General features: G+C 46.7%; 1 protein-coding gene and 1 long non-coding RNA gene across 2 annotated transcripts; one reads left to right on the forward strand and one right to left on the reverse strand.

Moving 5' to 3' along the window:
• The first annotated feature begins 45,678 nt into the window (after positions 1-45,678).
• Positions 45,679-117,058, forward strand: LOC127568659 (EMILIN-1-like). The gene is made up of 8 exons (XM_052012656.1): positions 45,679-45,957; positions 46,185-46,389; positions 62,840-62,965; positions 66,707-66,882; positions 67,017-69,206; positions 88,495-88,557; positions 100,817-100,951; positions 116,243-117,058. The coding sequence occupies exons 2-8, from the start codon at positions 46,229-46,231 to the stop codon at positions 116,569-116,571; spliced, it is 3,180 nt and encodes a 1,059-aa protein (XP_051868616.1). The 5' UTR covers positions 45,679-45,957; positions 46,185-46,228; the 3' UTR covers positions 116,572-117,058.
• A 14,369-nt stretch (positions 117,059-131,427) lies between these two features.
• Positions 131,428-137,483, reverse strand: LOC127568707 (uncharacterized). The gene is made up of 3 exons (XR_007956057.1): positions 137,407-137,483; positions 132,260-132,419; positions 131,428-131,870 (listed from the first exon to the last, which is right to left on the reverse strand). It is a non-coding gene; the product is annotated as an uncharacterized LOC127568707 (long non-coding RNA).
• Between the last annotated feature and the right edge of the window lie 4,105 nt (positions 137,484-141,588).

Consider the following 141,588-nt stretch of genomic DNA (forward strand, 5'->3'; position numbering starts at 1 on the left):
ATAAGTCGCCGGGACCAGATGAAATGTACCCCAGGTTGCTGTGGGAGGCGAGGGAGGAGATTGCGAAGCCTCTGACGATGATCTTTGCATCGTCGATGGAGACGAGAGAGGTTCTGGAAGATTGGAGGGTTGTGGATGTTGTTCCCTTATTCAAGAAGGGAGTAGAGATAGCCCAGGGAATTATAGATGAGTGAGTCTTACCTCAGTGGTTGGTAAGCTGATGGAGAAGATCCTGAGAGGCAGGATTTATGAACTTTTGGAGAGGTATAATATGATTAGGAATAGTCAGCATGGCTTCGTCAAGGGCAGGTCCTGTCTTACGAGCCTGATTGAATTTTTTGAGGATGTGACTAAGCACATCGATGAAGGGAGAGCAGTAGATGTAGTGTATATGGATTTCAGCAAGGTGTTTGATAAGGTACCCCATGCGAGGCTTATGGAGAAGGTGAGGAGACATGGGATCCAAGGGGACATTGCAGTGTGGATCCAGAACTGGCTGGCCCACAGAAGGCAAAGAGTGGTTGTTGAAGGGTCGTATTCTGAGTGGAGGTCACGGTGACCAGTGGTGTACCTCAGGGATCTGTACTGGGACCCTTACTCTGATTTTTATAAATGACCTGGATGAGGAATTGGAGGGATGGGTTAGTAAGTTTGTGGATGATACGAAGGTTGGGGGTGTTGTGGATAGTTTGGAGGGCTGCCAGAGGTTACAGAGGGACATAGATAGGATGCAAAGCTGGGATGGTAGGTCAAATATGATGGCGGAATATAGTATTAATGGTAGGACTCTTGGCAATGTGGAGGGTCAGAGGGATCTTGGGGTCCGAGTCCATAGGACGCTCAAAGCAGTTGCGCAGGTTGACTGTGGTTAAGGCGGCATCTGGTGTATTGTCCTTCATCAATCGTGGAATTGAATTTAGGAGCCGAGAGGTATTGTTGCAGCTATATAGGTCCCTGGTCAGACCCCACTTGGAGTACTGTGCTCAGTTCTGGTCACCTCACTACAGGAAAGATGTGGAAGCCATAGAGAGGGTACAGAGGAGATTTACAAGGATGCTGCCTGCAATGTGGAGCATGCCTTATGAAAGCAGGTTGAGGGAACTCGGCCTTTTCTCCTTGGAGAGACTGAGGATGAGGGGGGACCTGATTGAGGTGTATAAAATGATGAGAGGTATTGATAGGGTAGATAGTCAGAGGCTTTTCCCCAGGGCTGAATTGGTGGCCATAGGAGGACATAGGTTTAAGGTGCTGGGGAGTAGATATAGAGGAGATATCAGGGGTAAGTTTTTTTACTCAGAGGTGAGTGCGTGGAATGGGCTGCTGGCAACGGTGGTGGAGGCGGATACGATAGGGTCTTTCAAGAGACTGTTGGATAGGTACATGGAGCTGAGTAAAATAGAGGGCTATGGGTAAGCCTAGTAATTTGTAGGGTAGGGACATGTTCGGCACAGCTTTGTGGGCCGAAGGGCCTGAATTGTGCTGTAGTTTTTCTATGTTTCTATGTTTCTACATCCTCTCTTGATATCTACATGCTCCAGAACATTACCCTTACCAACACTATTCTCAACTTCATCTAGGCCCCTCTCCTTGGTGAATACTGAAGAGAAGTATTCATTGACACCCTCACCCACTTCCACAGCTTCCAGGTACATCTTCCCACCTTTGTCTTTAATCGGTCCGACCTTTACTCTGGTCATCCTTCTGCTCTTCACATGTGAAAAAAGCCTTGGGATTTTCCTTAACCCTACTCACCAAAGCCTTTTCATGTCCCCTTCTCGCTCTCCTCAGCCCTTTCTTAAGTTCCTTCCTTGCTACTCTATATTCCTCATGAGCACTATCTGATCCTTGCTGCTTACACCTTATGTATGCTGCCATCTTCCTCCTAACTAGATGTTCCACCTCTCTCGTCACCCACGGTTCCTTCACCCTGCCATTCCTTCTCTGCCTCACCAGGACGAATTTATCCCTAACATCCTGCAAGAGATCCCTGAACATCGACCACATCTCCATAGTACATTTCCCTTCAAAAATGTCATCCCAATTTACTCTCACAAGTTCTAGCCTTATAGCCTCATAATTTGCCCTTCTCCAATTAAATATCTTCCCACCTCTTTGCTCCCAACCCTGTCCATGACAATGTTAAAGGTTATGGAGCAGTGGTCACTGTCCCCCAAATGCTCACCCACCGAGAGATCTGTCACCTGACCCAGTTCATTACCCAATACTAGATTCCCTCTGGTCAGTCTGTCAACATACTGTGACAGGAATCTGTCCTGGACACACTTAATAAACTCTGCCCCGTCTAAACCTTTGGCACTAAACAGGTGCCAATCAATATTTGAAAAGTTCAAGTCTCCCATGATAACAACCCTGTTATTCTTGCACCTTTCCAAAATCTGCCTCCCAGTCTGCTCCTCAGTATCCCTGCAAATACCGGGAGGCCTATAGAATACTCCCAGTAGAGTAATTGCTCCTTTCTTGATCCTAACTTCCACCCATACTGACTCTAGAGAGGATCCTTCTACATTATCCACCCTTTCTGCAGCTGTAACAGTGTCCCTGACCAGTATCGCCACCCCTCCTCCTCTTCTCCCCCCCTCCCTTTCTCCCCCTCTCCCTATCCCTTTTAAAACACTGAAATCCAGGAACATTCAGTATCCATTCCTGCCCTGGTGACAGCCAGGTCTCTGCAAGAGCCAAAATATCATAGTCCCATGTACTTATCCAAGCTCTCAGCTCATCACCTTTATTCCTGATACTTCTTGCATTTAAGTAAATGCACTTTAGCCCATCCACCTTTCTACTTTTATACCTTATACTCTGCTTCTCCTTACTCAAATCCTCTCTACATGTCAGATCTGACTTTTCCCTGTCCGTTTCTTCCTCTGACCTACCCCTCTGGTTCCCACCCCCCTCACAAACTAGTTTAAACCCTCCCGAACCACCCTAGCAAACCTGCCTGCAAGGATATTGGCACCCTCGGGTTCAGGTGTAACCTGTCCTCTCTGTACAGGTCCCACCTTCCCCAGAAGAGATCCCAATGATCCAAAAATCTAAAACCTTGCCCCCTGCACCAACTCCTCAGCCACACATTCATCTGCCATCTCCTCCTATTCTTACCTTCACTATCACGTGGCACTGGCAGCAATCCCGAGATCGCTACCCTTGAGGTCCTGTTCTTCAGCCTTCTGCCTAGCTCCCTAAACTCACTTTTCAGGACCTCATCCCTCTTCCTACCAATGTCGTTGGTACCACGACTTCTGGCTGTTCTCCCTCCCGCTCTAGAATGCTGTGGACCCGATGAGAGACAATGGTGTGTAGCACAGCAGGAAGCGATTCAGACTTTGTGCTGGTGCCAGCCCTTCAACGGAACAATCTAATGATCCGGTTCCCTGCCCCTTCATTGATCCAATGTCTTTGTGAATTTGCTTCTATTGCACTTATAGCACATCTGTTGCAGCTCATGACAACTCAGTGTAACATCTTCCCACTGGTTCTTTTGCCAGTTATCTTCAAACTGTGCAAAAATAAAACAGAATGCTGAAAGCACACTGCAGGTCAGGCAGCATCCATGGAGAGAGGAAGAGTTAATGTATCAGTCTGAAGACTCTGACCATACTGCACCCTCAGTTAACTGAGCCCTGTCAATCTTCCTTTGTCTGTGGTATTCTCTTTCTCTCCTACTCCTTCCTGCTCTCTGTTGCTTTCTCATCCATCTCAGTCCTTGACACCATCTTCATCTCATCCACTTCAGTCCTTTGAACCTGCTCCCTAAAATAAGGTCATGGTTGACCTAATTATGACCACAACCCCAAATTCTTTTGGCTTATCAATAATCCACCTTTCTTTGCCTTAATAATATTCAAAGATTCTGCTTCCTATACCTTTGATGAAGAGATCTCCAAAGACTCAATTTTGAAATTCACCTCATCTATCTTCAGTAGATAAAACTTTATTTTAATGTCCCTTAGTTCTTCCATGAGTCAGGAAGTCGTGTTACAGATGTACAAAAATTTGGTTAGGCCACACTTGGAGTATTGTGTGCAGTTCACAAGACAAGGGAGCAGAAGTAGGCCATTTGGCCCATCGAGTCTGCTCCAAAGAAAAGAAAGGGAAAAAAAAAAGAAATGAGAAATGGGGGAAAAAAGTCTGCACCATGAGCTAAAGGGAAAAAAAACACTATTCCTTTCTAGCCCCAATTTCCAGCCTTATCCCTATATCCCTTGATACCTTGACTAATTAGATACCTATCTATCTCCTCCTTAAACACCTCCAATGATCTGGCCTCCACTGCTGTACGTGGCAAAGAATTCCATAATTTCACTACTAAAGAAATTTCTCCTCATCTGTTTTAAACCTGTACCCTCTAATTCTAAGATTGTGCCCTCTGGTCCTGGACTCACCCAAGGAAAACAGCTTGGCCACATCTACTCTGTCCAGTCCTTTCAACATTCTAAATGTTTCTAATGAGGTCCCCTCTCATTCTTCTGTACTCCAGTGAGTACAGTCCAAGGGCCAACAAACTCTCATCATATGTAAGCCCTTTCATTCCGGGAATCATCCTCGTAAATCTCCTCTGAACCCCCTCCAACATCAGCACATCCTTCCTAAGATATGGGGCCCAATACTGCACACAGTATTCCAAATAATGAGGCCTCATTAGTGCCCCATAGAGCCTCACCAACACCTCCCTATCTTTATACACAATAGCTCACAAAATGAATGCCAACATAGCATTCGCTTTCTTTACCACCAATCCGACCTGGCGGTTAACCTTTAGGGTACCCTGCATGAGTACTGCAAGTCCCTTTGTACTTCTGTACTTTGAATTTTCTCCCCTTCTAGATAATAATCTGCCCGTTTATTTCTGTTTCCAAAGTGTACAACGGCACATTTCTCAACATTGAATCTCAGCTGCCATTTCCTTGCCCATTCTCCTAAACTACCTAGGTCTCTCTGCAACCTTCCTGTCTCCTCAATACTCCCTACTCCTCCACCTATCTTGGTGTCATCTGCAAACTTAGCCACAAAACCATTTACTCCATCATCCCAATCGTTAATGTACAAAGTAAAAAGAAGTGGCCCCAACACCGACCCCTGCGGAACACCCCTGGTAACTGGTAGTCAACCAGAACAGGATCCTTTTATTCCCACCCTTTGCTTCCTGCCAACCAGCCAACGCTCCACACATTCTGTTATCCTACCTGTAATTCCATGACCTCTCATCTTATTAATCAGTCTCTTGTGCGGCACCTTGTCGAAGGCCTTTTGAAAGTCTAAATACACAGCATCTACAGCCTCTCCCTTATCCACCCTACCTGAGATTTCCTCAAAAAACTTCAATAGGTTGGTCAGGCAGGATCTTCCCTTCACGAAACCATGTTGGCTAGGACCTATCTTGCCTTGCGCCTCTAGGTATTCCATAACCTCATCCTTGAGGATCAATTCTAACAACTTTCCTACCACTGATGTCAGACTAAAAGGTCTGTAATTTCCTTTATGCTGCCTCCCACAGTGGAACTACATTTGCGACCTTCCAGACCCCCGGAACCATGCCGGAGTCTATCGATTCCTGGAAAATTATCACCAGTGCCTCTGCTATCTCTAAAGCCACCTCCTTCAGAACCCGGGGATGCACCTCATCCGGTCCAGGAGACTTATCAGTCTATAGCCCATTTAGTTTTCCTAGCACCTTCTCTCTAGTAATCTTAACTGAACTCAGTTCCATTCCTTGAGACCGCTGACTATCCGGTATATTGCTGATGTCCTCCACAGTGAAGACCGATGCAAAATACTCAGTTAGTTCCTCTGCCATCTCTTTATCATCCATTATAATCTCACCCGCACCGTTATTGATTGGTTCTATATCAATCCGTGTCTGTCTTTTATATATTTAAAAAAACTCTTAGTACCCTTTCAAATGATATCTGCCAATTTCCTTTCATAATTCATCTTTTCTCTCCTAACGACCTTCTTAGTTTCTTTCTGCAGGCTTTTAAGTTTCCCAGTCTTCTGTTTTCCCACTAATTTTTGCTTCCTTGTTGCCCTCCCTTTTGCTCTTATTTTAGCCTTCACTTTTCTCATTATCCACATTTGTGCCTTTTTTCCATTCAAAACATTTTTTCTTGGAATATATCTATCCTGCATTTTCCTTATTTCTTGTAGAAATTCCATCCATTTCTGCTCTGCCGTCCCTCCAGCTAGCTTACTCTTCCAATCAATTTGGGTCAACTCTCTCATGCCACTAATTTCCTTTGTTCCACTGAAATATTGATACACCAGTTATCAGCTTCTCCTTCTTAAATTTGAAACTGAACTCAATCATATTGTGATTGCTAGTTCCCAATGGCTCCTTTACCTTCAGTTCCCTAATCACCTCCGGTTCGTTACACAGCACCTAATCCAAAACAGCCAATCCCCTGGTAGGCTCATCAACAAGTTGCTCCAAAAAGCCATCCCGTAGACATTCCACAAACTCTCTCCTGGGATCTACTGCCTTGCTGGATTTCCCAGTCTACCTTCATGTTAAAATCCCCCATAATTATCTTCACGTTGTCACTCTGGCACGCTTTTTCTATTTCTAACTGCAACTTATAGTCCACATCCCAGCTGCTATTAGGGGGCCTATATATAACTGCTATTATTGTCCTTTTACCCTTGCTATTTCTTAGCTCCACCCATAAGGATTCCACCTCCTCTGACCCAATGTCCTTCCTTTCTATTGATTTTATATCATTACTAACAATCAGGGCCACACCACCCCCTCTGCCTACCCGCCTATCCTTCCTATACTCTGTGTACCCCTGGACATTTAGTTCCCAATCACATCCATCATAAAGCCATGACTCGGTGATTGCCACAATGTCATATTTATGAATCTGTGGCTGTGCCACTAGGTCATCCACTTTATTCCTAATGCTACGTGCATTTAAATATAGTACATTTAGACTAGTATCTGCTACTGATTTTGTTGTACTTCTATTGTTCAGCAAATTATCCTGACTTTTCACCTGCCTGTCCTTCTCATTATCCTCACTACACACTATCTTGGACTTGTTTCTATATACCTCTTCCTCTATCCTAACATCCTGTATCCTAACATCCTGGTTTGTTGTACTTCTACTTCTGGTCACCCCATTACAGGAAGGATGTGGAGGCTTTGGAGAGGCTGCAAAGAGGTTCACCAAGATGCTGCCTGGATTAGAGAGTATTGTCTACAAGAAGAGGTTGGACAAACTTGGATTGTTTTCTCTGGAGCACCAAAGGCTGAGGGGCAGAAGTACAGGCTGACCTTGGGTTACGAACACCTGACTTCAGATTACTAAATTCAAACATCAGATGTACATACATACGCACATCCTACAAATGGCAGAATTAGTTTCCTCTCTCTCTTAGTAATTGTTCTTTTAAATCAGTCTTATGCACTTTTGTTGCCATTCATTACAATACCATGGAGGTACAGTTACCATAGAGTGATGGTTGTGTGTTTTCCAACTTATGGACAAAATCGACTTAAAGACATCTGTGGAAACAGAACTCATTCATTACTCCGGGATGGTCTGATCTAGAATTATGAGAGACTCAGATAAGGTAGGTAGAGATTTTATCCCCCAGGATTGGACTCTGTCTTTACCTCTCGTTGTCCTGGTGAAGCAGCCAGCATAATCAAAGACCCCACCCACCCGGGACATTCTCTCTTCTCTCCTCTTCCATCGGGTAGAAGATACAGGAGCCTGAGGGCACGTACCACCAGACTTAAGGGCAGCTTCTACCCCACTGAGATAAGACTATTGAATGTTTCACTTATACAATGAGATGGACTATGACCTCACGATCTACCTTGTTGTGACCTTGCACCTTATTGCACTGCACTTTCTCTGTAGCTGTGACACTTTACTCTGTACTGTTATTGTTTTTACTTGTACTACCTCAATGCACTCTGTACTAACCCAATGTAACTGCACTGTGTAATGAATTGACCTGTACGATCGGTTTGTAAGACAAGCTTTTCACTGTACCTCGGTACAAGTGACAATAATAAACCAATACCAATAGAAATGTCAAGGGCATAGGTTAAAGGTGAGAGGAGGGGAAGTTTAAAGGAGATGTGTGAGGCAGGTTTTTGTTTGATACATATGGGAGAGGAAGGTATGTCTGGTGGTGCAATCTTTGAACGTGGAGGACATTGTAAAGGATGTCACATTGCATGCTGGTTGGGGGGGTGGAGGGGGGGGAAGGTGAGGACCAGGAGAACTCTGTTCTTGCCCTGTCCAGGAGGGGTAAGAGCAGAAGAGGGGCAAGTAGTTCAGGAAGAAGGAAGATATCTTGGCGGCAGCGTGGAAAGTCTCATCATCGGAGCAAATATGACAGAGACGTGGAACTCGGTGAATGGAATAGGGGCCTTCCAGGAGGCAGGGTGGCAGGATTGTTGTCAGCCTGTAGTGATGAGTGTGGCTCACCCACCGCCTGAGGGGACAAAGATCCAGAAAGGGAAGTCAGACGGATGGTGTGAAGGTGACAGCAGGATGGGAGTTGGCAGCAGAAGTGGTGAAACATGTGCAGGATGCAGCACTAATGCAGTCACTGATGCACTGGAGGACCAGTGGACCTGAGTAGTACTGAAGCAAAGATAGTCCCACATGTCCCACAACAAGGCAGACCCAGCTGGGCCCATGCAATTGTTCATAGCTACAGCTTTGATCTGGAGAAGGTTTGTGGATTTACTGGAGAGGTTGTTCAATCTGAGAATGAGTATATGCCAATACTTCTTTACCCAGTGTGTGTAGACTGTGTTGATTTACCCCTTCACACAGGGCTACACGGGCCATGCACCTGCCTCTGTTCCTCTCCCAGACGGGGAGCACTTGGACAGTGTGGAGAATCATCGCCTCAAATGGAAACAGACCTTCGGCCGACTGAACCCACCATCAACACACATTTACACATCCCGTTGTATTCTCCCCATGTTCCCACTAACTACCCCCAGATTCTCCTACCCGTCCGCACAATGGGGGCTATTTACTGTTGCTAATTGACATACCAACCTGCTCGTTTTGAGATGTGGGAGGAACCCCAAGTAAACCCATGCGGTCACAAGGAGAATGTGCAAATTCCACACAGACAGAACACTGGGTCAGGATTGAACCTGGGTCACTAGAGCAGTGGATCAATAAGATACGATCTTTATTAGTCACAGGTACATCGAAACACACAGTGAAATGCATCTTTTGCGTAGAGTGTTCTGGGTGCAGCCCACAAGTGTTGCCACACTTCCGGCGCTAACATAGCACGCCCACAACGTCCTACCTCGTCCACTTTGGAATGTGGGAGGAAACCAGATCACCCAGAGGAATCCCATGCAGACATGGGGAGAACATACAAACTCTTTACAGACAGCAGCCGGAATTGAACCTGGGTTGCTAGCACTGAAATAACATTACGCTGACCACTACACTACCGTGCTGCCCTTTTTGGGAAGACAAATGAAGGTTGGACTTTCATAGTGAACAGTACGGCCCTAGGACTTGTCCTGTCTATGTTGTTGGTATCAACGTGTACCATGATCTCTGGCTGCTCTCTCTCCCCCTTTAGAATACTGTGGGCTCAAACTCAGACATCTCTGACCCCAGCACCTGGGAGGCAACATACCATCCGGGAGTCTTGTTCTCATCCACAGAATCTCCTGTCTGTTCCGCTAACCAATGAATCCCCTGTCACTACCTCAGTCCACTTCATCCCCCTTCCCTTCTGTGCCACAGAGTCAGTGCCAGAGACCTGGCCGCTGTGGCTTTCCCCTGGTAGGTCATCCCTCCCAACAGTATCTAAAACAATATACTTGTTATTCTGGGGAACAGCCACAGGGGTACCCTGCATTGACTGCCTATTCTCTTTCTCTCACCTGACAGTCACCCAGCTACCTGCCTCCTGCAACTTAGGTGTGACTGCTTCACTGTAACTCCTGTCTATCAACCCCTCAGTCTCCCAAATGATCTGAAGGTTATCCAGCTCCAGTTCCCTAACACAATCTGTAAGTAGCTGCAGCCAGATGCACTTCTCATGGGTGTAGTCATCAGGGAAACTGGAGGTCTCCCTGACTTCCCACATCATGCAAAAGGAAGACACCACTGCCCTGGGTGTCATTCCCACTGCTCCACCAGGGCAATAATTAAGAAAGAAAGAGAAATTAACAGAACCTCACCTTAGCCTCCACCTCTTCACACCTCTGCCTCTTGAGCCAAAGCCTCAGCTCCCCACTCTTACACTGGCCCACTCACACAATGGCTGCTCCAAAATGGCCACTCTGCTTTACCCTACCTGCCTTTTATGGGCTGAGTTGCCACACACTTAGCCAATCAGAAACAACTTTTTCAAAAAAAAGCTGCTGGCTCCTCCCCTCTGCTGCTCTGGCTGCTGAAACTGCAAAACAAAATGTTCGCTGTTCCAGGGTTCCGATGCTTTAGACATGATAGAGGGAGGGGTATTAAGGGGGAGGGGTGCCATCGCTTATCAGGGAAAATGTCACGGCAATGTTCAGAGAGGACAAACTGGAAGGCTCAACTACTGAGGCAATTTGGGTGGAACTAAGGAATAAAAAAGAGACAATCACATTAATGGGACTATATTATAGACCTCCCAATAGTTAGTGGGATTTAGAGGAGCAAATTTGTGGAGAACTAGCAGACAGTTACAGGAAATATAAAGTTGTGATAGTAGGTGATTTTAACTTTCCACATATTGACTGGGATTCCCATACTGTAAAAGGACTGGATGGGATTGAGTCTGTCGAATGTGTTCAGGAAAGTTTCCTTAATCAATATGTAGAGGTCCCAATGAGAGAGAATGCGGTACTGGATCTCCTCCTAGGGAATGAGACAGGGCAGGTGACAGGAGTGAGAGTAGGGCAACACTTTGGACCCAGTGATCATAATTCCATTAGTTTCAAGATAATTATGGAAAAGGATAGGACTGGTCCGAGGGTTGAGATTCTAAACTGGAGGAAGGCCAGTTTTGATGGCATCAGAATGGATTTGGCAGGCGTGGATTGGAATAGGTTGTTTTCCGGCAAAGAGATGTTTGGTAAATGGGAGGCTTTCAAAAGTGAAATATTGAGAATACAGAATCTGTATGTTCCTGTTAGGATAAAAGGCAAGGCTAACAGTTTTAGGGAACCTTGGTTATTGAAGGACATTGAGACCCTGGTAAAGAAAAAGGAGGTGCTTATCAGGTATAGGCAGTTAGGATCAAATGAGGTGCTTAAGGAGTATAAGAGAGGCAAGAGAACACAAGAGAGAAATCAGGAGGGCAAAAAGAGGACATGAGGTTGCTCCGGCAGACAAGGTGAAAGGGAATCCCAAGGGTTTCTATAGCTATATTAAGAGCAAAAGGGTAGCAAGGACAAAATTGGTCTTCTTGAAGATCAGCGTGGTCATTTATGTGTGGAGCTGAAAGAGATGGGGGAGATTTTAAATGGATTTTTTGCATCTGTGTTTACTCGAGAGACAGACACAGAGTCTGTAGAACTGAGGAAAAAAAGTAGTGAGGTCATGGACCGTATCCGGATTATAGAAGAGAAGGTGCTGGCTGTCTTGAGGCGAATTAGGGTGGATAAATCCCCAGGACCTGACGAGGTGTCCCCTTGGACCTTGTGGGACGCTAGTGCAGAAATTACAGGGGCCCTCTCAGAGATATTTAAAACATCCTTAGCCACGGGTGAGATGTCGGAGGACTGGAGGATAGCTAATGTTGTTCTGTTGTTCAAGAAAGGCTCTAAGGATAAGCCTGACGTCAGTCATGGGTAAATTACTGGAAGGTATTCTGAGGGACAGGATATATAAGTATTTGGATAGACAGGGCCTGATTAGGGATAGTCAACATGGCTTTGAACATGGCAGATCATGTCTACCAATCTAATAGAGTTTTTCGAGGAGGTTACCTGGAAGGCTGATGAAGGGAAGGTGGTGGACGTTGTCTACATGGACTTTAGCAAGAGCTTTGACAAAGTCCTGCATGGGAGGCTGCTCCAGATGGTCAAGCCGCTTGGCATTCAGGATGAAGTAGTCAACTGGATTCAACGCTGGCTTAGCGGGAGAAGCCAGAGAGTGGGAGTAGATGATGAATGGTAGGGTTCTGAAGTGTGCAGTAGAACAAAGTGACCTGGGAATACAGATCCATAATTCTTTGAGAGTGACATCGCAAGTGGATAGGGTCGTAAATAGAGCTTTTGGCACACTGGCCTTCATAAATCAGGGCATTGAGTACAGGAGTTGGGATGTTATGTTGAAGTTGTACAAGACGTTGGTGAGGCCAAATTTAGAGTATTGTGTGCAGTTCTGGTCACCTACCTACAGGAAAGATATCAATAAGCTTGAAAGAGCGCAGAGAAAATTTACAAGGATGTTGTCAGGACTTGAGGACCTGAGTTATAGGGAAAGGTTGAATAGGTTGGGACGTTATTCCCTGGACTGCAAGAGAATGAGGGGAGATCTTACAGAGGTATACAAAATTATGAGGGGTATAGATAGGGTGAATGCATGCAGCCTTTTTCCCCTCAGGTTGAGACCAGCTTGTAAAGACCAGCTTGTACACTTTCCTTTCCAATCCCTGTATCTTTGGGTTTGCTCATTGCCCACATCAACCTCTAGTCCACTCATTGGCTGGGCACACAGCCTCTTGGGCAGAGAATTCCAAAGATTCACAACCTTCCAACTGAAGAAGTTGGAGCAACACACAAAGTGCTGGAGGACTCAACAGGTCAGGCAGTATCTATGGAGGGAAATGAACAGTCGACATTTTGGGTTGAGACCCTTCATCAGGACTGGAAAGGAAGAGGGCAGAAGCCCCTGCCAACAAAGGTTGGTGGTGTATTGGATAGTGTAGAAGGTTACAACAGGATATTGATAGGATGCAGAGTTGGGCTGAGAAGTGGCAGATGGAGTTCAACCTGGAAAAGTGTGAAGTGATACACTTTGGGAGATCCAATTTGAAGACGGAATACAAGGTTAATGGCAGGACTCGTAACAGTGTGGAGGAACAGAGGGATCTTGGGGTCCATGTCCATAGATCACTCCAGGTTGCCACGCAAGTCGATAGGGTTGTTAAGAAGGCGTATGGTGTGTTGGCCTTCATTGGTATTGAGTTCAAGAGCCGCGAGGTGATGTTGCAGTTCTATAGAACTCTGGTCAGACCACACTTGGAGTATTGTGTTCAGTTCTGGTCGCCTCATTATAGAAAAGATGTGGAAGCTTTAGAGACAGTACAGAGGAGATTTACCAGGATGCTGCATGGATTGGAGAGCATGTCTTATGAGGATAGGTTGAGTGAGCTAGGTCCTTTCTCTTTGGAGAGGCATAGATCGAGTGAACAGTCAGAGACTTTTTTCCCAGGGAAAAAATGGCTAACACGAGGGGGCATAATTTTAAGGTGATTGGGGGAAGGTATATGGGGGATGTCATAGAATATAGATAGAATATAGAATACTGTTGTGCCAACATTTTATCCTGCTCTAAGATCTATCTAACCCTTCCTTCCCACATAGCCCCCCCATTTCTCTATCATTCATGTGTCTATCTAAGAGTCTCTTAAATGTCCTGAATGTATCTGCCCCCACAACCTCTGCCGGCAGTGCGTTCCACGCCCCCACCACTCTCTGTGTATAACCACTTACCCCTGACATCCCCCTTATACCTTCCTCCAATCACCTTAAAATTACGCCCCCTCGTGTTAGTCAGAGGAAAGAAAGAGGGCAGAAGAAAAGAGTGGGGGGAGGGGGAAGAACTTGATCTGGCGGGTGATAGGTGGATCCAGGTGAGGAGGGGAAGACCTTAAGACATAGGAGCAGAATTAGGCCATTCAGCCCATCATGTAGGTGAATCCAGGTGAGTAGGTAGGTTGGTGGGGGAGGGGTCGTGGAAATGATGTGAAAAGCTGGGAGGTAGTAGGTGGCTGAAGAAGATGGAATCTGATAGGAGAAGACAGTGGACTATAGTTCATCTTTGTAGCCTCCAAACTTCCAGTAAGCACTCCCCCCCCCACCCCGTTCCCCCCCTTTGTTTTCTCTGATTCCTCTGGCCCCATTACCCCTTATCTTTCCCCTCCCCTACCCTCACAGCCTGCCCATCACCCTCCTTCTGGTTCCCCACTTCCTTCCATTTATGCCATGGTCCACTGCCCTCCACTATCAGACTCCACCACCTTCAGCCCTTTGCCTCTTCCACTTCCCAGCTTCTCCCACTCACCCCTCCCCCACTCACCTACCTTCCCCCTCTCACCTATCACTGGCCAGATCGTGCTCCTCTCCCTCCCCCACCCCCCACCCTCTTATTCTGGCTTCTGCCCTCTTTCATTTCCCTCCACAGATGCTGCCTGACCCGCTGAGTTCCTCCAGCATTTAGTGTGTTGCTCCAGATTTCAGCACCTGCTGTCTTCTGTGTCTCTGAATGAAGAAGCTGATCTCAATCTTACTGACCAACCCCTAACCTGATTATAACTGATAGATCTCCAGTGCACAGCATGAAATGACATCTGAAGTTACTGCGGAAAATAAAAGCTTTTCATGTAACAGGTAACACACAGAACATAGGACAGGACAGCACAGGAACAGGCCCTTCAGCCCACAATATCCGTGCCGAACATGATGATGATAACTTAATCCCATCTGCCCACACATGGTCTGTATCTCTCTATCCCAGCCTGTTCATGTTCCTGCCTAATATGCTTCACATCTGCTTCCACCACCTCCCTTGGCAGCACGTTCCAGGCAACTAACACTCTCTGTGTAAACAAATTAGCCTCGTAAGTCTCTTTTAAACTTTCCCTCTCACCTTAAATCTATGCCCTCTAGTATGGGTATAAAAGGTACTTGGACAGGTACATGGATAGGAAAGGTTTAGAGGGATATGGTCCACACACAGGCAAATGGGACTGGCTTGGATGGGAATCTTGGTCAGCATGGACCGGTTGGGCCAAAGAGCCTGTTTCCAAGCTGTGTGGCTCTGTGACTCTATGAAGTCCTCAACGTAAAACATTATTCTCCCTCCTCAGATGCTGAACCATTTTATATCTCAGATTTCCAGCAGATGTGTTTTTTTTGCTTTAGAATGAAATGACTGAGGATCAGGAGGAGGTCTCAGCCTCAAGCCTGATCTTCTGTTCAATTAGATCCTGGTTAACCATATCATTACCTCAGCTCCACATTCCTGTCCACCAACGATAACTTTTCACTACCTACGTCTCCCTCAAAGATGACCAGTCCTTGACCCTGCTCTCAGCACCCTGAAAGGAGAAGGTCCCAGTCATCTTGGAGACAAAATATTCACCTCATCTCTGCCTTAAACAGGCAGCTTTTTATTTTTAAACAGTAAACTCTAGTTCCAGCTTCTCCAACAAGAGGAAACACTGAAGGTGTGGAGATCCTTGGGGATCTCCACACCTTCAGGCAGTTTAAAAAGCCAACTGCCTATAGAGCGGGCAGCGGAGTGAGTGGGAGCAGAGTGTTCTGGGCTTTGGCTCAAGGGGCTTCGGTGTAACGGGTTAAGGCAGGTGAGTAGCTGGTAGGTAGGCAAAGGTAAGGTTACCTGTTATCTGTGATAACTATTTAAGTAGAATATCAGGAGGGGTAATTAAGAGCAGCAGCCAGTGTGTGAGTGGCTCAGGGTAGGAGTGGAGCCTTGAGGCTTTGGCTCAAGAGGCTTCAGCGAGCAGAGGCTGAGGAAGAGCTAGCACCCTGAGAGGTAAGGCTGGTAAGTTCCTTTAAGCTAATTAAAGTCGGATTGGGTAATGAAGGCAGCAGCTCAGGCAGTCGTGTGCTCCTAATGCAGTATATGGGAAGTCAGGGACAGCACTCTTGTCCCTGATGACTACACCTGTAAAAGGTGCATCCAGCTGCAGCTCCTGGCAAACCGTGTTAGGGAGCTGGAGCTGGAGCTGGATGAACTTTGGATCATTCGGGAGGTAGAGACAGACACAGGTAGGAGTTTCAGGGAGATAGTTACACCTAAAAGCCAGGAGGCAGGTAGCTGGGTGACTGTCAGGAAAGGGAAGGGGATTAGACAGAAGGATCAGAGCACCCCTGTGGCCGTTCCCATCAACAATAAGTATACCGTTCTGGATACTGCTGGTGGGGACGACCTACCAGGGACAAGTCGTAGTGGTCGAGTCTCTGGCACTGAGGCGGGACCCTCAGCTCAGATAGGAGGGAGGGTAAAGAGGAGAGCAGTAGTGATAGGGGATTCGATAGTTACGGGAACAGATAGGAGGTTCTGTGGGAGAGATCGAGAATCCCGGATGGTCTGTTGCCTCCCTGGTGCCAGGGTCCGTGATATCTCAGATCGAGTTCTTGATATTCTCAGGAGGGAGGGTGAGCAGCCAGATGTCATGGTCCATGTTGGGACCAATGACGTGGATAGGAAGAAGGAGGAGGTCCTGCAAAGGGAGTTTAGGGAATTAGGTGCAAAGTTAAAGGACAGGACCTCCAAGGTTGCAATCTCAGGATTGCTACCAGTGCCACGTGCTAGTGAGGCTAGAAATAGGAGGATCATGCAGCTAAATACGTGGCTAAGGAGATGGTGCAGGAGGGAGGGCTTCAGGTTTCTGGATAATTGGGCTTTGTTCCAGGGAAGGTGGGATCTGTTCTGAAGGGACAGTTTACACCTGAACTGGAAGGGGACTAACATACTTGTGGGTAGGTTTGCTCCGGTGGGTTTAAACTAGATTTGCAGGGGGAGGGGAACCAGAGTGTTAGAGAAGAAAGTGAGGAGGAAAATGATCTTGTGAGGTCGGCAGGTATGGACAGAAATCAAAGGTTTGTACATGATAGAAATGTTCTCAGGTGCATCTATTTCAATGCAAGGAGTATTGTAGGTAAGGCAGATGAGTTTAGGACGTGGATTGGCACGTGAGATTACAATGTTATTGCTATTAGTGAGACATGGTTGCAGGAGGGGCAGGACTGGCAGCTTCATGTTCCGGGCTTCCGTTGTTTCAGACGTGATAGAGGAGGAGGGATGAAAGGGGGAGGAGTGGCATTGCTGGTCAGGGAACAGATCACGGCTGTGCGTCGACAGGACAGCCCGGAGGGCTCATCTTCAGAGGCCATATGGGTGGAGCTGAGGAACAGGAAAGGTGTGACCACACTAATAGGGTTGTATTATAGACTGCCCAATAGTCAGAGGGATTTGGAGGAACAAATCTGTAGTGAGATAGCAGACCGATGTAAGAAACAGAAAGTTGTGATAGTAGGGGATTTTAACTTTCCACATATTGACTGGGAGTCCCACACAGCGAAAGGGTTGGATGGCTTGGAATTTGTCAAATGTGTTCAGGAAAGTTTTCTAAATCAATATATAGAGGTACCAACGAGAGAGAATGCAATACTTGATCTCCTATTAGGGAACCAGGCAGGTCAGGTGACAGAAGTATGTGTAGGTGAGCATTTTGGGTCCAGTGACCATAATGCAATTAGTTTCAAGATAATTATGGATAAGGATAGGTCTGGTCCTCGAGTGGAGGTTCTAAATTGGAGAAAAGCCAATTTTGTGGAAATGAGAAAGGATCTAGGTAGGGTGGATTGGGCTAAGTTATTTTCTGGCAAGCATGTGCTCAGTAAATGGCAAGCCTTCAAAGATGAAATTTTGAGAGTGCAGAGTTTGTATGTTCCTGTCAGGATCAAAGGCAAGGCTAACAAGTATAGGGAACCGTGGTTTTCAAGGGATATTGGTGAGCTGGTTATGAAAAAGAGAGAGGTGTAGGCAACTAGGAACAGATGAGGTACTTGAAGAGTATAGAAAATGTAAGAAAATTCTAAAAATGGAAATCAGGAAGGCAAAAAGAAGACATGAGGTTTCTACAGGTATATTAAGAGCAAAAAGATAATAAGAGACAGAATTGGTCCCCTAGAAGATCAGAGTGGTTGTATATGCGTGGAGCCTCAGTAGATGGGGGAGGTCTTAAACAGTTTTTTTGCATCAGTATTTACTCAGGAAACTGGCATCGTGGATATGGAAGGAAGGGAAACAAGCACTAGTGTCATGGAACATATAGAGATTAAAGAGGAGGAGGTGCTTGCTGCCTTACAGCGAATAAAGGTAGATAAATCCCCTGGGCCTGACAAGATATTTCCTCGGACCTTGAGAGAGACTAGTGTAGAAATTGCAGAAGCCCTGGCAGATATATTTAATATGTCCTTAGCCACGGGTGCGGTGCCAGAGGACTGGAGGATAGCTCATGTTGTTCCATTGTTTAAGAAAGGCTCAAAGAGTAAACCAGGTAATTAAAGGCCAATGAGCCTGACATCAGTAGTGGGTAAATTATTGGAAGGTGTTCTGAGAGATAGGACATATAAGTATTTGGACAGCCAAGGGTTGATTAAGGATCGTCAGCATGGCTTTGTGCGTGGTAGATCGTGTTTAACGAATCTTGTGGAGTTTTTTGAGGAGGTCACTAAGAAAGTAGATGAAGGTAAGGCTGTGGATGTTGTCTACATGGACTTTAGTAAGGCCTTTGACAAAGAGATTAGTTCAGAAGGTTCAGTCAATGGGTATCCATAGAAAGGTTGTAAACTGGATTCGAAACTGGCTGAGTGGGAGAAGACAGAGAGTGGTTGTGGATGGTTGTTTCTCAGATTGGAGGCCTGTGACTAGTGGTGTGCCTCAGGGATCTGTGTTGGGGCCATTGTTGTTTGTTGTATATATCAATGATCTAGACGATAATGTGGTAAATTGGATTAGTAAGTTTGCGGATGCACTAAGATTGGAGGTGTTGTGGACAGTGAGGAAGGCTTTCAAAGCTTGCAGAGGGATCTGGACCAAATGGAAAAATGGTCCAGAAATGGCAGATGGAATTTAATGCAGACAAGTGTGAGGTGTTGCATTTTGGAAGGACAAATCAAGGGAGGACATACACAGTAAATGGTAGGGCACTGAGGAGTGCGGAGGAACAAAGGGATCTGGGAGTTCAGATACATAATCACCTGAAAGTAGAGTCACAGGTAGACAGGGTTGTAAAAAAGGCTTTTGGCATCCTGGCATTTATAAATCAAAGTATTGAGTATAGGAGTTGGAATGTTTTGGTGAGGTTGTATAAGTCATTGGTGAGACCAAATTTAGAATATTGTGTGCAGTTCTGGTCGCCGAACTACAAGAAGGATGTCAGTAAGATTGAAAAAGTGCAGAGGAGATTTACAAGAATGTTTCCGGGTCTTCAGGAGTTGAGTTACAGGGAAAGACTGAGCATGTTAGGACTTTATTCCTTGGAGCGGAGAAGAATGAGGGGAGATATGATAGAGGTTTATAAAATGATGAGGAGCATAGACAGAGTCAATGTAAGTAGGCTCTTTCCACCTAGATTAGGAGAGATCCGTACGAGAGGACATGGCTTTAGGGTGAAAGGGGAAAGGTTTAGGGGGAACATTAGAGGGAACTAGAGTGGTAGGAGTGTGGAATGGGCTGCCATCTGATGTGGTAAATGCGGGCTCGCTCTTAACTTTTAAGAGTAAATTGGATAGATACATGGACGAGAGAGGTCTGGAGGGGTATGGGCTGGGGGCAGGTAAATGGGACTGGCAGAATAATGTTTCGGCACAGACTAGAAGGGCCGAATGGCCTGTTTTCTGTGCTGTAGTGTTCTATGGTTCTATGGATCTTACGAGGTTCAATCAATTCTCCTCTCACTCTTCTCGCTTTCAGTGAATACACATCTAGCCTGTCGAGCCTTTCCTCGTAGGTTGCCTGCCCGTTCCAGCTACTGATTTTGTAAACTTCCCCTGAACTGCTTCTAATGCATTAACATGGTACAGAGAGCAATAAAGTACACAGTACTGCAGATGGTGTCTCACCAATACCTAGTATAACTGAAGAAAATCCTCTCTACTTGCATATTCAGTTCCTTTGGAACAAACAGCAACACTCTTATCTTTCCTTGTGTCACTACCTGGCAACTGTTTGTAAGTCCGGGACCAGTGATGTATCAGGGGATTGCTGCCGAGTCCCCTACTGCTTGTCACACTCATTAATGATTGTGATATCAATGTAAGAGGGTTGATTATAACTTTACAGATGTTGTGGGAATTGGTGGTGTTGAGGATAGTGAGATATTGATCAGTTGATAAAGTGGGCAGACCAATGGCAGATGGCATTTAATCCCAATAAGTGCAAGGTGATGCAGCTGGGGGACTAATAAGGGTAGGACTTACATCATGACTGGTAGGGCTCTAGGGAGTACTGAGGAACAGAGGGTCCTTGGTACAAGCATAGGTAGATAAGGTGGTGCCTTCAATAGCCGGGGCATTGGATGTAAGTGAAGGAGGTTATGGTGCAACTTAAAACACTGGTTTGGACCAGCTGAAGCACTGTGTACAGTTCCTGTCACCACTCTATAAGAAGGAGGTGGTTGCACTGGAGATGGTTCAGAGGAGATTCACCAGGATGTTGCCTGGGATGGAGCGTTGTAGATATCAGGATAGGCTGGTAAGAACATAGCAAAATAGGAGCAGAAATACGCCACTTGGCCCCTCAAGCCTGCCCCACCATTTAATGTGGTCATTGCTGATCTACACTGGACTCACCTCCTCCTCTGTGCCAGTTCCCTATAACCCTCAATTCCACAAACTTTCAACCTCCTCTTTAAATGCCCCCAATGATCCAGCCTCCATAACTTCCCAGGGCAGAGAATTCGAGTTTCACCACCATGTGTGAGAAGTTGCTTAGTGCTTCTGTTTTAAGTGACTGCTCCCTAATCGTGTAACCATCGAGACTTCCTCACTAGTAGAAACAAAGGCTTGTTTTCCTTGGAGCAGAGGTGGCTGAGGGGGACCTGACTGAATGCACCAATATTATGAGTGGAAAAGATCAGGTTCATAGAAGGAAACATTTCTCCATACAGAGATAACTACACTGGAAAGTGTAGATTTATGGTAGGTTGTAAAAGGTTTAGTGGGAATCTGAGGAAGAAATTTTGACTGGAGGGTGGTTAGAATCAGGAACGTACTGCCTGAGGGAGAGGTGGAAGTTGAGACTCTCATAACATTTAAGAAATATCTGGATGAGCACTTGAATAGCCAAGGCGTAGGAGGCTATGGACCAAGACAGATGGTTGCTTGGTGGTCGACATGGACTGAGAGGCTGAAGGGCCAGTTACTGACTCTGACTATAACGACACCTAGATACCTCTGCCTCTCAGAGCACTGCAGTCTCACAACACTGAGATATTATTATTACTCCTTCAAAATTGGACAACACATTTTCTCACATTATATTTTGTCAGGTTTTGGCCCACTTACCAAACCCGTCTGTATCCCTCTGTAGCTCTTTGTATCTTCTTCAGAGCTTGCTTTCCTATCTATCTTCACATCATTGGCACATTTAGTAACTGTACCTTAGGTGCCTTTATCCAAGTCGTTTATACAGAGAGTGGTGGGTGCCTGGAACAGGCTGCCAGGGAGGTGTGGAAGCAGATATGATAGTGGTGTTTAAGAGGCTGTTAGATAGACACATGAATATGCAAGTATTGGAGGGATATGGATCACATACAAGCAGAAGAGATTTAGTTTAGTTTGGCATCATGTTCGATGCTGACATTGTGGGCTGAAGGGCCTGTTCCTGTGCTGGACTATTCTCTGTTCTATGTATTTAATTTCTTGAGGCCCTAGCTCCAATCCCTGTGACACATCACTTGGTACACTTTGTCAACCAGAAGTAAGATCCATTTATGCATTCTCTCTGTTTCCAACCTTCTACCCCAATCAGTTCCACAGGGATCGGTGCTGGGACCTCCATGTTTGTGACATATGTTAACGATCTGGATGAAATTGTAGGTGAGCTGATTAGTATGTTTGCAAATGACACAAAAGTTGGCAGAATTGTGGATAGTGAGGAAGGCTGTCAAAGGTCACAGCAGGATATAGACTAGTTAGAAATATGGGCAGAGAAATGGGAGATGGAGTTTAATCCAGACGTGTGAGTGTTGCACTTAGGGAGGTCAAATATAAGTGGAGAGAGTATAGTAGATGGCAGGACCATTGATATGGTGTGGACCATATCTGCTTCCACACCTCCCTCAGCACATTGATGCACTGAGGGAACTTGGGGTACTAGTCGATAGCTCCCTGAAAGAGGCAACACAAGTAGATAGGGTGGTAAAGAGGGCGTATGGCAGGCTTGTTTTCATCGGTTGAGGCGCTGAGTATAAAAGTTTGCAAGTCATGTTGCAGCTGTATAAAGCTTTGGTTAGGCCACATCTGGAGTATTGTGTGCTGTTCTGGTCACCCCATTACAGGAAGGATGTGGAAGCTTTGGAAAGGATACAGAAGAGGTTCACAATGAAGCTGTCTGGATTAGAGAGATTAGGTATAAGGAGAATCAGAGTCACACAGCACGAAAACAGACCCCTCAGCCCAAATGGTCCGTGCCAACCAAGATTCCCATCATATCCTCTAAACCTTTCCAACCCATGTACCTGTCCAAATGTCTTTGTGTAATTCTCAGACTTTAGGATGGCACGAATATTGCATTCTCCCACTGTAGGTAATCCCCACCCCACTTCCCCACAACCATCCTCCTACCCAGCTTCTCTTCTTCCCTTTCCCGGCCCCTTTTTTCTACCTTTTTTTCCTCTCTCTCCTTACCTTTGACCCATCCCCCGGTGGATCTGCTCTCCCCTCCTCCCCCGCACCTGCCTATCACTGTCTCTCACCTGCATTTACCTATCACCACCTTCTGCCCACCCCGCCTCCTCTCTTTTGTCCACCTATCACTGCTCTGCTTTTCCCTCCTATATATCGGGCTTCCCCTTTTCCTATCTTCAGTCCTGAAGAAGGGTCCTGACCGGAAATGTTGACAGCCTGCTTTTCTCCACGGATGCTGCCTGGCCTGCTGAGTTCCTCCAGCATCATCGTGTTTTTCATCTTTTAAATGTTGTTATTGTACCTGCCTCAACCACTTCCTCTGGGAGCTCATTCTATATACTGACCACCCTCTGGTGAAAAAGTTGCCCCTCAGGTTCCTACTAAATCTCTCCCCTCTCACCCTAAACCTGTGCCCTCTAGTTCTTGATTCCCCAACATTGGGAAAAAGACTGAGTGCATTCACCCTATCCATGCCCCTCATGATTTTATACACCTCTATAAGATCACCCCACAGATGAACTTATTGACTACAGCTCTGCTTTCAATACTATAATTCCAAGCAAACTCATCACCAAACTCTGAGACCTAGGACTCAACACCTCCCTCTGCAACTGGATCCTTGACTCGCTGACCAACAGACCACAATCAGTGAGGATAGGCAGCAATTCCTCCGGCATGATTATTCTCAACACTGATGCACCACAAGGCTGCGTCCTCAGCCCTCTACTCTACTCCCTATATACTAATGACTGTGTGGCCAGATTCTGCTCTAACTCCATCTACAAGTTTGCAGATGATACCACCAGAGTGGACCATATCTCAAATAATGATGAGTCAGAGTACAGGAAGGAGATAGAGAGCTTAGTGGAATGGTGTCATGACAGCAACCTTTCCCTCAATGTCAACAAAACAAAAGAGCTGGTCATTGACTTCAGGAAAGGGGGTGGTGTACTTGCACCTGTCCACATCAATGGTGCTGAGGTCGAGAGGGTTGACAGCTTCAAGTTCCTGGGAGTGAACATCACCAACAGCCTGTCCTGGTCAAATCACATAGATGCCACGGCCAAGAAAGCTCATCAGTGCCTCTACTTCCTCAGGAGGCTAAAGAAATTCAGTATGTCCCCTTTGACACTCACCAACTTTTATCGATGCACGATAGAAAGCATCCTATCTGGATGCACCACATCTTGGTACGGCAACTGCTCTACCTAGGACTGCAAGGAACTGCAGAGAGTTGTGGACACAGCCCAATGCGTCACGGACACCAGCCTCCCCTCCATGGTCTTTACCTTTTGCTGTCTTGGTGAAGCAGCCAGCATAATCAAAGACCCCACCCACCCAGGTCATTCTCTCTTGTCTCCTCTCCCATCAAGCAGAAGATACAGGAACCTGAGGGCACATACCACCAGGCTCAAGGACACCTTCTATACCACTGTGAAAAGACTATTGACCCTGATACAATCAGATGAACTCTTGACCTCACAATCTACCTTGTTGTGGCCTTGCACCTTATTGTCTACCTGCACTGCACTTCCTCTGTAGCTGTAACACTTTACTCTGCATTCTGTTTTTACCTGTACTAACTCAATGCACTCTGTACTAACTCAATGTAACAGCACTGTGTAATGAATTGATCTGTATGATCGGTATGCAAGACAAGTTTTTCACTGTACTTCGGTACAAGTGACAATAGTAAACCAATTCCAATACCAATGAAAAAAGTCCCAACCTGCTCAACCTCTCTCCATAATTAAGTCCCTCAAGTCCCAGCAGCATCCTCGTAAATCTCCTCTGCACTTTTTCCAGCTTAATGACATCTTTCCTACAGTTTGGTGACCAAAACCGAACAGAATATTCCAAATGTGGCCTCACCAGCATCTTGTACAACTGCAACATAACATCCCAACTTCTATACTCAGTGCCCTGACTGATAAAGGCCAGTGTGCTAGAAGCCTTTTTCACCACCCTGTCTACCTGTGACACCACTTTCAGGGAACCAGGTACAGCCGTGGTCTGATTGAACAGCAGCACAAGCTCGAGTGGACCACTCCTGCTCCTCTTTCTTGTTCTTTCTCTTCTTCACTCTCCCTCTCTCCCTGTGGCCGACTCTCTTATCCACTCTCTTCACCCCATCCTTCCACTCTCATTTTGTTCCTCTCTTTCCCTTCCTGTCTCTCCAATTCTTTCTTTCCAGCTGAAGCACTTTCTCCCCCTCTCCCCCTGACTAAAGACCCACAATCAACATTTCAGGAACAGCTTCTTCCCCTCCGCCATCAGACTTCTGAATGGTCCATGAACCCATGAACACTACCTCGTTATTCCCCTTTTGCACTATTTACTTATTTTTGTAACCTATAGTAGTTTTATGTCTGCACGGTACCTACTGCTGCAAAACAACAAATTTCACATCATACGTCAGTGATAATAAACCTGATTCTGCTTCTCTCTTCCTTGATCTCCTTCCATTTCCCCCTTTCTCCTTCTCTCTCTCTCCCTCCCTCCCTGCCCTCTCCCTTCCTCTCGCTCCCCCTCCCTCCTTCCCTCTCTCTCCCTCCCTCCCTCCCTCTCTCCCCCTCCCTCCCTCCCTCTCTCTCCCTCCCTCCATTTCCCTCTCTCTCCCTCCCCTTCCTCTTTCTGCCCTCCTCTATCTCCTTTCTCTCTCCTACTCTCTCTCCACCCCTCCCCTTCTCCCTCCCTCCCTCTCCCTCAGTCCCTCTCTTTTCCTCCCCCTCTCTCTCCCTCTCAGAGCTGCTCTTCATCATCCACTCTTACGCTCTTCCTGTATCTGGAAACTATGCAGCATCCTGTGTATAGAACAGGACTGTGTTACAATCCCTGTGTCCACCACCCCTCCCCACCCCCTCCCCAGCCCCTGGGGCAAAGCAGAGGTTAGATAACTGTGCTCACTAAGTGCAAGACATGAGTGTGTAATGGAAACAGCAAGCTACCTTCATCAATTACATACCATTCCCTGAAAGCAATGTGTTGCCTGTAGCTGACTTATTGCTACATTACCACACTGACAAACAATTCGTTAGAGATCTGTTTTTGGTCAGTTAGCAGAAACTTTAAACATTCAGGGTCTGACCTCGGGCTGTAAACTTTTCACTAATGGCTCTGTGTTACAGAGATCCTGAGCAGTCAGCAGCTTCTGAAGGAGGAAATCTCCCACACTCCAGACCCGCTCCCATTCCCGTCCCCACACTCCAGACCCACTCCCATTCCCGTCCCCACACTCCATACCCGCTCCCATTCCCATCCCCGCACTCCAGCCCTGATCCCATTCCCGTCCCCACACTCCAGACCCACTCCCATTCCCGTCCCCACACTCCATACCCGCTCCCATTCCCGTCCCCACACTCCAGACCCACTCCCATTCCCGTCCCCACACTCCATACCCGCTCCCATTCCCGTCCCCACACTCCAGACCTGCTCCCATTCCCGTCCCCACACTCCAGCCCTGATCCCATTCCCGTCCCCACACTCCAGACCTGCTCCCATTCCCGTCCCCACACTCCAGCCCTGATCCCATTCCCGTCCCCACACTCCAGCCCTGCTCCATTCCCGTCCCCACTCCAGCCCTGATCCCATTCCCATCCCCACACTCCAGACCCGCTCCCATTCCCGTCCCCACACTCCAGACCCGCTCCATTCCCGTCCCCACACTCCAGCCCTGATCCCATTCCCGTCCCCACACTCCGGCCCTGCTCCCATTCCCGTCCCCACTCCAGACCCGCTCCCATTCCCCCATTCCCATCCCCACCAGTCCTGATCCCATTCCCGTCCCCACACTCCAGACCCGCTCCATTCCCATCCCCACTCCAGCCCTGATCCCATTCCCGTCCCCACACTCCAGCCCTGATCCCATTCCCCTGTTCCTTCTCCTTCACCACCTCTGCTCTCTCAGCCGCAGGGCCAACATTGTTTCTGGCTCCATCACTAACGTCAAGGTGGACCCCACAGCCTCTCAGCTCACAGTGTGAACTAGTTCCGCCCTCCATTCACACGCTCTAACATTTCCCCATTCAGGCAGCCCCTTACTATTCCTGGATAATTAGAGCAGTCCCTCCCTGGGGCACACTGCTTCACCTCGATCTAAGCCTAGTTCCTCCCACAGTGGCCATCCTGTAATCTGACTTCCTCTCCTTCACAGGACTGAAAATTTACAACCTGTTTGCATTCCCTGACAGCTCCTTTGTTCTGACCCTTTCTTATCTCAGTCTGACCTGGATGGTGCAAGAATCAGGGTCCGTGGGATATGAGTGGAGGGGATGGTCTGTCAGGAAGAGCTTGGGTGCTGATGAAAATGAGTGAGGATGGTTGTAATGGGCCAATCAGAGAGGGGGGGCAGGGCCCAGGGGTTGGGAAAATTTGGGGACAGGTGATAAGGTAATGGGTGAACGGGTGTGGGGGTACTGGGGAGAGCAGCAGGAGGGAGGTGGCAGGATTTAGGAGGAGATTCGGGATGGTGCTGTGGGATACAGGACGGGGAGGGGTTGTGGGAAAGGATGCGGAGGGAGTGATGGATAGGACAGTCCTGGTGGGAGCAGAAGGAGTGACCACGAGGGTGAGGGACGAATATGGGTGACGGTGGGGAGTGGGTGGGGGGGTGGGACTGTGGGTGATGGTGGGGAGTGGGTGGGGAGTGGGTGGGGTGTAGGACTGTGGGTGACAGGGTGGGGAGTGGGTGGGGGATGGGAATTTAGGTGACAGGGTGGGGAGTTTGGGAGTAAAGTGATGGAGGGAGGATTGGAGTAATTATGAGGGTGGGGAAGTGATGGAGAGGGAGAGTGTAATAGGGTGCCGGGGCAGGTGGTGGGTGACATGGGTGGGGTGGGACGGGGTGGTGGGAGATGTGGGTGGGGTGGGACGGGGTGGTGGGAGATGTGGGTGGGGTGGGAAGGGGGTGGTGGGTGATGTGGGTGGGGTGGGACGGGGTGGTGGGAGATGTGGGTGGGGTGGGACGGGGTGGTGGGAGATGTGGGTGGGGTGGGAAGGGGGTGGTGGGTGATGTGGGTGGGGTGGGACGAGTGGTGGGAACTACCGACAGAAACAGGCCCTTTGGCCCGTTGTGTCTATGCTGACCACCAACTACTCTTCTGCATTAATCCCATTCACCAGCACTTGGTCCGTAGCCTTTCTGAGCAAATTCCAGCAGTTCGGGGGTTAAGTTTAAGCCTGTTTTGGCTTCCTGCCCAGCAGCTGTTTATAGGCTGGAAATGTTCTTACTGAGAGTCGCCTTGTGCTGAACTCAGGCAGAGCCCCTGGCTGGGGGCTTGGCTCTGAGCCCAGGTCACCGTGACTACAGTCAATGATGTCAGTGTAAATGTAGGAATCTCATCCAATCCCCAGGAATATCTCAAATATGGAACCAAAAAAGGCAAGTGGGCTCAGAGTAAAGCAGCTCCCTCAGTCCTGAAGAGGCAGAAACATGGCAAGAGACGGATTGCAGACCCTGAATTCCATGTCCCTCTGCTTAGGTCTGACCAGAATGGAGCTGTGTTCCAGGTGTAGTTAGATGGAGGAAGGGAAGTCCTCTGTAGATCCGTGATTGATCCGTGATTTATCTTCACTGGATCTCCACTCTCCGTGGTATCTTTGGTTAACAAAAATCTCAGCCTGAGGTTTAGGGTGAACAGCTGACCTGGGATTGCTTGCTGTTTCTCGGAGAGAGCTGCCCCGCCATGTTCCCTGTCATTCCTGAAACTCTGGCTCTAACACTTAGACTGGCTCTAGTCCCCGACCCCCTGGCCGGCAGAAATAGTTTCTACCCATTCCCTGACACTTCCCCTTCGTATCATGCAAACTTCATTCTAAATCTCAGGCAGCACCCCCTCACAGTTTAACCTTCACTTGTTGAGACACAGAAGGACATTCACCCATTGGGCCCATGTAGCTCCCAGGAGAGTAACCTCAGGCCCATTCCCCCACCCCCTGTTCCCCTGCACCCCTGCAACTTATCCTCTCTCACATGCCCAAGAACTTTCCTTTGATTCTTTTGCCCCTCATCCACACAAAGGTGATTTACAGCAGCCAGTTAACCTGAGCATGTGGGAGGAAACTGGAACACTCGGGGAAACTCACAGTCACAGGGAGAATGTGCAAACTCCACACAGACAGGACCTGAGGTCAGAATCAAACCCGGGTTTCTGGAGCTATGAGGCATAATTTTCTTCTGCTTTTCTAAGATCTGGGTGTCACTGGAAAGGCCAGCATTTACTGTCCATCCCTGACTGTCCCTGGAGAGGGTGGGTGTGGCCTGCCACCTTGACCCACTGCAGTCCTTCTGGTGAAGGGGTGGGAGTTCAAGGATTTAAACTCATTGACAATGAAGGATCAGTGAGAAGAACCTGCAGGTGGTGGTGCTCCCAAGCACCTGTTACCCTTGTCCTTCTCGCTGAAAGAGGTTGTGGGTGTGAGAGCTTCATAAATGGTACACACTGCAGGCACCAGGTGAAAGGTGGAAATGAAGACGATGGGATCTGATAGGAGAGGAAGGTGGAGCCTGGAGTGGAGGGAGGGAGGTGGGGAGGGGAGCGCGGGAGGAGTGTGTGGGAGATGGGCACTAACACCACGGTGTTACTTATTTCATTCGGTGCTCCCACTGTGGCCCCCTCTACATCTGTGAGACCGACCGCTTTGTCGAGCACCTTCGCCCCGTCTGCTGCAACAGCCAGGATCTCCCGGTGGACACTCACTTCATTTCGACTTCTCATTACACCGACATGGCATTCCATGGCCTCCTCCACTGCCGGGTCAGGGCCAGACACAGATTAGAGGAACAGACCTCATATTCCCCCTGGGCAGTCTCCAACCTGGCTGCACCAACATCGAATTCCCAAACTTCCGGTACCTGATCCCCCTCTGTCCCGTTTCCCTCTCCTCCTGATCCTCTGGCTCCATCACCATATCTCTTTCCCCTCCCCCACCCCCTCTATCTGCTCATCACCCACACACTCCTCCCGCGCTCCCCTCCCCTCCCCCCCCCCACCCCGCCCCTCCCCATGACTCCGTGATCCACCTTCCCCTCCTACCAGATTCCATCATCTTCAGCCCTTTGTCACCTGCCTGTCAGCTCCCAGCCCCATCCAGATGCCTCTTAAATGTTGTTCCTGTTCCTGCCTCCACCATCTCCTCTGGCGGCTTGTTCCAGACACCAACTACTGTGTGTGTGAAACATTTACCCCTCAGATCCCCTTTAAATCTCCCCTCTCACCTCAAACCTATGCCCTCTACTTTCCCTACATTGGGAAACAGACACTATCTACCCTATCTATGCCTCTGATAATTTTATGTAACTCTATCATTTCACCTCTTGGCCTCCTTCTCTCCAGGGATAAAAGCCACAGCCTATCCAGACTCTCCATATAACTCAAGCCCTCTGATCGAGACAACATCCTTGTGAGTCTTTTTTCTGCACTCTCTCTTTAGCTTAATCACATCCTTCTTATAGTGTGGTGACCAGAACTGCACACAGTGCTCCACGTGTGGCTTAACCATTTTGTACAACTGTAACATGATGTCCTCTTATACTCACTGCCCTATCTGATGAAGGCAGGTGTGCCATACACCTCTTTACCACCCTGTTTACCTGTCTTGTCATTTTCAGGGACCCATGCACTTGTCTCTCAAGGTTTCTCTGTTCTACAGCACTCCCCAGGGCCCTACCATTCACATTGTGTGTCCTGTCTTAGTTCAACTTCCCAAGCTGCTTCACTTTGCACTTGTCTAAGTTAAATAGAGTCATACAGCACAGAAACAGGCCTTTCAGCCTAGCTTGTCCATGCCGACCAATCCCCAGTCACAGGCGTCCAAGCTGAACAATACTCCTCCACCACACCCTCTGATTCATACCACCAAGCCAATTTTGTTTCCAATTGGCTAGCTCACCCTGGATCCCATGTGTTCTAACCTTCTAGAACAGTCTACCATGCAAGACATTGTGAAAGCCTTTGCTGAAGTCCATGTAGACAATGTCTACCACCTTGTCCTATCAATGGTCTTGGTCAGCTCTTCAAAAATCTCAATCAATTTCATGAGACACAATTTCCCATGCAAAAAGCCATGCTGACAGTCCCTAATCAGTCCTTGCCTTTACAAATACGGGTAGATCCTGTCTCTCAGAATCCACTCCAGTAGCTTTCCCACCACTGATGTTAGGGTTAGGGTTACGAGAGACATACGAGACTGCAGATGCTGGAATGTGGAGCAAAAACAAGCTGCTGGAGGAACTCAGTGGGTCACGCAGCATCTGTGGAGTGAAATGGACAGTCAAGGTTTCAGGTTGAGACCCTTCAGCTGGACTGATGACAGGATCACTGGCCTGTAGTTCCCTGTCTTGTCCTTGTAGCCCTTCTTAAATAAAGGATCAACATTAGCCACCCTCCAGGTTTCTGGTACCTCTCCCATGGCTAACGAATTTACAACAATCTCTGCCAGGGCCCCAACAATATATTGACAGAGTTATATTGGTAAGAGACAGAAGCTGTATGTCCAGACCTTTTGAGCTGTTTCTGTTCCATTCCTATCTCTATTGGCGTGCTGTCTAACTGCTGTTGAAGAACTGATTCATGTCCAGTTCTTTTTTCAGCTACTGAACATGTGGTGTTTGGGTTCCACAGCTGACATCTGTTTTGAATTGCTTGATCTGCTCATCCCTGTGCTGAGAAGGTGGCTGTTTTTTGAATCATTTCTTCATACATTAGTAACCCTGCTGGACATGACATGACAGGAGTGATGGGTTTATTCAATGAAGGGAAGGCAACATGAGGCAAAGGGTGTGTTCCCATGGTAATGGGGTCTTGAGCCAACTGGAGAAGTGCATGCAGCTTGTCTGACTGACCTGTGAGAGGGAGAGCAGTGGGAGTTGGCCATCCCAGCTGATGTGCTAGAGATATCAGACACTGGACACTGAGCAGGGAGCTGGACACAATGGGGTTACGTTACATGTGGGAAAACTTCAAACCTTCCCATGTAGTTGAAATGAGCTTGCTGTATGTTGACATGAAAAGCGGTGGGTAAACAAGTAAGTTCAGACACACAGCAGGATTTCATTGTAGTAGCTCTGTCTTTGACTGCCGCTTCAAGCACCCGTTCAATGGCTTTTAATGGTTGTGATTATTAGCATTTCCACAGACTTCGAGACAGGGCCCAGACATTTCAGAATCAGAATCAGGTTTATTATCACTGACATATGTCATGACATTTGTTGTTTTGCAGCAGCAGTACAGTGCAAGACATAAAAATTACTGTCAGTTACAAAATAAATAAATAGTCCAAAAGACCAATAACAAAGTAGTGTTCATGAGTTCATGGACTGTTCAGAAATCTGATGGCAGAGAGAAAGAAGCTGTTCCTAAAATGTTGAGTGTTGGTCTTCAGGCTCCTGTACCTCCTTCCTGATGGTAGTAATGTGAAGAGGGCATGTCCCGGATGGTGAGGGTCCTTGGTGATGGATGCCGCCCTCTTGAAGATGTCCTCGATGGTGGGGAGGGTTGTGCCCGTGATGGAGCTGGCTGAGTCTACAACCCTCTGCAGCCTCTTTTGATCCTGCACATTGGAGCCTCCATACCAAGCGGTGATGCAACCAGTCAGAATGCTCTCCACCGTACACCTGTAGAAACTTGTAAGAGTCTTTGGTGACGTACCGAATCTCCTCAAACTCCTAATGAAGTAGAGCCGCTGGCGTGCCTTCTTTGTAATTGCATCAGTGTGTTGGGTCCAGGATAGATCCTCTGAGATGTTGACACCCAGGAACTTGAATCTGCTCACCCTCTCCACTGCTGACCCCTCAATGAGGACTGGTGTGTGTTCTCCCGATTTCCCCTTCCTGAAGTCCACAATCAGTTCCTTGGTCTTGCCGATGTTGAGTGCGAGGTTCTTGTTGCGACACCACTCAACCAGCCGATCTATCTCACACCTGTACACCTCCTCATCGCCATCTGAGATTCCACCAACCACAGTGGTGTCATTGGTAAATTTATAGATGGCGCTTGAACTGTGCTGAGCCACACAGTGATGAGTGTAGAGAGAGTAGAGCAGTGGGCTATGCACGCATCCTTGAGGTGCACCTGTGTTAATTGTCAGTGAGGAGATATTACTCCCGATCCGCACTGACTGTGGTCTCTTGATAAGGAAGTTGAGGATCCAGTTTCAGAGGGAGGTACAGAGGCCCAGGTTTTGAAGCTTGTTGATTAGTACTGAGGGAATGATAGTGTTGAACGCCGAGCTGTAATAGATGGACAGCAGCTTGACGGATGTTTTGCTGTTGTCTATGTGCTCCAAAGACGAGGGGAGAACCAGTGAGATTGCATCCGCTGTAGACCTGTTGTAGTGGTAGGCAAATTGCAGCAGTTCCAGCAGGAGTTAATTCTAGCCATGACTAACCTCTCGAAGCACTTCATCACAGTAGATGTGAGTGCTACCGGGCGATAGTTGTTGAGGCAGCTCACCCTGCTCTTCTTAGGCACCCGTAGGAAAGATATCACTAAGCTTCAAAGAATGCAGAGAAAATTTACAAGGATGACCTTTTGAAGCAAGTGGGAACCTCAGACCACAGCATTGTCTGTCTAAATGCCTTTTAAACATTTCTGTCTTATCTGGTTCTATCACATCTGCTGGCAGAGCGTTCCAGGCACCTTTGGTATCGGTATTGGTTTATTATTGTCACTTGTACCGAGGTACAGTGAAAAACTTGTCTTACAAACTGATCGTACAGGTCAATTCATTACACAGTAATGGGTCAGTACAGAGTGCATTGAGGTAGTACAGGTAAAAACAGTAACAGTACAGAGTAAGGTGTCGCAGCTACAGAGAAAGTGCAGTGCAATAAGGTGCAAGGTCACAACAAGGTAGATCGTGAGGTCACAGTCCATCTCATTGTATAAGGGAACCATTCAATAGTCATATCACAGTGGGGTAGAAGCTGTCCTGAAGTCTGGTGGTACGTGCCCTCAGGCTCCTGTATCTCCTACCCGATGGAAGAGGAGAGAAGAGAGAATCACCTAGGTGGGTGGGGTCTTTGATTATGCTGGCTGCTACACCAAGACAACGAGAGGTAAAGACAGAGTCCAAGGAGGGGAGGCTGGTGTCCGTGATGCACTGGGCTGTGTCCACAACTCTCTGCAGCTTCTTACCGTCTTGGGCAGAGCAGTTGCCGTACCAAGCCGTGATACATCCAGATAGGATGCTTTCTATGGTGTATCGGTAAAAGTTGGTGAGAGTCAAAGGGGACAAACTAAATTTCTTTAGCCTCCTGAGGAAGTAGAGGCGCTGGTGAGCTTTCTTGGCTGTGGCATCTACGTGATTTGACCAGGACAGGCTGTTGGTGATGTTCATTCCAAGGAACTTGAAGCTCTCAACCCTCTCGACCTCAGCACCATTGATGTAGACAGGTGCATGTACACCGCCCCTTTCCTGAAGTCAATGACCAGCTCTTTAGTTTTGTTGATATTGAGGGAAAGGTTGTTGTCATCACACCATTCCACTAAGCTCTCTATCTCCTTCCTGTGCTCCGACTCATTGCTGTTTGAGATAGGGCATACAATGGTGGTATCACCTGCAAACTTGTAGATAGAGCAGAATCTGGCCACACAGTTGTGAGTGTATAGGGAGTAGGGTAGAGGGCTGAGGACGCAGCCTTGTGGGGCACCAGTGTTGAGAATAATTGTGCCGGAGGTATTGCTGCCTATCCTCACTGATTGCGGTCTGTTTGTTAGAAAGTCAAGGATCCAGTTACAGAGGGAGGTGTTAAGTCCTAGGTCTCGGAGTTTGATGACAAGCTTGCTTGGAATTATTGTATTGAAGGCAGAGCTGTAGTCAATAAACAATAGTCTAACGTAAGTGTCCTTACTGTCCAGATGCTCCAGAGCTGAGTGTAGGGCCAGGAAGATGGCATCCACTGTAGACCTGTTTCGGTGATAGGCGAATTGCAATGGGTCCAGGTTGTCTGGGAGGCTGGAGTTGATGTGTGCCACGACCAGCCTCTCAAAGCACTTCTGATGGTGGATGTCAGAGCCACTGGTCGGTAGTCATTGAGGCAAGTTACCTTGCTTTTCTTTGGTACCAGAATGATAGTGGTCTTCTTAAAACAGGAGGGAACCTGAGATTGAAGCAGGGAGAGGTTGAATATGTCCACAAATACTTCTGCCAGCTGATCAGCACAAGATCTGAGCATGCAGCCCGGGACACCATCTGGGCCAGGTGCTTTCCTTGTGCTCACTCTCTGGAAGACTGATCTTCCATCCTCCACTGTGATCACAGGTTCAGCTGCGTTGGTGGCTGTCAGGGTGGATGGTGGATGGTAGGGAGACCTACCACTCTCTGCAAAAGAACTTGCCTGGTAAATATCCTATATACATTAGGAGAAAGAGGTGAGCTAGAAAAAGGTGGGTCCATTCAAGGACGAGGGAGGAATTTATGCCCTAAGCCAGAGGAAGTGGTTGAGGTCCACAAGTACTTTGCATCAGTGTTCGCCGAAGAGGATATGGAAGTATGTTGACATTCTAAGGCATGTCAATGTCAAGAAGGGAGATCAGTCCCCAGGACCTTATCATCAATATTAATGATTCAGAAGATAACGTGGTAAATGGGATCAGCAAATGTGCAGATGGCACCAAGATTGGGGGCGTAGTGGACTGCGAGGAAGGCTATCAAAGCTTGCAGTGTGATCTTCACCAGCTGGGAAAATGGGCTGAAAAATGGCAGATGGAATTTAATACAGACACGTGTGAGGTGATGAACTTTGGGAGGACAAACCAGGGTAGGACTTACACAGTGAATGGTAGGGCTCTGAGGTGTGCGGTAGAACAAAGGGACACGGGAATACAGATCCATAGTTCCTTGAAAGTGGCATCACAGATAGACAGTGTCATAAAGAGAGCTTTTGGCACAATGGCCTTCATAGAACCATAGAACCATAGAACAATACAGCACAATACAGGCCCTTCAGCCCACCATGTTGTGCCAACATTTAAACTATGCCTAAGACTATCTAACCCCTTCCTCCCACATATCCTTCTATTTTAAATTCCTCCATATGCTTATCTAACAATCTCTTGAATTTGACCAACGTATCAGCCTCCACCACCACCCCAGGCAGCGCATTCCATGCCCCAACCACTCTCTGGGTGAAAAACCTCCCTCTGACGTCTCCCTTGAACTTCCCACCCATTACCTTAAAGCCACTCCCTCTTGTTTTGATCATTGGTGCCCTGGGAAAGAGGCGCTGGCTGTCTACTCTATCTATTCCTCTTAATATTTTGTACACCTCTATCATGTCTCCCTTTATCCTCCTTCTCTCCAAAGAGTAAAGTCCTAGCTCCCTTAGTCTCGCCTCATAATTCATACTCTCCAAACTGGGCAGCATCCTGGTAAATCTCCTCTGCACCATTTCCAATGTTTCCACATCCTTCCTATAATGAGGTGACCAGAACTGGACACAGTACTCCAAGTGTGGTCTAACCAGAGTCTTGTGGAGCTGCATCATTACCTCGCGGCTCATAAACTCGATCCCACGACTTATGAGAGCTAACATCCCATAAGCTTTCTTAACTACCCTATCCACCTTTCAGTGATATGTGGATATGAACCCCCAGATCCCTCTGCTCCGCCACACTACCCAGAATCCTGCCATTAACCTTAACTCCAAAGTGTACCACCTCACACTTCTTCGGATTGAACTCCATCTGTCATACCTTAGCCCAGCTCTGCATCCTATCAATATCCCTCTGCAATATTCTATAATCCTCCACACTATCCACAACATCACCAACCTTCGTGTCGTCTGCAAACTTGCCAACCCACCCTTCTACCCCCTCATCCGAGTCATTAATAAATATCACGAAAAGTAGAGGTCCCAGAACTGATCCTTGTGGGACACCGCCAGTCACAGCCCTCCAATCTGAATGCACTCCCTCCACCACAGCCCTCTGCTTTCTACAGGCAAGCCAATTTTGAATCCACACTGCCAAGTCTCCCTGGATCCCATGCCCTCTGACCTTCTGAAGAAGCCTACCATGTGGAACCTTGTCAAACACCTTACTAAAATCCATGTAGACCATATCTACTGCACTACCCTCATCAATCTTCCTGGTCACCTCTTCAAAGAACCCTATCAGGCTGGTGAGACATGATCTTCCCTTCACAAAGCCATGCTGGCTGTCCCTAATCAGTCCATGATTCTCTAAATGCTCATAGATCCTATCTCTAAGAATCTTTTCCAACAGCTTGCCCACCACAGACGTAAGGCTCACTGGTCTATAATTCCCTGGACTATCCCTACTACCCTTTTTGAAAAAGAGGACAACATTCGCCACCCTCCAATCCTCTGGTACCACTCCCGTGGACAACGAGGACTCAAAGATCCTAGCCAACGGTTCAGCAATCTCCTCCCTTGCCTTGTGGAGCAGCCTGGGGAATATTCCATCAGACCCCGGGGACTTATCTGTCCTAATATTTTCTAACAGCTCCAACACATCCTCTCTCTTGATATCTACATGCTCTAGAACATTACTCTTACCAACACTGTCCTCAGCGTCATCAAGGCCCCTCTCCTTGGTGAATACTGAAGAGAAGTATTCATTGAGAACCTCACCCACTTCCACAGCTTCCAGGCACATCCTCCCACCTTTGTCTCTAATTGTTCTACCTTTACTCTCGTCATCCTTCTGCTTTTCACATAAGTGAAAAAAGCCTTGGGATTTTCCTTAACCCTACTCGCCAAAGCCTTTTCATGTCCCCTTCTCGCTCTCCTCAGCCCCTTCTTACATTCCTTCCTTGCCACCATATATTCCTCATGAGCCCTGTCTGATCCTTGCTGCTTACACCTTATGTATGCTGCCTTCTTCTTCCTAACTAGTTGTTCCTTCACCCTGCCATTCTTTCTCTGCCTCACCGGGACAAATTTATCCTTAACATCCTGCAAGAGATCCCTGAACATCGACCACATCCCCATAGTACATTTCCCTTCAAAAATGTCATCCCAATTTACACTCTCAAGTTCTCGCCTTATAGCCTCGTAATTTGCCTTTCCCCAATTAAGTATCTTCCTGTCCTCTTTGCTCCTATCCCTGTCCATGACAATGCTAAAGGTTATGGAGCAGTGGTCACTGTCACCCAAATGTTCACCCACTGAGAGATCTGTCACCTGACCCGGTTCATTACCTAATACTAGATCTAATATGGCATTCCCTCTAGTTGGCCTGTCAACATACTGTGACAGGAATCCGTCCTGGACACACGTAACAAACTCTGCCCCACCTAAACCTTTGATACCAAGCAGGTGCCAATCAATATTTGGGAAGTTGAAGTCTCCCATGATGACAACCCTGTTATTCTTGCACCTTTCCAAAATCTGGATCCCAATCTGCTCCTCAGTATCCCTGTTGCTACCAGGGGGCCTATAGAATACTCCCAGGAGGGTAACTGCTCCTTTCTTGTTCCTAACTTCCACCTATACTGAATCTAGAGAGGATCCTTCTACATTATCCACCCTTTCTACAGCTGCAATAGTATCCCTGAGCAGTATCGCCACCACTCCTCCTCTTGTCCCCCCCTCCCTATCCCTTTTAAACTACTGAAATCTAGGAATATTCAATATCCATTCCTGCCCTGGTGACAGCCAAGTCTCTGCAAGAGCCACAATGTCATAGTCCCATGTACTTATCCAAGCTCTCAGTTCATCACCCTTATTCCTGATACTTCTTGCATTTAAGTAAATGCACTTTAGCCCATCCACCTTTCTACTTTTATACCTTATACTCTGCTTCTCCTTCTTCAAAGCTCTCTACATGTTAGATCTGACTTTTCCCCTCTTCCTCTGACCTACCCCTCTGGTTCCCATCCCCCTCGCAAACTAGTTTAAACCTTCCCGAACCACACTGCAAGGATATTGGTCCCCCTCGGGCTCAGGTGTAACCCGTCCTCTCTGTACGTCCCACCTTCTCCAGAAGAGATCCCAATGATCCAAAAATCTGAAACCTCCCCTCCTGCACTAACTCCTCAGCCACGCATTCATCTGCCATCTCCTCTTATTCTTACCTTCACTGTCACGTGGCGCTGGCTGCAATCCTGAGATTGCTACCCTTGAGGTCTTGTTCTTCAGCCTTCTGCCGAGCTCCCTAAACTCACTTTTCAGGACCTAATCCCTCTTCCTACCTATGTCGTTGGTACCAACATGTACCACGACTTCCTCGGCTGATTCCCCTCGCTCGCCTCTTGCTCCTGATCGAAAACGTCAAAGATTCTTTTTAAACTGTTCGCACTCAGGCTCAGGGACCAGGTAGAAGACCAGATTGGCATGGACTGGATGGGCTGAAGGGCCTGTTTCTGTTCTGTAGTGCTCTATGACTCTATGACCTGAGGGAATCTATTCCAGGATACTAAAGGAGGCAAGAGGAGATTTCTGGGGCCTTGACAGAGATCTTTGCATCCTCTTCAGCCACAGGCGAGGTCCCAGGGGACCGAGAATAGCCAGTATTATTGCTCTGTTTAACAAGGGCAACAGGGACAACCCAGGAAACTATAAGCCCATCAGTCTTACATCAGTAGTGGGGAAATTATTGGAGAAAATTCTTATGAACAACATTACTCATATTTGGAAAATCGTGAACAATTAGGTCAGTCATAGAGTCATACAGCACGGAAACAGGCACCAACTGATCCTTGCTGACCAAGATTCCCATTAAGCTAGACCCATTAAGCTAGGTTTCCTTAGAATTATTCTTCATAGAACATAGAACAGTTCAGCACAGTACGAGCCCTTCGGCTCATGATATTGTGCCGACCAATATAAACACCTCCTCTATGATCAATCTAACCCTTCCCTCCTACACAGCCGATAGCCCTCTGTTTTTCTTACTTCCATGTGCCTATCTAAGAGTCTTTTAAATGTTCCTATTGTATCAGCCTCTACCACACCACCGCAGTGCATTTCAGGCACCCACCACTCTCTGTGTAAAAAACCTCCCTCTGACATCTCCCTAATCTTTCCTCCTCTGATGTTAAACTGATGTCCTCTGGTATTGGCTAATGCTGCCCTGGGGAAAAGGTGCTGGCTGTCCACTCTATCTATGCCCCTTATAATCTGGAGGTACTCGTGCAGGATACCTTAAAGGTTAACCACCAGGTCGGATCGGTGGTAAAGAAAGCGAATGCTATGTTGGCATTCATTTCGAGAGGTATAGTGTATAAAAGTAAGGAAGTGTTGATGAGGCTCTATGGGGCACTAGTGAGGCCTCATTTGGAATACTGTGCACAGTTTTGGGCCCCATATCTTGGGAAGGATGTGCTGATGTTGGAGAGGGTTCAGAGGAGATTTACAAGGATAATTCCTGGAATGAAAGGGCTTATGTGTGATGAGTGTTTGTCGGCTCTTGGACTGTACTCACTGGAGTACAGAAGAATGAGAGGGGATCTCATAGAGACATTTAAAGTGTTGAAAGGACTGGACAGAGTAGATGTGGCTAGGCTGTTTTCCTTGGTGGGTGAGTCCAGGACCAGAGGGCACAATCTTAGAATTAGAGGGTACAGTTTCAAAACAGATATGAGGAGAAATTTCTTTAGCCAGAGGGTGGTTAATTTGTGGAATTCCTTGCCAGGTACAGCAGTGGAGGCCAGATCATTGGGGGCGTTTAAGGAAGAGATAGATAGATATCTAAATAGTCGGGGTATCAAGGGATATGGGGATAAGGCCGGAAATTCGGATTAGAATAGTTTTTTTTCCTCCCCCCCCCCCCCCATTTCTCATTTCTTTTTCTTTTTTCCCTTTTCCTTGGAGCAGACTCAATAGGCCAAATGGCCTACTTCTGCTCCTTTGTCTTATGATCTTGTGACCTCTATCAAGCTGCCTTTCATCCATCGTCGCTCCAAAGAGAAAAGCCCTTGCTCACTCAACCTTTCCTCATAAGACATGTTCTCTAATCCAGGCAGCATCCTAGTAAATCTCCTCTGCACCCTCTCTAAAGCTTCCACATCCTTCCTATAATGAGATGACCAGAAATGAACACAATACTCCAAGTGTGGTCTAACCAGAGTTCTATAGAGCTGCAACATTACCTCTCGACTCTTGAACTCAATTCCTTGACTAATGAAGGCCAGCGCTCCACACACCTTCTTAACCACCTTATCAACCTACGGGGCAACTTTGAGGGATCTGTGGATGTGGAGCCCAAGATCCCTCTGTTTCTTGACACAGTTAAGAATCTTGACATTAACCTTGTACTCTGCCTTCAAATTCAATCTTCCAAAATGTATCACTTTACACTCCTCCACATTGAACTCCATCTGCCTCTTCTCTGCCCAACTCTTCATCCTGTCTATATCCTGTTGTAACCTCCAACAACCTTCTATACAATCCACAACACCACTACCCTGTGTCATCTGAAGACCTACTAACCCACCGGTCCACTTCCTCATCCAAGTCAGTTATAAAACAAATTCACAAAGAGCACTGGTCACTGACCTCCAGGCAGAATACGCTTCATCTATTACCACCCTCCGCCTTCTGTGGGTGAGTCAATTCCAAATCCACGCAGACAATGGATCCATGGATCCCTTCCTATTAGAGTAGCTCAGGTGGCAGGGCAGTAGCACACTCCTCCTGCAAGATGTGGGAGATCAGGGAGACTGACTGTGTCCCTGATGACTTCACTTGTAGGAAGTGTGCCCAGCTGCAGCTCCTGACTGACTGCATGAAGGAACTGAAGCTGGAGCTGGAAGTACTTGGGATTGTTCAGGACGCTGAAAGCATCATTGACAAGAGTTTGAGAGCATCATAGACAAGAGTTTTAGCGAGGTGGTCACACCAGAGGAGCAGGCAGCAGATAGTTGGGTGATCACCAGGAAAAGTAGTGGGAGCTGGCAGACAGTGCAGGATCCCCCTGTGGCCTTTCCTCACAGCAATGTCTACCCCTTTGGATACTGCTGGGAGGGATGACCTATCAGGACACAGCAGTGGCAGCCAGGTCAGTGGCACTGGCTCTGAGGAAAGGTCACTGGTAAGGGTAAAATCAGGCAGAGCAATAGTGATAGCAGACTCAGTAGTTTTCGGGACAGACAGGAGATTTTATGGCCACAAAACGAACACCAGGATGGTGTGTTGCCTCCTGAGTGCCAGGGTCAAGAATGTCTTGGAGCAGCTGCAGAACAAGGGGTGGGGGGGCAGTGGAGCGATCAGCCAAAGGTCATGGTGCACATTGGCACCAACAACATAAATAGAAAGGGGGAAGAGGTCCTGTGCAGTGAGTATAGGGAGTTAGGAAAAAGGCTGAAAAGCAGGCTCAAAGGCAGTAATTTCTAGGTTACTCCTGGTGCCTTGTGCTAGTCAGGGCAGGAATACAAAGATAGAACAGATGAATGTGTGGCTGAGGGACTAGTGCAGGGGGCAAGGTTTCAGATTCTTGGATCATTGGAACCACTTCCAGGGCAGGTGCAACATGATAAGAGGGACAGGTTGCACCTTAACTGGAAGGGAACAAATAACCTGGTGGGGAGGTTTGCTAGTACTGCTTGGGAGGGTTTAAACTAGTTTGGCAGGAGGATGGGAACAGAGCACAAGGTCAGAAAGTGGAGGGATTGAGAGGAAGGTGGATGTCATGACCAGTAAGTCTGTAAGGAAGGATGGGCAGGAGCAAGGTAATAGCCACGATGGGATGGATGGGTTGAACTGTGTTTATTTTAATGCTAGAAGTATTAAGGGTAAGGGTAATGAATCTAGAGCATGGATCAGTGCATGGAACAGGATGTTGTGCCGTGTTATGCTGAACTAATTAAGCCTGATCCTGTGCTGTACTGTTCTATGTTCCTCTGTGTTCTAGATGCCATGGATTTAAGGTGAGGGGGGAAAGAGGCAGATGGGATGAGTTAAATTAGCATCATGGTGGGCAGAAGGGTCTGTTCCTGTGCTGTGCTGTTGTGTTCTCTCTTCATATTATTGACAAAGATAACAAACAGCGAGAGTCCCTGCACCAGTCATATGCCATTGGTCCAATCAAAAGAACAACTCTCCAACAAGGAGTCGTTGAGTCATACAGCAGGGAAACAGGCCCTTCAGATCATCTCATCCATGCCGACTAAGGTGCCTTCCTGAGCTGGTCCCATGTGCCTACATTTGGCCATGATACACTTCTGCCTCCTGAGCTCCAGCGAAAAATAGCCCCAGCCTATCTCATCTCTCCTTTTAACTCAAGCCCTCGAGTTCTGGTAACATCCTCGTGAACCTTCTGCTCCCTCTCGAGTTTAACCACTGCCAGGTGACCAGAACTGCACACAACATTCCAAGTGCGATCTGACCAACATCTTGTACAGCTGTCTATGTCATCCTCTGTCACCGATCACCAAGCCAATTTTGGATCCAATTTGCCAACTTGCCTTGGATCGCATGGGCTCCAACTTTTTGGACCAGTCTCCCATGTTCAAAGGTCTAACATAGGAGATGACATCAACCATACTACCCTCATCAATGCATTTCGTTACCTCTTTGCAAATTTCAGTCATATTCATTAGACAGGATCCTCCCCTAACAAAGCCATCCTGATTATCTTCTTATTATTCTTGTCTTTCCAAATGTAGAACACGATGTTCAATTAAACTAAATCCCATCTGCCTACACATGACCCATATCCCTCCATTCCCTGCATGTTTGTATATGTGGCTAAGCACAGCACAGACACCATATACAAGGGTTTACCAAGGCTTTACCTACCCTCGACTTGAGTGAGAGTAAGACTGCTCAGGAATAAAAGAGGAAACGTGTGCCTGGAGTCAGAGGAGGTAGGGGAGGCCCTGAATGAATACTTTGCTTCAGTGTTCACCAGGGAGAGGGACTAAGATGAATGTGAAGTCAGCGTAGAACAGGCTAATGTGCTGGAACATGTTGAAGTTAAGAAAGAGGTAGTGTTGGAGCTTCTGAAAAACATTTAGATAAGAGGCATAGATTGAGTGGACAGTCAGAGACTTTTTCCCAGTGTGACAATGGCTAACACAAGGTGACATAATTTTAAGGTGAATGGTGGAAGATATAAGGGTGACGTCAGAGGTAGAGTTTATATAGAGAGTGGTGGGTGCGTGGAACACACTGCCGGCAGAGGTTGTGGGGGCAGATACATTGGGGACATTTAAGAGACTCTTAGACACATGAATAATAGAGAAATGGAGGGCTAGAGGGAGGGAAGGGTTAGATAGATCTTAGAGCAGGATAAAGTGTCAGCACAACATCGTGGGCCAAAGGACCTGTACTATGCTGTAGTGTTCTATGTTCTATGTGTAGATTAATCTTGTTCCTCAGGTTTTTTCCATTAATTTCCTGCCACTGAGATTAGAAGGGAAGAGGTGAGTGAACGTGGGGTAGAGGAAAGTAGGAGTGAGCTAGGTGGGTTTTTGAGTAGGGGTAGTTGGACATGAGGATGGATGGGGTAGGATACTTGGGGTGTTTGTGTGGGTGCGGTTGGGATGGGTGGTTTTACTGGTTGGTGGAGTTGAGGTGGGTGGGTGTACCAGTGGGTGGGGTTGGGATGGGTGGGTCCAGGGGTTGGTGGGGTTGAGGTGGGTGGTTGTACCAGTGGGTGGGGTTGGGATGGGTGGGTTTACTGGTGGGTGGGGTTGGGATGGGTGGGTGCAGGGGTCGGTGGGTCATAGAATTATACAGCAGAGAAACCAGCCCTTTGGCCTAACTTCTCTGTGCCAACTAAGTTGCCCGTCTGAGTCAGTCCCATCTCTCTGCGTTTGCCCATATCCCTCTATACTCTTCCTGTCCCTGTACCTGTCCAAACGTCTTCTAAACATTGTAATTGTACCCACCTCAACCACTTCCTCTGGCAGCTCGTTCCATAGACTCACCACCTTCTGTGTGAAAAAGTTGCCCCTCAGGTCCCTTACAAATCTTTCCCCTCTTACCCTAAACCTCTGCCCCCCAGTTTTGGACTCCCCCACCCTGGGAAAAAGACTGTGATTGCCCACCTTATCTACGCCCCTCATAATTTTATAAACCTCTGTAAGGAACCTCAGCCTCCTTCACTCCAGGTGCTCCTTGTAACTCAAGCCCTCCAGTCCCTGTAACATCCTCATGGAGCTTTTCTGCACCTTCCAGTTTAATGACATCCTTCCTGTAGCAGGGCGACCAGAACTGTACACTCCAGATGTGGCTTCACCAGCATCTTATACAGCTGTAACATGACTTCCCAACTCCTGTACTCAGTTTCCTGACTGATGAAGGCAAGCGTACCAAGCGCCTTCTTCACCACTTTGTCTTACTTAGACAGTTTGTCTAACTTGGGTTCCCACTTTCAAGGAACTATGTACCTGTACCTCTAGGTCTCTCCGTTCTAAATACGTCCCAGGGACCTACCATATACTGTGTAAGTCCTGCCCTGGTTTGCCTTACCAAAACACAACACATCACATTTATCTGAATTACACTCCATCTGTCAATCCTTTGCCCACTTTCCCAGTTGACCCAGATCCTGTTGTAACCTTAGACTGCCCACACCTCCACCGATTGTGGTGTCATCCACAAACTTACTGACCGTGCCACCTACATTCTCATCCAAATTGTTAATATAGATGACAAACAACAGTGGACCCAGCCCCGATCCATGCGGCGCACCAGGTCTGAACGACACCCCTCACCACCACCCTCTGACTCCTTACCACCAAACCAATTCTGCATCCAATTGTCTGGCTGGCCCTGGATCCCATGTGATCTCACCTTTGGGACTAGCCTGCCATGTGGGACCTTGTCAAAGTCCATGTAGACAATGTCACCCACCCCGCCCTCATCTATCTTCTTGGTCAAATCTAGTAGGTGATGGGTGAGTGTGTAGGGGTTGGTGGGTGTGTTTAGGGGTGTGTGTGTGTAGGGTGTGTGTAGGGGCAGGTGTTTGTGTAGGATGGGTGGGTGTGTAGGGGTCGGTAGGTGTGTTTAAGGTTGTGTGTAGGGGTGGGTGTGTGTGTAGGGGTGGGTGTGTGTGTAGGGTGTGTGTGTAGAATGGGTGGGTGTAGAGGTCGGTAGGTGTGTTTAAGGGTGTGTGTGGGATGGGTGGGTGTGTTTAGGAGTGGGTGTTTGTAGGGTGGGTGGGTGTTCTGACGAGAGGTCAGTGGGCAAGGGGTTCTCAATGTTGGGTCGGGCGCCGCTCCGAGTCGCGGGAGGCGGGGGTTTCCTGAAATAAACCGCACTTGGCAGCAGATATTTTTCTTACATTCCGGAGCTGAGTTTAACAAGGAACAGATGTGAGCGAAAGAGAAAAACAGAGCGGCGGGAGACATCGAGGGAAACAGAGGAGGCGGCGGGTCGGAGGAAGCGGCGAGAGCTCAACGCCAGACTGGATGAAAGTTCGTCGAAGATCGGGGTAGAGTTTGTCGCGTTGAAGGTCCCGACCCGCTCTGTCCCGGGAGGTCCCGACCCGCTCTGTCCCGGGAGGTTTCTGACCCGTTCTGTCCCGGGAGGTTTATGACCCGTTCTGTCCCGGGAGGTTTATGACCCGTTCTGTCCCGGGAGGTCCCGACCAGCCCGGTTGGGCACTGGGAACGGGGCGAGGCGTCGCTTGTGCGTTAAACAGTTTGTGACTCCCACTAGGAAGTTGTGATCCGGGGCGTGGGTCGACGTTCGGGGACAGCGGGATGCCGAACTTCGCCGCCGCTTTCTACCTCGTCTCCCTCTTGCTCTGTGCCGGTGGGGTGAGTTACTCCCAGAGGTACAGCCTTTACTCCGGCGGAACCGGGCGGCAGAACGCACAGGACAGTCAGCCGGGAGTGGGACCCCGGGCCACCAGCAGATACAGGTAATGGGGGGAGAGGAGGGAGGGGAGGGGAGGGGGGAAAGGAGGGAGGGAGGGGAGGGGGGAAAGGAGGGAGGGAGGGGAGAGCAGGGAAGGAAAGGGGAAGATGGGGAGACGGATGGAGGAAGAAGGAGGGAAGGGGGGAGGGGGGAGAGGAGGGAGGGAAGGGGGGAGGGGGAGAGGAGGGAAGGGGGGAGGGGGGAGAGGAGGGAGGGAGGGGGAGGGGGAGAGGAGGGAGGGAGGGGGGAGAGGAGGGGAGGGAGGGAGGGGGAGAGGAGGAGGGGGAGGGGGAGAGGAGGGAGGGAGGGGGGAGAGGAGGGGAGAGGAGGGAAGGGGAGGGGGAGAGGAGGGAGGGAGGGGGGAGAGGAGGGGGGAGAGGAGGGAGGGAGGGGGGAGGGAGGGGGGAGAGGAGGGAGGGAGGGGAAAGGAGGGGAGAGCAGGGAGGGAGGGGAGGGAGGGAAGGGGAAGATGGGGAGAGGGAGAGAGCGAAGGGGAAGTGTCGGGGCAGGGAAAAGAGGAGCCGCTGAAACCGGCCGTCGGCGGGAGGTTATTCACACCCGATCTTCATCTGTGGGAACAATTCTTCCGTCTCTTCGGCCGGTTGACTCTGGGGCGGCTCTTTCCTGAACCTCTCCCTCTCCCCCGTCCAACCGTTTCTCCGCTCCCCCCGAAAGCTCCCATTGAATGTGTCGTTACAGGTGGCTTTAGCTACCCCCCATCCACCCCCCACCCCACCCCCTCCCACCTCTACCCCCCCACCCCCACCCCTGCCTCCACCCCCACCCTCACCACCCCCCTTCACCCCCCATCCCACCCCCTCCCACTCCCACCCCTGCCTCCACCCCCACCCCCACCCCCGGAACTCTCAGAATTTTCTCTGGTCTAAGAACAGCCACCTCCTGTCCGGTGGAGCTGCGGGGAGAGGGTGGCTGGTCAGTCGGCAGACAGATTGAGTTGAAGGGCGGACAGTGCAAGCATTCGGGAGGGGCAACAGGTGAGGAGAGACATAGAGAAGGCCAGGGTGTCTCGGACCCTCCTGGGTGGAAGAACAAGGTTAACGAGCTGCCTACTTTCTTAGCCCAGCATGGAATATAAACCGACCGAGTCTTGCTGGAATTGGATACAACTGGTGTTGCAGTGTTTTTGACTATTTTGAAGATGGGGATAGGTAGGTCCGTGATAAGGAGGGTCAGCAAAACTGCGGGGTTGAGGTTAGCCAGTGAAGAGCCGCCAACCGGCCTGGCCCCACGTCTCAGGCAGAGGATAGTTACAAACAGGGGTTATAGAACGGGTATGAGGGTACTGAAAAAATAATTAGGAGGGCAAGTGAGGGCCTGAACTCCCACTGGCATCAAGGGTAAAGAAAATCCCAAATTATCAGTTTGCAGATGATACGAAAGTTGGCGGTGCTGTGGATAGTGAGGAAGGTTGTCTAAAGCTACAGCGTGAGAGAGATCAGATGAACAGTTAGCCTGAGTGTTGGCAGATGTAATATAATCCCCAGAAGTGCACGGTGATGCATTTTGGGAAGGCAAACAAGGTTAGCAGCACACAGTAACTGGTCGGTCCCAGGGACCCTTGTGTACCTCCAGAGGTCTCTCAAAGTGGCAGCACAGGAGGGAAGGTGGTAAAGAAGTTTATGGGCTGCTGGCCCTCATTGTTGATGCCATAAAATGTATTGGTGTTGGTATTGATTTATTACTGTCACTTGTACTGAGGTCCAGTGAAAAACTTGTCTTGCAAACCGATCGTACAGGTCAATTCATTACACAGTGCAGTTACATTGAGTTAGTACAGAGTGCATTGAGATAGTACAGGTAAAAACAATAACAGTACAGAGTAAAGTGTCACAACTACAGAGAAAGTGCAGTGCAATAAGGTGCAAGGTCACAACAAGGTAGACCATGAGGTCATAGTCCATCTCATTGTATAAGGGAACCATTCACTTGTCTTATCACAGTGGGGTAGAAGCTGTCCTTAAGTCTGGTGGTACGTGCCCTCAGGCACCTGTATCTTCTACCCGATGGAAGAGGAGAGAAGAGAGAATGACCCGGGTGGGTGGGGTCTTTGATTAGGCTGGCTGCTTCACCAAGACAACGAGAGGTAAAGACAGAGTCCAAGGAGGGGAGGCTGGTGTCCGTGATGTGCTGGGCTGTGTCCACAACTCTCGGCAGTTTCTTGTGGCCTTGGGCAGAACAGTTGCCGTACCAAGCCGTGATACATCCAGATAGGATGCTTTCTGTGGTGCAAGAGCTAGGATGCCAGGTTACAACTTCATAAAACCTTGGTTAGACCACAGCTGGAGCACTGCATGTAGTTCTGGTCTCCACACTACAGGAAGGATGTGATTGCACTGGAGAGGGTGCAGAGATTCACCAGGGTGTTGGCTGGATTGGAGGACTTCAGTTATTGGAAGAGATTGGACAGGCTGGGCTTGTTTTCCCTGGGGTGAAGGAGGCTGAGGGCTGAGAGATGGACTCTTGACTTCACAATCAACCTTTTTTGACCTTGCACCTTATTGTCTGCCTGCACTGCACTTTCTCTGTAGCTGTGACACTTTACTCTGCATTCTGTTACTGCTTTTACCTTTACCTACCTCAATGCACTGTGTAATGAATTGATCTGTATGATCAGTTTGCAAGACAAGTTTTTCACTGTACCTCGGTACAAGTGACAATAATAAACCAATTCCAATACCTGGTACAGGTTGAACTGAGGGACTTGTTCCCATGCTGTATAACTCCATGAATCTATGACTCCAAGTATATAAGATGATGAGGGACGCAGACAGGGTAAATAGTCAGAATTTTTATCTCATGGGAGGGGTATCAAAAACAAAAGGGCATCCAGGACAGTGTAAATGTAGGGGGCATGATTAGTACATTTAAAGATGATATAAAATTGGCAGTGTTGTTGATAGTGAGGAGACGAATCAGGCCACAGGTGATATTGATGTGGGTAGGACAATGACAGATGGACGGTGTGGACAGGTAACTGATGGTCAGCTCAGCGACAGTGGGCAAAAGGGCCTGTCCTTGTCCTTGTACTGAGTCCATGACTGTACCTGTGACGAAGGGATGGGGGTGGGGTCTGTCCCTGTACTGAGTGAGTCCATGACTGTACCTGTGACGAAGGGATGGGGGTGGGGTCTGTCCCTGTACTGAGTGAGTCCATGACTGTACCTGTGATGAAGGGATGGGTAGGGTCTGTCCCTGTACTGCGTGAGTCCATGACTGTACCTGTGATGAAGGGATGGGTAGGCTGGGCTCATCTTCAATGGAACAGAGAAGGCTGAGGGGAGATTTAGTGGAATTGTCCATGTATTCCTTAAAATAATAAAGGGGTTTCATTCTGGAAAAATGTTTTGTAGGTTATGGGATGTTAGTTTTCATAAGTCGTGGGATCGAGTTTAAGAGCCACGAAGTAATGATGCAGCTTTACAAAACTCTGGTTAGACCACACTTAGAGTACTGTGTCCAGTTCTGGTCGCCTCATTATAGGAAGGATGTGGAGGCGTCGGAAAGGGTGCAGAGGAGATTTACCAGGATGCTGCCTGGATTAGAGAGTATGGATTATGAGGAGAGACTAAAGGAGCTAGGGCTTTACTCATTGGAGAGAAGGAGGATGAGGGGAGACATGATAGAGGTGTACAAAATATTAAGAGGAATAGATAGAGTGGACAGCCAGCGCCTCTTTCCCAGGGCACCAATGCTCAAAACAAGAGGACATGGCTTTAAGGTAATGGGGTGGAAGCTCAAGGGAGACGTCAGAAGGAGGTTTTTCACCCAGAGAGTGGTTGGTGCATGGAATGAGCTGCCTGGGGTGGTGGTGGAGGCCGATACGTTGGTCAAGTTCAAGAGATTGTTAGATAAGCATATGGAGGAATTTAAGATAGAGGGATATGTGGGAGGAAGGGGTTAGATAGTCTTAGGTGTGGTTTGAATGTCGGCACAACATGGTGGGCCGAAGGGCCTGTATTGTGCTGTATTGTTCTATGGTTAAAATTTATATAGTAAATTGTTTCAGTGATAAAACTCTGGTTGTGTCCCACAGACTCATAGAGATATACAGCAGAGAAATGGCCCTCACAGCCCAGCTCATCCATGACAACCGTGATGCCTATTTATGCTAAACCCATTTGCCCATGTTTGGCCCGTATCCCACTAAACCTTTCCTGTCCATTTACCTGTCCAAGTGCCTTTTAAATATTGTAACTGTACCTGCCTCACCCATTGCCAGCAGCTTGTTCCATGTACTCACCACCCTCTGTGTGGAAAAACTTGTCCCTCAGATCCCTTTTAAATCTCTCCCCTCTCACCTTAAACCTGTGCTGTCTGGTTTTAGACTCCCCTACCCTGGGAAAAACAGTCTATCTATCCTACTTAGGCCCCTCAATTTTATAAACCACAATAAGGTCACCCTTCAGCCTCCTATGTTTCTGTGAGAATAAACCCACTTTCCTTATAACTACAGCACTCCGTTCCAGGCAACACCCTAATGAACCTCTTGTGCACTTTCTCTCTATTGCTACCACATCCTTCTGATAGAAGTGTATAAAATTATGAGAAGCATAAATAAGGTGGATAATCAAAACCTACCTCATGAGAGGGGTATCAAAAATAATAGGGTGTAGGTTTAAGGTGAGAGGTAAATGTTTAGAGGGGAACTGTGGGGTAATTTTCCACAGCGGGTTTGATATCTGGAACGTACTTCCAGAAGCGGATGGATCAGCAGGAGAGAGAAAGGAAAATCATTTGCCTGCATTAGGTTCTCACTCTTCAATACCTAATCCATCCAGGTTCTCACCCATTTTCCAACTCCCCCTCCCCCAGCCCCTGTCACATATTCATCCCCCTCCCCCACCTGGTTCCACCTATCACCTTCCAAGCTCTACATCCAGCCTCCCCTCCCCCACCTGGTTCTATCTCCGTTTTTCTCTCTCTCCACCCCCGCATCACCCACCAACCGCTGCCTCCCAGCTCCATCTACCCATCCTCTACCTCCTCACCTGGCTCCACCTATCACCCACTGGCCCCTGCTTCACCCCTCCCCCTCCCCTCTTTAACCCACCCCTCCTCCCCTCCACTCTCAGTCCTGATGCAGGGTCTCCACCCGAAACGTCGATCATTTCTCTGCCTCCAGGGACGCTGCCTGACCCACTGAGTTCCTCCAGCAGATTGTTTCTTGCTCCAGATTTCAGCGCCTACAGTCTCTGTTGTCCCCTGTACACAATCCATTGCAGCCTGACCACTCTTCTGTACAGCTGCAACATGACATCCCAACTCCTGCACTCACTGCCTTGGCCTGTAAAGGCAAGTGTGCCGAACACCTCACTACCTGATCCACCTGTGTCGCCGCCTTCAGGGATCCGTGGATTTTCAACCCCATATCCCCTTGGTCAAAAAAAACCCGAGCACTTAAAAATGCACCAACATGTGTATCTGAAATAATAAAATATTGTTTGGTTGATAATCAAATTTTAAATCAGCATAATTAAAATATTTGTAATGTATAGGCACTCACAAAGTGAAACATACCCGTGCTGCGTTGCTCTAGGACTCGATGACCCATACACGGTTCTGAGGAGATGACAGGGTGGGCACACCCTCTTGTGGGGGAATTTAGAACTGCAGGCCGTCCCGGGTAATGAACAGGTTCTGTTTTAACGGACGTCCGTAAGTCGGAACATACACAAGCATCACTTGATAATGGTAACCATAGCCCCATGGTGTGGTCGAAATGGCATCAAAAGCATGTGACATAAGAGGGAACAATTGCTAAATGTGGGGAAAGAGGAAATTAGTTACAGAGTCGTGGAGAAATAAAACAGATACAGGCCCTCGGACCCAACCAGTCCATGCTGACCACGGTGCCCACCCAGCCAGTCCCAACTTCCTGTATTCAGCCCAAAGTTCTGGGGTTGTCGCAGCAAAGCGATGTGCATATGCCAGAATTTTAAATTTAATAATATTGTGAGAGCTTGTTTGTGTGTGTGTCCGTGAGTCCTGTGTCCATAGGTACGGTGTCCGTGAGTCCTGTGTCCATAGGTACGGTGTCCATGAGTCCGTGAGTCCAGTGTCCGTGAGTCCGGTGTCCATGACTCTGGTGTCCATAGGTACGGTGTCCGTGGGTCCGTGAGTCCGGTGTCTGTGAGTCTGGCATCCGTGAGACCAGTGTCCATGATTCCAGCGTCCGTGACTCAGGTGTCCATAGGTACAGTGTCCATGGGTCCCTGAGACTGGTATCCGTGAGTCCGATGTCCATGGGTATGGTGTCTGTGAGTCCGGTGTCCATAGGTACAGTGTCCGTGGGTCCATGAGTCCGGTGTCCGTGGGTCCAGTGTCCATAGGTACGGTGTCCGTGGGTCCGTGAGTCTGGTGTCCGTGAGTCTGTGAGTCCGGCGTCCGTGGGTCCATGACTCAGGTCTCCGTGAGTCCGGTGTCTGTGAGTTTGTGAATCCGGTGTCCGTGAATCCGGTGTCCTTGGGTCCGTGTCCGGTGTCCATGAATCCAGTGTCCTTGGGTCCGTGAGTCCGGTGTCCATGGGTCCGGTGTCTGTGGGTCCAGTGTCTGTGGGTCCACTGTCCGTGGGTCTGTGGGTCCAGTGTCTGTGGATCTGCGGGTCCGGTGTCCGTGGGTCCGGTGTCCGTGGGTCCGGTGTCCGTGGGGCCGGTGTCCTTGAGTCCGTGAGTCCGGCGTCCGTGAGTCCGGTGTCCGTGGGTCCGGCGTCCGTGGGTCTGTGAGTCCAGTGTCTGTGAGCCCAGTGTCCGGCGTCTGTGGGTCCGGTGTCCCTGAGTCCGGCGTCCGTGGGTCCGTGAGTCCGATGTCTGTAAGTCCGGCGTCCGTGATTCTGGCATCTTGATTCCGGCGTCCGTAAGTCCAGTCTCCGATGAGTCCGATGTCCATTATCTGGGGTTGATCTGTGGGGGTTAGTGAAGCTGCAAATGGCTCACCCGTTTGAGACGGAGATGAGGCAACATTTTCTTCTCTCAGTGGGTGTTGAGTTTCTTCCTGAAAGACTGTTAGAAGCTGAGTGTTTAAGTATCTTTAGGGCTGATAAGTAAGGGGATGGGAGGATACTGGGGCTGCATGCAGGTGCAGAGTTGAGGTCGCAGTCAGGTCAGCCATGGTCTTATTGAATGATGGAGTAGGCTCAACAGCTCATGTGGTTTCTGCTGCTCCTAATTTGCGGAGGCTTTGCATGTTGAGATGGCAGTGGGAGGTGAGAGGGAGTTGTCAATGGTGATGGATGGTGGTGGAGGACTGGAGATTGTGACATTGATGTCAGCGTTATTCCAATGATTGACTCTGGATGGCTGGTGAGCAAGGCTTATGAAAGGTTTCAATGGACATCTCTCCTTCTCTTCATTGATAAATTTCCTTACCTCAAAGCAAAGCATTTCCATTGTGTGGCCACATCTTTTTCTGCCCTCTCTGTTAGGATCATCATCCTTGAAGATGTCTATTGCTTTCCCAGTATGGCTGATCGTCTCTGAAAGCCTCTTTGAGATGTTAGAGGTGGAAAATTTTGATGGTATTATACATTATTCGGGGTTAGATAGATCAGGATAAAATATCAGCACATTGTGGGCCGAGGGGCCTGTGCTGTGCTGTAATGTTCTGTGTTCCTCGAGTCTCTCCATTACAGTCTCCTTTTTTTCCTGTATCATCATCAAACTCGGGACGGCATTAATTGTGACAAACTATCCACCACCGTACCCTTTCCCCAAAACCAACAGCAATGAATAGGCGTCTATTTCTAATTGCCAATTGTGTTAAAAGTCAATTTCCTGAATAGGCAGCGGTTTGTGTCAAGAAGTGCTCAGTCTATTTCAGCACAGTGGAAAAGTGATCTTTGTTGACACAGCTGTCCTTGGGATTTCAGTTGCCTTCCTTGCTCATATTCATATAATCTCCCTCTCTTTGCCACCTAACATTAAGGACTGTTCATTATATGAACACATGAATTAGCAGCAGGAGAAACCACTCTGCCTCTCAAGCCTGTTCCACCATTTGATCACGCTTGATTCAATTATAACCTCAACCCTGTCACACCTTTGCTTATCAATAATCTATCTATCTCTACCTTAAAATTATTCAAAGTCTCTGCTTCCACCACCTTTGAGGAAGAGAGTTACCTGGGCAACTCTCTGAGGGGAAATATATTTTACCTCATCTCTTCCCGATGTGGGTGACCTTTGGTTTACATTTCCCCACAAGAGGAAACATCCTCTCCACATCCAATCCTCAAGGCCTCTCATGGTCAATTATGTTATGATGAAGTCCCCTCTCACTTTCTTAAACTCAAGAAGATTTCCGAAGCATTCAAGGGGGAGGGTGAGCAGCCAGAAGTCGTGGTCCACACTGGTACCAATGACATAGGCAGGAAGGGTGATGAGGTCCTGCAAAGTGAGTAGGTGCTAAGTTAAAAGACAGGACCTCCAGGGTGGTGATCTTAGGATTGCTACCCGTGCCACGTGCTGGTGAGGCAAGAAGTAGGAAGATAGTGCAGGGGATGGCGCAGGAGGGAAAGCTTCAGATTTTTGGATCATTGGGCTCTCTTCCAGGGCAGGTGGGATCTCCACAAATGGGACAGTTTGCACCTGAACTGGAGGGGGACCAGTATCCTTGCGGGAAGGTTTGCTCGTGCCGCTTGGGGGCGGATGGGGTAGAGTTGCAGGGGGGTGGGACCAGTGTCAGGGCAGCAAGTGGAGGGGCTGTGGGGAAAGTAGATGTTAAGACCACAAGCAAAGACAGAAATTGACTGGTTGATGAGCGTGGTTCTGAGATATATCTACAGTATTTCAATGTAAGGAGTATTGTAGGTGAGGCAGATGAACTTGGAGCATGGATCAGCACGTGGAATTATGATGCTGTAGCCATTAGTGTGACTTGGTTGCAGGACGGGCAGGACTGGCAGCTTTGGGGAAAGGGGGAGGGGTGGCATCACTCATCAGGGAAAATCTCACGGCAGTGCTCAGAGAGGACATACTGTAGGGCTCAACTACTGAGCAATTTGGTTGGAACTGAGGAATAAAAAAGGGACGACCACATTAATGGGACTATATTATAGACCTCCCAAAAGTCAGTGGGATCTAGAGGAACAAATTTGGAGACAGATAGCAGACAGTTGCAAGAAATATAAGGTGGTGATATTAGGTGATTTTAACTTTCCACATTTTGACTGGGACTCCCATATTGTAAAGAGAATGAATGGGATCGAGTTTGTCAACTGTGTTCAGGAATATTTCCTCAATCAATATGTAGAGGTCCCAACTAGAGAGAGCGCGATACTGGATCTTCTCAGGGAACGAGACAGGGCAGATGACAGAAGTGAGTGTAGGGGAACACTATGGATCCAGTGATCATAATTCCATTAGTTTCAAGATAATCATGGAGAAGGATAGGACTGGTCCTCAGGTTGAGATTCTAAATTGAGGAAAGGCCAGTTTTGATGGCATCAGAAGGGATCTGGCAGGTGTAGATTGGGATAGGCTGTTTTCCGGCAAAGGGATGCTTGGTAAGTAGGAGGCTTTCAAAAGAGAAATATTGAGAGGACATAATCTGTATGTTCCTGTTAGGATAAAAGGCAAGGCTAACGGTTTAGGGAACCTTGGTTATCGAAGGATATTAAGGCCCTAGTAAAGAAAAAGAAGGAGGCACATTTCAGGTATAGGCAGTTAGGATCAAATGAGGCGCTTGCGGGGTATAAGAGAGGCAAGAGAACACAAGAGAGAAATCAGGAAGGTTGAAAGAGAACATGAGGTTGCTCTGGCAGACGGGGTGAAAGAGAATCCAAAGGGTTTGTATAACTATATTAAAAGCAAAAGGTAGCAAGGGACAAAATTGGTCCTCTTGAAGATCAGCGTGGTCATCTGTGCATGGAGCTGAAAGAAATGGGGGAGATTTTAAATGAGTTTTTGCATCTGTATTTACTCTGGAGACAGACACAGAGACTATAGAACTGAGGCAAAAGAATAGTGAGGTCATGGACCATATCCAGATTACAGAAGAGGAGGTGCTGAGTGTCATGAGGTGAATGAAGGTGGATAAATCCCCAGGGCCTGATGAGGTGTCCCCTCGGACCTTGTGGGAGGTTAGTGCAGAAACTGCAGGGGCTCTGGCAGAGATATTTAAAACATCCTTAGCCACGGGTGAGGTGCCGGAGGACTGGAGGACAGCTAATGTTGTTCCGTTGTTCAAGAAAGGCTCTAAGAATAAACTGGGAAATTATAGGCCAGTGAGCCTGATGTCTGTTGTGGGTAAATTATTGGAGGTGTTCTGAGGGGCAGGATTTCTAAGTATTTGGATAGACAGGGCCTGATTTAGGGATAGTCAACATGGCTTTGTGTAGGTCATGTCTAACCGATCTAACAGAGTTTTTCAAGGAGGTTACCAAGAACGTTGATGAAGGAAAGGCAGTGGACATTGTCTACATGGACTTTAGCAAGGCCTTTGACAAAGTCCCGCATGAGAGGCTGATCCAGAAGGTTAAGTCACTTGGCATTCAGGATGAAGTAGCCAATTGGATTCAACATTGGCTTAGTGGGAGAAGCAGAGTGGTAGTAGATGTGGTAGGTGTGTGGTAGATCAAAGGGACCTGGAATACAGATCACTAATTCCCTGAAAGTGGCATCACAGATAGATAGGGTCAGAGAGCTTTTGGCACTTTGGCCTTCATAAATTGAGTACAGGAGCTGGGATGTTATGTTGAAGTTGTACAAGATGTTGGTGAGGCTGAATTTAGAGTATTGTGTGCAGTTCGGGTCACCTATCAATAAGCTTGAAAGATTGCAGGGAAAATTTACACGGATGTTGCCAGGACTTGAGGACCTGAGTTACAGGGAAAGGTTGAATAGGTAAGGACTTTATTCCCTGGAGCGCAGGAGAATGAGGGGAGATCTTACAGAGGAATGCAAAATTACGAGGGGTATAGATAGGGTGAATGCATGCAGGCTTTTCCCGTCAGGTTGGGTGAGCCTAGAGCTAGAGGTCATAGGTTTAGGGTGAAAGGTGAAATATTTAAGGGGAATCTGAGGGGAATCTTCTTCACTCAGAGGGCAGTGCGAGTGTAGAACGAGCTGTCAGCGGAAGTAGTGGATGCGGGTTCAGTTGTAACATTTAAGAGAGGTTTGGATAGGTACATGGATATGGTCCGGGTGCAGGTAGATGGGACTAGGCAGAAAACTAGGTCGGCATGGACTGGATGGGCCAAAGGGCCTGCTTCTGTGCTGCAGTGCTCGATGACTCTATGACTCTAAATTTCGCTGATGGCAGTGGGGAAGAAGCTGTTGTTGAACCTTGAGGTGTGGTTCTTCAGGCTCCTGTACCTCCTGCCTGATGGCATCAACAAGACAAGGGCAAGGCCCGGATGGTGGGGGTCCCTGATGATGGATGTCGCCTTCCTGAGACATCAGCTCTTGTAGATGTCCTCGATGGTGGGGAGAGCTTTACCCGTGATGGAACTGGCTGAGTCCCACCACTCTCTGTAGCCTCTTGCGTTCCTGTGCAACCAGTCAGAGTACTTTCCACTGTATATCTGTAGAAGTTTGTCAGAATCTTCGATGATGTGCCGAATCTCCTTAAACTTATAAGAAAGCAGAGACGCTGGCACCCCTTCCTGTAATGGGGTGACCAGAACTGCACACAACACTCCAAATGTGGCCAAACCAAAGTTTTATTCAGCTGCAATATTAGTTCCCGACTTTTATATGCAATGCCCCGACTGATGAAGGAAAGTATGTTGTACGCCTTCTTTACCACCCTATCCACTTGTGTTCTTAAATGTAGTGATTGTATCTGACACCACAACTTCCTCTGGCAACAAGTCCCAGATATCATACATCCTCTGTACAAAAACTTTGCCATTAAATCACTTTAGGAAATGATAGGGCCCTGAGCAGCACTGATGTACAGAGGGATCTTGGGGTGTAAGTCCATAGCTCCCTGAAAGTGGCAGCACAGGCAGATAGGATGGTAAACAAGACATACAGCACATTTGCCTTCGTCGTTTGGGACATTGAGTTTGAAAGTCAGGAAGTCATGTTGCATCTGCATAAAACTTTGGTCAGACCACATTTGAAGCACTGTGTGCGGTTCTGGTCACCACAATACAGGAAAGATGTGGAGACTTTGGAGATGATGCAGAAGAGGTTTACCAGGATGTTGCCAGGATTGGAGAGTATTAGGTGTAAGGGGAGGTTGGACAAACTTGGGTTGTTTTCTCTGGAGTGCCAGAGGCTGAGGGGAGACCTGAGAGAGGTTTATGAAATTATGAGAGGCCTAGATATGGTAGACAGTCAAAGTTGTTTTCCCAGGGTGGTGGTTTAAGGTGAGGGGGGAAAGCTTAAAGAAGATTTGTGAGGCAAGTTTTTTACAAGTGGTAGGTGCCTGGAATGCACTGCCAGGGGAAGTGGTGGAAGAAGATAAGTTAGCAATATTTAAGAAGCATTTCGACAGGCCCATGAACAGTCGGAGAATGGAGAGATATGGACCACGTGCAGGCAGATGGGATTAGTTTAGATTGGTGTTGTGGTCAGCACAGATAGCGTGGGCCAAAGGGCCTGTCCCAGTGCTGTACTGTTCTGTGTTCTAAAACTCTTCCCTCTCATCTTAAACCTATGCCCTCTTGTTCTTGATACCCCAACCACTGAGAAAGCTTCTGGCTACCAATCCTATCTACGCCTGTTATAATTTTCTGTACTCTTATCCATTCCTAAATGAGTACTTTGCGCCAGTATTTCCCAATGAGAGGGACGTGGAGGATGGTGAGATCAATGGATCAGTATGGAGTGTGCTAATATGCCAGGGCATTTTGAGATAAAGGAGGAGGTAGTGTTGGGTCTCTTGAAGAAGTGAACAAGGTGAACAAGTCCCCAGAGCCTGATGGGATATACCCCAGGTTATTGAGAGAGGCAAGAGATGAGATTGCTGGGGCCTTGACCAAGATCTTCATGTCCTCTCTAGCCCCAGGTGAGGGCCTGGAGAACTGGCAAGTAGTTAATGTTGTTCCTTTATTCAAGAAGGGAAATAGGGTAAATCCTGGAAACTATAGACCGGTGAGTCTCCTATCAGTGGTAGGGAATCTTTTGGAGAGGGTTCTCAGGGATAGGATTTCAGAGCATTTGGAAAACCATGGCCTAATTAGAGACAGTCAGCATGGCTTTGTGAAGGGCACGTCATGTCTTACTAACTTGATTGAGTTTTTTTGAGGAGGTGACTGAGGTGATTGATGAAGGTAGAGCTGTGCATGTTGTCTACATGGATTTTAGTAAGGTGTTTGACAAGGTCCCTCATGGAAAGCTCATCCAGAAGATTAAGATGCATAGGATCCATGGTGAATTGGCCGTTTAGATTCTGAATTGGCTTGCCCATAGAAGACAGAGGGTAGTGGTCGATGGGACTTATTCTGGCTGGAGGTCCATGATTAGTGGTGTTCCACAGGGACCTGTACTGGGACCCCTGCTGTTTGTGATATACATAAATGACTTGGATGAAAACATAAATGGGTGGGTTAGTAAATTCGCAGATGATACAAAGATTGGTGGAGTTGTGAATTGTGTCGAAGGTTGCCAAAGGATACAGCGGGACATAGATCAGTTACAGATATGGGCAGAGGAATGGCAGATGGAGTTTAATCCGGCCAAGTGTGTGGTGTTGCGCTTTGGGAGATCAGATGTAAAGAGACAATACACAGTTAATGGCAGGACCCTTAACAGTGTTGATGTACAGAGGGATCTTGATGTCCAAGTCCATAGCTCCCTGAAAGTGGCTGCATAGGTTGATAGGGTGGTAAAGAAGGCATAGGGCATGCTTGCCTTTATTAGTTGAGGCAATGAATTCGAGAGCCAGAAAGCTATTCGCACCTTTATAAAACTCTGGTTAGGCCGCATCTGGAGTATTGCATTCAGTTCTAGTCACCCCATTACAGGAAGGTTGTGGAGGCTTTGGAGAGGGTGCAAAAGAGGTTTGCCAGGCTGCTGCCTGGATTAGAGAGCATAGTGCTATAAGGAGAGGTTGGACAAACTTGGGTTGTTTTCTCTGGAGTGGCAGAGGCTGAGGAGAGATTTGATAGAAGTTTTTAAGATTATGAGAAGCATAGGTAGAGTAGACAGCCGGTATCTTTCTCCTGGGGTCAAAATGTCTAATACTAGAGGGATGTGCGGGGCTAGTTTTTTTACACAGAGAGTGGTGGGTGCCTGGAATGTGCTGCCAGGGGTGGTTGTGGAAGCAGATATGATAGAGGAGTTTAAGAGGCTTTTAGATAGGCACATGAATGTTCAGGAAATGGAGGGGTATGGACATTATGTAGGCAGAAGAGATTAGTTTAGTTAGTCGTTTAATTACTAGCTTAATTAGTTCGACGCAACATGGTGGGCCGATGGGCCTGTTCCTGTGCTCTACTGTTCTATGTTCTAAGGTCACCCCTCAGCCTCCTTTACTTCAGGGAAAACAAGCCCAGCCTGTCCAATCTCTCCCCGTAACTAAACTCCTCCAGTCCGGGCAACATCCTGGTGAATCTCCTCTGCACGCTTTCTAACATATGCACATCCTTCCTATTGTATCGACCAGAATTACATTCAGTATTCCAAATGTGGTATAACCAATGTTTTGTAAAGTTGCAACCTAACATGCCGAACTTTATATTCTATGCCTCAATCTATGAAGGCAAGCATGCCGTGTGGCTTCTTCATCACTCTACCGACCTGTGCTGCCGCTTTCAGGGAACTATGGACATTCCTTAGCACCCTACCAGTCACTGCATATGTCCTATCCCTATTTGGCTTCACAAAATGCATCATCTCAAACTTATTAGGATTAAGTTCCATCTGTCAATGCTCCGCCCAACTTTTCATCAAGTTTATATCCTGCTTGTAGGCTTAGACAACTTTCCTTGCTAATCACATCACCAATTCACCCACAAACTTATTAATCATTCCTCCTACCTTCACATCCAAGTCATATATAAACACCCAAGGTCCCAGCACCAATCCCTGCAGTACACCACTGGTTACAAACTTCCAGTCAGAAAGACATGCTCCACCACCGCCCTTTGCCTCCTATCACCAAACAAATTTTGGATCCAGTTTGCCAACACACATTGGGTCCCATGTGCCTTAAACTTCTGGAACAGCCTACCATGTGGGACCTTGTCAAATAGAACCATAGAACTCTACAACACAGAAAACAGGCCGTTTGGCCCTTCTAGTCTGTGCCGAAACTTTATTCCGCTAGTCCCATTTACCTGCACCCAGTCCATAACCTTCCAGAACCTCTCCTGTCCATGCATCTATCCAATTTATTCTTAAAACTTAAGAGCGAGCCCGCATTTGCCACATCAGATGGCAGCCCATTCCACACTCCCACCACTCTCTGAGTGGAGAAGTTCCCCCTAATGTTCCCCCTAAACCTTTCCCCTTTCACCTAAAGCCATGTCCTCTCGTACTTGTCTCTCCTAATCTAGGTGGAAAGATGCCTTACAAAAGTCTATGTAGACAATGTTTACCACCCTGTCTTCATCAATTTTCTTAGTTACCTCCTCAAAAAACCCAATCAAGTTAGTGAGGCAGGAATTACCCTGCACAAAGCAATGGCTCATAGAGCATAGAAAACCTACAGCACAATTCAGGCCCTTCAGCCCACAAAGCTGTGCTGAATATGTCCCTACCTTAGAAATTACTAGGCTTACCCATAGCCCTCTATTTTTCTCAGCTCCATGTACCTATCCAAAAGATCCTATCGTATCCGCTTCCACCACCATTGCTGGCAGCCCATTCCATGCATTCACCACTCTCTGAGTAAAAATCTTACCCCTGACATCTTCTTTATACCTACTCCCCAGCACCTTAAACCTGTATCCTCTTGTGGCCACCATTTCAGCCCTGGGGAAAAGCCTCTGACTATCTACCCTATCAATAGCTCTCATCATCTTATACACCTCTATCAGGTCTCCCCTCATCCTCAGTTCTTTTCTGCACTCTTTCTAGTTTGATAACATCTTTCCGATATGGATTGGACCAATGTTTGGGCTTCATGACTCTAAGACAAATGTCCCGTCTCCTTGACAGTTTTATCTGAGGTAAGATTAGGGCAAGACGTGACTGGCTCTCCAAGCACCTCTGATGATGGACTGCCAGTTTTGATCAGAAAGGCAATGTGCTATGTTGAGCCTTGCTGATGATGTGGCAGCAGCCAGCAAGTTTCTGTGGCTCCCCATTCAGCAGATGATCCAGACCTCACCAACGCTTTTGGTGTGAGGCACCATTCTCTAATGCATTCTGGAAATTAGTACCTGCTACTCTGCCTTCCAACTGGCCAGTACTACTGGAACTCTGTGAAGTTGATCAAGTGCAAGATATTTTTCATCCCTACTAAGTCTAACTTTTCAAATTGGGCATTAATGCTGATTCAAGGAGTTGGTCCTCAAGTCTAATTTATTTTCTCTTCTTCAACAGGAACTGGTGTGCTTATGTAGTGAAAAGAGTGGTGTCCTGTGTCATAGAGGATGGTGTGGCAACATATGTCAAGCCAGAGTATCACCCCTGTGGATGGGGACAGATCCAATGCCCACGGACAGTGATGTGAGTATTTGGGTTATGGTGCTTGGGGTAGTGTTTGGTGTTTGGTTACAATACCCAAAGAAGTCAATGGGTTACAGCACCAACAGGCTGTGTTTGGGTCCAACGTCAGTGATTGGATCACAGTGCCCATTGATTATGATTGAGCCACGGAGTTCAGTGTTTGCCTCACAGTACCTGTTGATGGTGATTAGAGTAATAGAATCATACAGCATGGAAACAGGCCCTTCGGCCCAACTCATCCATGCCAACTGTGTTGCCCAATGAGTTAGTTCCACCTGCCCATGTTTAGCCCATAGACCTCTAAACCTCTCCTACCCCCAAAGTCCAGGCATCATCCTGGTAAATCTTTTCTGCACTCTTTCTAGTTTGATAACGTCTTTCTAATATGGATTGGATCAATGTTTGGGCCAGAGTGCACCGTGTGACAGTAGTTACTGCAAGAGATTCTGAGAGACAGAATCTACCTGCATTTGGAAAGGCAAGGACTAATGAGGGATAGTTAGCATGGCTTTGTACATGGGAAATCTTGTCTCTCAAATTTGATTCAGCTTTTTTAAGAAATAACCAGGAAGATTGACGAGGGCAGGGTGGTAGACATTGTCTACATGGATTTTTGCAAGGCCTTTGACGTGGCCCATCTCTTATGGGATCTAGGATGAGCCAGCCAGTTGGATTCAAAATGGCTTGGTGGAAGGAGGCAGAGTGTGGTAGTGGAGGGTTGTTGTTCAGGTCAGAGGCCTGTGACCAGTGGTGTGTCACAGGGATCGGTGTGGTTTGTTTGTCATCTGTATTAATGATGTGGATGAGAAAGTAGTTGGCTCGGTTAGTAAGTCTGCAGATGACAACAAAGTCGGTGGTGTGGTGGACTGTAGAGAAGACTGTCTAAGGTTACAATGAGATCCAGATCAACAAGGAAAGTGGGCAAAGGAATGGCAGATGGAATTTAACTCAGACACATGTGCATTTCTGGTCGCCCAGCTACAGGAAGGATGTCATTAAGCTGGAGAAGGTGCAGAAGAGATTTATAAAGATGTTAACTGAACTGGAGGGTTTGAGTTATAAGGAATGACTGGACAGGGTGGAACCTTTTACCCTGGAGCACAGAAGATGATACCACCGTTGTAGGCCGTATCTCAAACAGCGATGAGTCGGAGTACAGGAAGGAGATAGAGAGCTTAGTGGGATGGTGTCATGACAACAACCTTTCCCTCAGTGACAACAAAACTATAGAGCTGGTCATTGACTTCAGGAAAGGGGGCAGTGTACATACACCTGTCTACATCAATGGTGCTGAGGTCGAGAGGGTTCACAGCTTCAAGTTCCTGGGTGTGAACATCACCAACAGCGTGTCCTGGTCAAATCACGTAAATGGCACAGCCAAGAAAGCTCACCAGCGCCTCTACTTCCTCAGGAGGCTAAAGAAATTTGGTTTGTCCCCTTTGACTCTCACCAACTTTTACCAATGCACCACAGAAAGCATCCTATCTGGACGTATCACGGCTTGGTACGGCAACTGCTCTGCCCAAGATGGCAAGAAGCTGCAGAGAGTTGTGGACACAGCCCAGCGCATCACGGACACCAGTCTCCCTTCCTTGGACTCGGGCTTTACCTCTCGTTGTCTTGGTGTAGCAGCCAGCATAATCAAAGACCCCACCCACCTGGGGCATTCTCTCTTCTCTCCTCTTCCATTGGGTAGAAGATACAGGAGCCTGAGGGCACGTACCACCAGACTTAAGGACAGCTTCTACCCCACTGTGATAAGACTATTGAATGGTTCCCTTATACAATGAGATGGACTATGACCTCACGGTCTACCTTGTTGTGACCTTGCACCTTATTGCACTGCACTTTCTCTGTCACTGTGACACTTTACTCTGTACTGTTATTGTTTTTACCTGTACTACCTCAATGCACTCTGTACTAACTCAATGTAACTGCACTGTGTAATGAATTGACCTGAACTATCGGTTTGCAAGACAAGCTTTTCACTGTACCTCAGTACAAATGACAATAATAAACCAATACCAATACCAAGGCTGAGGGGTGACCTTATAGAGGTATATAAAATCATGAGGGGCATAGATAGGGTGAATGGTCACAGTCTTTCCCAGGGCAAGGGAGTCTAAAACTGGAGGGCATAGGTTTAAGGTGAGAGGGGAAAGTTTCAGAAGGGACCTGAGGGGCAAGTTTTTCCACACATAGAGGCTGGTGGGTATGTGGAACAAGCTGCCAAAGGAAGTGGTAGAGGCAATTTTAAAAGACATTTGGACAGGTACATGGATAGGAAAGGTTCAGAGGGATATGGGCCAAATGCAGGCAAATGGGACTGGTTTAGTTTGTCACCTTGGTCAGCAGGGATGTGTTGGATTGAAGGACCTGCTTCTGTGCTGTGCAACTTCGTGAATCTATGTTCCTCCTGACTGACCAGTTCTCTGGTGCTTGGTGTCTGTGATTGGTATATTGGTAAATTGGTTTATTATTGTCACATGTACCGAGCTACAGTGAAAAACTTTGTTTTGCATGTCATCTGTACAGATCATTTCACTACAACAGTACATTGAGGTAGTACAAGGGAAAATAATAACAGAATTCAGAATATAGTGTTACCGTTACAGAGAAAGTGCAGTGCAGGCAGACAATGACGAGGTAGATTGTGAGGTCAAGAGTCTATCTTATCGTACTAGGGGACCATTTAATAGTCTTATAACAGCGGAATAGAAGCTGTCCTTGAGCCTGGTGGTATGTGCTTTCAGGCTTTTGTACCTCCTGCCCGATGGGAGGGGAGAGGAGAGAAGAGAGAATGTCCGGGGTGGGTGGGGTCTTTGATTATGTTGGCTGCTTTACCAAGGCAGCGAGAAGTGTAGACAGAGTCCATGGAGGGGAGGCTGGTTTCTGTGATGTGCTGTGCTGTGTCTCCAAGTCTCTGCAGTTTCTTGCAGTTTCTTGCAGTCTCAGGCAGAGCAGTTACCATACCAAGCATCCAGATAGGATGCTTTCTATGGTGCATCGATAAAAATTAGAAACATAGAAAACCTACAGCACAATTCAAGCCCTTCGGCCCACAAAACTGCCAAACATGTCCCTACATTAGAAATTACTAGGCTTACCCACAGCCCTCTATTTTTCTCAGCTCCATGTACCTATCCAAAAGTCTCTTAAAAGACCCTATCGTATCCGCCTCCACCACCATTTCCGGCAGCCCATTCCACACACTCACCACTCTCTGAGTAAAAAACTTACCCCTGACACCTCCTCTATATCTACTCCACAGCACCTTAAACCTATGTCCTCTTGTGGCCACCATTTCAGCCCTGGGAAAAAGCCTCTGACTATCCACACGATCAATGCCTCTCATCATCTTATACACCTCTATCAGGTCCCCCCTCATCCTCCGTCGCTCCAAGGAGAAAAGGCCAAGTTCACTCAACCCGTTTTCATAAGGCATGCTCCGCATTCCAGGCAGCATCCTTGTAAATCTCCTCTGCACCCTCTCTATGGTTTCCACATCCTTCCTGTAGTGAGGCGACCAGAACTGAGCACAGTACTCCAAGTGGGGTCTGACCAGGGTCCTATACAGCTGCAACAATTGGTTAGGGTCAAAGGTTCACAGTGCCCAGTGCAGATGTTGGATCACGGTGCAACATTTTATCGCTTGTTTAATGTTTTTTGCTTCCATGGATGAGTCAATGTTGTATCCCATGGCTGCTAATCGTGTCCTGTTTGGAAATGTGCCTCTCAAAGGTATCGTTCCTTTATGAAGCCCCGATACAAGGTCGCCTACAAAGTGGTTTCGGAAATGGAATGGAGGTGTTGTCATGGTTATTCTGGAGATGACTGTTCAGTGAGTACACCTGGACTGACTGAGGAAGAGAATCCCAGGCCCAGCACCAGGAAACCAATAGGGTCACCAGAGGAAGGTAAGACAGCCTGTTTCTGGCCATTCAGCCCCTTACTACACTGTTCACAAGCCAAGCTAGGCTAGGATCCCACCATCTGGGGCTCCATGTTTCCCCACAGGTCCTTGATCATCTTCTCATTGTCTGGTTTACAGGTAGAAGCAACTCGGAAAAATCTCGTCAGATGGAAGAGAAGGTCCAGAGGCTGACCCAGCAGGTTCAGAGCCTGCAGTCCACCATTGAAAGCATGAATGAGAAATTCCAGGAAGAAATGCAGAAAGTGATTGAGAGAGCACTGAATGGGAAGCAGCCAGCTGATGCTGCCTCTCACCCAGACATGAAGGAGACCATCAGTGAGATTCAGAGCAAACTCCATCAAATTGACAACCGAGTGAGGGAGCATGATAGTGAGATTGATTTCTTAAATACCATCAGAACATCTGGAACAGGTGGTACCAGGTCTGAGGTTGGCCAGAAGTTGTCTGACCTGAAGGAAGAGCTTGTCCGGGAGGTGGAACTGCGGATTCAGAACTCCTGTTTCTCTTGTCGAGCTGACATCGAGCTTCTCCGACAGCAGCAGGAGATGTTCAGGCAGAGACTCCGAGAGCTGGGCAGAATATTCAATGGGACCGAGCAGCATAATCGGCTTCTCATAGAAGGCATGCACAAGCACATTAGTGGGCTGACTGGGTCTATGGATGACTCCTGCTGTAACGAGATAGAAGGCATTAAGACGAAGGTGGAGGATGTAGAAGGCAAGCTGGTGTCTGTATCTGACGTGGTAACTGGATTGGAACAGAGGTTACACAGTAAATCTCTGTCTCCTGATTCCACTTCAAGCACCACTCAGTGGGATGATCAGTACCATAAACAATTACAAAATCTTGAACAAACACTGAATCTGACCGAGATGAACCTTGAAAAACGCTTCGTGTCCCACCTCAAGAATCTGAGACATGAATTTGGGGATAGATTCCATGAGAATGAGGAACGAATCAACACAGTGGTGTCTGTCCTTGGCAATGCCACAGTCTTTGATGACTGGCTTAAAGAGACTGTTGATGGATTAGGTGAGGAGGTCACAGATTTGAAAAAGAAGATGGAGGCAGATGGACAAAGCCTGGGGTCAGTGGTGAGCCAACTGCATGAGCTGGAGTCCAAGGTGCAAGTGGCAGTCAGTGGCTGTGCTCAAAACTGTAACCCTTCACTTCTCACACAGTATGGCCAAGATACTGCTGAGATGGCAGAAATTTTAACAAAGCTGGAGATAAAGATAGCAGAGAATGAATTCAACATTCAGGACATTGGGAAAAGGGTGCACAACCTGACCATAGGAGGAAATTCATTGAGAAACAGACTGCAACAGTTTGGGGAGGAAGTCAAGCAGTTGGAATCAATGACTCATTCTAATGAGGGCCAAATGAATCTCATTAACTCCGGCCTCAAGGACTTGGAGGGTAAACTGCAGACTTCAGCTGAGACCAGTTTTGCAATCTGTAACACCATTAAAGGTGAAGTCCTTTGGGGCAGGAATGAAACAAAGAGTCAAATTAACAAACTGACTGAGGAGCTGGAAGAAGTGAGGCAGAGATTCAACCATTTGGAGAACGAATGCAGTCCTTCCTGTTCAGGATTTCAGGCAGAATTGGACAAGTTGAAAGAGGTGCTCAGTGACCCTGCCAAACATTACAAGGACCTGCTACTTAAAATAGAAAACTTCAACGATACCCTCAAAAGGTTTGGAATGTTTGGTGGCAACCTGGGTGTTGACTTAGGATCAATAAATGGGGAGCTGCGAGATGTCATATTAACTTTCAACTCAGTAAATAACACTTTGATGGCCCTCGAGGACATTGTTCATCAGCAAGGCCACAACACAGATACATTGAACACGACCCTCTCCATAACTACCAACAAACTGATGACAGATATCAGCAAGATACAGGAGAAGATAACTGATCATGTTGAGGACACTGGCAATAAGTTTGTCACTTTCCAGAATGAATTAGGAAAGTTCAGAGGATACATGATGGTGGAGTTTAGGGAATGCAAAGATTCTGGTGAAGGGCTTGAACAACGAGTGTCTAATCTGGAGAAAGTCTGCAACCAGTTGGATTCTGTCCAACAGAGTTTGGAGAAAATCAAAGAGGGTTTAAATAGACATGTTTCCAGCTTATGGAACTGTCAGCGGGACCTCAATGCCACATTGAGGAGGCACTCTGGCGTGTTACAAAATATCAAGGATACTCACCTGAGAAACCTAAACAAGAAAATATCATTGCTGAATCATTCTATGTCTGAGATGCACGCTGAAATTTATAACTTCACCACACAGGACTTCATTGGTGAGTAGCACTGACTAATTACAAGTAAAACCTATTGATGCTGTACCAATGGGGACGGGTCTGTCACTGTATAACACTGGGGTACAGTAGTGGTGGGGACAGGACTGTCACTGGATAACACCGGGGTACAGTAGTGGTGGGGACAGGACTGTCACTGGATAACACCGGGGTACAGTACCAGAGGGGATGGGTCTGTCACTGTATAATACTAGGGTACAGTACTGGTGGGAACGTGTCTGTCGCTGTATAACACTGGGGTACAGTACTGGTGGGAACGTGTCTGTCGCTGTATAACACTGGGGTACAGTACTGGTGGGGACAGGTCTGTTGCTGTATAACACTGGGGTACAGTACTGGTGGGGACGGGTCTGTCAGTGTATAACACTGGGGTACAGTACTGGTGGGGACGGGTCTGTCACTGTATAACACCGGGGTACAGTACTGGTGGGCATGGGCCTGTCAGTGTATAACACTGGGGTACAGTACTGGTGGGGACGGGTCTATCACTGTATAACACTGGGGTACAGTACTGGTGGGGACGGGTCTGTCACTGGATAACACTGGGGTACAGTACCAGTGGGGACGGGTGTGTCACTGGATAACACTGGGGTACAGTACTGGTGGGGATGGGTCTGTCACTGTAAATCTCTGGGGTACAGTACCAGTGGGGACAGGTCTGTCACTGTATAACACTGGGGTACAGTACCAGTGGGGACGGGTCTGTCACTGGATAACACTGGGGTGGCCTGACACAGTAACTGTAAGTTTAATGAGGTGTTACAGGCCTGACAGACTTGGTTTAACAGCTGATCTACGAGCTCTCCCTCCAGTTTACAGCTGCCTGTGACAGACACATGTATATAAAATGGAAGTACAGTGCTTTTTAGACATAGAACATTACATCACAGTACAGGCCTTTCAGCCCACAATGTTATGCCAACCTTTTAATCTGCTCTAAGTTCTATCTAACCCTTCCCTCCCACATACATCTCCATTTTTCTGTCATCTATGTGTCTATCTAAGAGTCTCTTAAATGTCCCTAATGTATCTGCCCCCACAACCTCTGCCGGCAGTGCGTTCCACGCACCCACCACTCTCTGTGTAAAAAAAATTACCCCTGACATCCGCTTATATCTTCCTCCAATTACCTTAAAATTATGTCCCCTTGTGTTAGCCATTTCCACCTTGGGAAAAAGTCTCTGACTGTAAGACTCTGACTCTGACATAGAAACATAGAAAAACTACAGCACAATTCAGGCCCTTCGGCCCACAAAGCTGTGCCGAACATGTCCCTACCCTAGAAATTACTAGGCTTACCCATAGCCCTCTATTTTATTCAGCTTCATGTACCTATCTAACAGTCTCTTGAAAGACCCTATCGTATCCGCCTCCACCACCATTTCCGGCAGCCCATTCCACACACTCACCACTCTCTGAGTAAAAAAACTTACCCCTGACATCTCCTCTATATCTACTCCACAGCACCTTAAACCTATGTCCTCTTGTGGCCACCATTTCAGCCCTGGGGAAAAGCCTCTGACTATCTACCCTATCAATACCTCTCATCATCTTATACACCTCTATCAGGTCCCCCCTCATCCTCCATCTCTCCAAGGAGAAAAGGCCGAGTTCCCTCAACCTGCTTTCATAAGGCATGCTCCGCATTCCAGGCAGCATCCTTGTAAGTCTCCTCTGCACCCTCTCTATGGCTTCCACATCTTTCCTGTAGTGAGGCGACCAGAACTGAGCACAATACTCCAAGTGGGGTCTGACCAGGGACCTATATAGCTGCAACAATACCTCTCGGCTCCTAAATTCAATTCCCCGATTGATGAAGGACAATACTCCATAGGCCTTCTTAACCACAGAGTCAACCTGCGCAGCCGCTTTGAGTGTCCTATGGACTCGGACTCCAAGATCCCTCTGATCCTCCACACTGCCAAGAGTCCTACCGTTAATACTATATTCCGCCAACATATCTAACCAGAGTTTTATAGAGCTGCAACATTACCTGGCGGCTCTTGAACTCAATACTCCGACTAATGAAGGCCAACACACCATATGCCTTCTTAACAACCCTATCAACTTGTGTGGCAACTTTGAGGGATCTAAGGACTTGGACCTGTTCCTCCACACTGCAAATAATCCTGCCATTAACCCTGTATTCAGCCTTCAAATTCAACCTTCCGAAGTGTATCACTTCACTCTTATCCGGGTTGAACTCCATCTGCCACTTCTCAGCCCAACTTTGTATGGGCTATGCCAGTTTCACTTTCTAAAATGCATCACCTCACACTTACCTGTATTGAAATCCATTTGCCACTCCTCGGCCCACTTCCCTAACTGATCAAGATCCCCCTGTAATCTACAATAACATTCTTCACTTTCAAATCTGTGATTTCCCTGTCCTGGGAGAGTGTGACGGGACAGTAAAGAGGGAGCTTTACTCTGTATCAGACCCGTGATGTCCCTGCCCTGGGAAGGTATGATGGGACAATGTACAGCAGGAATTTACAGCTTAATTGTGGAGAGGGCCAGGGTATAATTCAGATCACTTCTGAGAATAAGGTTTTATTAGACAGGGTTTGCTTACACCTTGCTCTCAGAGGGCAAACATTTCCCACAGCTCTAACACAGAAGCTCAACATGTCATCACTCTTCACCTGGAGCTGCAGCTGGATGACCTTCGGCTCCTACGGGAGAACGAGGAGTTCATAGGTAAGAGCCACAGGGGGGCAGTCACTCCTAAGCTGCAGGAGGCAGGTAGCTGGGTGACTGTCAGGAGAAAGATGGAGAATAGGCAGGTAGTGCAGAGTACCCCGTGCCATTCCCTTCAATAACAGGTATACCGCTTTGGATACTGTTGGGGGAGATGACCTACCAGAGGAAAGCTGCAGTGCCCAGGTCTCTGGCACTGAGCCTGGTCGTGTGGTGCAGTAGGGGAGGGGGGGGAGAAGAGGAGAGCGGTGGTGATAGGGGATTCCATAGTAAGGGGGGCAGACAGGAGATTCTGTGGGCGTGAAAGAGACTCCCAGATGGTATGTTGCCTCCCGGATGCCAGGGTCAAGGACATCTCAGATCGGGTCCACGGCATTCTGAAGGGGGAGGGCGAACAGCCAGAGGTTGTGTTACATATTGGTACCAATGACTCATATAGGAAAAGAGATGAGGTCCTGAAGAGGGAATATAGGGAGCTAGGTAGGAAGCTGAAAAGCAGGACCTCGAGGGTAGTAATCTCTGGATTGCTGCCTGTGCCACGTGCCAGTGAGGGTAAGAATAGGTTGATTTGGTGGATGAATGCATGGCTGAGGAGTTGGTGCAGGGGGCAGTGTTTCAGATTTGTGGATTATTGGAATCTCTCCTGGGGGTGGTACGACTTATACAAAAGGAACGGGTTACACCTGAACTGGAGGAGGGCCAATATTCTTGCAGGCAGGTTTGGGAGGGTTTCAAACTAGTTTGGAAGGGGGATGGGAACCAGATAGGTCAGACGTTGGTGCATTAAGTGTACAGGAAGATGCAGAGTGTAGAAAGACTGAGGAAGGATAGGCAGTTGAAAGGGCAAAATTGCAGTCAGTAGGATGGGCTGAAATGTGTCTACTTTAATGCGAGAAGTATCAGGAACAAGGCTGATGAACTTAGAGCGTGGGTCAGTATGTGGAACTATGATGTGGTGGCCATTACAGAGACTTGGCTGTCACAAGGGCAGGAATGGCGGCTGGATATTCCGGGGTTGAGATGTTTCAAAAGGGACAGGGGTGGAGGTAAAAGAGGTGGGGGAGTGGCTTTGCTGATCAGGGACAGTGTCACAGCTGTAGAAAGGGAGGACGTCCTGGAGGGATTGTCCACTGAGTCAGTGTGGGTGGGAGTCAGAAACAGGAAGGGAGCGATCACTCTATTGGGAGTATTCTACAGACCCCCCAGTAGCAGCAGAGACACTGAGGAGCAGATCGGGAGGCAGATTTTGGAAAGGTGCAAAAATAACAGGGTTGTTGTCATAGGTGATTTCAACCATCTCCTAAGTGTAAAGGGGACAGATGGGATGGAGTTTGGTCGGTGTGTACAGGAAGGATTTCTGACACAGTATGTGGACAGGCTGACTAGAGGAGAGGCCATACTGGACCTGGTACTAGGCAATGAGTCTGACAGGTTTCAGATCTCTTGGTGGGAGAGCATTTTGGAGACAGTGACCATAACTCCTTGACCTTTACCATAGCCTTGGAGAGGGATGGGAGCAGATGATATGGGAAAGTATTTAACTGGGGGAGGGGGAATTATGGTGCTATTAGTCAGGAACTTGGGAGCACACATTGGGAACAGATGTTCTTGGGGAAGTGCACAGCGGAAATGTGGAGTTTATTTAGGGAGTACTTGCATGGGGTTCTGGATAAGGATGTAGAATATCTTGTCAAAAGGAAGAAAGAAGCTTACCTGAGGTTTAGAAAGCAAGGATCAGACGGGGCTCTGGAGAGTTACAAGGTAGCCAGGAGGGAGTTTAAGAATGGACTTAGGAGAGCTAGAAGGGGCATGAGAAGGCCTTGGCGAGTAGGATTAAGGAAATTCCCAAGGCATTCTATACATATGTGAAGAATAGGAGGATGACAAGAGTGAGGGTAGGACTGATCAGGGATAAAAGAGGAAACGTGCCTGGAGTCGGAAGAGGTAGGGGAGGTCCTTAATGAATACTTTGCTTCAGTAGTCACCAGAGAGAGAGACCTTGAGGTTTGTGAGGATGGCGTACGACAGGCTGATATGCTAGGGCATGTCGACGTGCAAAACATTAGGATAGATAAGTCACCGGGGCCGGATGGGATATATCCAAGGTTGTTACGGGAAGCGAGGGAAGAGATTGCTGCACCTTTGGCGATGATCTTTGTGTCCTCACTGGCCACAGGAGTAGTGCCAGATGATTGGAGGGTGGCAAATGTTGTTCCTTTGTTCAAGAAAAGGAGTAGGGATAACCCTGGGCCAGTGAGTCTTACTTCAGCGATGGGCAATTACTGGAGAAGATTCTTAGAGACAGGATTTATGGGCATTTGGAGAAGCGTAGACTGATTAGGGACAGTCAGCATGGCCTTGTGAGGGGCAGGTCGTGCCTCACAAGCTTGATTGAATTCTTTGAGGATGTGACAAAGCACATTGATGAAGGTTGAGCAGTGGATGTGGTGTACATGGATTTTAGTAAGGTGTTTGATAAGGTTCCTCATGGAAGGCTCTCGACCCAAGACACCAACTGTTTATTTCTCTCCTTAACTGCTGCCTGACCTGCTGTGTTCCTCTGGCATTTTGTGTGCGTTGTTCCAGATTCCAGCATCTGCAGAATCTCTTGCGTCTCCATAGCTGGGTAGTCACCATGTTCATCATGAACTGGTTGGGCTGAAGGGCCTGTATCCATGCCGTATTGTTCTATGATTGTATGACTCCTATGCTCCAAGAGAAAAAGTCCTAGCCTATCCAATCTCTTCCTATAACTCAGTCCCTCAAGTCCTGACAACATCCTAGTAAATCTTTCTGAACTCTTTCTAGTTTAATAACATCTTTCCAGTAGCAGGGTGACCAAAACTGAATACAATACTCCAAGTATAGCCTCACCAGCATCTTGTACAACTGCACCATGACCTCTCAACTTCTCTACTCAGTGCCCTGACTGATGAAGGTCAGCGTGCCAAAAGCCTTCTTCACCATCCTGTCTACCTGTGATGCCACCTACAGAGAATCATGTACTTGTACCCAAGGCCCCTCTGTTCTACAACACTCCCCAGGGCCCTGCCATTCACTGTGAAAGTCCTACCTGGATTTGACTTCCCAAAATGCAACACCTCACACTTATCCGAATTAAACTCCATTTGCCATTCCTCAGTTGATCAAGATCCCCTGTAATTTTTGATAACTTTCTTCATTGTCCACTATACCACCTATTTTAATGTCATCTGCAAACTTACTAACCATGCCCTGTACATTCTCATCCAAATCATTGGTATTGATGACAAACAACGACGGGCCCAGCACTGACCCCTGAGGCACACAACTGGTCACAGGTCTTCTTTCCTGTACATGTGTCTGTCTAAATGCCTCTTAAAAGTTGCTATTTTATCTGCTTCTACCACTGCCCCTGTTGGCTTCCAGGCACCTTCCATCATCTCCCTCTGCTTCCTACCATCAAGCCAATTGTGTATCTAATTAACCAGCTCTCCCTGGTTTCCATACGATCTAACCTTCTAGAGCAGCCTACCATGTGGAACCTTATCAAAGGCCTTACGCAGGCACAGTAGTGTAGCGGTTAGCTATCTGGGTTCAATTCCGACCGCTGTCTGTAAGGAGTTTGTATATTCTCTCCATGTCTGCGTGTAAAAAAACCTACCTGGCATCTCCCCTGGACTTTCCTCCACACACCTTAAATGGGTAACATCTAGTATTCGCCATTACCACCCTAGGGAAAAGATGCTGATTGCAACCTGTGTTCAATTCCAGCCACTGTCTGTAAGGAGTTTGTACGTTCTCCCTGTGTCTGCATGGGTTTCCTCCGGGTGCTCTGGTTTCCTCCCACATTCAAAAGACATACAGTTTAGGATGTTGTGGGCATGCTATGTTGGCACCGGAAGTGTGGCAACATTTGTGGGCTGACCCCAGAACACTCTACGCAAAAAGATGCATTTCACTGTGTGTTTCGATGTACCTGTGACTAATAAAGATATCTTATCTTATCCCTTTCATAACCTCCATCAAGTATCTTCCTCCGTCACTCCAAAGAGAAAAGCCCTAACTCACTCTTCATAAGACATGCTCTCCAACCCAGGCAGTATCCTGGTAAATCTCCTCTGCATCCTCTCCAAAGCTTCCAAATCCTTCCTATAATGTAATGAGCAGAACTGAACACAATACTCCAAGTGTGGTCGAAAGAGAGTCATAGAGCTGCAACATTACCTCTCAGCTCTTGAATTCAATCCTCCAGCTAATGAAGGCCAGCGCGCCATACGCCTTCTTAACTGCCCTATCCACTGGTGAGGCAACTTTGAGGGATCTATGTACTTGGACCCCAAGATCCTTCTGTTCCTCCACACTGACAAGAATCCTGCCATTAACCTTGTTATCTGCCTTCAAGTTCCTTCTTCTAATGTGTATCACTTCACACTTCTCCAGATTGAACTCCATCTGCCACTTCTCTGCACAGCTCTGCATCCTGTCTAAATCCCATTGCAACCTACGACAACCCCTCTTCACTATCTACTACACCACCAACCTTCGTGTCATCTGCAAACTTACCAACCCATCCTTCCATTTCCACTTCCAAATCATTTATAAAAATCACAAAGAGCAGGGGTCCCAGAACAGATCCCTGTGCAACACTACTGGTCACCGACACCCAGGTCGAATACTGCCCTTCTACAACCAACCACTGCCTTTTATGGGCAAGCCAAGTTCATAGAACCATAGAATACTACAACACAGAAAACAGGCCATTTGGCCCTTCTAGTCTGTGCCGAAACTTTATTCCGCTAGTCCCATTGACCTGCACCCAGTCCATAAACCTCCAGACCTCTCCTGTCCATGTATCTATCCAATTTATTCTTAAAACTTAAGAGTGAGCCCGCATTTACCACGTCAGATGGCAGCCCGTTCCACACACCCACAACTCTCTGATGAAGAAGTTCCCCCTAAATCTTTCCCCTTTCACCCTAAAGCCATGTCCTCTTATGCTTATCTCTCCTAATCTAGGTGGAAAGAGGCTACTCGCATTTACTCTGTTTATACCCCTCAATTTTGTAAACGTCCATCAAATCTCCCCTTATCCTTCTACACTCCAAGGAATAAAGTCCTAACCTGTTCAATCTTTCCCTGTAACTCAACTCCTGAAGACCCAGCAACATTCTAGTAAATCTCCTCTGCACTCTTTCAATCTTACTGATATCCTTCCTGTAAGTTAGGTGACCAGAACTGAACACAATACTCCAAATTTGGCGTCACCAATGTCTTATACAACCTCACCATAACATCCCAACTCCTATACTCAATACTTTGATTTATGAATGCCAGGATGCCAAAAGCCTTCTTTACAACCCTGTCTACCTGTGACGCCACTTTCAGGGAATTATGTATCTGAACTCCCAGATCCCTGTGTTCCTCTGCACTCCTCAGTGCCCTACCATTTACTGTGTATGTCCTCCCTTGATTTGTCCTTCCAAAATGCAACAGCTCACACTTGTCTGCATTAAATTCCATCTGCCATTTTCTGGACCATTTTTTCAGTTGGTCCAAATCGCTCTGCAAGCTTTGAAAGCCTTTCTCGCTGTCCACAACTCCTCCAATCTTAGTATCACTGGCAAACTTGTTGATCCAATTTACCACATTATTATCTAGATCATTGATATAGACAACAAACAACAATGGTCTCAGCACAGATCCCTGAGGCACACCACTAGTCACGGGCCTCAGGTCTGAGAAACAACCATCCACTACTACTCTCTGTCTTCCCCCACACAGCCAGTTTCAATCCAGTTTACAACCTCTCCATGGATACCTAGTGTCTGAGCCTTCTGAACTAACCTCCCATGTGGGACCTTGTCAAAGGCCTTACTAAAGTCCATGTAGACAACATCCACAGCCTTTCCTTCATCTACTTTCTTGGTAACCTCCTTGAAAAACTCTACAGGATTCGTTAAACACGATCTACCACACACAAAGCCATGCTGACTATCCTTAATCAGCCCTTGGCTGTCCAAATACTTGTATATCCAATCTCTCAGAACACCTTCCAATAATCTACCTACTACTGATGTCAGGCTCACCGGCCTGTAATTACCTGGTTTACTTTTAGAGCCTTTTTTAAACAATGGAACAACATGAGCTACCCTCCAGTCCTCTGGCACCACACCCGTGGCTAAGGACATTTTAAATGTATCTGCCAGGGCCCCTGCAATTTCTACACTAGTCTCTCTCAAGGTCTGAGGAAATATCTTGTCAGGAGATTTATCTACCTTTATTTGCTGTAAGGCAGCAAGCACCTCCTCCTCTTTAATCTCTATATGTTCCATGACACTACTGCTTGTTTCCCTTCCTTCCATATCCACGATGCCAGTTTCCTGAGTAAATACTGATGCAAAAAAACTGTTTAAGATCTCCCCCATCTCCTGAGGCTCCACACATAAACGACCACTCTGATCTTCTAGGGGACCAATTTCGTCCCTTACTATCCTTTTGCTCTTAATATACTCATAGAACCCTTCGGGTTTGCCTTCACATTATCTGCCAAAGCAACCTCATGTCTTCTTTTAGCCTTCCTGATTTCCTTTTTTAATATTTTCTTACATTTTCTATACTCTTCAAGTACCTCATTTGTTCCTAGTTGCCTATACCTGCTATACACCTCGCTTTTTTTCTTACCCAGATCACCAATATCCCTTGAAAACCAAGGTTCCCTATGCTTGTAAACTTTGCCTTTAGTCCTGGCGGGAACATGCAAACTCTGCACTCTCAAAATTTCGCCTTTGAAGGCCTTCCACTTACTGAGCATATCCTTGCCAGAAAACAACTTAACCCAATCCACTCTTCCTAGATCCTTTCTCATTTCCACAAAATTGGCCTTTCTCCAATTTAGAACCTCAACTCGAGGACCAGACCTGTTCTTATCCATAATTAACTTGAAGCTAATGACATTATGGTCACTGGACCCAAAATGCTCACCTACACATACTTCTGTCACTTGACCTGTCTGGAGATCAAGTATTGCATTTTCTCTCGTTGGTACCTTTATATATTGAGCCAAGCCATCCAGCCCTTTCGCAGTGTGGGAGTCCCAGTCAATATGTGGAAAGTTAAAATCCCCAACTATTACAACTTTCTGTTTCTTACATCGGTCTGCTATCTCCCTACAGATTTGTTCCTCCAATTCTCTCTGACTATTGAGCGGTCTATAATACAACCCTATTAGTGTGGTCACACCTTTCCTGTTCCTCAGCTCCACCCATATGACCTCTGTAGATGAGCCCTCCGGGCTGTCCTGTCTATGCACAGCTGTGATCTGTTCCCTGACCAGTAATGCCACTGCTCCCCCTTTCATCCCTCCCCCTCTATCACAATGGAACCCTGGGACATTAAGCTGCCAGTTCTGCCCCTTCTGCAACCAAGTCTCACTAATAGCAATAATGTTGTAATCCCACGAGCCAATTCACACCCTAAGCTCATCTGCCTTACCTACAATACTCCTTGCATTGAAATAGATGCAGAAAACATTTTTATCAGGTACAAACCTTTGATTTCTGTCTATACCTGCAGTCCTCGCATGACCTTTATCCTTCTCCACCTCACTATCTGCACTAACAGTCTGGTTCCCCTCGCCCTGCAAATCTAGTTTAAACTCCCTGGAGCAGCACTGGCAAACCTACCCACAAGTATGTTAGTCCCCCTCCAGTTCAGGTGAAAACCGTCCTGTCAGAACAGGTCCCACCTTCCCTGGTGGAAAGCCCAATTGTCCAGAAACATGAAACCCTCCCTCCTGCACCACCACCTCAGTCATGTATTTAGCTGCATTATCCTCCTACTGATAGCCTCACTAGCACGTGGCACGGGTAGCAATCCTGAGATTGCAACCTTGGAGGTCCTGTCCTTCAACTTTGCACTTAATTCTCAAAACTCTCTTTGCAGGACCTCCTCCTCCTCCTCCTATCCACATCATTGGTCCCTACGTGGACCACAACATCTGGTTGCTCACCCTCCCTCCTGAGAATATCAAGAATTCGATCCGAGATATCGCGGACCCTGGTACCAGGGAGGCAACAGACTATCTGAGATTCTCGATCTCTCCCACGGAATCTCCTATCTGTCCCCCTAACTATCAAATCCCCTATCACGTGCATAGAATGCATTAAGTTCATCAGGAAGGGATGTGCTGTTGTTAACTATGCAGCCCAACTTCCTCTTGCAGCCTGTTATGGCACGTAAGCCCTGCCATAACTGATGGCTGGTCAGGGACTCTATTTTGAGTCAATATTGTCTCTTTGCATCCCTGATAGCTTTCCGAAGGTCATATCTCAATTTCTTGTACAGATCAGGATCACCAGAATTGTGTGCAGCAGTCCTCTCCTTCAGTAGGGAGTGGATCTTGCCAAGGCCTTCTGATGTCCCCTTCTAGCTCCTTCCTGGCTACCTTATAACTCTCAAGAGCCCTATCTGCTTTTTGCTTCCTAAACCTTAAATATGATTCCTTCTTCCTCTTGACTAAACCTTCCACCTCTCTTGTTAACCATGGCTCCTTCATCCTACCATCCTTTCCTGGTCTCAGTGGGACAAACCTATCTAGAACCCCATGCAAGTGGTCCCTAATCAACCTCCACATTTCTGCAATGCACTTACCAGAGAAAATCTGTTCCCAGTTTATGCTCCCAAGTTCTTGCCTAATGCCATCGTAATTTGCCCTCCCCAATTAAATACATAAGGCATGATCTGCCATGCGCAAGGCCATGCTGACTACCCCAAATCAATTCCTGTCTTCCAGATGTACATTTCTATATCTTCATACCTTTTAAGACATTCAGCACCTCCACTGCTGTAAAGCAGACTATCCCCAAGAGCTCTCAATTTACTTTTCCTTGTTCCAAAGTCTTCATGTCCTCCTCTACATTAAAAACAGAGGAGAAATATTCATTAAGGACTTTGCCCACCTCCTGCAGCTCCACACAAAGATGTCCACTTTGGTCTTTGAGGGGCCCTATTGTCTCTCTAGTTACTCTTTTTCCCTTAATACACAAAAAATATCTTTGGATTCTCCCTAATCTTCTCTGCCAAAGCATCTTATTCCTCCTTTTTGCCCTCTTCATTTCCTTGAGTATACTCCTGCATCCCCTATACTCCTCCAGGGATTCATTTGATCCCAGCTCCCTGTACCTGACCCATGTTCCTTACCAGACCCTCAATATCCCTCAACATCCAGGGTTCCCTACCCCTGCCAGCCTTGACCTTCGCTCTAACAGGAACATGCGGACCTTGAACTCTCACTATCTTACTTTTAAAAGCCTCCCACTTGCCAGAAGTCTGTTTGACCACAAACAACCTACTCCGATAAACCTTTGCTAGTTCCTGTCTCACACCATCAAAATTTGCCTTGGCCCAGTTTAGAACTTGAACCTGTGGACCAGATCTGCTCCTTGCCATAGCTATTTTAAAAGTAATAGAACTGTGGTCACTGGTCCCAAAGTGCTCCCCCACTGTCACCTCAGTCACCTGCCCCGCCCTATTACCCAAGAGTAGGTTGAGCTTTGCCCTCTCCCGAGTAGAGCCCTCTATATTTCCCAAGGAAACCTTCCTGAACACACTTAACAAAGTCCACCCCATCTAAGCCATTGGTATTATGGCAGTCCTAGTCTATATTAGGAAAGTTAAAATCCCACAAGACATAGGGGCAGAATTAGGCCATTCGGCCCATCAAGTCTGCTCCACCATTAGATCATGTCTGATTTATTTTTCCCTCTCAACCCCATTCTCCTGCCTTCTCCCCGTAACCTTTGACACCCTTACTAATCAAGAACCTATCAACCTCCGCTTTAAATATACCCAATGACTTGGCCTCTGCAGCCCCCTGTGGTAATGAATTCCACAGATTCACCACCGTCTGACTAAAGAAATTCCTCCTCAGCTCAGTTCTAAAAAGACATCCTTCTATTCTGAGGCTGTGCCCTCTGGTCCTAGACTCTCCCACTACCAGAAACATCCTCTCTATGTTGACTCTATCCAGGCCTTTCAATATTCAGGAGGTTTCAATGAGATCTCCCCTCATCCTTCTGAACTCCAGCGAGTACAGGCCCAGAGCCATCAAATGCTCCTCATACATTCATACGTTAACCCTTTCATACCTGGGATCATTCTTGTAAAACTCCTCTGGGCCATCTCCAACACCACATCCTTCCTTAGATATGGGACCCAAAACTGCTCACAATACTCCGAATGTGGTCTGACCAACACCTTATAAAGGCTTACAATTTTGTCCTTGCTTTTATATTCTAGTCCTCTTGAAATGAATGTTAACATTGCATTTGCCTTCCTCACTACTGACTATGACAACCTTATTATTCTCACAACTTTCTGCCATCTACTGTATATTTGTTCCTCTAAATCCTGTTGTGTCTCTGCTGCTACTTGTGGGGGGGGGGGGGGGTGGTCTGTAGAATACTCCCAATAGAGTGATCGCTCCCTTCCTGTTACTCACTTCCACCCACACTGACTCAGTAGATGATCCCTCCAGGACGTCCTCCCTTTCTACAGCTGTGATACTGTCCCTGATCAGCAAAGCCACTACCCCACCTCTTTTACCTCCTTCCCTGTCCCTTTTGAAACATCTAAACCCTGGAACATCCAGCACCCATTCTTGCTCTTGCGAAAGCCAAGTCTCTGTAATGGCCACAACATCATAGTTCCATGTACTTACCATGCTCTGGTTCCTGATACTTCTCACATTAAAGTAGACACCCTTCAGCCCATCCAACTGACTGCAATTTTGCCCTTTCAATTGTGTATCCTTCCTCACAATCTTTGTACACTCTGCATCCATTTGTACACTAAATGCACTAACCTCTGACCTATCACTCTGGTTCCCATCCCCCTGAAAAACTAGTTTAAACACTCCCCAACAGTTCTAGCAAACTGGCCTGCAAGAATATTGGTCCCCCTCCAGTTCAGGTGTAACTCGTCCCTTTTATACAGGTCGTACCTTCACCAACTCTTCAGCCACACATTCGTCTGCCATATCTTCCTGTTCTTACCCTCACTGGTGCGAGACACAGCCAGCAATCCAGAGATTACCACCCTTGAGATCCTGCTTTTTAGCTTCCTTCCTAACTCCCTATATTCCGTCCTCAGGACCTCATCCCTTTTCCAATCGATTTTGTTGGTACTAATGTGTACCACCACTTCTGGCTGCTCTCCCTCCCCCTTAAGAATGCTATGGACTCAATCTGAGACATGGACTCAATCTGACCCTGGCACTTGGGAGGCAACATAACATCCAGGAGTCTTGTTCTTATTTACAGAACCTCTTATCTGCTCCCCTAACCAATGAATCCCCTATCACTACTGCAGTTCTCTTCATCCACGGAGTCAGACTCAAGTGCCAGAAACCTGGCCACTGTAGCTTTCCCCGGTAGGTTGTCCCTCTTTTGGTTTACTTAAAGTCGGAGAATTCAATGTTCATGCCATTATGCTGTAAGGTCCCAAGATGGAAAATGAGGTGCTGTTCCTGTAATTTGCATTTGGACTTACATAACCACATTAGTGCAAGTTGAGGGAAATATAGTCCGAGGTAGTGTTGGGTTTTTCAGGTCAGTTCAAGAACCTGATGGCAGTGGGGAAGAAGCTGTTGTTGAACCTTGAGGTGTGGGTCTTCAGCATCGAGAAGAGGGCATGGCCCGGATGGTGGGGGTCCCTGATGATGGATGTCGCCTTCCTGAGACATCACCTCTTGTAGATGTCCTCAATGGTCGAGAGAGCTGTACCCGTGATGGAACTGACTGAGTCCCACCACTTTCTTTAGCCTCTTGTGTTCCTGTGCATTGGAGCTCCCACACAAGGTCATGATGCAACCAGTCAGAATGCTCTCCACTGTACACCTGTAGAAGTTTGTCAGAGTCTTCGATGACGTGCCGAATCTCAAACTTCTAAGAAGGTAGAGGTGCTGGCGTGCCTTCTGCATGGTTGTATCTAAGTGTTGGGCCCAGGATAGATCGTCTGAGATGCTGACACCCAGGAACTTGAAGCTGCCCACCCTTTCCACCGCTGACCCCTCAATGAGGACTGGTGTGTGTTCACCCAACTTCCCTTTCCTAATGTCCACAATCAGTTCCTTGGTTTTGCTGATGTTGAGCACAAGGTTGTTATGACACCACCCAACCAGCTGACCTGTCTTACTCCTTTACGCCTCCTCATCATCATCTGGGATTCTGCCAACAACAGTGGTGTCTTTGGTGAATTTCTGGATGGTGTTGGAGCTGTGCTTAGTCACAAAGTCTAAGGTATAGAGAGAGTAGAGCAGGGGGCTAAGCATGTAGACCTGAGGTGCGCCTGTGTTGATGGTCAGTAAGGAGAAGATGAGGTTTCTGATCTGTACTGATGTGGTCTTGCAGTGAGGAAGTTGAGGATCCAATTGCAGAGGGAGGTACAGAGGCCCAGGTCTTGGAGCCTGACAATACATTTTGATGGGATGATGGTGCTGAATGCCAAGCTGTAGTCAGTGAGCAATAGCCTGAAATACACGTTCTCATTGTCCAGTGGTCTAGAGCAGAGTGAAGAGCCAGTGTGGCATTGTAGTGTAGCAGTTAGCGTAACGCTATTACAGTGCAAGTGACCCGGGTTCAATTCTGCCACTGTCTGTTAGAAGTTTGTATGTTCTCCCCATGTCTGCGTGGATTTCCTCCGGGTGCTCCGGTTTCCTCCCACATTCCAAAGACGTACAGGTTAGGAGCTGTGGGCATGCTATGTTGGTGCCGGAGGAGTGGTGACATTTGTGGGCTGCCCCCAGAACATTCTCAGTAACGCAAAAAGATGCATTTCACTGTGTGTTTCGATGTACGTGACTAATAAACAAATATAGTACATCTTATAAGATGAACACAAGAAAGGAATTAGGAAAGCCAGGAGGGGCCATGAAAAGTCCTTAGCAAGTAGGATTAAGGAGAATCCAAAGGCATTCTACACCTACATCAGGAATAAGAGGATAACGAGGGAAAGGGTAGGACAACTTAAGGATAAAGAAGGGAATCTATGTTTGGATGCAGAGGATTTGGGTGAGGTTCTGAATGAGTATTTCTCTTCAGTATTTACCCAGGAAAGGGTCATGCAGGATGCAGAAATTGGAACTGAGGGTGGAAACATGTTAGGGCACTTAGACGTCAAGGAGAAGGTAGTGTTAGATCTCCTAAACAGTATTAAGGTGGATAAGTCCTTGGGGCCCAATGGGATATACATCCAGGGTACTGAGGGAGGCGAGAGAGGAAATTGCTGGGGCCTTGACCAGTATCTTTGTATCCTGTCCCTCAGAATACCTTCCAATAATTTACCCACGACTGACGTCAGGCTCACCAGTCTATAATTTCCCAGCTTATTCTTAGAGCCTTTCTTGAACAACGGAACAACATTAGCTATCCTCCAGTCCTCTGGCACCTCCCCTGTGGCTAAGGATGTTTTAAATCTCTCTGCCAGGACCCCTGCAATTTCTGCACCAGCCTTCCATTAGGTCCGAGGGGACACCTTGTCAGGCCCTGGGGATTTATCCACCCCAGTTCACCTCAGGGCAGCAAGCACCTCCTCTTACATAATCCGGATATGGTCCATGACCTCACTACTCTTTTTCCTCAGTTCTATAGTCTCTGTGTCTGTCTCCCAAGTAAACACAGATGCAAAATAGCTGTATAGCTAATAGCTTAATATGGCTGTAGAAACCCTTTGGATTCTCTTTCACCCTGTCTGCCAGAGCAACCTCATGTTCTCTTTTAATCCTCCTGATTTCTCTCTGAAGTGTTCTCTTGCATCTCTTATACTCCTCAAGTGCCTCATTTGATCCTAACTGCCTATACCTGATATGCACCTCCTCCTTTTTCTTTACCAGGGCCTCAATATCCCTCAATAACCAAGGTTCCTTAAACCTGTTAGGCTTGCCTTTTATCCTAACAGAAACATACAGATTCTGTACTCTCAATATTTCACTACTGAAGGCCTCCCACTTACCAAACATCTCTTTGTCAGAAAGCAACCTATCCCAATCCATGCCTGCCAGATCCCTTCTGATGCCATCAAAATTGCCTTCCTCCAGTTTAGAATCTTATCCCTCAGACCAGTCCTATCCTTTTCCATAAATATCTTGAAACTAATGGAATTATGATCACTGGGTCCAAAATGTTCCCTTGCACTCACTCCTGTCACCTGCCCTGTCTCGTTCCCTAAGAGGAGATCCAGTATCACAGATCCCTAAGAGGAAATCCATTTGGGACCTCTACATATTGATTGAGGAAACTTTCCTGAACACATTTGACAAACTCGATCCCATCCAGTCCTTTTACAGTATGGGAGTCCCAGTCAATATGTGGAAAGTTAAAATCACCTACTATCACAAATTTATATTTCCTGTAACTGCTTGCTATCTCTCTACAAATTTGCTCCTCCAAATACGTACCGCTGACTATTGGGAGGTCTATAATACAGTCCCATGGTCGTTTCTGTTTTATTCCTCAGTTCCACCCAAATTGCCTCAGTAGTCGAGCCCTCCAGTATGTCCTCTCTGAGCACTGCTGTGACATTTTCCCTGATGAGTGATGCCACCCCTCCCCCTTTAATACCTCCCCCTCTATCATGTCTAAAACAACAGAACCCCAGAACATTGAGCTGCCAGTCCTGCCCCTCCTGCAATCAAGTCTCACTAATGGTTACAATGTCATAATTCCACGTTTGGATCCATGCTCCAAGTTCATCTGCCTTACCTATAATACTCCTTGTATTGAAATAGACGCAACTCAGAACATTAGTCCCACCACGCTCAACCTTTCGGTTTCCATCTTTGCCTGTAGTCTTAACATCTACTTTCCCCACAGCCCCTCCACTTGCTGCCCTGACACTCTGGTCCCACCCCCCTGCAACTCTAGTTTAAACCCACTCCCCCCCACCCCCGAGCGGCACGAGCAAACCTTCCCGCAATGATATTGGTCCCCCTTCAGTTCAGGCACAAACTGTCCTATTTGTACTGACCCCACCTGCCCTGGAAGAGAGCCCAATGATCTAAAAATCTGAAGCCCTCCCCCCTGCACCATCGCCTTAGCCACGTGTTAAACCGCACTGTCTTCCTACTTCTTGCCTCACTTAGCACGTGGCACGGGTAGCAATCCTGAGATCACCACCCTGGAGGTCCTGTCTTTTAACTTAGCACCTAACTCCCTGAACTCAATTTGCAGGACCTCTTCACTTTTCCTGCCTATGTCATTGGTACCAACATGTACTACGACATCTGGCTGCTCACCCTCCCCCTTAAGAATGCCCTGGACTCAATCCAAGACGTCTCTGACCCTGGTACCTGGGAGGCAACCATCCAAGAATCTCATTCCCATCCACAGAACCTCCTGTCTGCTCCCCCAACCAATGAATTCCCTATCACTACCGCTTGCCCCTTCTCCCCTTCTGAGCCAAAGAGCCGGACTCAGTGCCCAAGACCTGACCGCTGTGGCTTTCCCCTGGTAGGTCATTTCCCCAAACATTATCTAAAACAAAACACTTTTTATTGAGGGGAACAGCCACAGGGGTACCCTGCATTGACTGCCTATTCCCTTTCTCTCTCCTGACGGTCACCCAGCTACCTGCCTCCTGCAACTTAGGTGTGACTGCTTCACTGTAACTCCTGTCTATCAACCCCTTGGTCTCCCAAATGATTTGAAGGTCATCCAGCTCCAGTTCCCTAACACGGTCTGTAAGGAGCTGCAGCTGGATGCACTTCTCACAGATGTAGTCATCAGGGACACTGGAGGACTTCCCACATCATGCAAGTGGAGCACATCACTGCCCTGGGTGTCATTCCCGCTGCTCTACCTGGGCAATAATTAGGAAAGAAAGAGAACTTAACAGAACCTCACCTTAGCCTCCACCTCTTCACACATATGCCTCTTGAGCCAAAGCCTCAGCTCCCCACTCTTACACTGGCCCACTCACACAATGGCTGCTCCAAAATGCCACTCTGCTTTACCCTACCTGCCTTTTATTGGCTGAGTTGCCACACACTTAGCCAATCAGAAACAACTGTTTTAAAAAAAAGCTGCCTGAAATGTCAACTGTCCATTTCCGTCCATGGACGCTGCCTGACCCGTTGGGTTCCTCCAGCAGTTTGTCTGTTGCTACAATTGATGCCATCTCACTGTCCTTGTCCTTGGTGATAGAAGTTGTGGGTTTAGGAGGTGCTGTTGGAATAGCACTTTGTAGATAGTCACACTGTGTGCTGGTGCTAAAAGGATGATTGTTGAATGCACAGTGATCCGTCATTACAGCTATGTATGTTCTGAGCTTCATGTTGTGACTGGATCAACCAGCCAAGTGCAGCACTGATTGCTCAAGTGTGACGAGGAGGTGATGGTGACAACAGGAAAAGGGGTGGGTAATGCTGGGGTGGGTGGGGAGATGGGAGAGGGGGAGGTGGTAGAAGGTGGAGTATAGTTAGGTTTCTCTCCAGGTAACCAGGATTGTTGTAGCAGCGGTTTGATTTATTGCCTTGTGCAAGTGAAGACAGTCTGAAGAGATCAGATCAGCTTCTTCATTCTATGGTCTTTTTCAGGTATTGAAGGACCTCCTGGACCACCTGGACTACCTGGACTACCTGGACCACCTGGACCACAAGGTAATGCACACATCCTGTGGCCTATATCTATGGTGTTCCAACTTCCACCACTTCTATTCATGGATACATTCATTGCCACTGGGCTTAGAAAACAGGCAGTTTCCACCCCAACAGTCCACCCTCAACCATCAGAAACATGCTGGGTGCTGTTGCAAACATGACAGTAAGGCACTTACTCCCCAACAACATGCTAAAGCCAGGGCTTGAAAAACAGTTGGTGTGAACATTCAGATGCCTAAATTATAGTCTTCAAAGTTCTGTTGATTCAGAAATCATTCCTCTAAACTGGAAAATTGTGCCTGTCACTATTATTTAAGAAAGCTTAGAGACAGTTGCATTTTGGTAAGAGAATCCAGAGCGGGACTTACAGAGTAAATGGCAGGGCCCTGGGAGTGTTGTAGAACAGAGAGACTCAGGGGTACAGGTACATAGTTCTTGGAAAGTGGAGACACAGGTAGAGACAGTGGTGATGAAGGCATTTTGGCCGTGACCAGCCATGTTCCACAGAGATCAGTGCAGGGACATCTGTTATTTGTGATATATTGTAAATGACTGCAACAAAAATGTAGATGTGCTGATTAGCAAATTTGTGGGTGACACAAAGATTTGTGGCATTATGGATAGTGTAGAAGATTGCCAAAGGATACCACAGAATATAGATCAGTTGTGGAGAAGTGACAGATGGAGTTTAATCCAAGCAAGTGTGACATGTTGTATTTCAAGGTATAAAATGGAAGTGAAAAGTATACAGTCAACGGCAGGACAGTGTTGATGTACAGAGGGATCTTTGAATCCAAGTTTATAGCTCCCTGAAGGTGGCAACAAGATGGGGCAGTAAAGAAGGCTTACGGCATGCTTGCCTTCATCAGTCGGGGCATTGAGTATAAGAGTTAGGAAGTCATGTTGCAGCTGTATAAAACTTTGATGAGGCTACATTTGGAGTATTGTGTGCAGTTCTGGTCACCCCATTACTGGAAATATGTGGAGGCTTTGGAGAGGGTGCAGAAGAGGTTCACCAGGATGTTGCCTGGATTAGACAGAATTAGTTATGAGAGATTGGACAAACTTGGGTTGTTTTCTCTGGAGTGTCGGAGATGGAGGGGAGACCTGATAGAGGTTTATAAGGTTATGAGAGGCATAGATAGGGTAGATGTAGAACAAAGAACATTATTTCACAGTACAGGCCCTTCGGCCCATGATGTTGTGCTGACCTTTTAACCTACTGTAAGATCAATGTAACCCTTCCCTCCCACATACCCTTCCATTTTTCTATCATTCATGTGTCTATCTAAGGGTCTCTTAAATGTCCCTAATGTATCTGCCCCCACAACCTCTGCCGGCAGCTCGTTCCACGCACCCACCACCCTCTGTGTAAAAAAAAAACTTACCCCTGATATCCTGTAATGAAAATATTTTAAAATTCATTCCTTGTTCTTTCCTGATTCAGCAGCAAGAGGTATTTGCAAACAAAGGAGGCACTGTACACGTTAAAGGTTATAGAAACTACTTTTTTAGACATATGAAGAATAAAATACAGAAAGGAGGCAGAAGGAAGTAAAATAATATTGATCAACCAATCAATGAACTGATCTATATAATGCTGGAGGGAACCTCAGGTGTCCGACAGCCTTTCACGCAGCCTTCTGTCTGTGTCTTAGCACCGGTCGCAACCCAGCCTGAGGGAAGGTCCCGGTTTGCACAAAGAAGGTGCATCCTTTATATACCTTCTTATCACTCACGACCTTTGGCCCAAACACCAAACTTAGAAACAGAGAAAACAGGTCTGTAAAGAAGAAAACGTTCTTCACCAGCATCTAATCTCAAGGATGTGCCTCTGTACTCCCATAAGTTCTCAAAACATTTCCACAGTCTGAGCTGACACCGTGTTGTGTTACACACTACTGCACATACTAAGGAGGAATCAGAAATTACTTTTGGCTAGTTTAACTCCTTCATTACATATCCCCCCCGTACTTTCCTCCAATCACCTTAAAATTATGTCCCCTCGTGCTAGCCATTTCCACCTTGGGAAAAAGTCTCTGGTTGTCTACTCAGTCTCTGCCTCTTATCATCTTGTACACCTCTAAGGTGGATGGTCACGGTCTTTTTCCCAGGGTAGGGGAGTCTAAAACTAGAGGGCGTGAGTTTAAGTTGAGAGTGGAAAGATTACCCCAGTCCCCTCCTGTTTATGTATCTGTCTAAATGCTTCTTAAAAGTTGCTATTGTGTCTGCTTCCACCACTTCCCCTGCGCTGCAGGCACTAACCACTCTCCCTGTGTAAAAAAACCTTAGTTCATAGATTTCCTTTAAGCCTTTTCCCCGCTCACCTTAAAGTTATGCCCTCTAGTATTTGATAGTTCTGCCCTGAAAAAAAGATTCTGATTGTCTACCCTATCTCTGCCTCTCATAATTTTATAAACTTCTATCCGATCTCCCCTCAGCCTCCGATACTCCAGAGAGGACAACCCAAGTTTGTCCAACCTCTCCTTATAGCTCATGCTCTCTAATCCAGGCAGAATCCTGGTAAACCTCTACTGTACCTTTTCCAAAGTCTCCACATCCTTCCTGTAATGGGGTGACCAGAACTACACACAATAATCCAAATGTGACCTAACCAAAGTTTTACACAGCTGCGACATGACTTCCTGACTCTTATACCTAATGTCTTAACCAATGAGGACAAGCATACCATTCTTCACCACCCTATCTACTTGTGTTGCTACCTTCATAGAACATGTACAGCACAGAACAGGCCCTTTGGCCCACAATGTTGTGGTGTCATAGCTAATCCCTCACCTACAGAATGCCCATATCCCTCCATTTTCCTCTCATTCATGTGCCCATCCAAGCCCCTCTTAAAAGGCCCCAATGAATTTGCCTCCACCGCCCTATCAGGCAAGGCATTCCAGGCATCCACCACTCTCTCAGTAAAAAACTTACCCCTCACGTCTCTTCTGAACCTACTCCCTCTCAACTTAAATGCATGCCCTCTAGTATTGGATCGCTCAATAATGGGAAAAAGATATTGCTTGTCCACCCTATCTGTGCCCCTCATCATTTTATACCCTTCCAACAGATCACCCCTCAGCCTCCGCCGCTCCAGAGAAAAGAGCCCAAGTTTTTCCAGCCTCTCCTGATAGCACATGCCCTCTAATCCAGGCAGCCCCCTAGTAAACCTCCTCTGCACCCTCTCTATAAAGCCTCGATATGCTTCCTATTAGTGAGGTGACCAGCATTGCACACAATACTCTAAATTTAGCCTAACCAGAATACGATAGAGAACTTCTTGATGCCTTTCCTCAATACCACGATTAATGAAAGCAAGCATTCCATAAGCCTTCTTAACCACCCTATCTACCTGTTTTGACATTTTCAATGAGCCATGGACTTGCACCCCAAGGTCTCTCTGCTCTTCAACACGTTTAAGGCTCTTTCCCTTGAGAGTGTACTGCCTCTTGACATTAGTCCTACCAAGGTGCAAAACCCCAAGGCGATCTACATGTATGTGAAGAGTAAGAGGATGACTAGAGTGAGGAAACATGTGCCTGGAGTCGGAAGAGGTAGGGGAGGTCCTTAATGAATACTTTGCTTCAGTATTCACCAGTGAGAGAGACCTTGATGTTTGTGAGGATGGTGTATGACAGGCTGATACGCTAGAGCATGTCAACGTGAGGAAAGAGGATGAGCTGGAACTATTGAAAAACATTAGGATAGATAAGTCACCAAGGCCGGATGGGATATATCCAAGTTTATTACAGGAAGCTAGAGAAGAGGTTGCTGTGCCTTCGGCGACAATCTTTGCATCCTCACTGGCCACAGAAGTAGTGCCGGATGATTGGAGGGTGGCAAATGTTGTTCCTTTGTTTAAGAAAGGGAGTAGGGATAACCCTGTGAATTACAAGCCAGTGAGTCTTACTTCAGTGGTGGGCAAATTACTGGAGAAGATTCTTAGAGACAGGAGTTATGGGCATTTAGAGAAGCATTGGCTGATTAGGGATAGTCAGCATGGCTTTGTGAGGGGCAGGTCATGCCTCACGAGCCTGATTGAATTCTTTGAGGATGTGACAAAGCACGTTGAAGGTAGAGCAGTGGATGTGGTGTACATGGACTTTAGGAAAAGGTTCGATAAGGTTCCTCATGGAAGGCTTATTCAGAAAGTCAGGAGGCATGGGATACAGGGAAACTTGGCTGTGTGGATTCAGAATTGGCTTGCCCATAGAAGACAGAGGGTGGTGGTAGATGGAGCGTATTCTGCCTGGAGGTCGGTGACTAGTGGTTTTCCGCAGGGATCTGTTCTGGGACCCCTGCTCTTTGTGATTTTTATAAATGACTTGGATGAGGATGTGGAAGGGTGGTTTAGTAAGTTTGCTGATGATACAAAGGTTGGTGGTGTTGTAGATGGTGTAGAAGATTGCTGTAGATTACAACAGGATATTGACAGAATGCAGAGCTGGGCTGAGAAGTGGCAGATGGAGTTCAACCCGGATAAATGTGAAGCGATACACTTTGCGAGATCGAATTCAAAGGCAGAAAACAAGGTTAGTGGCAGGGTTCTTAGCAGTGTGGAGGAACAGAGGGATCTTGGGGTCCACGTCCATAGATCCCTCAAGGTTGCCACGCAGGTCGATAGGGTTGTCAAGAAGGCGTATGGTGTGTTGGCCTTCATTAGTCGGGGTATTGAGTTCAAGAGCCGTGAGGTGATGTTGCAGCTCTATAGAACTCTGGTCAGACCACACTTGGAGAATTGTGTTCAGTTCTGGTCAACTCATTATAGGAAGGATGTGGAAGCTTTAGAGAGGGTGCAGAGGAGATTTACCAGGATGTTGCCTGGATTGGAGAGCATTGGAGGCCACTGTCTGTAAGGAGTTTGTACGTTCTCCCCGTGTCTGTGTGGGTTTCCTCCTGGTGCTCCGGTTTCCTCCCACATTCCAAAGACATACAGGTTAGGAAGTTATGGGCATGCTATGTTGGCGCCGGAAATGTGGTGACACTTGCGGTCTGCCCCCCCAAATCACTACGCAAAAGATGTATTTCACCGTTTCGATGTACATGTGACTAATAAAGAGACCTTATCTTATCTTATCTGTCTTTTGAGGATAGGTTGAGCGAGCTGGGGCTTTTCTCTTTGGAGAGAAGGATGATGAGAGGTGACTTGATAGAGGTGTACAAGATGATAAGAGGCACAGATCGAGTGGACAGTCAGAGACTTTTTCCCAGGGCGACAATGGCCGACATGAGGGGACATAATTTTCAGGTGATTGGAGGAAGGTATAAGGGGGATGTCGGGGTGAGTTTTTTACACAGAGAGTGGTGGGTGCATGGAACGCACTGCTGGCAGAGATTGTTGGGGCAGATACATTAGGGACATTTAAGAGACTCTTAGATAGACATATGAATGATAGAAAAATAGGCGCTATGTGGGAGGGAAAGGTTAGATAGATCTTAGAGCAGGATAAAATGTCGGCACAACATTGTGGGCCAAAGGGCCCGTACTGTTCTGCAGTGTTCTATGTTCTAACACCTCACATTTATCCGGGTTAAACTCCATCTGCCATTTCTCTACCCACATCTGCAGCTGATCTATAAAATGCTGTATCTGTCACCAGTCTTCTACACTATTCACAACTCCACCAATCTTGGTATCATCTGCAAACTTACTAACCCACCCATCAACATACCCATCCAGGTCATTTATGTACATCACAAACAGCAGAGGTCCCAGCACAGATCCCTGTGGAACACTACTACTCACAGGCCTCCAGCCCCAATGTCCCTTCAACCACCACCCTCTGTCTTCTATGGGCAAGCCAGTTCTTGATCCACACAGCCAATTCTCCACTGACCCTATGCATCTGAACTTTCTTGATTAACTGATTATGTGGGACCTTGCCAATCCATGTAGATGACATCCACAGTTCTACCTTCATCAATCTTTCTCGTCACCTTGTCAAAAAACTCAACCAGGTTAGTAAGACACGACTTGCCCCGCACAGAGCCATGCTGGGTTTCCCTAATCAATCCATTGGATTCCAGATGCTCGCATATCCTATCTCTAAGAATTTTCTCCAGCAATTTCCCTCCAAATGACGTGAGACTCACCGGTCTATAGTTCCCTGGGTTTTCCCTTGTTCCTTTCTTAAATAGAGGAACAACATTAGCCACTTGCCAGTCATCCGGGACCTCAGCCATGGTCAGAGGACACAAAGATACTGGTCAAGACCCCAGCAATTTCCTCTCTCGCCTTCCTCAGTACCCTGGATGTATATCCCATTGGGCCCCAAGGACATCCACCTTAGCACTATTTAGGAGACCTAACACTATCTCCTCCTTGACCTCTAAATGCCCTAACATGTTTCCACACTCAGTTCCAATTTCTGCATCCTGCATGTCCCTTTCCTGGGTAAATACTGAAGAGAAGTACTCATTCAGAACCTCATCCTCATCCTCTGCATCCAAATGTAGACTCCCTTCTTTATTTTTAAGTTGTCCTACCCTTTCCCTTGTTATCCTCTTTTTCCTGATGTAGGTATAGAATGCCTTTGGATTCTCCTTAATCCCACTCGCTAAGGACTTTTCATGGTCCCTCCTGGCTTTCCTAATTCTTTTCTTGAGTTCTTTTCTAGCTTCTCTATAGTCCTCACGTGCTCTATCTGATCATGACTTCCAAAGCTCTACATACTTGTCCTTTTTCTTCTTGACTAAGTTCATCACTTCTCTGGACATCCAAGGTTCCTTTACTTTGCTATTCATGTCCTTCCTTTTAAGGTCCTGAACAGTTTCCACATGTTCGATGTGGATTTGCCAGCAAAAAGGTGTTGCTAGTTTACTCTACCTAGTTCCTGCCTTATGTCTTCATAATTAGCCCTGCTCCAATTTAAAATCCTCCCGCTATCCCCATACCTATCCTTATCTATAGCTATCCTGAAAGTTAATGAGCTGTGGTCACTGTTCCCCAATTGCTCACCCACTGACAGGTGAGTCATCTGGCCAGGCTCATTACCCAACACCAGGTCCAGAATAGCCTCTCCCCTTGTTGGACTGTCAACATATTGATTTAAGAACCCCTCCTGGACACACCCAACAAATTCTGCCCCATTTAACCCCCTTGCACTAAAAAGGTCCCAATTTATATCAGGGAAGTTGGTGTCTCCCATGACCACAACCCTGTAATTTTTACACATTTCCCTAATCTGTTTGCATATCTGTTCCTCAATGTCCCGGTGGCTGTTGGAAGGTCTATAGTACACCCCCAAGAGAGCGATTGCACCCTTCCTATTCCTGAGTTCTACCCATATAGACTCTGTGTCCGAGCCCTCCATTATGTCTCCCCAGAGTGCAGCTAATATATTATCTCTAATTAGCATTGCAACTCCTCCCCCTCTTTCACCCCCCTCTCTATTCTTCCTAAAACTTCGAAACCCTGGTACATCGATCACCCATTCCTGTCCCTCCCTCAACCAAGTCTCTGTAATGGCCACAGCATCATAGTTCCATGTACTGATCCGTGCTCTATGTTGATCATTCTTGCCCATAATACCCCTAGCATTAAAGTACAAACACTTCAAACCATTCGTCCCATCACATCTGTTATCAGGAATCTGCCTAATACTACATTCCCTGACATCAGCCCTCCTGCCCGTTCCCTCACTTACTGACCTGTTGTTCCGGTTCCCATCCCCCTGTGAAGCTAGTTTAAACCTTCCCCAGTAGCATTAGCAAACCTCCCTGCCAGGATATTGGTTCCCCTCCAGTTCAGGTGCAACCCGTCCCTCTTGTACAGGTCACCCCTTCCGCAGAAAAGGTTCCAATGATACAAGAACTTGAAACCTGCCCCCTGCACCATCTCCCCAGCTACTCATTTATCTGTGCAATCATCCTGTCCTTTCCTTCACTCGCCCGTGGCACTGGGAGTAATCCGGAGATTACTGCCTTAGAAGTCCTGCTCTTCAGCCTCCTTGCTAACTCCCTATACTCATTGCATAGGACCTCTACCCCTCTCCTGCCTATGTCATTGGTACCAATATGCACCATGACCTCTGGCTGCTCACCCTCCCCCTTAAGAATATTCTGCAACCGCTCTGAGACATCCAGGACCCTCGCACCCGGGAGGCAACACACCATCCTGGTGTCTCATCGGCGGCCGCAGAATCTCCTGTCTGTCCCCCTAACTATTGAGTCCCCTATGACTATCGCTCTGCCTGACTTCACCCTTCCCTTCTGAGCCTCAGAGCCAACCACAGTGCTACTGGCCTGGCTGCTGCTACCTTGCCCAGATAGATCATCCCCCTCAGCAGTATCCAAAGGGGTATACTTGTTGCTGAGAGGAATGGCCACAGGGGGACCCTGCACTGACTTCCTTTTCCCTACCGCTTCCGGTGTTCACCCATCCGCTACCTGAATCCTGCCCTCTGGGTGTAACCACCTGCTCAAAACTCCTATGATTCGCTCAGCGTCCCGAATGATCCTCAGTTCATCCAACTCCAGCTCCAGTTCCTTAATCCGGTCTTTCAGGAGCTGAAGTTGGCTGCACTTCCCGCAGGTGTAGTCATCAGGGAGACCATCACGTTCCATGAATTCCCACATCCTACAGGAGGAGCATTCCACTGCCGTATCTGCCATGCTGTCTACACTGCACTAAGGGACTCTGAGACCAAAGCAGCAATAATCAAAGTACAAAACTTACCCTTCTTACCTGTTCGTTTGCCTCGGCCTCTTCTTGTCGAAGCCTCTTGAGTCAAAGCCTCTAATTTCCCACTCTGACTCTAGCCCGCTCCAACGATGGCCGCTCCACTACACCCTATGTCTCTTTTATGGTTAAAGACCCTTCAGTGAGCTATAGACTTGGAAAAAGATCCCTCTTTAATTCAATGCTCTTAAGGGTCCCGACATTTACTGTGTACATTCCCCTTCCATTTGACCTCCCAAAGTGCAACGCCTCACCCTTGGCTAGATTAAATTCCATCTGCCACTTCTCCACCCATATCTGCAATATCCTGTCCACAGCTCCACCAATTTTTGTGTCATCTGCAAACTTACTATTCAGTCCAGCTACATTTTTGTTGAAGTCATTTACATATATCACAAACAACAGAGGTCCCAGCGCTGATTCCTGTCATAGACCTCCAGTCAGAATAACACCTTTCCACACAACCTTCTGTCTTCCATGGCCAAGCCAATTTTGAATCTGATCTACCAAGTCACCGTGAATCCTATGCATCTTAATCTTCTGGATCAGTTTCCCATGAGGGACCTTGCTAATATAAGATCATAAGAATTAGAAGGAGTACTGGTCTGTCGAGCCTGCTTCGCCATTCAATAAGATGAAGGTTGATCTGGCCGTGGACTCAGCTCCACCTGCCTTTTCCCTACTATACCCTTAATTCCCCTACTATGCAAAAATCTATCTAACTGTGTCTTAAATATATCTAATGAGGTAGCCTCTACTGCTTCCCTAGGCAGAGAATTCCACAGATTCACTACTCTCTAGGAAAAGCAGTTTCTCCTCATCTCTGTCCTAAATCTATTCCCCCAAATCTTGAGGCTATGTCCCCTAGTTCTAGTCTCACCTGCCAGTGGAAACAACCTTCCTGCCTCTACCTTATCTCTCCCTTTCATAATTTTATATGTTTCTATAAGATCCCCTCTCATTCTTCTGAATTCCAGTGAGTATAGTCCCAGGCGACTCAATCTCTCCTCATAGGCTAACCCCTTCATCTCTGGAATCAACTTGGTGAACCTCCTCTGCACCGCCTCTAAAGCCAGTATATCTTTCCTCAAGTAAGGAGACCAGAACTGCACGCAGTATTCCAGGTGTGGCCTCACCAGTACCCTGTACAGTTGCAGCACAATCTCCCTGCTCTTAAATTCAATCCCTCCAGCAATGAAGGGCAACGTTCCATTTGCCTTCTTGATAACCTGTTGCACCTGCAAACCAACCTTTTGCAATTCATGCACAAGCTCTCCCAAGTCCATGAACAGTTGTGGGCCCAGCACCAACCACTGCGGCACCCCACTCACCACTGATTGCCAACCAGAGAAACACCCATTTATCCCAACTCTCTGCCTTCTATTGGTTAACAAATTCTCTATCCATGCTAATACATTGTCCCCAGATCAATGCATCTTTGTCTTATGGAAGTCTTTTATGCAGCACCTAATCGAACACCTTTGGAAATCAGGTATACAACATCCACCTGTTCCCCTCTATCCACTGCACTCATTATATCCTCAAAGAAATGGAACCTGCCCTTACTAAATGCCTTACTAAAGTCCATTTAGACAACATCCACTGCCCTACCCTCATCAATCATCTTCATCACCTCCTCAAAATCTCAATCAAATTTGTAAGACATGATCTACCTCACACAAAGCTATGCTGAATATCCATAATAAGCCTATGTGAGTAAATCCTATCCCTAAGAATCCTCTCCGGTAGCTTCCCTACCACTGATGTGAGGCTCCTGGATTATCCCTATTTCCATTCTTGAACAAAGGAACAATATTGGCTACTCTCCAGGACCTCACCTGTTGCTAGTGAGGATATAAAGATCTTCATCAAGGCCCCAGCAATCTCCTCTCTTGATAACCTGGGATAGATCCCATCAGGCCTGGGTCTGATCCACCTTAATGCTCTTCAATGGACACAGTACCACTTTCCTCTTGATTTCATATGCCCAAGATTAGTAGCATGCCCCACAGTGCTCTCACTATCCTCCATGTCCTTTTCCTTGGTGAATACCGATGCAAAGTACTCATTTAGTACCTTGTCCACATCTTCTGACTCCAGGCATAAATTCCCTCCTTTATCCTCTCCGTAGCAACCCTCTTGTTTTTAATGTAAATACTATATGCCTTTGGATTTTCCTAAATCCTATTTGCCAAGGACAACTTATTGCACCTTTGACTCTCCTAAATCCCTGCTTAAGTTCTTTCCTGCTTTTGTTTTTAATATGGCTTTCAATAAATGGCTTTCAATCCAGATAAATGTGAGGTATTGCATTTTGGGCGATCAAATCTGTGTAGGGGTAATACAGTGAATGTTAGGGCCCTGGGGAGAGTTGTGGAACAGAGGGACCTAGGAGTGCAAGTGCATAGTTCACTGAAAGTGGAGTCACATGTAGATAAGGTGGTGAAGAAGGTGTTTGGCACGCTGGCCTTCATCAGTCAGGGCACTGAGTATAGGAGTTGGGAAGTTATGTTGCAGTTAGGGTTATAAGATGTTAGGGAGGCTGCACTTGGAGTATTGTGTATGGTTTTGGTTGCCCTGTTACAGGATATATGTTATTAAACTAGAAAGAGTGCATAAAAGATTGACCAGGATTTTGCTTGGACTTGGGGGCCTGAGTTACAAGGAGAGGTTGCATAGATTAGGACTTTATTCCCTGGAACGTAGGAGATTGAGGGGTTGACCTGATAGAGGTGTATAAGATCATGAGGGGCATAGACAGGGTGAAAGCACATAGTCTTTTTCCCAGGAAGGGAGTGCTGAAAACAGGAGGGCATAGGTTTAAGATCAGAGGTGAGAGATTTAAAAGGGACATCAGGGGCAGCTTCTTCACACAAAGGGTGGTGTGTGTTTGGAATGAGCTGCCAGAAATAGGGGTTGAGGCAGGTACATCAGCAACGTTTAAAAGCCATCTAGATAAGTCCATGGATAGGAGACATTAGAGGGCTATGGGCCAAACACGGGCAGATGGGACCAGCTCGCTGGGCAACACAGTCAGCATGGATGAGTTGGGCCGAAGGGCCTGTTTCTGTGCTGTATGACTCTATATATATTCCTCAAAGACTATGTCTAATTTCAGCTACCTAAATCTTACATATGCTTCCTTTTAATTCTTGACTAAATTTAAAACATCCCTCATCCCCCAAGGTTCCCAAACCTTGCCATCCTTGTTTTCCCTCCTTATCAGAACATGCTAGTCCTGAGATCTGATTAGCTGGTCTTGAAACAACTCCCACATGTCAGACGTGGACTTGCCCAATAACAGCTGCTCCAAATCTACTATCCCCAGCTGCTGCCTAATACCGTAGTAATTAGCCTTTCTCCCAATATTGTACTTTTCCCCGAGGGCCAGACTTATCCTTATTCATAACTATTTTTAAAACTTAAGGAATTTCTTTCCTGCTTACCCTCTTGCCTTTGATAGACATAAAATGCTTTGGGATTTTCCTTGGACACTCGGCTTTACGATGTGTAATTTATCCTATGGCTCTCTGTGCTTGACCTCATGATCCATGTGCTTTGATTTCTCCTCAGGTCTCCCCGGTGTACCTGCCTATGTTGAGCGGGTTTCATTCTCGGCAGCACTCACCACCCCACAACACAACCCAGGGACCATTCTGTTTGACAAAGTGCTGGTGAATGAAGGAAACCATTATGATCCAGGCACAGGTGAGGTCCAAAGTATATGATCCCCAACTGTGTCCATCTGCTCTGTGCAGTTCCATTACAAGGATTGGTATTGGTATTGGTTTATTATTGTCGATTGTACCAAGGTACAGTGAAAAACTTGTCTTGCATACTGATCGTACAGATCAATTCATTACACAGTGCTGTTACACTGGGTTAGTACAGAGTGCACTGAGGTAGTACAGAGTGCATTGATGTAGTACAGGTAAAAACAACAACATAACAGAGTTAAGTGTCACAGCTACAGAGAAAGTGCAGTGCAATAAGGTGCAAGGTCACAGCAAGGTAGATCGTGAGGTCAGAGTCCATCTCATCGTATAAGGGAACCGTTCAATAGTCTAATCACAGTGGGGTAGAAGCTGTCCTGAAGTCTGGTGGTACGTGCCCTCAGGCTCCTGTATCTTCTACCCGATGGAAGAGGAGAGAAGAGAGAATGACCTGGGTGGGTGGGGTCTTTGATTATGCTGGCTGCTACACCAAGACAACGAGAGGTAAAGACAGAGTCAAAGGAGGGAGGCTGGTGTCCGTGACGTGCTGGGCTGCGTCCACAACTCTCTGCAGTTTCTTGCTGTCCTGGGCAGAGCAGTTGCTGTACCAAGCCGTGATACATCCAGATAGGATGCTTTCTATGGTGCATCAATAAAAGTTGGTGAGAGTCAAAGGGGACAAACCAAATTTCTTTAGCCTCCTGAGGAAGTAGAGGCGCTGGTGAGCTTTCTTGGCCGTGGCATCTACATGATTTGACCAGGACAGGCTGTTGGTGATGTTCACTCCCAGGAACTTGAAGCTCCTAACCCTCTCAACCTCAGCACCATTGATGTAGACAGGTGCATGTACACCGCCCCCTTTCCTGAAGTCAATGACCAGCTCTTTTGTTTTGTTGACATTGAGGGAAAGGTTGTTGTCATGACACCATTCCACTAAGCTCTCTATCTCTTTCCTGTACTCTGATTCATCGCTGTTTGAGATACAGCCTACGGTAGTATCATCTGCAAACTTGTAGATGGAGTTAGAGCAGAATCTGGCCACACAGTCATAAGTGTATAGGGAGTAGAGTAGAGGGTTGAGGACGCAGCCTTGTGGGATACCAGTGTTGAGAATAATCGTGCTGGAGGTACTGCTGCCTATCCTCACTGATTGTGGTCTGTTGGTTAGAAAGTCAAGGATCCAGTTACAGAGGGAAGTATTGAGTCCTAGGTCTCGGAGTTTGGTGACGTTTGCTTGGGATTATTGCCTTCAATGCTGTAGTCAATTAAAAATAGTCTAACATAGGTGTCTTTACTGTCCAGATACTCCAGAGCTGAGTGTAGGGCCAGGGAGATGGCGTCTGCTGTGGATCTGTTTCGGCGATAGGTGAATTGCAGTGGGTCAAGATTGTCTGTGAGGCTGGAGTTGATGCGTGCCATGACCAACCTCTCAAAGCACTTCATGATGGTGGATGTTAGTGCCACTGGTCGGTAGTCATTGAGGCATGTTACCTTGCATTTCTTTGGTATCGGGATGATAGTGCTCTTCTTAAAACAGATGGGAACCTGAGATTGAAGCAGGGAGAGGTTAAATATATCCGCAAATACTTCTGCCAACTGGTCAGCGTAAGATCTGAGCACACAGCCAGGGACACCATCTGGGCCAGATGCTTTCCTCGTGTTCACTCTCCGGAAGACTGATCTTATGTCCTCAACGGTGATCACAGGTTCAGTTGCATTGGAGGCCGTCAGGGTGGGTGGTGACAATCCACTTCCCTTCTGTTCAAAACGCACATAGAATGCGTTAAGTTCATCAGGAAGGGATGCGCTGTTGTTGACTATGCAGCCCAACTTTGTCTTGTAGCCTGTTATGGCATGTGAGCCCTGCCATAGCTGACTGCTGGTCTGGGACTCTATTTTGAGTCGGTATTGCCTCTTTGCATCCCTGATAGCTTTCCGAAGGTCATATCTCGATTTCTTGTACAGGTCAGGATCACCAGATTTGTGTGCAGCAGTCCTCGACTTCAGTAGGGAGTGGATCTCCCGGTTCATCCATGGTTTCCTGTTTGGAAACACCCATATTGTCCTCTTTGGTACACAGTCATGCACACACTTTGGAGAAGGTGCAGAAGAGGTTCACCAGGATGTTGCCTGGATTGGAGGGTATGAGCTATAAGGAGAGGTTGGATAGACTTGGGTTGTTTTCACTGGAGCGTCGGAGGCTGAGGGGAGACCTGATAGAAGTTTATAAGATTATGAGAGGCACAGATAGTGTAGATAGTCAGAGTCATTTTCCCACGATAGAGTGTGTCAAATACATAGTGAGAAGGGGAAAGTTTAAAGGAGATGTGCAGGGCACATTTTTTTACACAGCGAGTGATGGGTGCCTGGAATGGGCTGCCAGGGCTAATGGTGCAAGCAGATATGATAGTGGTGTTTAAGTCTTTTAGACGGGCATATGAACAGGCAGGGAATGGAGGGATATGGATCATGTTCAGGCAAATAGGTTTATCTTAATTTGGCATCATGGTTGGCACAGACATCGTAGGCCAAAGGACCTGTTCCTGTGCTGTACAGTTCTATGTTCTAAGTCAGGATGGTGTGCGGCTTGGAGGGCAACCTCCAGGTTGCATGTGTGTCCCCATGCTTTTGTTTGCCTTGTCCTTCTAGCTGGTAGAGGTGGTGGATTTGGAAGGTGATATGTAAGGAGTCTTGGTGAGTTGCTAGAGTGCGTCCTGTAGGTAGTACAAACTGTTGCTACCGTGCATCAGTGGTGGAGTGAGTGAATGGGGTGCCTATCAAGTGGGCTGCTATGTCAGCTTCTTGAGTGTTGTTGAAGCTGCACTCATCCAGGCAAGTGGAAAGTGTTCCATTACACTCCTGACCTGAGCCTTGCAGATGGTAGACAGGTTTTGGGGAGTTAGGAGGTGAGTTTTTTGCCACAGGGTTCCTAGCCTCTGACCAGCTCCTGTATTTACATTATATATATATATGGCTACTCTAGTTCAGTATCTGGTCAATGGTAACCTTCAGAGTATTGATAGTGTGGGATTCAGTGATGGTAATGCCAATGAATGTTAAGGGATGACAAAAAGGTTGGAGGTGTGAATAGTGTAGAAGGTTATAACGGAATATAGACAGGGTGCAGAGTTGGGTGGAGAATTTGCAGGTGGAGTTCAATCCCGAAAGTGTGAAGTGATACACTTTGGGAGAACAACTTGAAGGTGGAGTACAATGTTAATGGCAGGATTCTTAACAGTGTAGCGGAACAGAGGGATCTTGGGGTCCAAGTCCATAGGTCAAGGGTCCATCTCATCGTATAAGGGAACTGTTCAATAGTCTGATCGCTGAGGGATAGAAGCTGTCCTTGAGCCTGGTGGTATGTGTCCTCAGCTCTTCTGCCTGATGGGAGAGGAGAGAAGAGAGATTGATTTTGCTTGCTGCTTCACCAAGGCAGCGAGAGGTATAGACAGAGTCCATGGAGGGGAGGCTAATTTCCATGATGTGCTGAGCTGTGTGCACAACTCTTTGCAGTTTCTTGTGGTCCAGGGCAGAGCAGTTGCCATACCAAGCTGTGATGCATCCAGATAGGATGTTTTCTATGGTGCATCGATAGAAGTTGGTGAGTGTCAAAGGGGACATGCTAAATTTCTTTAGTGTCCTGAGGAAGTAGAGGCACTGGTGAGCTTTCTTGGCTATGGCATCTATGTCGTTGGACCAGGACAGGCTATTGATGATGTTCACTCCTAGGAACTTGAAACTCTCAACCTCAGCACCGGTGATGTAGACAGCTGCATGTACACTGCTCCCTTTCCTGAAGTCAATGACCAGCTCTTTTGTTTTGCTGACATTGAGGGAAAGGTTGTCATGACATCATTCCACTAAGCTCTCTAGCTCCTTCCTGTACTCTGACTCATTGCTGTTTGCTATACAGCCTACAACAGTGGTATCATCTGCAAACTTGTAGATGGAGTTAGAGCAGAATCTGGCCACACAGTCATGAGTGTATAGGGAGTAGAGTAAGGGGCTTAGCATGCAGCCTTGTGGGGCACCAGTGTTGAGAGTAATTGTGCTGGAGGTGTTGCAGCTCTAAAGCTCTGGTTAGACCACATTTAAAGTATTGAACATAGAACAATACAGCACAGTAAAGGCCCTTCAGCCCACAATGTTGTGCCGACATTTTATCCTGCTCTATCTAACCCTTCCCTCCCACATAGCTTCCCATTTCTCTATCATTCATGTGTATATCTAAGAGTCACTTAAATGTCCCCAATGTATCTGCCCCCACAACCTTTGCTGGCAGTGTGGTCCATGCATCCACCACTCTCTGTGTAAAAAAAAAACATCCCCCTTACACCTTCCTCCAATCACCTTAAAGTTATGTCCTCTCATGTTGGCCACTGTCGCCCTGGGAAAAAGTCTTTGACTGTCCACTCAATCTATGCCTCTTATCATCTTGCACACCTCTATCAAGTCACCTCTCATCCTCCTTCTCTCCAAAGAGAAAAGCCCTAGCTCACTCAACCTTTCCTCATAAAACATGTTCTCCAATCCAGGCAACATCCTGGTAAATCTCCTCTGCACCCTCTCTAAAGCTTCCACATTCTTCCTGTAGTGAAGCGACCAGAAGTGAACACAATACTCCAAGTGTGGTCTAACCAGAGTTCTATAGAGCTGCAACATCACCTCACGGCTCTTGAACTCAATACCCCGACTAATGAAGACCAACACTCCATATGCCTTCTTAACAACCTTATCAACCTGCACGGCAACCTTGAGGGATCTATGGACATGGAGATACTTTGGGCCATCAGCTTCCACTATCCCCATGCACAGCACTAGGGTTGGGTGCACATGTCTCTAGAAACGTGGTGGGGCTTTCCCACGGCCATGATCTGGAGTTACTTCTAGTCCCCGGATACCTGTTAATGTTTATGTGTTACCTGTCAAACACAGAGAATTCCTGGATTTTCTCAGGGACATGGATTCAAACAGAGAACAAATTTATTCCCACCTCACCACTGCTCAGAACCTAGCTTACTTTGAAGTTCAGATGGAGATCTCCACCTAAGTTCTAACACTTCAACCCAATGGTCTCTCAGATGACAAAACAAAGTGTGACCACGCTGCAGCCACTTGTGTCCAATCAAAAGGCAGCTTCTTTGAATATGGACCATGAACCATAGAACAATACAGCATAATACAGGCCCTTCGGTCCACCATGTTGTGCCGCCCTTCAAACCACACCTAAGACTAACCCCTTCCTCCCACATATCCCTCTAACTTAAATTCCTCCATATGCTTATCTAACAATCTCTTGAACTTGTCCAATGTATCAGCCTCCACCACCACCCCAGGCAGCGCATTTCATGCACCAACCACTCTCTGGGTGAAAAATCTCCCTCTGACATCACCCTTGAACTTCCCACCCAATACCTTAAAGCCATGTCCTCTTGTTTTGAGCATTGGCGCCCTGGAAAAGAGGTGCTGGCTGTCCACTCTATCTATTCCTTTCAATATCTTGTATACCTCTATCATGTCTCCCCTTATCCTCGCCCTTCTCTCCAATGAGAACAGCCCTAGCTCCTTTAGTCTCTCCTCATAATCTATACTCTCTAATCCAGGCAGCATCCTGGTAAATCTCCTCTGCACCCTTTCCAATGCCTCCACATCCTTCCTATAATGAGGCGACCAGAACTGGACACAGTACTCTAAGTGTGTGTCACGAACCAGCAACAAAAGAAACACACTGAGCATGATTTAGTGTTAAAAACTATTTTATTAATCACTACTTATGATAATACATAAAATAAAAGTAAAAATGTTAGTATGTTAGAATTCAAAAATGTTAAACCTCGAACGTTAACCCCAAAACTAAACTCGTCGTGTGTGTGTGCGGCAAAGTCCAAAACTCCCAGTTCCGGAATGGTTCTTAAAGTTCAGTTCCGCAAGTCATAAGGTGAAACATGAGCAAGGGCTTCTTCAACAACCACCGTTGTCAGAAGATAAGACATAGATGTAGAAAAACATAGAGAGAGTAAATACGAAATCCAAATGTTCCACGATGGAACCCAAACGACACTCCAGTGTTTACTCGGTAGTGACTTCGTCACCCCGAAAAGCATCCGAATCGTGGTCGTCCACACACAAATACCTGTTTCCTTCTACAGGTCAGCAACAAAGTGAACTCCACCGGATTACTTCCAACTTCCATACATGGATTTCAGTAGCAAACACAGTTATTGTTTCTCATCCATCGGTAGAGAAAACAAGCAGGCTGGTGTCTCTCTCCCTTCTCTCTCTCTCTCTCCTTCTTCTTCTTCTGCCCTCTTCAACCACGTCATTACGTCCTTTATCTTCTATTGACGTAAGCACGCCCCACACACACATACACACACACTCTCTATCTTAAAGGGACTTTCACTGAGTCCGTAACATGTGGCCTAACCAGAGTTTTGTAAAGCTGCATCATCACCTCGCGGCTCTTAAACTCGATCCCCTGACTAACGAAAGCTACCCTATCCACCTGTAAGGAAACTTTCAGTGATCTGTGGATATGAACCCCCAGATCCCTCTGCTCCTCCACACTACCCAGAATCCTGCCATTTACCTTGTATTCTGCCTTGGAGTTTGTCCTTCCAAAGTGTACCACCTCACACTTCTCTGGATTGGACTCCATCTGCAATTTCTCAGCCCAGCTCTGCATCCTATCAACGTCCCTCTGCAATCTTCAACAACCTCCACACTGTCCATAACACCACCGATCTTTGTGTCATCTGCAAACTTGCTAACCCAGCCTTCCACCCTCTCATCTAAGTCGTTAATAAATATCACAAAAAGTAGAGGTCCCAGAACCGATCCCTGTGGGACACCACTAGTCACAGCCCTCCAATCCGAATGCACTCCCTCCACCACAACCCTCTGCTTTCTACAGGCAAGCCAATTTTGAATCCACACGGCCAAGCTTCCCCGGATCCCTTGGCCTCTGACCTTCTGAAGAAACCTACCAGGTGGAACCTTGTCAAACACCTTACCAAAATCCATGTAGACCACATCCACTGCACTACCCTCATCAATCTTCCTGGTCACCTCTTCAAAGAACCCTATCAGGCTCGTGAGGCAAGATCTTCCCTTCACAAAGCCATGCTGGCTGTCCCTAATCAGTCCATGATTCTCTGAATGATCATAGATCCTATCTCTTAGAATCCTTTCCAACAGCTTACCCACCACAGACATAAGGCTCACTGGTATGTAATTCCCTGGACTATCCCTACTACCTTTTTTGAATAAGGGGACAACATTCGCCACCGTCCAATCCTCCGGTACTATCCCCATTGACAACGAGGACTCAAAGGCCTAACCAATGGTTCACCAATCTCCTCCCTCGCCTCACGAAGCAGCCTGGGGAATATTCCGTCAGGCCCCGAGGACTTATCTGTCCTAATATTTTCTAACAACTCCAACACATCCTCTCTTAATATCTACATACTCTAGAACATTACCCTCACCAACACTGTCCTCAGCATCATCAAGACCCCTCTCCTTGGTGAATACTGAAGAGAAGTATTCATTGAGAACCTCACCCATTTCCACAGCTTCCAGGCACATCCTCCCACCTTTGCCTTTAATCGGACCTACCTTTACCCTAGCCATCCTTCTGCTCTTTACGTACGAGAAAAAAGCCTTGGGATTCTCCTTAACTCTACTCGCCAAAGCCTTTTCATGTCCCCTTCTTGCTCTCCTCAGCCCATTCGTAAGTTCTTTCCTTGCTACTCTATACTCCTCATGAGCCCTGTCCGATCCTTGCTGCTTACACCTCATGTATGCTGCCTTCTTCTTGCTAAATAGTTGTTCCACCTCTCTCGTCACCCACAGTTCCGTCACCCTACCATTCCTTCTCTGCCTCACCGGGACACATTTATCCCTAACATCCTGCAAAAGATCTCTGAACATCGACCACATCTCCATAGTACATTTCCCTTCAAAAATGTCATCCCAATTTACACTCCCAAGTTCTTGCCTTATAGCCTCATAATTTGCCTTTCCCCAGTTAAATATCTTCCCATCCTCTTTGCTCCTATCCTTGTCCATGACAATTCTAAAGGTTATGGAGCAATGGTCACTGTCCCCCAAATGCTCACCCACCGATAGATCTGTCACCTGACCCGGTTCATTACCTAACTCTAGATCTAATATGGCATTCCCTGTAGTCGGCCTGTCAACAGGAATCCGTCCTGGACACACTTAACAAACTGCGCCCCGTCTGAACCTTTGGCACTAAGTAGGTGCCAATCAATACTTGGATAGTTGAAGTCTCCCATTATAATAACCCTATTTTTGCATCTCTCCAAAAACTACCTCCCAATCTGCTCCTCAGTATCCCTACTGCTACCAGGGGGCATATAGAATACTCCCAGGAGGGTAACTGCCGCTTTCTTATTCCTAACTTCCACCCATATTGACTCTAGAGAGGATCCTTCGACATTATCTACCCTTTCTGCAGCTGTAACAGTGTCCCTGATCAGTATCGCCACCCCTCCACCTCTTCTCACCCCCCCCATCCCTTTTAAAACACTGAAAACCAGGAATATTCAATATCCATTCCTGCCCCAATGTCAGCCATGTCTCTGTAATAGCCACAATATCATAGTCCCATGTACTTTTCCAAGCTCTCATTTCATCTCCCTTATTCCTGATGCTTCTCGCATTTAAGTGTTCAGTTCTGGTCGCCTCATTTTAGGAAAGATGTGGAAGCTTTCGAGAGGGTACAGAGGAGATTTACCAGGATGCTGCCTGGATTGGAGAGCATGTCTTATGAGGATAGGTTGAGTGAGCTGGGGCTTTTCTTTTTGGAGCGACGCAGGATGAGAGGTGACTTGATAGAAGTGTACAGAATGATGAGGCATAGATAGAGTGGACAGTCAGCACCTTTTCCCCAGGGTGGCAATGACTAATCTTCTCCGTGGATTGTCACCTTGTCATGGTGGAGAAGCTTGTGTGGTCCTGAGATCCCGAGAGCGATGCTGTCTGGAGCTATGCTCCTGGTAGGGTCACCCATGGCGGTAAGGTCGATGGTGAGGTGCCTGATAAAGAACATTCCAACCAAGACCTCAACAGTGGAACAGGCTAACGAAGTTATTTCAAACTCAACGGTTGTGAAGGCGGATGAAGGCTGCAACAAATCCATCAGCTCCAATCGTCGTGGTTTCCGTGCCATTGGAATCAGTTGGTTGATTTGTGAAGTATCGTGTGCTTTTTGTAATGCAATATCAAGTACACGTTAAACAAACACACGCACAGGCGTCTTCGCTCTGTGGGCTACTTCTGATCAACGGAACGAAGACCACCATCCTCGACCTCGAGGGATAACCATGACGACGAATGACTAATAACAGTGGACATCAGTTTAAGGTCAGAGGAGGAAAGTTTAGGGGAGATGTCAGAGGTAGGTTGTTTTTCACACAGAGAGTGGTGGGTGCCTGGAACACACTGCCGGGGGTGGTGGTAGAGGCTGATACAGTAAGGACATTTAAAAGATAGCACATGGTAATAAGAAAAATGGAGGGTTATGGGCTGTGTAGGAGGGAAGGGTTAGAGTGATCATGGAGTAGGTTTCTATACTTCCACAGGACTGCTTTAAGTTAGTGGACTGGTCCATGTTCAAAGACTCAGCTGCCAGCGTAGATGAGTATGTCACCACTGTCACAGACTTTATCAGCAAGTGTGTTGAGGACTGTGTACCAAAGAGGACAATATGGGTGTTCCCAAACCGGAAACCATGGATGAACCGGGAGATCCACTCGACTTCAAGGACTGCTGCACATAAATCTGGTGATCCTCACCTGTACAAGAAATTGAGATATGACCTTCAGAAAGCTATCAGGAATGCCAAGAGACAATATTGAATCAAAATAGAGTCCCAGAATAGACGTCAGTTATGGCAGGGCTTACATGCTATTACAAGCTACAAAACGAAGACGGGCTGCATAGTTAACAACAGCACATCCCTTCCTGATAAGCTTAACACATCGTATGCACATTTTGAACAGAAGGGGAGTGGATTGTCACCACCCACCCTGACAGCCTCCAATGCAACTTAACCCATGGTCACCATCAAGGATGTACGATCACTCTTAGAACATAGAACATAGAACAATTACAGCACAATTCAGGCCTTTCGGCCCACAAAGCTGTGCCGAACATGTCCCTACCCTAGAAATTACTAGGCTTACCCATAGCCCTCTATTTCACTCAGCTCCATGTACCTATCTAACAGTCTCTTTGAAAGACCCTATCGTATCAGCCTCCACCACCGTTGCCGGCAGCCCATTCCACGCACTCACCACTCTGAGTAAAAAACTTACCCCTGACATCTCTCTATATCTACTCCCCAGCACCTTAAACCTATGTCCTCCTGTGGCTACCATTTCAGCCCTGGGGAAAAGCCTCTATCTACCCAATCAATACCTCTCATCATCTTCTTATACACCTCTATCAGGTCCCCCCTCATCCTCCGTCTCTTCAGGGAGAAAAGGCCACGTTCCCTCAACCTGCTTTCATAAGGCATGCTCCGCATTCCCGGCAGCATCCTTGTAAATCTGCTCTGCACCCTCTCTATGGCTTCCACATCTTTCCTGTAGTGAGGTGACCAGAACTGAGCACAATACTCCAAGTGGGGTCTGACCAGGGACCTATATAGCTGCAACAATACCTCATGGCTCCTAAATTCAATTCCCCGATTGATGAAGGACAATACACCATATGATTTCTTAACCACAGAGTCAACCTGCGCAGCCGCTTTGAGCATCCTATGGACTCAGACCCCAAGATCCATCTGATCCTCCACACTGCCAAGAGTCCTACCATTAATGCTGTATTCTGCCAACATATTTGAACTACCAAAATGAACCACTTCACACTTATCTGGGTTGAACTGCATCTGCCACTTCTCAGCCCAACTCTGCATCCTATCTATGTCCCTCTGTAACCTCTGACAGCCCTCCAAACTATCCACAACACCCTCAACCTTTGTGTCATCCATAAACTTACTAACCACCCCTCCACTTCCTCATCCAGGTCATTTATAAAAATCACAAATAGTAAGGGTCCCAGTACAGATCCCTGAGGTACACCACTGGTCACCGACCTCCACTCAGAATATGACCCTTCAACAACCACTCTTTGCCTTCTGTGGGCCAGCCAGTTCTGGATCCACACTGCAATGTCCCCTTGGATCCCATGTCTCCTCACCTTCTCCATAAGCCTCGCATGGGGTACCTTATCAAACGCCTTGCTGAAATCCACATACACTACATCTACTGCTCTCCCTTCATCGACGTGCTTACTCACATCCTCAAAAAATTCAATCAGGCTCGTAAGACAGGACCTGCCCTTGACAAAGCCATGCTGACTATTCCTAATCATATTATTATACCTCTCCAAATGTTCATAAATCCGGCCTCACAGGATCTTCTCCATCAGCTTACCAACTACTGAGTTAAGACTCACCGGTCTATAATTTCCTGGGCTATCCCTACTCCCCTTCTTGTGTAAGGGAACAACATCTGCAACCCTCCAATCTTCTGGAACCTCTCCCGTCTCCATGGACGACACAAAGATCATCGTCAGAGGCTCTGCAATCTCCTCCCTCGCCTCCCACAGCAACCTGGGGTACATCTCATCCGGTCCCGGTGACTTATCTAACTTGATGCTTTCCAAAAGTTTCAGCACCACCTCTTTTCTAATATCTACATGCTCAAGCTTTTCAGGCCACTGCAAGTCCCCACTACAATCCCCCAGATCTTTTTTCTGTGGTGAATACTGACGTAAAGTATTCATTAAGTTCATCCGCTATTTCTTCCGGATCCATACACACTTTCCCACTGCTGCACTTGATAGGCCCTATCCTTTCGCATTTCATCCTCTTACTCTTCACATACTTGTAGAACGCCTTGGGGTTTTCCTTAATCCTGCCCGCCAAGGCCTTCTCATGCCCCCTTCTGGCTCTCTTAATCTCTTTCTTAAGTTCCTTCCTTTTAGCCTTGTACTCCTCCAGATCTCTAACATTACCTAGCTCTCTGTACCTTTTCTATGCTTTTCATTTCCATTTGACTAGATTTATTATAGCCTTCGTACACCACGGTTCCTGTATCCTGTCATGACTCCCCTGTCTCATCGGAACATGTCTATGCAGAACTCCACACAAATATCCCCTGAATATTTGCCACATATCTTCTGTACTTTTCCCAGAGAACATCTGTTCCCAATTTAATCTTCCAATTTCCTGCCTGAGAGCCTCATAATTCCCTTTACTCCAAGTAAACACCTTTCTAGCCTGTCTGTTCCTATCCCTCTCCAGTGCTAACGTAAAGGAGATAGAATTATGATCACTATCACCAAAATGTTCACCCACTGAAAGATCTGACACCTGACCAGGTTCATTACCCAATATCAAATCAAGCACAGCTTCTCCTCTTGTAGGTCTATCTACATACTGTGTCAAGAACCCTTCCTGAACACACCTAACAAACTCCATCCCATCTAAACCCCTCACTGTCTGGAGATACCAATCGATGTTTGGTTAAATTAAAATCCCCCATCACAACAACTCTGTTATTCTCACACCTTTCTAGGATCTGCTTCCCTATCTGCTCCTCAATAACCCTGTCACTATTGGGCGGCCTATAAAAAACAACCAGCACCGTTATCGACCCCTTCCTGTTCCTAACCTCCACCCACAGAGACCCTGTAGACAATCCCTCCACAACATCCACCTTTTCCGCAGCCGTGACACTATCTCTGATCAACAGTGCCACTCCCCCACCTCTCTTGCCTCCCTCCCTGTCCTTCCTGAAACATCTAAAACCTGGCACTTGAATCAACCATTCCAGCCCCGGAGCCATCCAAGTCTCCGTAATGGCCACTACATCATAGCTCCAAGTATCGATCCAAGCTCTAAGCTCACCCGCCTTGTTCACGACACTCCTTGCGTTAAAATAGACACATCTCAAGCCTGTCTGAACACGTCCCTTCTCTATCACCTGCCTATGGCAGGTGGCAGAGTCAACACGAGGAAAGCATCTGACCCAGATGATGTCCCTGGCCACGTGCTCAGATCTTGTGCTGATCGGCTGGCAGAAGTATTTGTAGACATATTTAACCTCTCCCTGCTTCAATCTCAGGTTCCCACCTGTATTAAGAAGCACAATAGAACATAGAACAGTACAGCACAATACAGGCCCTTCGGCCCACAATGTTGTGCCGACCTTTAAACCTCTCCTAATACTATCTAACCCCTTCCTCTCACATGTCCCTCTATTTTAAATTCCTCCATATGCTTATCTAGTAATCTCTTGAATTTGACCAATGTACCTGCATCCACCACCACCCCAGGCCACGCATTTTATGCCCCAACTACTCTCTGGGTAAAAAAACCTTCCTCTGATATCTCCCTTGAACTTCCCACCCATTACTTTAAAGCCATGCCCTCTTGTATTGAGCATTGGTGCCCTGGGAAAGAGGCGCTGGCTGCCCACCCTATCTATTCCTCTCAATATCTTGTATACCTCTGTCATGTCTCCTCTCATCCTCCTTCTCTCCAAAGAGTAAAGCCCTAGCTCCCTTATCATCCTGGTACCGAAGAAAAGCAAGGTGACATGCCTTAATGACTACCGACCAGTGGCTCTGACATCCACCATCATGAAGTGCTTTGAGAGGCTGGTCATGGCACTCATCAACTCCAGCCTCCCAGACAACCTCAACTCACTGCAATTCACCTATCGCCGAAACAGGTCTACAGCGCCACCATGTCCCTGGCCCTACACTCAGCTCTGGAGCATCTGGACAGTAAAGACACCTACGTTAGACTATTGTTTATTGACTACAGCTCTGCCTTCAATACTATAATTTCAAGCAAATTCATCACCAAACTCCGAGACCTGGGACTCAACACTTCCCTCTGTAACTGGATCCTTGACTTTCTGACCAAAAGGCTGCAATCAGGGAGGATAGGCAGCAATACCTCCAACACAATTATTCTCAACATTGATGCCCCACAAGTCTGCGTCCTCAGCCCTCTACTCTACTCCCTGTACACTCATGACTGTGTGGCCAGATTCTGCTCTAACTCCATCTACAAGTTTGCAGATGATACCACCGTTGTAGGCCGTATCTCAAATAATGATGAGTCGGAGGAAGGAGATAGAGAGCTTAGTGACATGGTGTCATGACAACAACTTTTCCCTCAATGTCAACAAAACAAAAGAGCTGGTCATTGACTTCAGGAAAGGGGGCGGTGTACATCAAGTGTCCTTTGACACCAAAATGACACCAAACTGTCTACATCAATGGTGCTGTGGTCAAGAGGGTTGAGGGTTTCAAGTTCCTAGGAGTGAACATCACCAATAGCCTGTCGTGGTCAAATCACGTAGATGTCACGGCCAAGAAAGCTCACCAGTGCCTCTACTTCCTCAGGAAGCTAAAGAAATTTGGTTTGTCCCCTTTAACTCTCACCAACTTTTATTGATGCACCATAGAAAGCATCCTATCTGGATGTATCACGGCTTGGTACGACAACTGCTGTGCCCAGGATGGCAAGAAACTGCAGAGTTGTGGACACAGCCCAGTGCATCACAGACACCAGCCTCCCCTCCTTGGACCCTGTCTTTACCTCTCGCTGTCTTGGTGAAGCAGCCAGCATAATCAAAGACCCCACCCACCCGGGTCATTCTCTCTTCTCTCCTCTTCCGTCAGGTAGAAGATACAGGAACCTGAGGGCACGTACCACCAGACTTCAGGACAGCTTCTATCTCACTGTGATAAGACTATTGAACGGTTCCCTTATATGATGAGATGGACTCTTGACTTCACAATCTACCTTGTTGTGACCTTGCACCTTATTGTCTACCTGCACTGCACTTCCTCTGTAGCGATGACACTTTACCCTGTACTACCTCAATGCACTCTGTACTAACTCAATGTAACTGCACTGTGTAATGGATTGACCTGTACGATCGGTATGTAAGGCAAGTTTTTCACTGTACCTCGGTACAAGTAACAATAATAAATCAATACCAACACCAATATATAGGTCGGCACACATTGTGTGCCGAAGGGCCTGTACTGTGCTGTTCTATGTTGCTCCTCCCTTCTTTACCCCTTTACACATTTGCTGGAATTGGGTTACATTTTCAGATTAATCTAGTTTCAAACATTTTGCTGTTTGGTCTATTTTTCAGCTCTGCCCACATCTCACTACTGAAGATTTCTTTTAAATTTAACCTTTCCCTGTTCTTACCGTTGTCTTCAGGTACGTTCACTGTCCCATTGGATGGCCGTTACTTCATCAGCGCTATTCTGACTGGACATCGCAATCAACGTATTGAAGCTGTCCTCGCTAAATCCAACATAGGGCTGGCAAGGATTGACTCTGGGGGCTTCCAACCTGAGGGGCTGGAGAACAGGCCAGTGATAGGACCCCAACCTGCATCAGGTTCTCTAGGCATTTTCAACATAATTTTACCTCTCAGCCAAGGAGACACAGTTTGCATTGACCTTGTGACTGGCAAACTGGCCCATTCTGATGAACCCTTGACTATCTTCAATGGGGTTCTTCTGTACGAGGACAAGGACATTTGATGGATGGTGTCCCTTGTCATTGCTCTGTGCTTGAGGTGGCGAAGTATTTATACACTAATATATTCAGAGCATCATTCACAACTGGGATTGAGAGCAAGAGTCCAATCTCTACATTAGTTTCTGCACTGCTGTTGAACTCTTATTTAATATAAAGCAATGTCTGACACCAACTGTTGCTGTGAGCTGAAGGCTTGGTGATCAGTGTCCTCAATCAGACTTTACACCTCCATTTTATCTTTTCAAGAAGACTCAATTTTAATCAAAGATCCAAAACAATCCAGTCACAATCGATCTGGAATGTTGGCAGGGAGACATCCTGAATGAATGAAAAGTCCCATGTGCAGTGTTTGCAACAAGCATCTCAGCTGAGACAGAGTTTGAATGCGCCCAGGCACTGATTCCAGGTCTGTCAATTGCGACTAAGATTTGCATTGGAAACTGAGATCACAGATGACTGGTTATAAATAAAACAAACTCACTTGTTTAATGCTGGGATGTTCTGATTTCCATTCTCTCAGGTTATGTGCAGCTTCCTAACACCCATTCCTACTCCCTTTTCACCACCCCTACCCCCAGCACCACTACTCCTGCAACTCTCTATAATACCTTGGCTGCAGTAAACTAACTCACTGCACCACTCGAACTAAGTAACACAGAACAGGTAACCAAACACTTGGATTAAACTGATAGATTTTAAAGAGCATCATAAAGAATAAGAGAAATTCAGGGTGAAAACTGAAGCTTAAGGCACAAGCAGCTGGAAACACAGCTGCCCATTTTTACACCTTCCCAGAAGACCAGAATTACAAGAGTTAGAATTCATTAAGAGTAGTGAGGTCATGAACAATAACTGAACAACAATAAATCTGCACAATACTGAAAATCTCAAATAAAAATATAATTTTCTGTGTTTATTTAAGGTCACAGATGGATTTGAAAGCAAGGGTACAAATGTTCTAAACAAGGCATTGGTAGGCAAGGATGGAGGTCTGAGAACAGGCTCCTTCAACATAATTTTATTGATCAGCCAAGGAGAAACAGGATTAAGGTGGGAAGCCAGCATGGAGATCAGAGAATCACAATCATAGTGTCTGCAGACAATAAATGGAGGATTTAATTAGCAGATATAGTGGAAGTAGAATATACTGAGGAGCTAGACGTTTGGTGATGGAGGGAACATGGGTCAGAAACTCAGCTGAGATCAAATCAAGAGGCAATATGTCCTCCCGAAGGCAGAGGGGCCGGATAAGGTGCTGTATTGCAGTTGGGGACAAACAAGAACATTGTGCATCTACAGTCCAACTTACAGCCCTTTGTATACAAACATCTCTGGTATAAACTGGAGTAGATTGCAGGCAAAGAGCTGTCTGGCAAGCAGGAGGCTTTTACAAACAGATAACTGCATGTTCCTGTTAGGGTGAAGAGCAAGGCTGGTAGGAGTAGGGAACCCTGGATGACGAAAGATATTGAGGCCCTGGCTAGGAAAAAGGAGGCATGGGTCAGGTACAGACAGCTGGGATCACGTGAATCCCTGAAGGAGTACAGGGGATGCAGGAGTGTACTTAAGAAGTAAATCAGGAGAGCAGGAACTCAGGAAAGTTAGTTGTGAGGTCTTGGGGATAGTCCACATTACAGTAGAAGAGGTGCTGGACATCTTGGAGCATATGAACGTAGATAAATCTTCAGGGCCTGATCAGGAATATCCAAGAACACTGTAGGAAGCTCTAACATCACATGATCCCCCAATAATTTTTGATAACCTTCGTCACTGAAAGATGATACCACCTATTTTAGTGTCATCTGCAAAATTACTATGCCTTGTAGATTCTCAACCAAATGTTTGATATACATGACAAACAACAATGGTCCCAGCACCAGCCCACGGCACACCACTAATCACAGGCCTCGAGTCTGAGAAACAACCTTCCACCATTACTCTGCTTCTTACCATCAAGCCAATTGTATGTCCAATTAGCCAGCTCTCCCTGGATCCTATGTGATCTAACCTTCCAGAGCAGCCTACCAAATGGAACCTCATCAAAAGCCTTACTAAAGTCCACATAGAGCATGTCTACCACCCTGCCCTCATTGACTTTCTTGGTCACTTCATCAAAAGACTCCAATCAAGTTCATAAGACATGATCTCCCACACACAAAGCCATGCTGACTATCCCTAATTAATCTCTGTCTTTCCAGATGCATGTATATCTTATCCCTCAGAATACGCTCCAGTAACTTGCATACTATAGATGTTAGCCTCACTGGTCTATCATTCCCAGGATTTTCTTTGCAGCCCTTCTTAAATGAAGGCACAACATTCACCACCCTCCAATCTACTGGCGCCTTACCCATGACTACCAATGATGCAAATATCTCAGCCAGGATGCCTGCAATTTCTTCTCTAGCCTCCACAGTGTTCTTGGATATACCTGGTCAGGTCCTGGAGATTTGTTTACCTTCATACCTTTTAAGACATTCAGCACCTTCTCTGCTGTAATGCAGACTATCCCCAAGAGCTCCCAATTTATTTTTCCTTGTTCTGAAGTCTTCAAGTCCTTCTCCATGGTAAAAACAGGAGAAATATTCATTGAGGACCTCACCCATCTCTTGCGCCTCCACACAAAGATGTCCACTTTGGTCTTTGAGGGGACATATTCTCCCCCCAGTTACTCTTTTCCCCTTAATATATGTATAATATCCCTTTGAATTCTCCTTAATATTCTCTGCCAAAGCTGTATCATTCCCCCTTTTTACCCTTCTGGTTCCCTTCTTGAGTACACTCCTACATCCCCTATACTCCTCCAGGGATTCACTTGATCCCAGCTGCCTGTACCTGACCCATGCTACCTCCTATTTCCTCGCCAAGAGCTCAACATCCCTCACCATCTGGAGTTCCCTACTCTTGCCAACCTTGCCCTTCACTCTAACAGGAACTGGTAGGCCTTGAGCTCTCGCTATCTCCCTTTTTAAAGCCTCTAACTTGCCGGAAGTCCCTTTGACCATAACCTACTCCAATCAACTTTTGTCTCATACTGTCAAAATTTGCCTTGCCCCAATTTAGAACTCGAACCTGTGAACCAGTTATGTCCCTTTCCATAACTATTTTAAAACTTATAGAACTACTGCAGTCACCTGCCCCGACCTATTATCCAAGATTAGATGAAAAAACAAGATGCTGGAGGAACTCAGCAGGCCAGGCAGCATCCGTGGAGAAATTTCAGGTCAGGACCCTTCTTCAGGACTGAAGATAGGAGAAGGGGGAAGCCCAATATATAGGGGGGAGAAACAGAGCAGTGATAGGTGAACAAGAGAGGGGAGGCAGGGTGAGCACAAGGTGGTGATAGGTAGATACAGGCAATAGATGGTGATAGGTAGATACAGGCAATAGATATTGATAGGCAGATGCAGGGAGGAGGGGCGAGCAGATCCATTGGGGGATGGGTCAAAGGTGGGGAGGAGGTGGCATGGGGGGTGAGGAGAAGAAGAGGCTAGGAAAGGAGGAAAAGAAAAGAGGCATGGTGGGGGGGAAGGGTGGTTAGCTTATTTAAAATGGGAGAATTCTGTGCCGTTAGGCTGTAAGGTCTTAAGACAGAAAATGAGATACTGTTCCTCCAGTTTGCGTTTGGACTTCTCCTGGCAGTGGAGGAGGCCGAGGACTGACATATCAGTGATGGAGTGATGGGGGAGTTGAAGTGACTGGCAACAGGGAGATGTAGGTGTTCTATAAAACTGTCACCTAGTCTGTAGAGGTGGCCACACTTGGAGCACCAAATTCAGAAGATGATATAAGGGGATGTGCAGGTAAATCTGTCTCATTTGAAAGGACTGTTTGGGTCCCTGGATGGAGGTGGTGTAGGGGCAGGTGTTACACCTATGGTGGGGGCAGTGGAAAGTCCCCAGGGGAGGAGCAGGATGCTTGGGGAGGGAGGAGTGAACTGGGAAGTCATGGAGAAAGTGGTCCCTACGAAAGGCTGAAAGGGGTGTGGAGGGGAAGATATGCTTGGTGGTGGAGTCCCGTTGGAGATGACGAAAGTGGCAGAGAATGATGTGTTCGATACGTAGGCTGGCGAGATGAAATGTGAGGACAAGGGGGACCCTGTCCGTGTTGGGTCTGGGAGGGGTGGGGGTGAGAGCAGAGGTGCAGGAAATGGCAGAAATGCGGGTTTGAGCTCTCTCAACCACAGTAGGGGGGAAGCCACGGTTAGTAAAGAAGTTGGACATGTCAGATGTCCTTAAGTGGAAAGCCTCATCATGGGAGCAGAGGCGACGGAGGCCGAGAAATCGAAAGGGATTGTGTCCTTGCAAGAGACAGGGTGAGAGCAGTTGTATTTGAGGTAGCTGTGGGCATCAGTGGGTTTGTAGAAGATGTTAGTGGATAGAGAATCTCCTGAGACGGAGAGATCTGTAGTCCTTTGTTTCTCTAGTAGGTTGAGCTTTGCCTTCTCTCTCGTCGGGCCTGAGGAAACTTTCGTGAATATACTTAACAAGTTCCACCCCATCTAAGCCCTTAGCACTATGGCAGTCCCAGTCTATGTTAGGAAACTTAAAATCCCCTGCTATGACAACCATAAAACTATAAGACATGGACAGGTTGGGAGAATAGGCAAAGATGTGGCAGATGAATTACAGCATAAGGAAGTACAGTCATGCACTTTGGTGGAAGGAATAAAGGCATAGACTATATTCTAAATGGGGAGCAAATTCAGAAATTGGAGATTCAAAGGGACTTGGGAGTCTTAGTGCAGGATTCCCTAAAGGTCAACTTGCAGGTTGAGTCAGTAGTAGGGAAGGCAAATGCAATGTTAGCATTTATTTCAAGAATACAGAAGTGAGGATGTAATGCTGAGGCTTTATAAGGTGTTGGTCAGACCACATTTGGAGCAGTTTTGGGTGCTATATCTAAGGAAGGGTGTGCTGGCATTGGAGATGGTCTAGAGGAGGTTTACAAGAATGATCCTGGGAATTAAAGGGTTAACATATGAGGCGTGTTTGATGGCCTTGGACCTGTACTCACTGGAGTTTATAATGAGGGGGAATCTCATTGAAAACTACCGAATATTGAAAGGCTTGGATAAAGTGGACGTGGAGAGGATGCTTCTAGTAGTGGGAGAGTCGAAGACCAGAGGGCACAGCCTCAGAATAAAAGGATATCACTTCAGAAAGGAGGAGGAATTTATTTAGCCAGAGAATGGTGAATCTGTGGAATTGCCACAGACAGCTGTGGAGACCAAGTCACTGGGTATAATTAAAGTCAAGGTTGATAGGTTCTTGCATGTCTTATGAGGATAGATTGAGCGACCTAGAGCTTTTCTCTTTGAAGCAGAGGATGAGAGATGACGATAGAGGTGTACAAGATGACAAAAGGCATAGATCGAGTGGACAGAGACTTTTTCCCAGAGCGAAAATGAGAAGTCATCATTTTCAGGTGATTGCTGGAAGGTATTGGGTGGGGGGGGGGGGGTGGGATGTCATAGAAATAGAACAGTACAGCACAATACAGGCCCTTCGGCCCACAATGTTGTGCCGACCTTTAAACCTCTCCTAATACTATCTAACCCCTTTCTCCCACGTATCCCTCAATTTTAAATTCCTCCATATGCTTATCTAGTAACCTCTTGAATTTGACCAATGTACCTGCCTCCATCACCGCCCCAGGTAGCACACTCCATGCACCAACCACTCTCTGGGTAAAAAACCTTCCTCTGATATTTCCACCCATTACTTTAAAGCCATGCCCTCTTGCATTGAGCATTGGTGCGCTGGGAAAGAGGTGCTGGCTGTCCACTCTATCTATTCCTCTTAATATTTTGTAGACCTCATCCTCCTATTTTGTAGACCTTCATATCATGTCTCCCCTCATCCTCCTTCTCTCCAATGAGTAAAGCCCTAGCTCCTTTAGTCTCTCCTCATAACCCATACTCTCTAAACCAGGCAGCATCCTGGTAAATCTCTTCTGCACCCTTTCCAATGCTTCCACATCCTTCCTATAATGAGGCAACAAGAACTGGACACGGTACTCTACTTGTGGTCTAACCAGAGTGTCATAGAGCTGCATCATTACCTCACGGCTCTTAAACTCAATCCCTCGACTTATGAAAGCTAACATCCCATAAGCTTTCTTAACTACCCTATCCACCTGTAAGGAAACTTTCAGTGATCTGTGGATATGAACCCCCAGATCCCTCTGCTCCTCCACACTACCCAGAATCCTGCCATTAATCTTGTACTCCACCTTGGAGTTTGTCCTTCCAAAGTGTACTACCTCACACTTCTCCGGATTGAACTCCATCTGCCACTTCTCAGCCCAGCTCTGCATCCTATCAATGTCCCTCTGCAATCTTTGTCAATCCTCTACACTATCCACAACACCACCAAGCTTTGTGTCATCTGCAAACTTGCCAACCCACCCTTCTACCCCCTCATCCAAGTCATTAATAAAAATCACGAAAAGCAGAGGTCCCAGAACCAATCTTTATGGGACACCGCTAGTCACAGCCCTCCAATCTGAATGCACTCCCTCCACCACAACCCTCTGCTTTCCAAATCCAATTCTGAATCCTCCCTGGATCCCATGCCCTCTGACCTTCTGAAGAAGCCTACCATGTGCAACCTAGTCGAATGCCTTACTAAAATCCATGTAGACTACATCTACAGCACTACCCTCATCAATCTGTCTGTCACCTCCTCAGAAAACACTATCAGGCTTGTGAATCATGATCTGCCCCTCACAAAGCCATGATGGCTGTCCCTGATCAGATCAAGATTATCTAAACGCCCATCAATCCTATCTCTAAGAATCCTTTCCAACAGCTTGCCCATCACAGACATAATGCTCACTGATCTACAATTCCCTGGACTATCCCTACTACCTTTTTTAAATAAGGGGACAACATTTGCCACCCTCTAATCCTCCGGTACCATTCCCATGGACAACAAGGACTCAAAGATCCTTGCCAAAGGCTCAGCAATCTCCTCCCTCGCCTCACGGAGCAGCCTGGGGAATATTCTGTCAGGCCCCAGGGACTTCTCAGTCCTAATATTATCTAACAGCTCCAACACATCCTCTCTCTTGATATCAACATGCTCTAGAACATTAACCTCTCCAACACTGTCCTCAGCATCATCAAGGCCCCTCTCCTTGGTGAATACTGAAAAGAAGTATTCATTGAGGACCTCACCCACTTCACAGCTTCCAGGCACATCTTCCCACCTTTGTCTCTGATCAGTCCTACCTTTACTCTTGTCATCCTTGTGCTCTTCACAGAAGTGAAAAATGCCTTGGGGTTTTCCTTAACCTTACTCATCAAGGCCTTTTCATATCCCCTTCTTAAGTTCCTTCCTTGCTACCCTATATTCCTCGAGGCCTATCTGATCCTTGCTGCCTTATTCCTCCTAACTAGATGTTCCACCTCTCATCAACCATGGTTCCTTCACCCTGCCATTCTTTCTCTGCCTCACCTGGACAATTTTATCTCTAACATCCTGCAAGAGATCTCTGAACAATGACCACATCTCCATAGTACATTTCTCTTCAAAAATGTCATCCCAATTCACACACGCAAGTTCTAGCCTAATAGCCTCATAATTTGCCCTCCCCCAATTATATTTTCCTGTCCTCTTTGCTCCTATCCTTGTCCATCACAATGCTAAATGTTAGGGAGTAGTGGTCACTGTCCCCCAAATGCTCACCCACTGAGATATCTGTCACCTGACCTAGCTCATTACCTACTATTGGATCTAATATGGCATTCCCTCTAGTTGGCCTGTCAACATACTGTGAAAGGAATCCATCCTGGACACACTTAACAAACTCTACCCCATCTAAACTTTTGGCACTAAGCAGATGCCAATCAATATTTGGGAAGTTGAAGTCTCCCATGATAACAACCCTGTCATTTTTGCACCTTTCCAAAATCTGCCTCCCGATTTGCTCCTCGGTATCCTTGCTACTACCAGGGGGCCTATAGAATACTCCCAGTAGAGTAACGGCTCCTTTCTTGTTCCTAAATTCCACCCATACTGACTCTAGAGAGGATCCTTCTACATTATCCACCCTTTCTGTAGCTGTAATATTATCCCTGACCAATAATGCCACCCATCCTCCTCTCCTCCCTCCCCCCCCCCCCAACCATCCCTTGTAAAACACTGAAATCCAGAAATATTCAGTATCCATTCCTACCCTGGTGACAGCCAAGTCTCTTTAAGAGCCACAATATCATAGTTCCATGTATTTATCCAAGCTCTCAGTTCATCACCCTTATTCCTGATGCTTCTTGCATTTAAGTAAAGGCACTTTAGCCCATCCATCTTACAACTTTTATACCCTATACTCTGCTTCTCCTTCCTCAAAGCCTCTCTGTATGTTAGATCTGGCTTTACTCCATGCACTTCTTCCACTGACCTATCCCTCCAGTTTCCATCCCCTTTGCAAACTGGTTTAAACTCTCCTGAACCACACTAGCAAACCTGCCTGCAAGGATATTAGTCCCCGAGTTCAGGTGTAACCCATCCAATCTGTACAGGTCCTACCTTCCCCAGCAGGGATCCCAATGATCCAAAAATCTAAAACCTTGCCCCCTGCACCAACTCCTCAGCTACGCATTCACCTGCCATCTTCTCCTATTCTTACCTTCACTATCACGTGGCACTGGCAGCAATCCTGAGATTGCTACCCTTGAGGTCCTGTTCTTCAGCCTTCCACCTAGCTCCCTAAACTCCCTTTTGAGGACCTCATCCCTCTTCCTACCTAAGTTTTTTATCCAGAGCTAAGTTTTTTATTTTCCCCCCCCCCCCCCCCACACCCACTCTGCCTCCACCACCTCTGCCAGAACCCATTGCCGGCAGAGGTGGTGGAGGCAGATACATTAGGGACATTTCAGGGACTCTTAGATAGAAAAATGGAGGGCTATGTGGGAGCAGAGGGTTAGATAGATCTTCGAGTGGGATAAAATGTTGGCACAATATTGTGGGCCAAATGGCCTCTACTGTGCTGTACGTTCTTGATTACTAAGGGCTTCAAAGGTTGAAAGTCAAAGCTTCAAAGGTTGTTATAGACATTGGAGCAGAATTAGACCATTCGGCCCTTCAAGTCTGCTCCGCCATTTGATCATGGCTGATTTATTTTTCCCTCAACCCCATTCTCCTGCCTTCTCCCTGTAACCTTTGATGCCCTTACTAATCAGGAATATCAACCTCCGCTTTAAATACACCCAATGACTTGGCCTCCACAGCCGTCTGTGGCAATGAGTTCCACAGATTTGCCATTCTCTGGCTAAATAAATTCCTCATCTTTGTTCTAAAGGGACATCATTTTATTCTGAGGCTGTGCCCTCTGGTCCTAGACTCTCCCACTACTGGAAACATCCTCTCCATGTCCACTCTATCCAGGCCTTTCAATATTCAGTAGGTTTGAATAAGTTCCCCCCATCATTCTTCTATACTCCAGGGAGTACAGGCCCAGAACCATCAAACGCTCCTCATACATTAACCCTTTCATCCCTAGATCATTCTCGCAAACCTCTGCTGGACCCTCTCCAATGTCAGCACATCCTTCCTTAGATATGGGGCCCAAAACTGCTCAAAATACTCCAAATGTGGTCTGACCAACACCTTATAAAGCCTCACCATTACATCCTTGCTTTTATATTCTAGTCCTCCCGAAATAAATGCTAACATTGCATTTGTCTTCCTTACTACTGACTCAATCTGCAAGTTAACCTTTAGGGAATCCTGCACTAGGACTCCCAAGTCCCTCTGCACCTCTGATTTCTGAATTCTCTTTCCATTTAGAAAATAGTCTATGCCTTTATTCCTTCTACTGTACACTTCCCTATGCTGTATTCCATCTTCCACTTCTTTGTCCATTCTCCCAACCTGTCCATGTCCTTCTGCAGACTCCCTGCTTCCTCAACACTACCTGCCCCTCCACCTATGTTTGTATCATCCGCAAACTTGGCCACAAAGCCAATGCCATCATCCGGATCATTAACATACAAAGTGAAAAGTAGCAGACCCAACCCCTGAGGAACATCACTCGTCACTGGCAGCCAACCAGAAAAGGCCCCCTTTATTCTCACTCTGCCTTCCTCCAGTCAGCCAATCTTCTATCCATACTGGTACCTTTCCTGTAATACCATGGGCTCCTATCTTGTTCAGCAGCCTGATGTGCAGCACCTTGTCAAAATCCTTCTGAAAACCCTATTATTCTTGCAACTCTGCAATCTCCCTGCATATTTGTTCTTCTAATTCCCATTGACTATTTGGGAGCCTACAATACAATCCCAACAAGGTGATCATCTCCTTTTTATTTCTCAGCTCCATGTTCTTCTAAACTCCAGCAGGTACAAACACAGTAGTCTATCACTTCCTTCTTAGACAACACACCCTTTCCAGGTATCAATCTGAACTGCTTCCAATGCAATTGCACCTGTCCTCAAATAAAGACACCAGTGCTCTACAGAGTACTCCAAATGTCATCTCGATAATGCTTATATGACTGAAGCATAACCTCCCACTTTTGTATTCAGTTTCCCTCGGACCAAGCCAAATATTGTGGATTTGCCTGCCCTTCCTAACACCACACATTTCAACTTCTCTATTTGCCATACCCACATACAAGCCTTTGCAAATCAGGCACCGGGATATCCAGATCCCTCTGCATCTCAGAGCTCTGCACTCTCACCATTTAGATAATCTGCTTTTTTAAATATATTTCCTGCTAAGGTTGTCAATTTTACACTTTCACAATTCCACTCCACGTGCAGATATCTCCTCACTCATTTAACCAATCTCAGTCCCTTTGTAGCCTCCTCATATGTTCTTCCCAATTTACTTTCCTACATACGTTGGTGTCTTCAGAAAATTCCATCAGCACATATAGAACATTACAGCACAGAACAGGCCCTTCGGCCCACAATGTTGTGCCGACATAGTTAATACCTCCGACCTACAGAATGCCCATATCCTTCTATTTTCCTCTCATTCGTGTGCCCATCCAAGCCCCTCTTAAAAGCCCCTGAAGAATTTGCCTCCACCACCCTATCAGGCAATGCAATACAGACATCCACCACTCTCTCAGTAAAAAATGTACCCCTCACGTCTGTTCTGACCTACCCCCTCACCTGAAATGGTAGGAGGATCACGGAGTGTTAATGTGAGAAAAAATATGCTACAGGGAGATAATGGTGGGTTCCTCCTGAGAGCTGGATTCAATACACCAAAAGGCTTCCTTCTGTTTTGTAAGGAAATAAATAGTGCCTCTAAAATGTATGGGAAGATCGTCTTCTCTCTAAAGACCAAGCAGTGACTCAAGAAGGTGCTCACTGTGAGTGGGACCTTTCTGCCAGTGAATCCAATGGAGATCTCCATGCAGTTGGCTAGTTTAATCACACATCCCACCACTCGCTCCCAAGTTCCTCCTCCCTCACCTACACCATGAAGGAAATGAGGACAGGAATCATCCAAATCCCACTTTGTCTTCAGGAAAACAGCTCTGCCACATCATCTTCTTCTGCTGTCATCTCTTCAAATGGCTGGCATGAGAGGAGGACATCAATGTCAACCTCAGTGTCTTGTTCCAGAAGAGCTCAGGTGAGATATCTACAATGAGCTAGAGTTTTTTTTAAAAAGTGTTGTGACACCTTAGTAGTGTTACTGCCCATCCCCTCTGCCCCACTCTGGAAGCAGTGGGAAAAATGGTTGACCTCAGTCTTTAAGGAAAGAGGTAGAGAAATATCTTAGGCTTAACCCTAGTGAGCTCATCTGCCTCGTGGCCAACTTTGGGCCCAAGGGATCCAATCAGGTGGAGGGTGTGGAAGAAGATACAGAGACCTCTGTCATAATGAAGGTCTCTGAGCCCCTTCCTCTGCTGGAAATGGAAGCAGCGGCACTGTTTCTTAGAGGTGGTAGAGGACCTGGAGATGCTGGACCCATCTACTGGAGAGACAAGTCCAGGCTTCCCTCACCAGCACCATTGTAATGGCTATCACGGTGGATGGGGCCAGAGTTAGGCACATCAGCAAAGTAGTGGACACCCCCATGCCCCCTACCAACTCTCCCCTCATCCTCAATATGGAACTCTGGGACTTCCTTTCAAGAAACAAGGGGCTAGCAAAATGAAGTGGTCTGAGGTGGCTCTGCTTGTCTAATTGTGCCAACCTCAAAAGGATGGGGAAGATGTGGCTTTTACTTGTTGTACATCTAGCAAAATCCCCATCCTGATTCAATGTTTTTGCCTGGAAGAGGAAGGTCCCTAATTAACTGCCTTGAAATCTTGCAAGCTTATATCTCCTGGATTTCAGTGCCTCTATGCAGCCAGTAATGGGCTTGGACCATCACACGGTGGACATGCAGCTGATCCCATTAATCACGTGCTATCCACATAACGGCTTTTTAACAAATGTCTGCTAGAAGATGAGCAATTTCAGCATTTATTCTGTTAAATATGGGCCTCCTGAGTTTGTGCTGGCCATTTACAGGATTCAGTAGGACAGGGGTCCTGTTTCTGTGCTGCATGGGAGGGATATCAACAAGAATCAGATCTGTTTCTTTTATCAGGAATATACAACTGGGGAGAGCAAGAGCTGGAGTCTGAAATCCAGCACCTTGAGGGAGGTGCTCACTGGGTTGATCTCGAGGACCCAGTTCTACATACGTAGAACAATACAGCACAGGAACAGGCCCTTCGGCCCACAAAGTCTGCATCAAACATAATGCCAAATTAAGCTAAAAGTTCTCTGCAAGATGTATAAAGAGAAAGGCTGCAGCTCATTGGGTCCCAAGGCACGTTTGTTAATGTGCAAATCCTGATCCTGCAAAATTTGGACCATTCTTCACCATTCTACTCAGTGTAATGAAATGAGAGGTTAAGTGGGGGACCAAGACAGTAAACCTAATGATCCTCCAGGAAAAATGAGATTGGGAATCATTCTCTACTTTCGAAGGCATTCCCTGAATGTGGGAGCTTGTCACGGTATCATGTTAAGTGTTCAGCTTTGTTACTAAACTGTCATCATTCTCCGATCTCCATTCCACTTGTCAGCACCACATACAGAAGATATCTCTACAGTCTTGCTCACTTTAGACTTTTGATAATCAAAGGCTTCAATGCATCTCCTGACAATCACAGACTCCAGAGAAGATATTGCTTCTCTGGAGTCTGTGTAAGTTTGCAGATGACAGTAAAATAGGTGGTGTTGTAGCCAGTGAAGAGGAGCATCAAGAACTGCAGCAGGATCTTTATCAGCTGGGTAGGTGGGCTGAGGAATGGCAAATGGAATTTAATTCAGATAAGTGTGAAGTGTTACATTTTGGAAGGACAAATCACGGTGGGACTTTTACATTAAACAGAAGGGCCCTGGGTACTGTTGTAGAACAGAGGGACCTTGGAGTACAGGTGCATAGTTCCCTTAAAGTGAAATCACAGGTAGACAGCACAGTGAACAAGACTTTTGGCACGCTGGCCTTCATCAGTCAGGGCATTGAATATAGAAGTTGGGAGGTTATGTTGCGATTGTACAAGATGCTAGTGAGGCCACACCTGGAGTATTGTGTTCAGTTTTGGTCACCCTGTTATAGGAACTAGAAAGAGTGCAAAAAAGATTTACAAGGATGTTGCCATGACTCGAGTGACTGAGTTATAGGGAAAGGTTAGACTGGGCCTTTACTCCTTGGAGTGTAGGAGACTGAGGGGTGATCTCACAGAGGTAAACCCATGTGGGACAGAGATAAGGTGAGTGGTCTTTTTTCCAGGGTTGGGGAATCAAAAACTAGAGGACATAGTTTTAAGGGTAGAGGTGAAAGGTTTAAATAAGAACTGGAGGGGCAACTTTTTTTTTACACACACACACACACACACACACACACAGGATGGTAGATATTAGGAACCAGCTGCCAGGGGGAGTGGGTGAGGTGGGTACATTAGATACATTTAAGAAGTATGTGGACAGGTATATGGATGACAAGGGTTTAGAGGGATATGGGCCAAGTGCTGGGAAATGGGATTAGCTTGAATATATATCTTGGGCAGCACGGATGTATGGGCCGAAGGGCCTTTATCTGTGCTGTACCCCTCTATGATCTCTCTCTATAACTGATTTTTTTTAAAAACAGGTTTTGTAGGTTTTTGGGCCACCTGCAGTTTCTGTGCTCTGGACATGTCAATTTGTATATAAAATGTAAGACCATTACATATTTTCAAGAGCTGCTCAAGTTCTGATTATACTTCAGACCCACACTTTTGATCTTTAGGCACACTGCAGAGAAAGTCAGGCTTGTTCAGGGACCTTCTGGTCAGTCTGCTCATGGGGCTGAACAAAGTGACCATTCATCCCAATCCTGTCCTCATCCAAAGTTACTTTCTTGCCCAGGTGTTCCTGAAGAAGGGGCATAAGCTTCTATGACTAGTGGCTGTCACAGGTGCTGAAGTGCAACCTGGACAAAGAAGAAACAACATTTTAAGTTTTGTTCAGCTTTGTTGCTTTTGATAAAGTTGTCTTAAAATAACTTGACAGAGAAAGAGGGCAGAAGATAGGGATGAGTGTACGCAGGGAGAATACATTCTGTTCTGTAAGCACTGCAGTTTTTAAAAAAATCACATCAACAACTGATCTTGCTCTGTACGCTACCATAGAGCATGATTAATTCTAGGTGACCAGGGAAGAAGTTTGTTGAATGTGTGAAATCTCTGCCACCACTCCACACAGAACACTGCAGATCCACCTGTGTTAATCCCTGCACTAGAGTCGGGCCAGTGACTGGCTGAAGATCCTACACAACTCAGGATCGACTCTTACACAGAAATTCTCAACCACCTACCTGCACGTGTGTGTCAGAATTCTACTGAGTTTATGGATGATGTACAAAATCAGGGACTGATTTAATGAGAACAAGAGAAAATAAAACATAAGGGATCAGGGAAGGATTGGTTAATGGAAAGATGCACAAAATCAGTGGAAATGCAGTTAGAAACATAGTTACTTGCGTTAGAATTTACTACCTGAATGAGAATTGGTGTGAACAGAAGGTCCTTGCTGTGTATAGTGTGAAACGTATCCCTGCGCACTGGATTGCACTATTTCACAGACACTTCATATTGCACAAGGAGTGTCGAGAAGCCCATAACATGGCTGTTCATTTCAGGATTAATTTCAGTCCAGTTCTACTAAGATCACATTATGTGTAGCAGCATCTTCCTGAGAAAGAAAATTACAACAGTCCAGGAAACAGATGCTGCAAAAGGAGGATTGTGAGCACGATGATCAGTCCACAGAGCAGCAAGACCACCCAGATTGGGAACATTTCTGTAAAACAAACCATCATTATGGTAAGATGCAGAAAACTTTTCAAATACATAGACCACAACCATCAATCCCGAGCATCCACTAGAGGAACGCACAGCCAACATGGGGCTAGGTGGCAGGGATAGAATTAGGTGGCTGATGGGCTGAGACAATGAAGCTCAGCATCATGCTTTAACTGGTCTGGTGTTGTTGGGTAAACCAATACACAGTGGAAAGTATGCACACCTGGTAGACAAGAGCAGCCTGATCTTCCTCAGTGTTTAATATTCTGTCTAAACAAGCTTTCTAAATTAACATGCGAGTTGCAAACTTGGGTAAGAAAGCATCAATCAAACAGCTCGTGTCAGCACCTAGGACAGAAGAGAGAAATTCATAAATCTGGGACTTACGCCTGCTGGGAACCAGATGCAATTTACATCGGCTGTCTACAGCTACACTCAGCAATGCAGCCTCGTTCTCTCCAGTCACCTCCCTGGCTCGATGGACATTAGGTAGAAAGGCCAGGTCAGTCACCACTATCCCGTGTGTTTCTTTCACGTAGTAAACTTGCTGTGTTCAAGAAAGACAAAAGGGAACAGAGTAATTCCAATCTGTTTATTAATCATTTTCTCTTTACTTACTTCATCAAAACCCCATCATGATTTTGAACTATCAATCTCTTCAATCTCCTCTGCACCAAGAACAATTTCAACTTCTCCAGATAACTCAAGTCCCTCCTCCCTGATATTACTAGTGAATCTTTTCAGCGTCCTCCTGAACTCCTTCACGTTCCTTCTAAAGCACAAAGTCTAATTTCATATCCTGCTTCAGCTGAGGTCCAACTGATGACCTGGTTCCCTGCTTACTTCACATCCAGAAATATTTTCCAATAGCCTCCTCAACGAATATTGTCACATTCAAAGATTTACACTCTGAGGTCTCCCTTTTCATGTACCACTGGAAAAGGGAGACTTATGCTACTTGGGAGGGTTTAAACTAGAATGGCAGGGGGAGGGCCCCTGACCAGAAATGAGGCAGTTGAGAAGTTGGGGGCAAATACTGTAGTTAATGAGAGCAAGGTTAGTGGACAGGACAGCCAGGAGCACGGCAAAGAGTTAGGAAAGACTTGTGGTCTAGCTGCATTTATTTCAATGCAAGAGGCTTCAGGCAAGGCAGACAAACTCAGGGTGTGGATTAGCTCAGGGACTGGGACATTATAGCCATAACAGAAATATGGCTATAATGAGAAGTGAGGACTTGCAGCAGGCTGAAAAGCTTGAGCATGTAGATATTAAGAAAGAGGATGTACTGGAGCTTTCGGAAAGCATCAAGTTGGATAAGTCACCGGGACCGGATGAGATGTACCCCAGGCTGCTGTGGGAGGCGAGGGAGGAAATTGCAGAGCCTCTGGCAATGATCTTTGCATCATCAATGGGGACAGGAGAGGTTCCGGGGAATTACGGATGTTGTTCCCTTATTCAAGAAAGGGAGTAGGGATAGCCCAGGAAGTTAAGACCAGTGAGTCTTACTTCAGTGGTTGGTAAATTGATGGAGAAGATCCTGAGAGGCAGGATTTATGAACATTTGGAGAGGTATAATATGATTAGGAATAGTCAGCATGGCTTTGTCAAGGGCAGGTCCTGCCTTACGAGCCTGATTGAATTTTTTGAGGATGTTACTAAACACATTGATGAAGGAAGAGCAGTAGATGTAGTGTATATGGATTTCAGCAAGGCATTTGATAAGATACCCCATACAAGGCTTATTGAGAAAGTAAGGAGTTACGGGATCCAAGGGGACATTGCTTTGTGGATCCAGAACTGGCTGGCCCACAGGAGGCAGAGTGGTTGTTGACAGGTCATATTCTGCATGGAGATCAGTGACCAGTGGTGTACCTTAGTGATCTATTCTGGGACCCTTACCCTTTGTGATTTTTATAAACGACCTGGATGAGGAAGTGGAGGGATGGGTTAGTTTGCGGATGACACAAAGGTTGGAAGTGTTGTGGATAGTGTGGAGGGCTGTCAGAGGTTACTGTGGGACATAGATAGGATGCAATACTGGGCTGAGAAGTGGCAGATGGAGTTCACCCCAGATAAGTGTGAAGTGGTTCATTTTGGTAGGTCAAATACGATGGCAGAATATAGTATTAATGGTAAGACCCTTGGCAGTGTGGAGGATCAGAGGGATCTTGGGGTCCGAGTCCACAGGATGCTCAAAGCAGCTGCACAAGTTGACTCTGTGGTTAAGAAGGCATACGGTGTATTGTCCTTCATCAATCATGGAATTGAATTTAGGAGCCAAGAGGTAATGTTGCAGCTATATAGCACCCTGGTCAGACCCCACTTGGAGTACTCTCAGTTCTGGTCACCTCACGACAGGAAGGACATGGAAGCCATAGAAAAGGTGCAGAGGAGATTTACAAGGATGTTGCCTGGAATGGGGAGCATGCCTTATGAAAACAGGTTGAGCGAACTCGGCCTTTCCTCCTTGGAGCGACCAAGAATGAGGGGTGACCTGACAGAGGTGTCTAAGATGATGAGAGGCATTGATCATGTGGATAGTCAGAGGCTTTTTCCCAGGTCTGAAATGATTGCCACAAGAGGACACAGGTTTAAGGTGCTGGGGAGTAGGTATAGAGGAGATGTCAGGGGTAAGTTTTTTTTTACTCAGAGAGTGGTGAGTGTGTGGAATGGGCTGCCAGCAACGGTGGTGGAGGCGGATACGATAGGGTCTTTTAAGAGACTTCTGGATAGGTACATGGAGCTTAGAAAAATAGAGGGCTATGGGTGAGCCTAGTAATTTCTAAGGTAGGGACATGTTTGGCACAGCTTTGTGGGCCGAAGGGCCTGAATCGTGCTGTAGGTTTTCTATGTTTCTATGGCTGAGGGAAGGGCAGAACTGGCAGCTCCAAGTTCCAGGGTACGGATGCTACAGGTGTAATAGAGGTGTAGGTAAGAGAGGAGGGTGCAAATGTGAGGTGGTCTATTGTAAGGGGAAAGTATACAGTTAATGGCAGGACCCTTAACAGCTTTGATGTGCAGAGGGATCTTGGGGTTAAATTCCACAGTTCACTGAAAGTGACCACACAAGGAGATAGAGTGGTAAAGAAGGCATATGGCATGCTTGCCTTCTTTGGTCGGGGTATTGAGTACAAGAGTCAGGAAGTCAAGTTGCAGCTATATAAATCTTTGATCACGCCACACTTGGGAGTATTGCGTGCAATTCTGGTTGCCCCATTACAGAAAGGAAGTGGAGATTGTGGAGAGGTTTACTAGGATGTTGCCCGGAGTAGACAGCATGAGCTACAAGGAGAGCTTGGACATATTTGGATTGTTTCCTCTGGAGTGGCGGAGGCTGAGGGGTGACCTGATAGAAGTTTATAAAATTATGAGAGGCATAAATAGACAGTCAGAATGTTTTTTCCAGGGTAGAAGTGTCAAGTACAAGAAGGTATGCTTGTAAGGTCAGAGGGGGAAAGTTTAAAGGAGATGTGCAGGGCAAGTTGTTTTTTTTATAATTAGAGTGTTAGGTGCCTGGAATGGGAAACCGGGGGTGGTGGAGGAGGGAGCAAATATGACAGCAGTATTTAAGGGGCTGTTAGACACATGAATATGCAGGGATGGAGGAATGTGGATCACCTGCTGACAGAAGAGAATTAGTTCAATTTGGCATCATGTTCCGACTTATTCTTTGGAGCATGGGAGATTGAGGGGTGACCTTACAGAGATATAGAAAATAAAATCATGACATTGTCAGCTGAAAGGCCTGTTCCTGTGCTGTGCTGTTCTACGTTCTATCGTTCTATGGGGGGCTTGCCTTTTTGATGAGGGGGGGTCATAACTGCACTGCTTAGAGAGGATCATCCAGTGAGGCCATATGGGTAGAACTTAAACGAGAAGGGGATAGTCATTTTGAGTCAGTGTATTATAGGCCCCCAATATCAGTGGGAATTAAAGGAGCAGACATTGAGGAAGACTGCAGATAGCTGTAAGAATAACAGGGTAATTAGTGGGAGATTTTAACTTTCCTAGTATTGAGTGGGTCACCGACAGTGCAAAGGGTTTGGATGGGGTGGAATTTGTTAAATGTGTCCAAGAAAGTTTCCTTAATCAGGTAGACAAGGTGGTGAAGAAGGCACTTAGCACGCTGGCCTTCATCAGTCAGGGCACTCAGTATAGGAGCTGGGACATTATGTTGCAGTTGTAAGAGATGTTGCTGAGGCCACTCTTGGAGTACTGTGTACAGTTTTGGTCACCCTATTATGGGAAAGTTATGATTAAGCTGGAAAAAGTGCAAAGAAAATGTACAAGAATGTTGCCAGGGCTCATGAGTCTGAGCTATAGGGAGAGGCTTGGAGCATATTAGATTTGAGGGGCAACCTTATAGAGGGGTACAAAATAAGTGACGAGGGGCATAGATAGAGTGAATGCAGTCTTTGTGCCAGGGAAAGGGAATCAAAAAACAGAGGGCATAGGTTTAAAGTAAGATGGGAAAGATATAAAAGCGACCTTGGGGCAACTTCCTCACACGTATGTGGAACGAGTTGCCAGAAGAAGTGGTCAAGCCAGGTAAAATAACATTTAAAAGACAATCAGATAAGTACATGGATTGGAAAGGTTTACGGGGATATGGGCCAAACATAGGCAAATGGGACTAGCTTAGGTGGGCACCTTGGTCAGCATGGAGGAGTTGGGCCGAAGGGTCTGTTTCTGTGCTGTATGACTCTATAACACTTTAAAATTAAATTGGTGCTTTTCATTCACCTTTTGATATTATACAATTATGTGTGTAAAGTTGCATCTGCCATGTAGGCCACAGCTGCAATACATGTAGGGATCCAGTCATCACACTGTAGGAAGGATGTGACAGCACTGGAGGTGGTGTAGTAGATATTCACCAGGGTTAGTACAGGAAAGTGTGGCTGAAGTACAAGATCAGGCACAAAAGGTTGAATGGCCTTTTCTTGCTTCTATTTGTATTGTTCAGAGATAGAGAGACTTTTGGACAGTAGGGGAAACCAAGGGACATGAGGCTAGTGCAGGAAAATGGTGCTGAGGTCATAGATCAGCCATGATCTCACTGGATATCAGAGCAGGCACCAGCATCTATTCCTTAAGTTAAGCTCATTTATGCTGTTTGTATCTCTTCAAACTTATTCTCTGCACATCTTATTTTCCCTTGCACATCCCCTCTTTCATCATATTCACCACTACTTACATCATATGAGGAGCTCTGGTGTAGGTGCTAACTCCTCCCCTCCTTGTGGGAATGTACCTTCTCTTCACTTAGTGTCATTGTCATTTGACACAGCAACTCCACTGCAGCTCTCGGTAGAACAATGCGGTCATTCCCACTTTAGTCTATCTCCTTAGCACACCAACTTTATTTTCATTGGGCCTATCAATTTTTCTTATAAAATTATTGATCTTTATTCTTTCCACCATCCTCAGAGGTAGTATGTTCCATAGCTTTCTATCAGAACTCCAGATATGGGTCAAAAGCAAAAATGTGGAGTATAAGCAAAATAAAACAGAGGAGAAAGTTGTTACATTACCTGGAGAGAGAAAGCAATGTAGATAGCTACAGACCCAGTCACAGTGCCAAGTCCTATAAATGTCCCCAAATCACTGAAAAAGAAAAATAGCATTGTAAAAAGACAGCATCTTACAAACAGCATGAGAGAACAACCAAAATCCCTTCACATTGAGAAATGAATCGAAGGTAACCATAGAACAATACAGCACAATACAGGCCCTTCGGCCCACCATGTTGTGCCGACCTTCAAACCACTCCTAAGACTATCTAACCCCTTCCTCCCACATATCCCTCTATCTTAAATTCCTCCATATGCTTATCTAACAATCTCTTGAACTTGACCAACGTATCAGCCTCCACCACCACCCCAGGCAGCGCATTCCATGCAACAACCACTCCCTGGGTGAAAAACCTCCCTCTGACATTTCCCTTGAACTTCCCACCCATTACCTTAAAGCAATGTCCTCTTGTTTTGAGCATTGGTGCCCTGGGAAAGAGGCACTGGCTGTCCACTCTACCTATTCCTCTTAATATCTTGTATACCTCTATCATGTCTCCCCTCATCCTCCTCCTCTCCAATGAGTAAAGCCCTAGCTCCTTTAGTCTCTCCTCATAATCCATACTCTCTAACCCAGGCAGCATCCTGGTAAATCTCCTCTGCACCCATTCTTTCTTTTTCAATCTTTTTACTAATTTTCAGATTAATACATACAACATCAGTAATTATACACATAATACAAAGAGATCAGGAGAACAATCATGACATATATTATCATAAAGAATAAAAAAAAATATTCTAGGCCCCACAGTTTCTTGGTAAATGAATATATTACAAAAAGAAAGTCAAAAGGAGAAAGAAAAAGATTTATTATATAAAAAAACTCAAATCGAAAAAAAAATTGTAAGTAATAAAATGAAACAAACTAAAACAAAAATTTCAAAAGAAAAAAAACTGGACTGATATTTCTCGATGAACAAAGAGCATTATCCTGTCGTCAACTCTGCTCCTCTAAATTCAAAGATTATTGAAAAGGGACCTATATCATATGAAAATATTGAATAAATGGACTCCAAACTTCCTCAAATTTAAGCGAAGAATCAACAGTGCCACTTCTAATTTTTTCTAAATTTAAACATGATATAGTTTGAGAAAACCATTGAAAAGTGGTGGGAGGTATTGGATCCTTCCATTCAAATAAAATGGATCACTTGACCATTGATGTAACAAAGGCAATCATACGACAAGCAGCAGCAGAATGGTGGCCAGATTCCATCATTGTTAACCCAAAAATTGCAGTGATTGGGTGAGGTTGTAAATCAATATTCAATACAGTTGAAATAATGTTAAAAATGTCCTTCCAATATTTTTCCAAAAGAGGACAGGACCAAAACATGTGTGTCAGGAAAGCCACCTCCGAATTACATCTATCACATATAGGATTTATATGGTGATAAAAACGGGCTAACTTGTCCTTCGACATATGGGTCCTGTCGACCACCTTAAATTGTATCAAAGAGTGTCTGGCACACATTGAAGATGTATTAACCAAATGAAGAATTTTCTTCCATGTCTCTGTGGGTAAAAGTATCTGGAGTTCTCTTTCCCATTCGTTCTTAATTTTATCAAGTGTCTCTGGACATATTTTCATAATTAGATCATAAATTATTGCTATCAAGCCCTTCTGATAGGGATTGAAGCCTAAAATTTTTTCCGTAATTTCAATTTTATATGGAGTCGGAAAAGAAGGCATAGTAACTTTTAAAAAATTTCTAATCTGTAAGTATCGAAAAAAGTGTGATTTAGGCAAATTGTATTTATTAGATAACTGTTCAAAAGATAAAAAAAAACAGTTATCAATGAATAGATCATGAAAATATGTTATTCCCTTCATTTTCCATAAGGAAAAAGCTGAGTCGATTCTGGATGGTTGAAAGAACCTTTCAATGTTGGAAAGAAAAGCCTTTCCAATGCCTCCACATCCTTCCTATAATGAGGCGACCAGAACTGGACACAGTACGCTAAGTGTGGTCTAACCAGAGGTTTGTAAAGCTGCATCATTACTTCGCAGCTCTGAAACCAGAATCTGAGGTCCCAGAACCGATCCCTGTGGGACACCACTAGTCACAGCCCTCCAATCGGAATGCACTCCCTCCACCACAACCCTCTGCTTTCTACAGGCAAGCCAATTCTGAATCCACATGGCCAAGCTTTCCTGGATCCCTTGGCCTCTGACCTTCTGAAGAAGCCTACCATGCGGAACCTTGTCAAACGCCCTACTAAAATCCATGTAGACCACATCTACTACACTACTCTCATCCATCTTCCTGGCCACGTCCTCAAAGAACCCTATCAGGCTAGTGAGGCAAGATCTTCCCTTCACAAAGCCATGCTGGCTGTCCCTAATCAGTCCACAATTCTCTGAATGATCATAGATCCTATCTCTAAGAATCTTTTCCAATAGCTTGCCCACCACAGACGTAAGGCTCACTGGTCTGTAATTCCCTGGACTATCCCTACTACCTTTTTTGAACAAGGAGACAACATTCGCCACCCTCCAATCCTCTGGTACCATCCCCGTGGACAACGAGGACTCAAAGATCCTAGCCAACAGTTCAGCAATCTCCTCCCTCGCCTCACAAAGCAGCCTGGGGAATATTCCGTCAGGCCCCGGGGACTTATCTGTCCTAATATTTTCTAACAGCTCCAACACATCCTCTCTCTTGATATCTACATACTCTAGAACATTACCCTTACCAACACTGTCCTCAGCATCATCAAGACCCCTTTCTTTGGTGAATACTGAAGAGAAGTATTCATTGAGAACCTCACCCACTTCCACAGCTTCCAGGCACAACTTCCCACCTTTGTCTTTAATCGGACCTACCTTTACTCTAGCCATCCTTCTGCTCTTCACGTACGAGTAAAAAGCCTTTGGATTCTCCTTAACCCTACTCGCCAAAGCCTTTTCATGTCCCCTTCTCACTCTCCTCAGCCCCTTCTTAAGTTCCCTCCTTGCTACTCTATATTCCTCATGGGCCCTGTCTGATCCTTGCTGCTTACACCTTATGTATGCTGCCTTCCTAACTAGTTGTTCCACCTCTCTCGTCACCCATGGTTCCTTCACCCTGCCATTCCTTCTATGCCTCACCGGGACAAATTTATCCTTAACATCCTGCAAAAGATCTCTGAACATCGACCACATCTCCATAGTACATTTCCCTTCAAAAATGTCACCCCAATTTACACTCTCAAGTTCTTGCCTTTTAGCCTCATAATTCGCCTTTCCCCAATTAAATATCTTCCCGTCCTCTTTGCTCCTATCCCTGTCCATGACAATACTAAAGGCTATGGAGCAATGGTCACTGTCCCCCAAATGCTCACCCACCAATAGATCTGTCACCTGACCCGGTTCATTACCTATAACTAGATCTAATATGGCATTTCCTCTAGTCGGCCTGTCAACATACTGTGACAGGAATCCATCCTGGACACACTTAACACACTCCGCCCCATCTAAACTTTTGGCACTAAGCAGGTGCCAATCAATATTTGGGAAGTTGAAGTCTCCCACTAATAATAACCCTATTATTTTTGCATCTTTCCAAAATCTGCCTCCCAATCTGCTCCTCAGTATCCCTGCTGCTACCGGGAGGCCTATAGAATACTCCCAGTAGAGTAACAGCTCCTTTCTTGTTCCTAACTTCCACCCATATTCTCTAGAGAGGATCCTTCTACATTATCCACCCTTTCTGCAGCTGTAATAGTGTCCCTGACCAGTAGTGTCCCTGACCAGTATCGCCGCCCCTCCTCCTCTTCTCCCCTCTCTGTCCCTTTTAAAACACTGAAAACCAGGAATATTCAATATCCATTCCTGCCCTGATGTCAGCCATGTCTCTGTGATAGCCACAATATCATAGTCCAATGTACTTATCCAAGCTCTCAGTTCATCTCCCTTATTCCTGATGCTTCTTGCATTTAAGTAAATGCACTTTAGCCCATCCGCCTTACTACTTTTATAGCCTGTACTCTGCTTCTCCTTCCTCAAACCCTCTCTACTTGTTAGATCTGACTTTTCCCTATCCCCTTCTTCCTCTGACCTACTCCTCCGGTTCCCATCCCCCCGCAAACTGGTTTAAACCCTCCCGAACCACACTAGCAAACCTGGCTGCAAGGATATTGGCCCCCCTCAGGTTCGGGTGT

This window comes from Pristis pectinata, chromosome 3 (genome assembly GCF_009764475.1).
Source record: "Pristis pectinata isolate sPriPec2 chromosome 3, sPriPec2.1.pri, whole genome shotgun sequence".
In the NCBI taxonomy this organism is placed as follows: Eukaryota; Metazoa; Chordata; class Chondrichthyes; order Rhinopristiformes; family Pristidae; genus Pristis; species Pristis pectinata.

Coding starts and splice junctions, on each gene's coding strand:
- LOC127568659 (XM_052012656.1), top strand. CDS start 46,229: ATGCCGAACTTCGCCGCCGCTTTCTACCTCGTCTCCCTCTTGCTCTGT. Junction 66,883..67,016: donor AATAGGGTCACCAGAGGAAG/GTAAGACAGCCT, acceptor TCTGGTTTACAG/GTAGAAGCAACTCGGAAAAA. Junction 69,207..88,494: donor CACCACACAGGACTTCATTG/GTGAGTAGCACT, acceptor GGTCTTTTTCAG/GTATTGAAGGACCTCCTGGA.